Source organism: Zootoca vivipara, chromosome 16 (genome assembly GCF_965207765.1).
Source record: "Zootoca vivipara chromosome 16, rZooViv2.hap1.1, whole genome shotgun sequence".
NCBI lineage: Eukaryota > Metazoa > Chordata > Lepidosauria > Squamata > Lacertidae > Zootoca > Zootoca vivipara.
The window spans coordinates 33,378,660-33,522,004 of NC_142599.1; the positions used below are offsets into that span (position 1 = coordinate 33,378,660).

The 143,345-nt window shown below is 50.0% G+C and overlaps 2 protein-coding genes across 4 annotated transcripts in view; both read right to left on the minus strand.

Moving 5' to 3' along the window:
* Positions 1–11,779, minus strand: part of EFNA1 (ephrin A1) — a 12,824-nt gene extending 1,045 nt beyond the window's left edge. Inside the window, exons 1-5 of one of the 2 annotated variants that reach the window (XM_035098965.3) lie at positions 11,508–11,779; positions 3,180–3,475; positions 2,075–2,140; positions 1,179–1,229; positions 1–97 (exon numbers count right to left, since the gene is read on the minus strand). The exon at positions 1–97 is cut by the window's left edge and continues 1,045 nt beyond it. In XM_035098965.3, the coding sequence (XP_034954856.1) occupies positions 1–97; positions 1,179–1,229; positions 2,075–2,140; positions 3,180–3,475; positions 11,508–11,614 (617 nt within the window). In that variant the 5' untranslated portion in view covers positions 11,615–11,779. The remainder of the gene's footprint in view (positions 98–1,178; positions 1,230–2,074; positions 2,141–3,179; positions 3,476–11,507) is intronic. The other variant, XM_060269323.2, reaches the window with a different exon arrangement.
* Positions 11,780–30,044: 18,265 nt separating this feature from the next.
* On the minus strand, positions 30,045–91,159 carry EFNA3 (ephrin A3). Of its 2 annotated transcripts, XM_035098966.3 has the most exons (5): positions 90,695–91,153; positions 37,968–38,257; positions 34,051–34,116; positions 32,101–32,178; positions 30,045–31,494 (listed from the first exon to the last, which is right to left on the minus strand). In XM_035098966.3, the coding sequence occupies exons 1-5, from the start codon at positions 91,114–91,116 to the stop codon at positions 31,373–31,375; spliced, it is 978 nt and encodes a 325-aa protein (XP_034954857.2). In that variant the 5' UTR covers positions 91,117–91,153; the 3' UTR covers positions 30,045–31,372. The 2 variants fall into 2 exon arrangements, with proteins under 2 accessions (XP_034954857.2, XP_034954858.2); XM_035098967.3 differs by lacking the exon at positions 32,101–32,178 and having other exon boundaries at positions 90,695–91,159.
* Positions 91,160–143,345: the final 52,186 nt, after the last annotated feature.

A 143,345-nucleotide genomic window follows, 5' to 3' on the forward strand; every position in this document is an offset into this window, starting at 1 on the left:
AGCAGCGGCAGGAAGAGGAGGACGAAGGTGAAGGGGCTGCAGAGACGGGGGGCCGAATTGTGCCCCACGCTGCGGAGCATCGTTGCGTCAGGGTCATCTGGAAAGAGAGACAAGCAGGTGAGGAAAGGGTCTGGTAACCAGCAAAGTTGGGCACAGAGGACAAGAATAATACAGTGGAACCTTGGTTTATGAACACCTCGGTTTACGAATTTTCGGTTTATGAACGCCACGGACCCATCTGGAACGGATTAATTCACTTTCCATTACTTTCAATGGGAAAGTTTGCTTCAGTTTATGAACAGACTTCCGGAAGCAATTACACCCATGCTTCGGGTTAAGTATGCTTCAGGTTGAGTACTCCATGGACCCGTCTGGAACGGATTAATCCACTTTCCATTACTTTCAATGGGAAAGTTCGCTTCAGTTTATGAACGCTTCAGTTTATGAACAGACTTCCGGAACCAATTGTGTTCATAAACCGAGGTACCACTGTGTGTGGCAAGCAAAATTCAAGCCAAATTCAAATCCTCTCCTCCTGAACCACTTCCTAAACCCATCCACTTCCGTCCTTTTGGAGGTCTGACGCCCTCTATTTTCCCTCTGCGTGTCTCCTTCCTCACCACCATTTCTGCCATTTCTTCCCCGCCATACCCGCACCACCATACATTTAAAGCCCTATGGCGGCACTTTAAAAAGTAACGGTTTCCCCCAATGTGTTCTGGGAAATCTTATTTGCTAAGGGAGCCGAGAGCCGATATGAGCCACCCCTACCCCGAAATTCAGAACTACAATTCCCAGAGTTCCCAGGGAAGAGGAACTGATTATTAAAGCACTCTGGGAATTGTAGCTCCAGGAGGGGAAAAGGCGGGGGTCTCAGCACCTATAACAAGCTACAGCTCCCAGAAGTCTTTGAGGGGAACCCACAACTGTTTAAAGTGGTACCGTAATGGTATAAATGTGTGTTGGGTTGTGTGGCCTCGTTCTCACCGCCCCTGTTGCCAGGGCCTGAGTGCGAGGGGGCTGGAAAAGCAGGTGGCAAGAGTGAGGAAGGAGGAGGCGCCGGTCCAGAGGGGTCTCTTGTCAATGGGTCCCCTGCAAATGGCTGATTGTGCCGCCCCTCTCTGCGGCACCTCCACACACCCCACCCCTGCAGAACAAACTCCCTCCCATGGACCTACCTGACTGAGGTTTTCCCTTCAGGGTGGGGCTGCGGCTGGGGGGCATCCGACCTAAAAGCGAACGGAGACACACAGTGAAGGGCGGACCCCAAAACACAGCCAACCTAAATATTGAGCCCATAGTTCTCGATCCCAGCTTAAATCCCAGCCTGCAGCCCCCGTTCTCTTGACGCGGGGCAATACCACTGGGACAATGCTATTTGCAACTGGGGGGGGCAATACCCCTTGCAAGGACCGTGGAGAGCAGGCTTCCTCAACCTCGGCCCTCCAGATGTTTTTGGCCTACAACTCCCATGATCCCTAGCTAGCAGGACCAGTGGTCAGGGATGATGGGAATTGTAGTCTCCAAACATCTGGAGGGCCGAGGTTGAGGAAGCCTGGTGGAGAGAATGCAGGCAAAAAGATTTGAATACTGACATGTGTCAGGTATTATTATTAGGCTCAAGAGCAGTCACATAAAGTGTGTGTGTGTGAGAGAGAGATTAGACCAGAGCATTAGCATCAGGGAGGAGGAGAGTATAAACCTTCTTCCCTCCCCTCACACACATACAGTTATCCCAATTTATATCGCTCCCCACCAAACTGCCAAGTATCTCACCCTCTTTTCATGGAATAGGAAGTGGAGGGGAGACAGGGACTCATATCAGATCTGTCTAATTTCTCCAAGGCAGCCTTCCCCAAGCTTGTGCCCCCCCCCCAATTTCGCTGTCATCCCTGGCCCATAGGTCATGCTAGCTGGGGCTGATGGGTACCAGGTTGCAAAAGGCTGTTGCAGAACTTGGCAGATAGCATTTGCAGGGGGGAGGGGGGAGTTTGATCAGGACAATGGCATGGGTTTAACTAGAGACAGACAGACAGACAGACAGACAGACAGTGTCAGGCACTAGAAAACTCACCATTTTTTCCAGCCACTAAGACTTTCAATTTAAGGCAAGATTCTCCGTGGCGATGGATAGGTTTTGCTAATAGGGAGGAATTGAGAAAGAGATTTTATTGGCGAGAGTTGAAACAGCCAGGAGGTTGTGTAGGTACTGGGGGACATCTAGTCCATATGACTCTGAGACCTGGTAACTTGACATGGACTAGAGAAGCTTTTATTAATTTTTATTTACTGGTGCATTTATTTTGGGTGGGTTGCGTGGGTGGTTGGAGGCTAAAATTATACAACACATAACTTATGTTCAATTCTTCAATTAAACTACACCCCACCACAGTTCACCCCAAATCAGCTCCTCTTTCATTCGTTACCCTCCGCCCAAATTAATTCATCAACAAATCCTGTTCCTATCAAGTTTGATTAACCCCATAAATCACCCCCAAATTTCCTATAGAAAAGTCACTTTAGTTTAGTTTAATCCGCAAAATTTATATCAGGCATCCCCAAACTGCGGCCCTCCAGATGTTTTGGCCTACAACTCCCATGATCCCTAGCTAACAGGACCAGTGGTCAGGGATGATGGGAATTGTAGTCCAAAACATCTGGAGGGCCGAAGTTTGGGGATGCCTGATTTATATCCTGCCCAGTAATCCTGATCTATTTCCCTCAAATTCATTACCTGGCCCAAAACAAGAGATCTGGGTGTCCTCAGCTCACAAACCCAACCCAATTCCCTACACTGCTGAAAAATTCAGCCTTGGCCTCTGGCTGAGATGGCTTTAAATGCCACCTAACACAAACTTTCCTACCCTGGTGGATGTTCATAACCGAAACCCCAAATGTTCGGAAAAACCTGTGACAGATCTCTCCTATAGGCCGGCCCTTAAAATCCAATAACCAGGGCCTGTTAGAATTTTTTAAAAACCCACCAAGTAGCCCTTAGGCTAGTTACTCTAGTTCCCAGCCTCCTTTTCCCCCATCTGTAAAATGGGCTTAAATAAGTGACCTTCCACTGTCTCAGGAACAACACAAGAAGAAATTTTAGGAGTGCTAAAACGGAAAAAATAAACGACAGCTGGTAAGGGTGTGTGTGTGTGTGTGGTTTCTCTGCCACGGAAACTTACAGATATAATAGTACTCGTGGCCCTCCCGGAACTCTTTGCCCAGCGTGAAGGGAGTGTAGCGCTGGAATTTCTCCGAAAACCGCTCAGGGCCGTGCAGGGCATCCGGCTTGTTGCACTCCCACCGGATCTGCTCCTTCGAGCGCGGTTTGCAGGCCTCGTACTCCTCCTGCTCCACCAGGTAGAGGGTGTAGCGCTCCATCGAGTGTGGAGCCACGCTGCTGTCCTCGTAGTGCGGGCAGATGATATCTAGGTAGTCGTTCAGCCGCACCTCGACGGCATAGCTATCCCACTGAAACCTGTATCAGGAGGAGGGAACGGCAGCAACGTTAGTGCTTGCAATCGGACGCCTGCATACACTTCCTCTAAGAAATCCTTACAAGCAACTCTGTAAAGCAGGCACCTTCAGACAAGGTTGGTGGTGGCGGTGGAACGGGCAGACACAATTTTGAAGCCGATGCCGTTTCGTCTCCATCCTCCAATAAAGTTAATGTTGCGAGAAACGTCTAGGAAATTATCTTACAAATTATCTCCTAACCCAGGGGTCAGCAAACTTTATCAGCAGGGGGCCGGTCACTGTCCCTCAGACCTTGTGGGGGGCCACAAATAACCCAGAGATACATTTTAAATAAAAGGACACATTCTACTCATGTAAAAACATGCTGATTCCCGGACCGTCCGCGGGCCGGATTTAGAAGGTGATTGGGCCACATCCGGCCCCCGGGCCTTAGTTTGGGGACCCCTTTCCTAACCCCTTTGTAGAAGGCTTGTGGGGGGGGGGGAGGAGACACTGTTTGGAAATCAATGCCATTTCAATTGCCCCAGCACCCCAATGAAATAAGCGTGTCACATACTGTTTCATCGCCTCCCCACTAATAAAATAAAAGTTACAAGAAATCCTCACAAAACAGCCTTGCAAGATAGGAACCCCTTCGTAACTTTCCTCCCTGCCCCGCCACTGTAGAGCTTCAACATCCCAGGCTGGAAAAGTAAAATTTACAACAATATGGCTATGACAAGGTACTAGGCAATTCTATTCAGATGAAAAGAGGGGAGAAAACAAACTTTTAAAAAAAAGGAAATCCATTGATTCAATCGCTGACAAAGTAACGCATGCTTTTCTATGAATTCCGTGTATTTATTATTTCTTACGCTACTCAAAGGGAGCTTTTGTTAAGCTCTTCCTGTATATATTTGAGATGGATTTTTAAAGAATAGAATAGAAACAATGCATACAAACAACTTACTCACAGGGGGAGACTTGCAGAAACACCCCTCCCCCCCCGTAATTATTTGGGGCTGGCTCTTAACCTAAATAATTGCTACTTTACTTGATCCATTACCTGAATGTTATTATTTTCTTAAGTTGACCAACTGCATTTAAATAAACCTTTATGCAACTCTTACAGCTGCAAGGCAGATGCTCCAAGTTATCCCCCCCCGCCCCCCCAAAAGAAATAACAAACTTCAGCCTGGCCATCTACTAAAAAAAAAAAAGCACTTTTTTTTACAGCGTTTATAAGCCTTGGAACTGCTGCACACACATTAATCCGATTGACACCTTTACAACAGCCCCAAGGTAAATCAGTTACAGTACATTATACCCATATTGCAGATGGTGGTGGGAGAAACACTGAGGCCAAAGGCTAATCAAGCGAGCCCATCGCAGAGGGGAGATTTGAACGGGGGGCTCTGGACATCACAACTTAGGTTGCAAACCTTCATGTGCTTCGTTTTTATTTTATTTTCTTAAAATAGTTTTTATTAAAGATTTTGTGATACAAAACAAACAGGGAAAAGTTGTGAATAAGCCCCAATGAATTCAGCAGGCTTCCTTGTAAATTATCTGGTGATAATCTCCAACGGCATAACCAGGTAGCATGGGGAATTTGTCCCTGCCTGAAAGCTGGAAGAACTGCTGCCAGCCAGTGTGGACAATATTGAGCTAGGTGAGCGGTAGAAGGCAGCTTCCTCCATGTGCAGGTTTGCGGCGCGAAGCTCAAAAAAGATTCCAGTCCTCCCAGTTCAAAATAGTTTAAATAGGAACGCAGAAAGCTCCCTTATACAGAGTCGGAAAAATTACCCATCTAGCTCAGTGCTGTCCACACTGACTGGCAGCAGCTCGCCAGCATTTGAGACAGCTGATATTCCCAAGCTCTACCCGGAGATGCCATTGGGGATCGAACCCAGGATCGAAAGCAAATGCTGGGCTAGCCCACATTCCCAGCAGAAAGCCAGGGTGTTTATTAAAGCCTCACCAAGCCAGCTGTGGAAAGAGGGACTCCGCCCTGAGTCACAGAAGCTTTGGAAACCAAAAGACTCCCAAGGAGAACGAACCCACAAACCGGTTTGGCCGCCCAAGGCGGGTGGCAGGAGGCAGCAATGGGAGAATCCACCTTATCTTGGCTTCAGGTGCAGAGATAGCACCAGGGTCTGGGTGGGGGGGCGCCCACCCACCCACCCTCCCTCCATCTGTCTCCTCGCCCCAGGGCACCACCCAGAAGTATTGACCCCCTGGAAGATCCTTGAGCAGCTGGGCTGATCCTTGTCAAAACAGTGCAATCAAATGCAACAAGAGTGGCCAGTGGCCCTTCCCAGCCTCATCCATTTATTTCACGGCCTTTAGGCACTGTTGGGTTGTCACGAGCCCTCAAATCAGCCGGCAAGACAACAACAGAAGTATCCTCTTTAAAAAAAGGCAAGTGTTTTAGACACTCCCCCAAAAAATAACAACATCAGCTATAAGCGAAAACCAGATTAACAGCACCCGGCAGTTTCTACATGTCTGGATAGGCTTGCCGGAACAAAAAAAATTGCTTTTAGCAAGCACCCCAAAGGGTACGGGCAAGGCGCCTGCCTGGTGTCACAAGGCAGCGGGTGCCAATCCTGACAGATCCAGTGTGCTGTTCCGCAGGGGCACACCAGATGCTTATGGGGAGGTGATCATTCTCATTGTTATTATTATTATTATTTTGCTTTTATTAGTTGCTGTCACTTTTGCAACAGTGACCCAAAGCCACTTGCCGAGATAGCATAGCACTGATGTGTTGTAGTCAATTGCTTTTTACTTAAAGCTAGGTGTGCTGAAATTAATGGAACCAAGTTAGTCAGGGTCGTGAATGGGCCTGCTCTGAATAAAAGTGGAATACAACACGGAATGAGAAACTGTAGATCGGGGTGGTGAACGCAGTGTTACAAACTCAGGTATATAAGCTAGGCGCCATATGGCACCTTAAACCCTGGTTACCAGTGGCCACAATGGAATGTCTGTCCACCAGGGGGTTGGACTAGATGCTCCATGGTGTCCCTTCCAACGCTAGGATTCTGTGATCTCAACTACATCGCTTGGCTGGAACTTGCTCTTACAGCAATTCGCTTGTCCCAGTATGCAAGGAGGAGAAACACACAGGGGAAATGGAAATGGTACTAACTATGCAGATGTTGGCAGGAGCTGGGACCAAGCAGCGGGAGCTCACCCCGTTGAGCAGATTCGAACCGCCGACCTTTTGATCGGCAAGCCCTAGGCTCTGTGGTTTAACCCACAGCACCACCCGCATCCCTTCCAAACCCAGCAGTTCAAAAGCACGTCAAAGTGCAAGTAGATAAATAGGAACCGCTACAGCGGGAAGGTAAACAGCATTTCCGTGTGCTGCTCTGGTTTGCCAGAAGTGGCTTTGTCATGCTGGCCACATGACCTGGAAGCTGTACGCCGGCTCCCTCAGCCAATAACGCGAGATCAGTGCCGCAACCCCAGAGTCGGTCACGACTGGACCTAATGGTCAGGGGTCCCTTTACCTTTATGCAGAGGTTTCTAAACTGTGGTCGCCAAACTTGGCGCCCAGAAATCTCCACGTAGTCGCAATTGGACCTGCACCAGTAGCAAACACACCTGCCTAGTTTCGAACACTGGTCCTCCAGATGTTTCAGGCTATAGATCTCATAATCCCTGACCACTGGGCATGCTGGCTATTTGAGGCTGAGCAAGGTAGGTGCTCAACAACTTTCGCACTCCATAATCTGCAGCCAGCATGGGCTAGCAGCTGCTCCAGAGGGTGATGAAGTTGACCGTGAAAAGCAAAGCCATGATAAGTCCAATCGTTCTGGGTCCCCCCAGATGTTCAACTCCAATTTCCCAGCCTGGGAACTGTAGTTTAAGGGTGCTGGGAACTGTAGCTTCACGAGGGATAAGATCCTTTTGGAAAGGAAGCAATGTGCTTTGAAAGTATTGGCATGGATGTGATCACTGCTGTTTTTGACAACCAACAGGCCGACACAAAGTGATTAAGGCTGCCCTCCCTGGAAGGAAACTGGCCAGACACAGCTGCCTCAGGGTTTTCCACCCTGCCAGAGGTGGCCACATTTGGGCCCTGCAATCTCCTCTGCCTGAACTCTCAACCCGCCACAGCAACTGCCTCCTCCCTGCAGGGGCAGGAGCTGTACACAAAACACACACACACACCCCGCTGCACGCTCCACACCCAGCTTGGCATCGGCCTTAGCCATCTCTTAAGCCTCCGAGCCAAAAAGATGGTTTTGCCTCCAGCGTCCTGGGCGGAAAAAACACACGTTAAAATATATATCTTAACAACATGTTGGCTTAAAAAAAGGAAAGATTTCCTGCCCCGCGTGCCCTTGGCGCCTTCCCTTGGGCTCTCGCCAGCGCCGGGCAGGAAGGAAGAGGCCCACGGCTAGTAAGGAAGGGGAGGGGGACGGACCCTGGGAAAGGAAGGAGCGGCTGGCCAGCTGCGGCTTTGCTCTCTTCCAACTTTCTCCAGCTGATTCAGCCTGGCTGGCCAAGACCCACCACCTGCTGCCTGCGCCGCTTGAGAACTTTGCCCTCTTGGCAGTGCCAGCCGGTGGGTTTAAGGCACCGGTGAATGGCAGAGAAGAGGCCAGTAGTATCAGCAGCGGGAATACAGGCACAACTTTGAAATCACCGCCCGGTTCATCTTCTGCAATAAAGTAAAACTCTGCAGATCATCCTCAAGGTGCCTTTGCCAACCTGGCACCTGCCAGAGGCCAACTCACAGCCAGCCAGCATGTCCAATGGTCAGTGGCAATGGGAGGGTTTTTTTTTTGAACCCTGGAAGCTCCTTTATATTGAGTCGGATCCTTAGTGTATTTTTAGGGGAAGGGCTAGATGCACCAAGATTCTAGTCCTCATGGTTCTGACTTCAATAGGAACACAGAAAACTGCCTTATACAGAGTATTCACGCACCTAGTCTGCACAGATTGCCAGCAAGATGCTCTACATGAGCTATTATAGTTGTAGTCCTGGGACATATTTTTTCTAAATCCCCAAAGGATCTCACCACAGGCACGCCCCTCCCCAGGCCTTACAAGGCTGAAGAGTCCTAGCATCTCTTTCCGGCGCCAAGCTGGGAACATCCAGTTACAAACAGATGAAAGGAACCTCTGTGCATGTGCAAAGTGCAATTCCTGCACCCCTTCTGTTACTGCAGAGAATCTGCCATGCGATGGGGATCTCTGGATGCCAATCTGGCATCATTCCTCTCCTCAGTTAATCCCTACAATGGCCCTGCGGTTAAGAGTCTGCGACTGACTCCAGTAAGCTTCCCGAGTGGGGATTTGAACCCTGATCTCCCAGGTCCTAGCCTGACACTCTAAACTAGGCTTCCTCAACTTCGGCCATCCGGATGTTTTGAGACTACAATTCCCATCATCCCTGACCATTGGGTCCTGCTAGCTAGGGATCATGGGAGTTGTGGGCCAAAAACATCTGGAGAGCCGAGGTTGAGGAAGTCTGCTCTACCCACTGCACCACACTGCCTTCCTAGAGTAGTTCTGCTATGGGGCAGCTCTACAAGTTAAGCAGGTAAATAAATACTGTATGGGGAAAGCCAAATGTCACTTAGAGAAGGATCTGAAATATTTCCCTTGAAGCCTGAATTTGTTTTATTCTGCGCTTTTTTTTTAATCTGATGTTTTAATGTGTTGTAAACCACTCTGAGATGTTTTTCTTTAGAACATAAAGCAGAATAGAAATGAATAATAATAATAATTAATTAATTAATTTTATTGCAAAATAAAAATGCTGCCTTGACTTCCTGTTGTGATGACTGTAACCGAGGTGTAAGGTGCCATTTGGCAATCAGATTATATATCTGAATTTTGAACCCTGATGCAGCGCTCTGCTGGATCACAGTCCCCAACCAGAGGTGCCTCTTCTAGGAATCCCCAAAGCAGGACCTGAGCTCAACAGAAAATCTCCCCATATGCGATTCCCAGCAGATAGCCTTAACAAACTTGCCCAAATCTTTTTTAAAAGTCCAGCATTCTGCTTTCAGAAATGGCTGCTGGCTGCCCCCCACTCCCTGCCAGCAACTGTTATTCAGAGGTACACTGCCCCTAGGCATGGAGGGTTTACTTCTCCAATCACTCAGCCTCCCCAATTACAAAGACTCATTTACAAAAGCTCTGATTAAAGCAAGATCAGACCCACCCAAATCAACAGCACAGAGCTGACCTGACCCCAAGGCCAGGGGGGAGGGGCGAATCTCACAAGCTAGCTGCCGTGGGGAGGGGGGGGGGAGGAAGGCCACCTGGAAAGGGCCAGCCAGATCCCTGGCCTTGAGGTTTGCACAACAGGACACAGATGTCTGCGCTTCTCACACACAGGCTGAATGAACAAAGGCACCAGAGCTCGCCCTCCCTCCCTCCCTCCACTCACCTTACCTTCCAGCATAAAAACAATCGCCTAATGCGATTAACTCTTCAGTCCCCGGGAACTGCCTGGAAACCCTTTGCCCACCCATCTCTGGGCCTTTTAACAAATGGGGAAAAAACGTGCCACTTTTCAACAGGTGAGTCAGCCCAGAGATGCCAGGGGAATGTACCTGCAAACCGCACCAACACCTCAAGAAGCAGAGCTTCTTCCTCCTTCCCTAATGCATCTCGTTGTGAGTCTATTTTGAGGGGGGCAGCTCCCCCCCAAACGATGGGCATAGCCATTCAAATGGTGAGCCGTCATGTGATCGATTATGTGGCTTACCCCTCAAAAAATATTTTATTCAAGTTGGCACCCCTGGCTGTCGGCCACTTTTAATGCCCCACCCCACCCTCCAATTCCCAGCACGCAAACAAAAGCCCGATGTCTCCTGCACGCGCCATCATAAGTACAGATCTGTAAGCTCCTTGGGGCAGAGAACCTGTCTTTTTCCTTTTCGGTCCTTTGTGTGTCATACATAAATTACAGCCGGCGTTACGTAACTCATTAAAACCCATGAGCTGTCCACTCCTCAAAAATGCTGTAAACCGGACCCGGGAATCCCAAGGGGCAAAGGCGGCGTCCCTCTCCCCACCGCGGCAAGCAAAGGGTCCTTTCCGTTCGCACTGCCCTATCTTTCCCAGCAAAGACCTGATTCATCATGCCTTTGTCACGGACGGTGCCTAGGTACGGGCTGGGTGCCAAGCGCAGGCCTACCGTGTGGATGTTTACGAATTCCAGCTTTTATGCCCAACCAGCTCCTCCTCCTTCCAAGGGTCCAGGAACCCATTTTGCAAAGCTAAACCTGCCTCCTTCAAAGAGGCAACCTGAGACATGAGGCTTTGGGGCTGGCACGGGAGATCTGTGCCAGGCTGCCAGGGGTGGGCTGCCCTGGGCGGCCCTCGCCCAAGATGCAGGCGCAGGAACAGGAGGGGGCGAGCTAAGGCTGAGAGGCGAAGGGGACGAGGGGGGACGAGAGAGAAAAGCAAGAAAAAACTTTCATCTCCAGAGCCTTCACTCCAGATTTAAAGGGCCAGCTGCCCCTTTTCCCTTAACAGGGGCAACGACCGAGACTGGAAGGTAGCAGAATGCCAAAAAGCACCAAACCACCAGGGGGGTGGAAGCAGAGTCCTATTTCCCTCCAACCCGTCAGAATCTCCACGGGCTCTCCCCAGATATATTCCAACTTCTAGGGGAAACGACCCCTCCATGGCTAACTTCTAACCGAAGGGGTTTCTGGGCAAAACTCATTCTTTCCCTGAACGTCCGCACCCAACATCAAGAAGCTCCCTCTGCAAAAAAGACACGCACACCTATTCAATATATGGCAGATTTTTCAACAACGGGGCGAGCATTGGCCAAGGTTGGCCGCTCTCCCCGCCTGCAAGGCGCCTCCAGTGGAGCACCCCCTGAAACCGGACCCCTAAGCGTCCCCTGGGTGCCTTGTTAAAAGGCGGCCATCCTTCCAACACAACCCCATTATCACAGGGTGGCGCGGGAGCTACGCCAAAATAAATTCGGGCTGGGCATTGGTGACGACGATAACTCTCCAGCCCCTGGCTACGAGGGCTTGGTTCTCCCCTCCACGTTCCCCCAAACTCACTTGGGGTTGGTGCTGTTCCAAAAGACGGTGTGCCGCTCTCCGGACGCCACGCAAAGCCCGCACCAGAGGCCCACCAGCGGGGCCCACAGCAAAAGCAGCAGCTCCATTGAGGAGGACGCCTGGGGTTCTCTCGTAAAGAGTAGAAAACCAAAAGTGTGCTTGATGCGTCTTTACGCACAGCCGCGGCTCAGTGGCGCCTGCTCGACGGCGCGGACAAGCGCTCTCTCCAGCCTGCCTGCTCCGCCCTCGCTTCGCGATCTCGCTCTCTCTACAAGCTGGGCAGTTTGCCCAGAGCAGAGCTTTATACACTAGGGAGGCCCCCGCCCCGCCCCGGGCTGGGTTGGGCTGGGCTGGTTAGGACAGGGAGGGGAAGGCGGAGTAAGAGCAGCACTCGCTGAGGACTTTTTGCGCGCAGAGAGATAGACAGGGAGAGAGTGCAGGAGAGACCAGCTCACACAGAGTCAGGCTCTCACAACACCCCACCGCTAACAACAACAGCCGCTGCCACGCCCTGGATCCTTGCACGTGGGTCAGAAAGCAAAACACAACAGCAAAGTTGTCTGCTTTTCCTTGGCGCCATCTGCGCTACAGTTTTTAAAAGGTATGATGCCGCTTTTAAAACAGTCTGGTTCCCCCCCCCCCCGAAAGTCCTGGGAAATGTAGTCTGCTGAGGGGCCTAAGAGTGGCTAGAGGAGCTCAGAACTACAGGCCCCCGAGTTCCCCTTGAAGCGGGCTTGGTTGTTAAACTCCTCTGAGAATTGTAGCTCTGTGACATCTCAGTTCTCCTTACAACTCTCAATACCCTTCACAACCTGCAGCTCCCATAATTCTTTTGGGGAAGCCATAACAGTTGAAAGTGCTATCATAGTGATTTAAATGCCCAGCTTTGCATCCTTCTTGAGTGTTTCTGTCTGGCTGGGATGTGCCTTTAACCCAACTCAAGCATCTCTTGCTTCCCTGGGTGAGTCTGTATGTAGAAACTTACTAGCCTAATGTAGAAACCTGGTACAGTATTTGCAATTTGTGGCTCCACCCACTTTATACTCTGGCACCGCCCACCACTGTGCCCCTGGAAGGCTGCCCAGGAGGGAATATGTGCCTCGGGCTGAAAAGGGTTCCTCAGAACAAGGGTAAAAAGCAACTTCCCCACAGTGATGGGGATCCTGGCCCTCAAATGTTGTTGGACTCCAGTTCCCATCATCCAATGCTGGGGCTGATGGGAGTTGGAGTACAGCAACCTCTGGAGAGCCACAGGCTCCCCAATCCTGCTTTACACCAGGATTTCCCAAACTCTGGTCTCCAAATGTTTTCAGACAACAATTCCCACCATCCCTGCCCACTGGTCCTGTTAGCTAGGGATGATGGGAGTTGTAGTCAGCTGGAGACCCAAGTTTGGGGAACACTGCTTTACACCATTGTAGGGGAATTCAGTATGTGATCCCCGAATGGTTAGGACCTGTGTCTAAATCAGGGAAGGAACCTGTGACCCTCCAGATGTAATGTTGAACTCCAGCTCCCATCATCCCTGACCATTTGGCTGTGCTGCCTGGAGCTGATGGGAGTTGGAGTCCAGCAATAATCCACAGCAGGCATCCCCAAACTTTGGCCCTCCATATGTTTTGGACCAGTGTTTCTCAACCAGTGTGCCTCCAGATGTTTTGGGACTACAACTCCCATCATTCCTGACCACTGGTCTTGCTAGCTAGGGATGATGGGAGTTGTAGTCCCAAAACATCTGGAGGCACACTGGTTGAGAAACACTGTTTTGGACTACAGTTCCCATCTTCCCCGACCACTGGTGCTGTTAGCTAGGGATCATGGGATCCCAGGCTCCCTTATCCCTATGCTCCGATCAGTACTTTGTTCAGAACCATGAGTACAGGAATCTGTAAAAAGAGATTCCTGTAAAAGTTTCAGAAGAGGGTAATTCAAAATGATCAAGGGGATGGAACAACTCCCTTAACGAGGAAAGGTTGCAACATTTGGGGATTACTGAGTTCTGCAAAATGATGAGTAAGATGTGGAGGTGATTGAGGAATATAAGATCATGCACAGCATGGCTGATGTGAGTTGTAGCCTTTGGGCCACGTATTTTGGTCAAGGCTGTTCCAATAAGTACGTTTTAGAATTGCAGCACCAGCCACTATTTATCTAATTGGGACTTTTAATCTTTCATGAATGATTGTATTAAATAATTATTTTATTAGACAATGTTTGTATTTCAGCTTTGTGCTTTATTGCTGCGGACCTATTTGGATAGAAAGCAAAATATTGATATTTTTAAATAAATGGAAATAAGTAAATACAGCAGCAGTTATAAATCACACACATGCAGTCTTAGAGAATGACACACAGCAAGACAACATAGTCCTTCATACAGCTGGGCATTTATATTTTTTAAAAAACATTTTTATTGATACTCATCAAAAGATATACAAAATTTTATACTCAAGGCAAAGTATCTTTTTATAATACACAAGGATAAAAGAAATACAGTGGTACATCGGTTTCAGTACACAATTGGTTCCAGAAGTCTGTACTTAACCTGAAGCGAACTTTCCCATTGAAAGTAATGGAAAGTGGATTAATCCATTCCAGACGGGTCCGCGGAGTACTTAAGCTGAAAGTACTCAAACCGAAGCGTACTTAAACCGAGGTATGGCTGTAGTTTTAAAGTCTAATCTTGTTGTGAACCACCCTGAGACCTCCAGGTATAGGGCGGTGTCCGTTGAATAAATAATAACAATAAATAATAACATTCTAAAAAGAAACAGGAGCAAAAAGAAGCTTTACATTATTACACACAAAAGCACTCATCTCTTGCGCAGGAATTGGAAGAACGGCCAACGCACACCTTTTTAAAGGTGAAAATAATGAACGCAAAGACATGCACCTACACACACACACCAGCAACAGCAAATGAAATTCTCCAAAATGAAAAGGAAAATTGAAGAGGGCAGGGCACTAGAAGAAACTTAGGGGTCGCGCCAGAGAAGCAGGGCATGAAGTCAGGCGTACCATAGGTTTTGCAGCGGCCTCCTTAAACACCAGCAGGCTTGTAAACTCGAGGGACCCAGACACTCATCTGCTTGAAGGGAATGGCAGCAGGAGGTGAGTGGACAAGCCCAGGCTCGCACTATGCCTACATGCGGCCTCCCATGTGCCACAACAACTTGTTGCACAAGGGCTGATTCAAGCAGTCACACCAGAAAACATGACGCGGCAACACCTGCGCAGTCCGACAGGCTCTTTTTTGACCCAGAGAACAGTTAGGTCCCAGGGAACTCTGGCCACATTCACACCATACATTTAAAGCGCAATGATACCACGCTTTAAACAGCCGTGGCTTCCTCCAAAGAATTCTGGGAGCTGTAGTTTTTGACGGATGCTGAGAGTTGTTAGGGAAGTTTTTAAATGGTTGATGTTTTATTGCACTTTTAATATTTTGTTGGGAGCCTCCCAGAGTGGCTGGGACAAACCAGTCAGATGGGCGGCACATAAATAATAAAATTATATATAAATAATAAAATTGTTGTTATAAGGACAGCTTTAAAAGAGGGTTAGACAAATCCATGGAGGAGAAGGCTGTTCTCCCTTACAGAGCTACATTTCCCAGAGTTCCCTGGGAGGAGGAATAAAACCACTCTGGAGTTGTAGCTCTGTGAGAGGAATAGGAGGGTCTCCTAGCAACTCTCTGCACAAACTACAGCTCCCAGAATCCTTTGGGGGGGCGCCATGACTGTTTAAAGCAGTATCATAGCACTTTAAATGTATGCTGTGGATGTGGCCAAAAGGATCTGTCCCTTTTAGGTCAGTGGGGGATTCAGTTTGAGCCCCTGTGGCTAGTAAGCCTTAGGGCAGGCATCCCCAAACTTCGGCCCTCCAGATGTTTTGGACTACAATTCCCATCTTCCCCGACCACTGGTCCTGTTAGCTAGGGATCATGGGAGTTGTAGGCCAAAACATCTGGAGGGCCGCCGTTTGGGGACGCCTGTCTTAGGGCACAGTTGGGGGAACCTGTGGCCCTCCAGATGTTGCTGGACTACAACTCCCATGAGCCCTGCCCATTGGCTGTGCTGCTGACTGGAGCTGATGGGAGTTGGAGTCTATCAGCATAGGGAGGGGAGGCAGCTCTATAGACGTTGGACTCCTGCTCCCATCACCCCCAGCCAGCGTGGCTAGTTGTCATGGATGATGGGAGTTGGAGTTCCGCACCGGAAGGGACCATGCCAGCTAAGCTCAATTAAGTTCTTCGATTAGGTGCTTCTGTGCTTGAGGTGGCTGCCTTAAATTTCACAGTGACCTGTGTGTTTTCCTCCAAGCCTGTCTCCCCCCCCCAAAAAAAAAAACACCTTCAAAGCTGGGGTCAAAATCCTTATGTTTCTGTTTCCCAATTTTGAACTGGAATTATGAGTTTCCAGCGCTCACGTCTCCTTTCATCTCCTTCCCCTTAATCCGAGAACAAATAACCCATGTGAACAGGGCAAGCTCAGACCTTGGTCTGAACGTATGGGGAGCTGGCAACTAATCTGAGCAGCCAAATAATAAGCCAGCCAGCCCTCAATAAACGGCAGTTCTGGACTGGCATCACTTGAAAAAAAAAACCGCCAACCCAGCAAAGCAAATTTATCCCAGTTCAAGGGTGCGGCATTGATCTAATAATATATATATACATATTGTGTTGCATATATATAGCCAGTAAAATCCTATATAATAATGTCCAAGTTGTCCCTGCGTCCAAGCTGTCCCGTGTGTCCCTGGGTCACTGCGCATGTCCCCCAGGGACACAGGGATTGGACAGCAGAGACAACCAGGGACACAGGGATTGGACGCGCGCGCTCTCCCCACCCCCCACCCCTCTGCCAACCGCTGCTCCCGGCGGGACAAGCACCTCACTGCAGTTGCGCTAAAGCGTGAGGAGGAGAAGGCTGCTTTCCCCCCCTCCTACCCTCCCCGGCCACCGGCGACTAGCAGCAAGTCCCCCCACCCCTCTGCCTACCATTTCGTTGGCGGAACTGCCTCCGTCAAGGGACGGTGCCCCCACCCACCCACTCAGCCAGCCCAGCCGCCCAACACTATGCGCTCCTTGGGACGCAGATTGCTGTGCCTCTGACAAAGCCGTCTTGAAGGCAGGGAGGGTCGCCGTGGATGTAGTCGGGATGGTGCCGCCGCCCGCCGGGTTCACAATGGGGCGAAAGCGGGTGACTGCTCCTGGGAAAGTCAGCGTCTCAGGGTGTGAAGGAGGGAGGGAGGCTCATCCCCCCAAGACAAAACAAACTTCGCCGTCGTACTGGAGGTGGGGGAAGAGAGACACCTTTCTCCCATGAGCGCGGCTCCCCTCAAGTGCAGAAAAGATACCCGCTCCGTTGCCACCGTCCCAGAAAGCCCCTGTTTGCCTTTGTAATTGTTATCGCCACTCATTATGGTAGTACCTTACAGTATTTGTCTCAAGCCTCACGCACTGACGAGGTTTGGAAGCCCCGCCTAGGAGCAGGCAGGACCCTGCCCGCTTCTCCCCTGCCCTCTGCCCCGCCCAACCCTCTCTTGATTTCAACCTCCCAACCAGCACCCGCGCGCGCACGCTCCCGTGTCCTGCTCCGAGATTTCAAGTAAGGATTCAGTGAGATGGGTTACGGAGCAGCGTGCGCGCCTGTGCGGAAACGCGCAGATTCCCTCCGCTCTCACTCTTCCCCCCAACCTCCCAACCAGCAGCCGCGTGCGCACGCTCTCACATATCCTCTAGCGCCCGTTTTCTAAACGGGCTGAACAACACTAGTAGTAGTATAAAAGCATATGAAAATAGGAATTCATATGTGTCTGTGTGTTTATTTATGCATATACATATGAATGTGTGTATAAATGCACACAATATATGTATATGCATCCTATATAATAAAGTGCAAGTGTCTCTGCGTCTAGTCCCTGTGTCCGCGCTACTGCGCATGTGCCCCACGGACACAGGGATTGGACGCAGAGACTGGACGCGCACACACGTGCGCACTCTCCCCCCCCCCTCTGCCTACCGTTTCCCTCGCGGTCCTCAGGCGGCGGCGGACAAGGAGGGGGCTCGAGCCCAAGGGGAGGGCAGGAAGGAAAGAGGGCCCTGGCCGCCCCTACCTTCCCCCCTCCCCTGCCTAGGCATGGACCGCGGCGGGGGAGGAGGCGGAGCAGTGACGGAGGAGCCCGTGAGAGGAGTGGTGGGGCCGCGGCCTTCCCTCCCTCTCTGCGCTCGGCTGCAGGGCACGATGGGAGAGTGAGTTTGTTTACTTGCGTTCCCCGCGGCTGAGCACAGAGAGGGAGGAAAGGCCGCGGCCCCACCGCTCCTCTCACATACGTTCTAGCGCCCGTTTACTTAACGGGCTGAATGACACTAGTTTATAGATAATATCTATTTCGAAAAGTTCTTCTTGTTAATATTTTATTTAAAGGCTTTCAGTTATACAAAATAAAGTGATGAAAGGGAAGGGAAGGAAAGTTAAAAAGTGAAAAATATATTAAGAAAGAAAGAAAGAAAGACATAAATATAACCATTTACATTTCAATAATCATATAGATATATAAATAATATTATTGTCCGAATGCATATACTGTATGATTATTAAAAAACCTACTACAGTATATTCTGAATCATCTTGCCCCAAATGTCAATTTATTTCTCAAAACAATGCCTGTGCTCATATGCTGCGAGTGTCGCCATGTCGTCAATCCATTGATTAAAGGGGATCCTATTCTTCCAGTTCATCCAGGGCAGAGGTGTCCAAACATTTTTCAAAGAGGGCCAGATTTGATGAAGTGAAGGGCCGCAAGGGCTGACCAAAGGGCCGACCAAAGTTGTTAACCTTTTTTTTTAGGATTGAAGTTGTTGATCAGGCGTCCCCAAACTTCGGCCCTCCAGATGTTTTGGGACTACAACTCCCATGATCCCTAGCTAACAGGACCAGTGGTCGGGGAAGATGGGAATTGTAGTCCAAAACATCTGGAGGGCCGAAGTTTGGGGATGCCTGTTGTTGAGGATCAAACCGACCGGCGGGCCGGATTAGGCCCCCCAAATGGATTTTGGACGTGCCTGATCCAGGGTCTCCAGCTGTTTTTGGACTACAATTCCCATCATCCCTGAGCACTGGTCTTGCTAGCTAGGGATGATGGGAGTTGTAGTCCAAAAAAACCAGCTGGAGACCCAAGTTTAGGAAACGCTGCCAGTCCTTTGCTGGTTTGCATGTGGGCACCTCTCAAGACATCGCAACCAAACTTGGTGCGATGGTTTCCAGAGACCGAGCTTGTTCTTTCTTGCTTGGCTGGACGCCATTTTGAATCAAGATGGCGGATGGACCCTTCCAAACCTACGCTGAAAAGAACCGCCGTTTGGAAAAACTGCTCTTTGGGGGGGGGGGGAGGTTCTGTAGAATTCCCAAGCCTACGAGGATGCTGATATATGTATGTGCATGTGCATGTATAAGACACGAGTTTAAGTGATCTATTGGGGAAGAAGCTGCTAAATTTTGTGGCCTACTCAAGGCAGCCCCATCAGCCATCAGCCAAGATAGGCTGCAGCTGAGTCGGGGTGGAAGGGCAGCTGGATCGAGGCAGGAAATCTGTTGGGATCTTATGGCTTCTACGCAGAGGAGATGGAAGGGGAGAAAGGAGAAGATGGGAGCTGCTTCTAGAACAGGCATCCCCAAACTGTGCCCCTCCAGATGTTTTGGGCTACAACTCCCATGATCCCTAGCTAACAGGACCAGTGGTTGGGGAAGATGGGAATTGTAGTCCAAAACATCTGGAGGGCCGAGGTTTGGGGATGCCTGTTCTAGAAAGAGGTAGGACAAATGCTGTGGAGCATTGGGTAGGTTCAGGGCCAGATTTAGGTTTGATGAGGCCCTCACCTACTGAAGGTAATGGGGCCCTTTATATGTCCAGCTGTGCTTTGTCAACGACAAATTGTCGCTGTTTTTTGTGTTGAATATATGCTACATGGTCATTTATGGACCTAATAGGTATCTAAAGCCATTTGCACATAACAAAATAGGTAAGCAAACTAAGGCCCGGGGGGGCGGATCCGGCCCAATCGCCTTCTAAATCCAGCCCGCATATGGTCTGGGAATCAATGGGTTTTTACATGAGTAGAATGTGTGCTTTTATTTTATTTTATAACCATCTCTGGGTTATTTGTGGGGCACAGAAATTCGTTCACGCCCCCCCCCCAAAAAATATAGTCCGGCCCCCACAAGGTCTGAGGGACAGTGGACCGGCCCCCTGCTGAAAAAGTTTGCTGACCCCTGCTGTAACTTAAAATGATTGGGGACCCGTTACTTACATCATAGGAGCCTACACAACACAAAACACTGTTGCTGTATGTAGGTTTTATTTTATGTTTTTTATATTTTGGAAATGTACATCCAGTTTTTCCCCCCTTTACATTTTGTTTTGGGGGGGGTGTCCAAGAGAGTGGGGCCCTAAGCTATACTGTAGTTTGTTTAGTTTATACGTAAATCTGGCACTGGGTAGGTTTGCTTATTACTCTCTGCCCCTCCTTCAAATGCTAAGCAGGGCTTCTCAAGTGTGACAAGAAGACAAAGGAGAGCAGATAACGGATGGACTTCTGAGGGGGCTTGGACCTTGAGAATGTGACATCTTTAATAGCCTGTTATCTGGATAAGCAAAGCTGTTTCGATGAGATAGGAGCCCCACAATCAGAGGGCTCCAATTGCCCCGTTTCTTAACTGGACAGTTTGTGTTCTTAATTATTGCCATTGCTCTATGGACAAGCAAGCAAGCAAGCAGAATTTGAACCGGGCACCGTAACTGGGGTTTGAACCGTACTGCGGCTGCTTCAGCAAAAGTGCTGTGCAGTGCACGCTGTTGACCTAGAGAGCCCTCTAGTGCCCATTTGGGGTAAGTCTGGCCTAGAGTGGTATGTGTGTCCTTCTGCCTGGCTCCCCACCTCTTGACAACAGCGGCTGTGTGTTAATTGGCAACACCAGCACAGCATTGACGTAGCTCATGTGGTGCCCTCCAGATGTCCCTGAACTACAATTTCCATCATCCCTGACGTCCGAAGGGCACTGTGTTGGCTGTCCCTGGCAAAGCACCATTCATGAACTTGAGCATCCATTCAGGAGAGTACCAGTTTCCTCAGGCCTGCTGTTTTTAATTAGGAACCCATGACATATTTTGGAAAGGTGTTTGCTTGCGGTGCATTCAGACACCTTTTAAGATTGGCACAATGGCTCCTGAGATCATCTATTTCTGGATACGACTGGATGCCATTTTGAATCAAGATGGAGGACAGAAACGTTTGAAGCCGCACTGATTTTAACCAAATTTTGCGCAATGGTTCCTGAGATCAACAAGTGGGGTTTTGTTTACGTTTTGATACAATCGGATGCCATTTGAATCAAGGTGGCTGACTGAGCCTCTGAAATCTGCACTGGTTTTAGCTACTGTTTTCAAAACTTTACTGGGTTTGTTGTTGTTGTTGTTCCTTAAAATTCCCAAGCTGTGCCAGGTACAAGGCTGCCATTCTGCAATAATTCACTTCTTTCAGAATGTGCTAACGTTTGCGGGACTCTCCTGCTTATTCTGTTGAGTCAGGACAAAGTTTTATCCTGAGTGCACCATTTTGGTCGACTTGATCTGATAGTCAGTTGCAACTTGGGGAAAGTCAATGTTTTTGAGTAATTCCCTCCATACAACAAAAGCTGGAACAAGTCCCTGGAAGTACAGTGGTACCTTGACTTACGAAGACGATCCATTCCGCGGCCGTCTTCGTAAGTCGAAGTCTTCGGTTTTCGAAGTGCCCGTTCTGCACATGCGCAAAGCGCGATTTTGCGTTTCTGCGCATGTGCCGACCACGTGCGCCGCTTCTGCGCAGGTGCAGAACGTGGGTGCGGGGGGCAGAACGTGGGTGCGAAAAGACTTCCGGGGTTGTCGACTTCGGAAGTCAAAACCTTCCGAAGTCGAGTCGTTTGGTTGTCGAGGTACCACTGTAGAAATATAACCCCTCACAGGGAAAGGTTCTAACTTGCAGTGCTAGCTTTCTGCTTGCTGGGAGTTTGTTTTGTTTTGTTTTGTTTTGTTTTGTTTTGTTTTGTTAAGGACATAGAGGAGCACTCTAAGTTATTCCGAGCCAAACAATCCATCTCAGACTCTACCACTCCTTTCCGTTGCCTGTGTCGATAGCACCAATAAGTAAGAGCCTCCAGCGGATTCCCCAGAGCACCTAAACATGGCCGTCCGTCAAGCTCTCCTTACCGGCACGGCGGCGCTTGTCGGTCCCGAACACCGATCCATTCTCATTTAAACAGCTGCCGGAGAGAGCGAGAGGCAGAGAAAGCGATAACTCCTTGACGTGTCTGCAAAACAACTTTCCTCTTGTTTATCGCATAATGATGCATTGATTGCGGGTAATGTTCCATGCCCAACACGGAGCAGGCAGCGAGAAAGAGAGAGAGAGAGGGAGCAGGAGCTGGCGGCAATCCTGACATGCCAGACAGCAGGCCGCAGTAAGCTGATTCCCCCTCAGCGACACGCTGGAGGGGAGGCTACCTTCGCAAACCTCCCTCTCCTCCTGGCCTTGCGAGTTTCGAACTGCCACAGGGAGCAGTGGGCAGAGCTGGGTGGTGGAGCACATGCTTTGCCTCTCAGGTGGTAGGACTGAGGAAAGAGGACAGGTCCTAGGTTCGAGGGCTTTCCCGGCAAAGTAGGCTCTGGGAGGGTCCTCCGCTACGGTCTTGAGAAGCGCTTTGGTGGATCACGCCAGAGGCCTGTCTGGTCTTAGCATCTGTTCCCACAATGGCCAACTCATTAGGAGCCCGCAAGCAGGACGAGCTCCACAGAAACTCCTCCTGTTTGCAGTTCCTAGCCACTGGCTTCCAGAAGCACATCGCTGCCTCCAAACAGGGGCATTATACATCTAGCCATTGTGGCTACTAGCCATTAATCTAGTCCAGCATCTTGGCCGGGGGAGGACGTGGGGAAGGCTTCCTCAAAATTTGTGAGCTGAAGGCAGTATTGCTACATCAAGCAAGAACATCTCATGAACATGGAAGAACATGGAAGATGGAGCAAGCTCTGTTTTTTCCTCCTGCTCCGGGGGGGCAGGACTTGAACCCATGGCTTCAAGTCGCAAGAAAAGAGATTCCGACTAAACATTGGGAAGAGCTTTCTGACAGCAAGAGCTATTCAATAGGGGAACGGTCTCAGACTCTCCTTCCTTGTAGGTTATTAGGCAGAGGTTGGTTGGCCATCTGTCATGGATGCCTTAGTTGAGACTCCTGTATTGCAGGGGGTTGGACTAGATGAAACATGAGGTCCCTTCCAACTCTACCGTTCTATGATTCTACGACAGTGGAGGGAGGACATAGCCATTGTTGCTGGTAGCCATTAGCAGCCTGCTCCTCGGCGGATTTTTCTATTTCCATGCCCTATTGCGAGGCACAAACCTTTCCAGACTTTGAAAATCCCAAGCACGTGGTGACACTCCTTTCCCTTACTTCCTTCTCTCGTCCAGAAACACACCGGCTCCATCCACTAGGCATTACAGTCCCGGTTTTGAAAGCAAACAAATGTTTTCTCTTTCTGGTCCCACCTTCCTGAACCCAGGCATGTCAACGCACTCCCCTGGACCCCACAGCCTCCCCCCCCTTCCCTCGAGCTGCCAAACGGCATTCGTGCAACCTCTCTAGAGTTTTCTTCACACAGTGACCTTCTATAAAAGCAAACAGATAACAAAGAGTTTATGGCTGGGGTTTTCACTCCCAAGGCTTTTCCCGCACGTCCCGCATGTAAGAAGAAAAAAACACGTGAGGCGGAAGGGGATCACTTTACTCCGGCTAAGTTCCCAGAAATTAAGAGACATAGCTTCCCCCTTTGCAGGGCAGAAAGGATTTAACCAGTAGGTCATAATCTAGGGGGTAGGACGGTGGAGGCGGTTAGCCTTGGAAACCCCCTTCTGTCTCCCCGCACCCACCCAAACCCCATAATTGTTTAAATCCCTACACCAGGGATCTGCTGAACCCAGGACTCACTTGTGTTCTCTGTCCAGGGGCAGGTGAGGGAAAAATGGTGCCTTGGAGCATGCACAGAGTTTTGCCAATAAATACATGGATGTTCTGCAGGAGGGGGGGGGAGCTATTTCCCCCGTGTCTATGGACAGCCAGTGTGACTTTCTTTAGCCCTAATACCTCTTGCTTTTAAAAGTTAATGCCCCCTTGCCTGTCTGTTGCACCAGGTTCAAGGTTTCCGCCATCATGATCAAAGCTTGACACCACTCTTATTTCTCTTTTCCCATCTTAAAAGGTAAAGGTAAAGGGACCCCTGACCATTAGCTCCAGTCGTGACCGACTCTAAGGGTATCCAATAAAAGAGATCCAAACTGAGTTTTGATTGGTTTGCGAATGAAATATACTGACTCCAACTCTCACCATTCCTGACCATTGGCCAAGCTGGCTGAGGCTGATGGGAGTTGCAGTGTCCAGCCACATCTGCCCTTCGCTGGACTAAAAAGAGAGAAAAGAAATGGGGGGGGGGTAATTTCGTTTTAGATTAGACTAAAGCAGGGGTGATCCACATATATCAAATCGAAAGCTACCTTTTGAATAGGTCCCAAGGACCCAGGGATCCATGACAAATACGTAAAAGTTGCCATTGGAACTGCTCAGTGGTCACCAAGTCATGTGCCCATTTTACACATGAGGAATGCTGAGGCTGAGAGACCCACAGCCCCAGTTTTTAACCCATAAAAGGCAGCAGTCTTTTCTGTCTATCAGCTCTCCAACTATTTGTCTCCCAGGCCTAGAACAGCCTTTCCTCTTTCCTCACAGTGCTTCCACGAAGGTGTTTTCTGCAGACGAATTGTGATCTGACCGTGTCTGATCTCTCACGCTTTCTGGCGCTTGAGAACAAAGCAAGATTTAGCATTTTAAAATACGTACAGTTTTAAAATACTTCTTCCGGTATTGGGGAAGGCATAATAGGATTGGATCTTGTTGCTGGAGTGAGAAAAATGATTTATGGAGAGGTTTGGATCGATGGAGGGTCAGTTGATGAAAATAAGCTGGGCTCCTGTAATTTTTTTCTCCTCCTGTTAACACCTGTGTTTGGCTTCTTGTGTCACACAGCAAACCCAGTTCTCCAGATGCTAATTTGGAGAACTAGAGGGAGGGCAATAGGCCAGTACTCAGGGATGATGGGAGTAGTAGTTCTGCAACATCTGGAGGGCCACAGAGTCCTCGCCCATCTCCTACAGTCCTCCTTTGGCCAACTCCCAAGGGACTGCGATCTACTCATAGAGTTAAAAACTGGCAGTGATCTACCCCCATTTTTGGGGTTCAGGTCAAAATTGTTCAGCTTTTTTTAAGAAGGAAAGCCCTGCTTTTGTGGGGTTCAGATCAAAGTTGTTCAGCTTTATTTAGGGAGGGGGAAAGCCCCTTTTCCGGGGTGCAGGGCAAAGGTGTGGAGCTTTTTTACGGGGGCCAAAGTTTTCCAGGGGAGCAAAAGTTGCTTCTTTGAGAGGAGCCAGTGATCTACCACAGTTGTCCAGTGATCTAGCAGTAGATCATGATCTACCTGTTGGACATGCCTGTCCTAGACCAATCATGTCCCAACCAATCAGGGATCACATATTAAATGCATGGAAAGCAGGCATTGGGGGGGGGTTGGTGGCCCTTCCAGATGTTCCTGGACGTCCACCCCCCACCAGCTCCAGCCAGCATAGCCAACGGCAAGGGGTGATGGGAGTTGTTGCTCAGCAGTGGGCAGAGCACTGCAAGTGCCTCACTCCTGTCCTAGACCAATCATGTCCCAACCAATCAGGGCTCACATATTAAATGCACCTGTTGTTGTTGTTTAGTCGTTTAGTCGTGTCCGACTCTTCGTGACCCCATGGACCATAGCACGCCAGGCACTCCTGTCTTGCACTGCCTCCCGCAGTTTGGTCAAACTCATGTTCGTAGCTTCGAGAACACTGTCCAACCATCTTGTCCTCTGTCGTCCCCTTCTCCTAGTGCCCTCCATCTTTCCCAACATCAGGGTCTTTTCCAAGGATTCTTCTCTTCTCATGAGGTGGCCAAAGTATTGGAGCCTCAGCTTCACGATCTGTCCTTCCAGGGAGCACTCAGGGCTGATTTCCTTAAGAATGGATAGGTTTGATCTTCTTGCAGTCCATGGGACTCTCAAGAGTCTCCTCCAGCACCATAATTCAAAAGCATCAATTCTTCGGCGATCAGCCTTCTTTATGGTCCAGCTCTCACTTCCATACATCACTACTGGGAAAACCATAGCTTTAACTATACGGACCTTTGTCGGCAAGGTGATGTCTCTGCTTTTTAAGATGCTGTCTAGGTTTGTCATTGCTTTTCTCCCAAGAAGCAGGCGTCTTTTAATTTCGTGACTGCTGTCACCATCTGCAGTGATCAAGGAGCCCAAGAAGGTAAAATCTCTCACTGCCTCCATTTCTTCCCCTTCTATTTGCCAGGAGGTGATGGGACCAGTGGCCATGATCTTGGTTTTTTTGATGTTGAGCTTCAGACCATATTTTGCGCTCTCCTCTTTCACCCTCATTAAAAGGTTCTTTAATTCCTCCTCGCTTTCTGCCATCAAGGTTGTGTCATCTGCATATCTGAGGTTGTTGATATTTCTTCCGGCAATCTTAATTCCGGCTTGGGATTCATCTAGTCCAGCCTTTCGCATGATGAATTCTGCATATAAGTTAAATGCACCTACAGAGGTGTAAAGCAGGGATGAGGAGCACATGGCTCTCGTGATATTGCTGGGCTCCCTCTTCCTACCACCCACACTCAAGCAGTGTGGCCAATGGCCAAGGATGATGGGAGTTGTAGTTCATCTATGGCTTAAAGGGCTGTGCAGGTTCCACAGGAGGCCAGCACACACATACCCTAGAGAACAAGGGACCAGTGCCAGCTTGGAGGCAGTGCAAGGGCGAGGCGAGACTTTCCTCTATCGTAGCATTGTCAACACAGTCACCAGGGGAGGGGTGAGATGTCTGCGTACGTGCACCTGCCCAGAGCAAGTACACAAATAGCCAAGGAGTAGTAAGGAGCATGTTTGTGTTGAGCTTGCAGTCGCAAGGGCAAGGATCTCGTGATCAACTTATTTTATAGCTCACAGGGAGTGAGGGCAGTGCCCGGGTGAGTTGGCGGGCACAGGGGTTGTCACGCGGGCAGGTGGCTGGGCAAAGGGCACAGCAGCCCAACAAGAGCCCTGGCATGAAGCCAGGGCGCTTTGCAGTTGGGTTTGAGTAGCTCTTGGGACATGGGCAAGAGCACTGCTGAGCATGTACAGAGGGTCTCTCCCTTCTCTTGGGGGAGAACACAGCCTCCCATTTCCCCAGAGACTGAAGGGGGCTCCTGAGTCCCACTGAACAAACCAGCCTGGGCTCACCTTAATGACTCTCCCCAAAAATCTCTCCACAATCCATTGCATGGTCCTGGCTGGAGGCGGAAGGACCTGTCCATTTCAGGTTTTCTCAGCTTCTCAGATTTTCCCATTTCCCAAAGTTAGCTCTGCGCATTTCTCCAGAAATTAGTGGGTTGAGAAAAAATCCTTGTGAAAACTCACCAACGTTTTAATGTGAATTCCTCCTGCTAAGCACATATGTGGTCATGGGTTCGAGTCCCACATTGGGTGAAAGATTCCTGCATTGCAGAGAGTTGAATTTAGAGGACCCTCATGGTCCTTTCTAACTTGAAAAAATCTAGGATTCTATTATTCTATGTGTAGATGCAGTTTTGACTTGGGTACCCATTTTTTTGCAAGCAGGCTTCCATAATATAATGCAGTCCTGGTGTATTATTTTCACAAATAGATTCCTTTTATGTACAATTTTCCCGTAATACGATACATTTTGTGTGTGTGGGGGGGGGGGGTAATGTTGGCTGGAAACCTGTGTCACAAAATCTGGAGAAGTGCGAATCCTGATGGATGCCCGAGTTCCGCTTTGCATATTGTTTTGGGAGGTCTGGATTTGGTAGCGTTGCCTTTCATAGAATTAGGTAATTGTAGATGTGGGAGAGACCCCAAGGGCCATCTAGTCCAACACCATGCTGCGATGCAGGAATCACAGCTTCCACCTTCCCTTAATGGCAGGCCGAATCAATTCACTCCCTGATCCCTTTCCCTGATGACCTTTTTTTGCCCAGGATGGACACTTTCTGGGGCAGAGACTCTAGTCTGCATCACCTTACACCTTAATGTTCTCCCCTGCGCAAATGAAAAAACTCTTTGCGGCTGTGCCCTATAGTTAAAAGCAGTCCTTTGAGGCCTCTCGCATCCACTCTTGACGGCTGCATGCGGCTGAAAGGAGCCGCACCCACAAACTCAGACGCAGCCAAGTTGGCGGGCACAAACTTTGCCCCATGCCAAGGCTAGGGATTTCCACCTTTTCCGGGTGGGGGATTCCGGGGGAGCCAGGAGAAGATTGGGGGCAGTCCCCTTCCTCTCTGCAAGAGACTTTCCTTCCCCCTGGCCCCTATCTCCCCCCCACCCCGCCACCAGGTCCATGGGAAGGAAGCAGCCTCCTCACCCCCACCTCTGCTGACAAGACCCGTCCAGCCAGTTTGCCAGCTTCTCCCTCCCAGGGCAGGCTCTGACTTGGCAGCGCCCTGTGCATAAACCCAACAGTGTCACCTGGCGAGGCAGAAAGAGAACACACTGGTGCAGCTTTGCAGCTTTAAGTGCATGTGCGGCAAAGTCCCTGGTTCGAATCTCGGTCCTGCTGCGACCTCAAGGTGGGATAAAGCGTTGAGTGTAGCATCCTGCAGTCACAGTGGCCAGCATAGCTGCCAAGTTCTCCCTTTTTTTAAGGGAAATTCCCTTATGCTGAATATGCTTCCTCGCGAGAAAAGGGAAAACTTGGCAGCTATGGTGGCCAGCAGGGCAAACAAGCAGGACTCGAACGCAGCAGCAACTTCCCCCTGTTGCGAATCCCAGAAACTGGCACTCAAGAGGCCTCCAGCAGTGGAGGGAGAACTTAGCCATCGCGGCTGGCAACCCTCTCTTCCATGAATTTGTCTAATCCTCAGAATACCAGTTACAGGAGGAAAAGGGGCTCTTGTGCTCAGGTCCCGCTTGCGAGTTCCCCATAGGCATCTGGGTGGCCACTGTGAGAACAGGGTGTTGGACCAAATGGGCCGCTGGCCTGATCCACCAGGCTCTGTTGTTCTTACGTGGTGTTGTGTGTGCAGCCAAACCAGCACCCCACGCACAGAGGTAGGGATTTAAGGAGCCTGACATCTCCATCACACCCAGTATACTGCTTCTCTTCTGCCTCGGCCAAATCCTACGCTGTCTGTCTTGCTGCCTGTTGGGGCCAAAGCTGATGCAGTTAATTTTGTAGTGAGTTAATAAATTGACTTTGGTGCCTGGAAGGGAAACATCAAAAGCAACGCAGGCAGTAACACGATTATTTACGTAAGGTTTGCGTTGTGCAGCAGCAGCGGTAGTGAATACTGGCTTATGCAGTTTGTGCTGCTGACCTCGGACGAATGTGTGGGTCACAGCAATTTCAATTCCTGTTTCTGATGGCGTTCTCCAACATCGCTGCTTGCAAGGGACGCCAAAGGTGGCAGAAATAGGAAGTCTTTATGGAGGGGGATGGGACAAAAAGACACGTGGAATTGGGAATACACCCCAGATTTTCTACGAGGAATAAGAGTGTTCAGGGAAACCTGGGTGCACATGGATAATGGTTGGGGAGGGGGAACGGAACAAAGTGCCTGGAATCCTGAATACCGCAGCATTTTGTTACAGCTCCGCTTCTAAGGATCTTTATTATATTTGCAAGGAACGAGCAGGACAGGTCTCTGCCACAAGGAACTTGCAATCTAGAAACTGCTTCAAAGCCAAACGGAATGGCTGGGGAGGGAGTGTGTGTATGTAAAGATCAGAGATTGCGTTTAGGGGTGATTGGCGCATGTCTGCGGATGATAACAGTCGCCATTGTCTGTGTGGGGGAGTGACTTCACCCCCTAAAGTCTGAGCGAGGATCGTGCAATTAGGTGATTCAAGATGGGCACCCGAGGACTTTCCAGGTTCTCCCCAGCTGTCTGGGCAGCCAGAATCCTTCCAGACTGTGACTCACTCAAGGGGAGGCGCCACTCTGCCCTTTGTCTGAGCCTCTGAGGAGGAACATCCTGGCACCCTGACCTCTGGCTGAGTCCCAGAAGGAAAAATCTTAGTCCTCTGCAGTTGGTGCTTAAGAGCAGGGAAGGGGGACCCTTTTCTCTTCTGCGTCTCCTCTAGGGTGAAAACCATTCAGGGTCCACGAGAAAATGGGCAGGGGCAAAATCGGGCAGAGCCTGTCCGATTTACAGAGTCCACTTCTCTCTCTCTGTGCTCCCCCATCTCTGTTCCCCTCCTTGCCACCCGGCCTCTGCAGGTTGGGAGAGCTAGAGGGGCCAATGGCCTGATCCAGCTGGGCTTTTATGTTCAATGGGTCTCCTCTGAGTAGGAGCAGGAGTAACAGCCCTTGCAAAACCACTGCAAGGTGACGGCGCAGGGAAAAGACAACTATCCTTATATGTATTTTTTTTTCTCTCCGCCTTTTATTTAATTTTTTTTAATAGACTAAGAGCAAATATATGAAAATCACCAGCCAAAGCTCTCATGGGGTGGGGGGGGGGGAAGGGGGCACAAAAAAAGGAAAAAATATAGGAGAAACCCCCCCCCCACCTCGCCACCCCCAAAGTTCCTTTGCTTGTTTTTTGTCCGTGTAGTTGGTTGGTTGTTTTTTTGCCCCCCCGGAAATGAAAAAAAAGTGTCCGTGCATTTTGCATAGGTTCGGTCTTCACAGAAGACAAAGGGAAGAATCGCGCCCCCACCCCACCCAAAAAAAAAACCCTTTAAAAAACACCCCAAAAGACTCTGGCTTAGGCGGGCCGGTGCCCGCCCCGTGCCCACCCCACTACATGATCAGGTTTTTTTTATATATATAATCTATAGACACGGATAATAGAGCCTCTCTCTCTCTGTACAGGACACATAAAGAGATATGTACAGGTAACCCCCCCCCCTCGGGTTGAGGGCTAGGAGATCACATCCTACCACTCTACACGCACCCTCCAGCTTGAGAGTCACCAGGAAGACAGTGTGTTTTGCTGCCGCCGCCACCTATCTCTGGGGTGGGCATTCCTGGGGCATGGTGCCCGCCCGCCACCCCTACGCAGAGCGCACAACTCTCCATTGCAAAAGTTTTCTCAGGCCGTGCAAAACACTCCCAGTGTCCTGACCTGAGCCATTTTTTAAAAGTTCCTGAAGGTGGTTCTGTCTCTCCAGATCCTTTTTTTCTATTTTTTTCCTTCTTTTTTTGCAGTGGGGGCATTGGAAAAGGCGGGCAGGTTGCCTATTGCTGCGGTCCTCAAGAGAGACTGGGAGCCCGGCAGGAGGAGGGAAACGGCATATTCTGTTTTTTCCCCCTTCTTCTCTGGGACACCAAAACAAAACCCGGTCGCCCCTCCGAAGTCCGCAGGAGAGGGAGGGCCTGGTCTGAAATACCCGCCATTCCCCTCACACACGAGCAGCCCCAGTGAGCAGCAGATGGGGAGAAAGAGAAAAATCGGAAGCAGAGGGAAACCCCCCCCCAGCTGGCGGGGAGGAGGTGGAGCAGGAAGAAGGAGCAGCACAGCCAGGAAGGTCAGTCGTCCTCCATCTTGGGGCCTTTCCTCTTCACTCTTCATCGCCTCAAGCTGCCTCCCTTTGGAATTGTATTTCTTTTGATATATAGAAATTTTAAAAAAGGTCTGGTGTTTTCTCTCTTTTCCTTGTCCTCAGAAACAAACCGGGGAGGGCCGCTGGCACAGGCTGGGTCGGTGAGCTTGAGTCGGGGCCCCTCTCCTGCGGCGACTCGCGGGCGGCTAGGAGGCCAGCAGGGTCATGAGGAAGAGGGCAGCAGCCACCGCCAAGGGTAAGTGTTCCCGCTTCGGACTCGTCCCGCTGATGCTTTTCTCCAGCTTAGGCATCTCGGGGTTAAAATTATCTGCAAGGGGGGAGAAAAAAAGAGAGAGAAAGAGAGAGAAAAGGGGAAGATTGGACTCTAGCAAGGAGTTGGGCACCCTCTCCCCTCCCCTGGCAAGTGCCTCCTGCTCAAAGCGCCTTCAAGGTGGCGGGCAGCAAAGGATTCTGGGTGTATCGGGGAAGAAGACGGCTGCCACCCCACAGCTCAAGGGTCAGGGACCCTCTTCCTGCGGCAATTGCCTCCTGCTCAAAGCGCCTTCAAGGTGGCGGGCAGCAAAGGATTCTGGGTATCAGGGAGGAAGACGGCTGCTACCCCACAGCTCAAGGGTCAGGGACCCTCTTCCTGCGGCGAGTGCTTCCTGCTCAAAGCGCCTTCCAGATGGCAGGCAGCAAATATTCCTGGTGTATCGGGGAAGAAGACGGCAGCTACGCCACAGCTAGAGGGCTTTATTACCCAGTCCAGGACAGACAGAATTCTGGAGAAGTTCTTGCCCTCTTTCCAGCAAGTGGAGGGGGGCACTGCCAACAGGGAGGGGCTGGTGTTTTGCTGAGTCTCTGGGAGAAAAACCAGGGCCCCCTGCCGCCCCCCACCCCAGCAGAGAGAGAGAGCACTGTGGGCATCACTCACCCAAGTCCTCGATCTTCACCTCGGGCCCTATAGTGAACTGCGGGAGGGTCGGAACCGCTTTCTCCCCAGAATGCGACGCTGTGGGCAGGAGAGGGTGGGGGGGAAGAGGGTTATGCCCAGGGGGGAGAGAGGACGGCGGCCAGGCCCCAAACCCCACCGCCCCTAACAGCCCTCCGTTGTGGTTTTCACCCATCCCACCCCGATGAAGTTTGCTGCCCCCCAACCCTGGCACCCTGGAACCCCCAAACAAGCCGGGTGCCCTTTGTATGTGTTTTTTGGGGGTGGAGATGTCAATTGAGGGCACTGGGTCAAATGACACACAACGTAAGCTTTTGGGGGGAGAAAGTGGAGCATGTGCCAGGAGTGCTGTGGGTGTGTCAGAAACGATGAACAGCACCTTACAGGGGGTGGAGTATTATGGGGTGCACGCAGAGCACAAATCTGTCACTGCATTTCTTTTTGCTAGGCCTTAGTGTGGATTATCATTAGTGGGCTGTTAAGCCTTTAGTGTCCTTTTCAAATCGACGCCATCAGAACATAGGCAACGGCCCTGTTGAGAGTCGGAACAATTGGTCCACCTGGCTCAATACTGTCTACACTGGCTGGCAGCAGCTCTGCAGCATTTCAGACAGGAGGCATTCCCAGCGCTTCCTGGAGATGCCGAGGACTTCTGCATGCAAAGCAGGTGCTTTACTGCTGACCTTCTCTTAAATAGAATAGCATTGTTCTAGTCCTCATGGTTTTGACCAAACAGCTGCTGTAGGAATGGAAGGCACTGCCTTATTCTGGTTTTTGGTCCATCTAGCTCAGGGATCTCTGCGCTGACTGGGGCTGATGGGAATTGCAGTCCTAAAATAGCTGGAAGGCCCCAGATTATGGGATGGAGACACAGAGGCATGGCTGGTCCTGAGTGCCCTCTGGGCCTCTCCCCCCCCCCCCGGAAATTATTCATGCTGCTCTGTGTTGGAAACGCTTTGGGTATTTTGATAGATAAGCCAGTGTGGAAATACGTCATACAGCAACCGTATCATTGCATAGAAGTATTGGGTAAATGGCATAGGCTGTGTAGAACGCGATTAATAAATTAACGGCGACGGTAAATGTTATGAAATATTCAACAGATTTATGCACTTATTTAAACAGCCGGAGGTCAGTCTCACAGGGCACAGGCGAGGAGGGGCTGTTTATCACTGGAAAGTGAGGAGGAACAACTGCCTTCGGGGTTTGTCTGCTCTCTCCGAACGCGCCCCGTGCGCAGAAAACGTAAACATTACGAAATCCCCTTTTCATCTGGGGGTGCCAGCGACCTTTCCTTCTGTTGCACCTCCATTTCACCACACGGGGGTGTGTTAGAGAGAGAGAGAGAGAGCGCATCCATGAGGACTAGCAGCTTGCTTTTGAAGGGGGAAAAAACAGGAGGTAAAACTTTTAAGAAGTATCTACACAGCGCCCTGTCCACGAGGTCTCGCAATTCGCTTTGGAAAATAAAAACAGCGCAATGATAATGAAGATTGTCAGCATGCTTTGCTTAGCACCAGATTCTGTGGTGCAATTGCAGAAAGCATGGAAACGAAATGAAAGAGCAAGGGTGCCTGCAGAGAGAGAACCAAAAGCCGGCTGCTTAAGACCTCTGCAGGCTTTTGCACCCCAGATAATCCTTGCTCCCTTTGGTCAGGCACAGATATCTAGAGCAGCACAGAAGAAGAAAAATGAGGGGCTTGTATCCACCTCTCAGAGTAGACCCATTAACTTGAATGAGCATGACCATTTTTCCTAACAGGTCTATACTGAGTCGAACTTAGCTGGATGTGTGTTTGCATGGGATGAACGTGCTCAGAGCGCTTGGGACAAGGGATGTGTCTCGCGCACACCGGGGGGTGACGGGTATGCCCCAGGGAGGTGGGGGTGCCAGGTGGGGGTTCAAAAGAGAAAAGGAGGCCAGGCACTCACGGGAGGCGCAGCAGACAAAGACCTTCATTCGGAGGCAGGCCCGGCGGTGGTTGTGCATCGGAGTTGCTGGAAAGGAACAGAAAGCAACGTCAGAAGAGGCTGCTGGATCAGGCCAAAGCTCATCCAGTCGAGGATCCTGTTCTCCCACTGGCCTGCTGGATGCCCCAATGGGAAGCCTGCAATCTACTGTTCAGTGGTAGACTGCCGTAGGACATGGAGGTTCTGCTCTGAACTGCTGTGGCCATTGACATCAGAAGAGTCCTGCTGGATCAGGCCCAGTGGCCCATCCAGTCCAGCATCCTATTCCCCCGGTGGCCAGCCAGTTGGGGGGGGCATTTTTTCTACCTGCTTTCTTAAGGAAGGAAGGAAGAGGTATATTTGCAATATAGGCACCCACACACCCAAAAAATTCTTAGGGCGGGAGATTCTATTAGCTAAGTCAAAAGGAACCTCCTTGGGCAAAGGCAGTCTATCTGAGCCATATGCTAAGTTCCTCCCCAGCACCCGAGATCCCCTGAGCTGCAAATGCCAATGATTGCACCTGGGACCCCTTTTGCACTGAAGGTGCTATGTTTCAGCAGCAGGAGACCGCCCCTTCAGGCAGAAATCTCCCTGCCCCTGTCCAGGGCAGACAATACCGAACTGGACAGGCCAACAGCCTGACTGCTTGGTTTATAAGGCATCTTCCTATTTAAATCAGCCCTTCGCCAGAATCTTGAGGACTAGCACCTCGCTTTTATTTCAAGGGGAAAGGCACAGCTCGGCGACAGAGCCCTTGCTTTGCATCCAGAAGGTGGAATCCCCAATGGGATCTCCCGTGAACTTAGATGCAGCAATGTTTTGAGTCTGTCAGCCAGCAGCTCCATGCTGCCCCCGCCCCTCGGGGGCCCTCGGCTGTTGCCCAACAGCCTGGATTTCTGGCGCTGGTCCCAGAAACGCACCTTCCACCTGCTGACATTCTGCAGATGAGAATCAGGGCAGCCAGCCTTGTTTACTTGATCCGTATCTGTTTGCACCCCGGAAGGATCACGGCCTGAACTAACCAACCCCCACCTCTGCCCGTTCCTCAAGGCTCCCCCCCCCTCCACACCAGCTCCTCGGCCGCCTTCGGGATCCAGGCCCTCCCTTGGCAAGGGACTCCCCCGCCTTTCAATGCAAGGAGGAAGCATTAGCAAATTGATCAACACGGCCCTCCGTTTCTCCTTCCCTTTAAAGAAGGCGAGGAGCGTAATCTCTAGTAAAAGGTTTAATCTCGCACTCGGATCTGGTTGTACTCATTATAGACATGCTCGGCAACATTTGCTGGCTGGATAGGCAGGGGGATTTTTTGAGAGGGGAGGGGTGGAAGGAGAAGGCCAAAAGCCAGTGTGTTGTAGAGGATGAGAAAAACCAGAGGGGGAAACAATCTATTTCATTATTCCACTTTTTCTCTTATGTACACACATAAACTGGGATAGCTGTGCTGGTAGAGCACGAGGCTCAATCCCAGGGTTGCAGGTTCGAGGCCCACGGTGGGCAAATGATTCCTGTGGTCCCTTCCAGCTCTACAATTCTAATGATTCTTGCCCTTTTTCCCATTTCATCATTTCCATTTCAACTCTCTGCGGTAGGTTAGCCCGAGGGGGGGGGAAGTGACTGGCCCCCAAGTCACCCGTGGGTTTCATAGCTGAGTGGGGATTTGAACTCTGGTCTCCCAGGACCTAGTCCAGCACTCTAACCACTACTGTTGGCCTCCAACTCCCAGCAGCCAGCCCCACCAATCATCAGGGATAATGGGAGTTATAGTCCAAGACTGGACTGGAGAGCCACAGCATTCCCATCTCTGTACCAGGCACACATCCCAACCAATCAGGGACCACATATTTAATGAACTTAAGAGAAGTGTAAAACAGGGATGGAGAACCTTTGGGCCTCCAGAGGCGGCTGGTCTCCAATGCCCATCAGCCCCAGCCAATGTGGCCAATGGTCAAGGACGATGGGAGCTGTAGCTCAACAATGTTATTGGGCTCTAGCTCCCATTAGCCAGCTAACAGGTCCTTCCCTCCAGCCATTCACGCTGGAGTCACTCTGTCCCGTATCATGTGATACTTCTCAAGGTGTAGATTGGGCCTGAGCAAAGCTGCGCCAAAGTTTAGCCAGGGCTGCCCCCTGGTGGACCCTAGAAGTACATGCAACCACTTAGCTCTGCCAGGTGACAGAAGGAGTAGAGGTGTGGAGGGCAGAGGAAATGTGTGCGCACGTATCTGAAAGGAAGAATTTCCTTTCAAAAATTGGTCTTGTGGGGCAGAATCAGAACCTTTTAACTATCTGGACCTTTCAGCAGCCTTAATGGGAGATAGAGGCCTCATCTGCCCCACACATTTATAGCACTATGATGCCACTTTAGATAGTCACGGCTTCCTTCAAGGACTCCTGGGAATCAATCCTTATTCAAGGTGCTAAGAGGCCTTAGGAGTGCTTTAATTTTAAGGTACAGATGCGGCCAAAGCATTTAAGATTGTTGGATTAGGACTGGGGAGGCCCTGGTTTAAATCTCAACTCAGCCACCGAGCTCACTGGGCGACCTTGGACCAGCCACTCTTTTCTCAGTCTCAACCCTAACACCCCTTGCTGGGTTGCTTCAGTGTGTTTCACTTCTGTTTCAGTATACAAGTGAAACTCGGGAAATTAGAATATTCGTCGAAAAGTGCATTTATTTCAGTAATGCAACTTATTATTTTTTATTTTAATTTTTACAAATGCTTTCTTTTGGAAATTCCACAGTAATAAAACAAATAGTTACAATAATACAAAAATAAACATCGCTATTACATTTCATTAATTCCATTCCATTTATAATTGACCCGCCTAACGACAAATGATTACAATTACAACAAATAAAGGCTTGACATATCTTGCTTTGCATGTCATGCATCTATCTCATATATTGGCTTCACCTTTTAAGTTGCATTACTGAAATAAAGGCACTTTTCGACAATATTAATTTTCAGAGTTTCACCTGTATCTGAAGAAGTGTGCATGCACACAAAAGCTCATACCAATAACAAACTTAGCTGGTCTCTAAGGTGCTACTGGAAGGAATTTTTTTATTTTGTTTTGACTACGGCAGACCAACCCCTTACGTATCCCTTGCTGGGTTGTTGTGAGGATGGGGAAAAAGCAGGGTTGGAAAACTGTATGTGTCCTCAAGCTCCTCACAGGAATGGTGAGATATAAACCCAAATCAATCAATTGGAACTCTTCTGTCTACTCAAATCAGGAGTGACCCTCTTAAGATCTGAGTTTTTTCCTGCTGCCTTGGTCCTTCATCCCTCAGACTGGAGACGCGAGAGATTTGACCCGAGCCCTTTGGCATGCAAAGCAGGTGCTCTGCTACCAAATTGTCCTTCAAGTAAGATTCTAGTCCTCATCGTTCTGGATAAAAGGTTCACTTAAACAGGGACATAGGAAGCTGCCTTATCCTGAGTCGGACCACTGGTGCATCTAGCTCAGAAGATGAAGCAGATTGAACCCAAATCCTTTACCACTGAGTTTATAGGCCCTGAGCTCACAAGATCTTACCCTCTACTGAATAAGCCCGCTGCACCATCAATCTCATTCCTGTCTACTCTAGTCTCCCTGAACCTTGGGCCCCTGGCCAATGTTTTGGACCTCAGCTGACGCTGATGGGAATTGCAATCCAAAACACCAGCCAGGCCCCAGTGCAAGAAGACTACTTCGGTTTTGACTAGCTGGGAGCTCTCCCAAATCCTTCAAGCCTCAGAAACAGGTCCTTCCGATCACTTGCTAACAGAGACCCTTTTCTCCCTCAACGGATGGTGTCAGGGATGGAAATCAGCCCCACACCTGCATCCCAGGAGCTGCAAACACCCCTTTGCGTTTAAGGTCTACGGGACGGTCGCGACTCAAAGACTCACAGATGTAGTAGTACTCGTGACCGGCGTGGAACTCGTAGCCCAGCGAGAAGGCGCTGTAGCGCTGGAACTTCTCCGAGAACTTGATGGGGCTGTGGGGAGCGTGGGGCCGGTTGCACTCCCAGCGCTTGAAGCCCTGGCTGATGTTGCACGTCCGGTAGCCCTCGTGGTTCACCATGTAGAGGATGTACTGCTCCATCCGCCCCTCGGGCACGGAGGCATTGTAGTGCGGGCAGTAGATGTCCAGGTAGTCATTGACGTTCACCTGGACCGTGTAGCCCTCGCGGCGCAAGCTGGGAAGGAGAAGGAGAAGCGGGGGAGAGTCAGGATTGGTCCCAAACAAAGAAACAAACAAACAAACTGCAACTCCCCAGTTTGCAGAAAGGAGCATTCATGCACATGTGTCATTTTCAGAACTTGCACATAGGCGGAAATATTATTAAAATAATAGGAATCCAAAATAGGATATCCAAAATACTCCGAATCAGCAAAACGCAGCCAATATTAGAATTGTAGAGTTGGGAAGGACCACGAGGGACATCTAGTCCAACCCGCTGCAATGCAGGAATCTTTCACCCCAACATGGGGCTCAAACCCACAACCCTGAGATTAAGAGTCTCATAGCGCTGCCTACTGAGCTGTCTTGAATAGATGGGGCTAATTTAGATTCATTCATTTTGACAGGCCTACTCTGAGTAGTTGGATACAACCCATGGTTGTTGTTGTTGTTGTTGTTGTTGTTATTGGCAATAATAATCTATGAATTATTATTAATATTAATAATGTCACTTTTCCATTTCCTCTCGAGACAGATGCCAGCAACACAAACAGTGACTACGGTAATTATTTAGTCAATTTATCTCCCCCTTCCACCCAAAGGAGCCCAGCCCTTGGATAGCTCAGTTGCTACAGTATGAGACTCTTAATCTCAGGGTTGCAGGTTCAAACCCCACGTTGGGTGAAAGAATCCTGCATTTGCAGGGGGTTGGACTGGATGACCCTTGGGGGTAACCTTCCAACTCTACAATTCTATGATACAGCAGACGACAAAGCAGCAAATAAACCCAATTTGAAATAAGCACACCCTACAAAAACATGTAAAAATGATTAGGGGTGATGGAGGAACACCAGATTTGGTATGCACTTTTTTGTGGTGGTGTGGGAGGCAGAGAGGAGAGAAAATGCAAGGCTGCTACATGCAAGTTGTGGCTCCCTCCTGAAAGGTACCTGCTGCCTTAGATAACAAAGCACAGTCACAGCCCAAGTTTAAATCAATATAAAAACTGATCAATGTATTAATACATTTGCACAGAGAGTCTGCCTCAATACAATACCTTTGTATGGAAAAGCAAGGAAATGGCTATAAATGCCAGTACTTGACAACTGCACTCCCAGCCCAAAGGACCCTCCCATCAACAGCAAGGAGTTTGGGGTTCTCCCAACGCCCAAGATTGGGATGAAATTCCAAGAGGCGACCACTAGAGGCCGCGTAACGCAACCTGGCACCTCTTCCTCCACTAGTCCACTAAATGAACTCTGTTCAGGATGAGCTTGCCATTCATTTCAACGAAACGGGTCCGCTGGGCCCTCCCAATACAAACAGCACCCCCAAAATCAGGGATGTGTCTGCCCCAAGTCCCTGCAGGAGCAGAGAATACAGTACAGTACTGGGGGTGGAGCACTCTGAAACCCCACCACCAACACGTTTGATGTTGGAAGGGACCCCCAGCCTCATCTAGTCCACCCCTCTGCACTGCAGGGACCACAGCTAAGGAATCCCTGACACACAACCACCCAAACATTGCCTGCGAAGGAGCACTTTCCAAGGGAGTCTAGTCTGCTCCAGTGTTATATAGTCCCACTCAGAGCAGACCCACTGCAATTAATCTGTGTGATGAACATGGGCCCCTCTGTTGCAACAGGTCTGCTCTTAAATAGTTGCACGTCACCTTGAATGCCCTTATTTCCCACCTCTCTTCCATCATGGGGGAAAAGGCGGCATTTAGATGGTCTGCAAAAAAATAGTAGCCAGACCAGAGGGGTGGAATCTCAAGCCCAGGGCTGGAATGTGGCCCCCAGGCCTCTCTGTGCGTCCCTTGAATGATGGGAGTGGAGACGCTCCTTCAGGTAGACTGGGCCAAGGCCGTTTAGGGCAGGCATAGGCAAACTCCGGCCCTCCAGATGTTTGGGACTACAATTCCCATCATCCCTAGCTAACAGGACCAGTGGTCAGGGATGGTGGGAGTTGTAGTCCCAAACATCTGGAGGGCTGGAGTTTGCCTATGCCTGGTTTAGTGCTGCTAGAAAAATGTAACCTGTGCTGTTGATAAAGATAGTGCAACTCGTACAGCACGTTGGCGACAAATATTCACACAGTTGTTCAGAAATAATTTTACACCATTTATCAAATTTGTAAGAAAGAGACAATTACTTACAAAGGGCCATGCAAACTTAAAGGTAAAGGTAAAGGGACTCCTGACCATTAGGTCCAGTTGTGATTGACTCTGGGGTTGCGGCACTCATCTTGTGTTATTGGCCGAGGGAACCGGTGTACAGCTTCCGGGTCATGTGGCCAGCATGACAAAGCCGCTTCTGGCAAACCAGAGCAGCACACGGAAACGCCGTTTACCTTCCCACTGGAGCGGTACCTATTGATCTACTTGCACTTTGACATGCTTTCGAACTGCTAGGTTGGCAGGAGCTGGGACCGGCTAATGGGAGCTTACCCCGTCACAAGGATTCAAACCGCCGACCTTCTGATCGGCAAGCCCTAGGCTCTGTGGTTTAACCCACAGCACCACCCACGTCCCTTACAAACTACCTAAAATAAAGTGAACTCGCAATATCAGATTTTACTAGGTTCTTACAAATTCTTGACACAGTTTTTCGTTTTTTCATGTTAATTAAGTAAGTTCAAAAAGATTCAAGAAAAAGGTAAGTTCAACGTTGTTCCCGGTAGCTGTGAGGTGCTGATGAACCAGAGTAAAGAAGACAGGGTGCCAGCATTATATCCCCATTTCGCCCTAGCAATCCATGCAGTTGAGAGGCTGCTGTTTCGCCCCCGGTGGGGCCAATTTGTTGGGGTTGGCAGATAGCACACTCCCTGAGCACAGTTTTCTGGGCTTCTTCAGTAGTCTAAGACTCGAGCCATTGATGCGTCTACTAGTGCTAACTGATAATAATTCAAACGGAATCTTATTAGAATCAACATAATACACTTCTAGGTCTTCAATTAAATACAGTGGTGCCTCGCTTAACGAATGCCCTGCTTAACAAAATTTCCGCTTAACAAAAGGATTTTTCGAGCGGAGGTTGCCTCGCTAGACGAATTCGTTTTATGAAAAATTTGTCTAGCGAATCGCGGTTTCCCATAGGAATGCATTGAAATTCAATTAATGCGTTCCTATGGGCAAAAAAAAATTCAAAAAAATTTCAATGCATTCCTATGGGATTCGCTAGACGAATTTTTCGTTATAAGAAAAGACCCGTGGAACGAATTAAATTCGTCTAGCGAGGCACCACTGTACAAAGTATTTGCATGACTAATACAGGCAAAAGAATTCATTGCTGTTCTGCTTGGGGGGGGGGGCGAGGAAAGACCCGAGTTCAAATCGCCACTCAGGTGGGTTTTCCTCCAAGCAACTGCACGCTCTCTCTCTCTCTCTCGGCCTGTTCTACCTCGGAGGGTTGTTGGGAAGCTGAAAAGGGAGAAGGGGTGGGAGACAGAATCATAGAACCGTAGAGTTGGAAGGGACCCAAGGGTCATCTAGTCCAACCCCCCCCGCAATGCAGGAATGAAGTACGTCGCCCTAGCTTCTCGTTTGAAACAGTTACTAGAATAAAAATAAAAGGGCGCATTGTTTTCACACCCGCACCATACAATGCAAAGCGCCATTTATATACTTTTAACAGTCACAGCTCACACACCCCAATCATGGGAACTGTAGTTTGCACTCTCACTGAGCTCCAGCGCCCTTAACAAACGACGCTTCCCACGATTCCTTGGGGAAAGGCCTGTGTGCTTTAAATGGGTGGTGCAAACACCAGAGTGGCATCAGGGGCGCTTTCCGCTGCGAGTTCTGCATTTCAGGGGATTGGGTTCGATGGCCCTGGGGGGGGGGTCCCTTCCGACACTAAAATCTCTAGGATGCTACAAATGCGGCCTTAGTTGGACGCCAACTAAACTAAAAAATTCCTTCCAACTAAGTTTGTCATTGGTATGAGCTTTCGTGTGCATGCACACTTCTTCAGATACCAACTAAACTGAAAGTCTTCCAAATTTTGTTTGAGGCCAAGGGGACGAGCACTGCTGGGTGGTCATTTTGCAGGATGGCTTTGTATCCGATTTATAATGGATATATTTTTTAATCAAGCCAGACCTTGCACCTACCATCCGACACCCCCCCCCCCCAGCTCTGCAGGTTGCCTGTGTATAAATGACAGGAGTCAGCCTAACGCCACTGGGCGTCTGGGGCCGCGTTGATAGACACCTCGCAAAATCAGTCTGGACAGCAACAGTCATCTCGATGCGCCTGGAACGGACGCGACCTGCGGATGCCGGGCTAGGAAGACTCTGGTGGACCTTTCTGAGCCACGAGGTCGTCCGTGTCCCCCCCCCCCTCCACCTCCCCCAGACCCTTCCAATCCTCTCACCCAAACCCATGCAAGGCACCCTCCCCATGTTCTCCTTTTCCAAGCTTGTGTCAAAAGGAGGGCACTGAACATCAATTGGCCACAGACACACATGCTGTGCAGATGCGCTCTGCAAATTATTTATGTATTTCTAATTTGCAAAACGCAATTTATGTTAAGACTCCTGGGCAGTGCTGGAGGTGGCAGGGTACTGAGGGTGGAGAGCCGGCAGGGTGTTGGAATAGAACCTGGGAGAGAGCAGGGTTCGAATCCCCACGCAAAAGTGAAGCAAGCTAAGTGACAGCTGCTTGGGCTGGAAGTCCAGATTTTGGGGCAGGAGTCAGTAAACTGTGAATTGCAGCTTTCCTTTAGAAAGAAAGCAAACTTCTAGTCTATATAATCGGCATGTTTGTGGCCTTGGGCCAGTCACCGTTTCTTAGCCTAACCTACCTGTCAAGGTTGTTGGGAGGGGAGAACCATGTATGCCACACCTTGGGTTCTTTAGGGTGGGGAAGGGGGTATATAAAATGCAATAAATGCAATAAAAATAAAAATGGCCCACCAAACTCATTGGGGGAAGTTTCCTGCAATGTAGGGGGTTGAACTAGATGACCCTTGTGTTCCCTTCCAACTCTGTGATTCAATGTGTGCAAAGACACGTAACAACAACAACAACAATAATAATAATAATAATATTTATGTCCTGCACATCTGGCTGGGTTTCCCCAGCCACTCTGGGAACGGCATCCAGGAAAATGCACACATTGGTGAAAATAAGATATAAAGCTGCCTTGTATTAGAGAAAGCTGTTTGCAAAAATGTATCAGCCAAAACTGCATGCATAAATGTGTTTATCAGGAGAAAGTTGCTCGAAAGAAATTGCCAAAAAGAAAAAAATCATTTATTTTGCACAAAAATAAACGAATTGCAAATTGCTGTGGAAATGTGGAGACCTGCATTTAAGTTTGGAAAAAATTAAGAAAACGAAGTGAAACTGAAATGGACAAATTCATCCATCCCGATGGGGGCAGGACTCTCTTTATTCTGCCACCAGTAAAAATGGTGCCAACATATCCACATATAGTCATTTAATGCGGACCACAACTCCCATTATCCCTGCCTATTGGCCATGCCGGCTGAGGCTGATGGGAGTTGTAGTCCAATAATGTTGTTTTGTTGTTGTTGTTGTTATTGATGATGATGATGATTCAATTTATCCAAAGATCTCAGGGCGGTGTACACAGCATTAGAAACTCCCATTGTTCTGGGCACATTTTGCAACAGGGAATTTCATTAGTGCGATCAGTTTCTGAGCTCTGGGCATAGTTCTGCGCCTAAGATTTCCAATTAAAACAGCAGAGTGGAAGGAAAGGAGGACCTTTTTCTGCCTCCCCACTTCCAGCCACTCTCTGAAGACGGGAGGAAAAAACCCTCTTAAGAACATTAGGGGCAGGGACGGGCAGGGGAAGGAATAGACCATGTGAAAGTTCATTCATTTTCAGCTTTGTATTCTTGTTATTAAAAAAAGCACGCCTAGACATTCCGTTGTTGCGCCCATAACCTGGGTTTGGGGTGCCATCTAACACTGGGTGTACACCATTAAGAACATAGTATACACTGCATTGTTGAACTACAACTCCCATCATCCCTGTTTTATACCTCTGCAGGTGCATTCAATATGTGTTCCCTGATTGGTTGGGACATGTGTCAAGGACAGGGGGGAGGAACCTGCGGACCTCTGGATGTTGCTGGACAACAGCTGCCATTACCCGTGGCCACAGGCCACACTGGCTGGGGCCGATGGGGGCGGGAACTCAACAACATCCTGTCTTTCAGGGTTATCACAGGCTGGTTTCTTGGGGCGACTGAGTGAAGAGATCAATGGGGGGAAACAGCATGTTCAGGACCACCTTTTGTGTTGTGATGGTGCACAAAACCAGATTGAAGTATGAACCAGGCCACCCACTAAAAATCAGCTACTGGAGATCCTTCTCTGTGTCCCATCCCTCCTTTAGGAGGTGGGTGGCGGCAATCAAGTACGGGGCCTTTCTGGTGGTGACCCCCCAAAAACCCCTCTGCTGCATCCCCTCCAAAAAGAGCCACTCATTTCCCCCTTTCCAATCCCCTTGTTCTATTTAAATGCTGCCGGGTGTTCTGTTTATAGCCCCGTGTGTGCGATTTAGATGGATTTTATTTTTAAGTTTTTTTAATCCCGTATCTAAATTTTACCACAAATTCTATAAGTTGCGCAGCCGCCTGAAAGCCTCGTGAAACAGGAGGAGGAATGTGGAATGTGGGGTGGTATTTGGTGGATTCATTGGATTCATTATTTACATAAAACGCACTGCCGACTCTTGTGATTTGAAGGCAATCCCAGGAATTATTTTTTTTAAGGGGGAAAAAAACACACCCACACACTTTCTGCCGAAAGGGAGAAAATTCCAGCAGCCAGAAGGAAGATGTGCCAAAGAGAAAGAAGTGTGTGTGTGTGTGTGTGTGTGGAGGGGGTTTATGAATAACTTGAAAAGGGACGTTGAGGAGCTGGGAGGGAAAAAAGCCCTATAAGCAGCTCTCCAAGCTGTTGAAAGACACAGAGGGAACGGTTGCGGTCTAGCTCTCAGAAAGCTTCCTTGCAATGATAAATGGCACTACCCACCCAGAGGGCTAGACTGCTGGTGGGGACAGGCTAACTGCAAACAGCTCACTCTGTTGCAGGATGAATCCCAAGCTCAGTTGGTAGAGCATGAGTCTCTCAATCTCAGGGTTATGGGTTCGAGCCCCACGTTGGGTAAAATATTCCAGCACTGCAGGGGTTGGACTAGATGACCCTTGGGGGTCCCTTCCAACTCTAGGATTCTGTGATGCTTAGTTCAAACACTCCACAGTGTGGTTAAGGGCTCACAAGCCCCACTTAACATAGCCCAAGAAAGGCTGGAAGGAGAACCTTAATATGTTTGTGTGGAAAGAGGAATTATTATGCTCAAGACAATCCGTCTTCTACACAATTATTAAGCTTAATAGATAATTTTATTTATTAGATCGAGGCTTCCTCCGAAGGAAGAAAGCGTATCCATGCTAACACAATTAAAACATATCAATCCTGATTCAATTAAAATGTCCAAAAGGCAGTTTAGAACAACGTTCAAAACGTCCAAGAGCGATCACCTAGGCTGCATTCGTGCCATACATTTAAAATGCTGCGATACCACTTTAAACAGCCATGGCTTTCCCCCAAAGAATCCTGGGATCTGTAGTTTGTGCAGAGTTGCTAGGAGGGACCCCCCTATTCCTCTCTCAGAGCTACAACCTCCAGCGTGGTTTAACAATCAATCCCTCCTCCCAGGGGGAACCTGGGAATTACGGCACTGTTGTGCTATGGGGCCCCCTAACAACTCTAGCACCCATAGCAAACTACAGTTCCCAGAATTCTTTGGCAGGGGAAGCCATGATGGTTTAAAGTGGTATCATGGTGCTTTCGATGTGAATTCACGATGTGAATGTGGCCTCGCTCTCCAGCGAAGAATTTCAGGACTGGCAGGGACAGGATGTTCAGTCATCAAACGCCTTGGCAAACAGGAATGTTTTTCCATTTCTCCTCAAAGAAAACAGTGAGGGAGACTGACGCACCTCACCAGGGCAGGTGTTCGTTCCACAAAGGGGGCACAGCCATCATGGGTCATCGCCAACCGGGACAAATAATTTCAATAGCAAACTAATGTGGGAAGTGTCAATGTGTCTGTAAGCTAAAGGGGGCCGGTGGGGGGGGGGAAGGAGGTCCCACCATGTTTAGGGGGTCCCCAAGATTTGCAGAATCATAGAATTGTAGAGTTTGAAGGGACCACAAGTGTCATCTAGTCCAACCTCCTGCAATGCAGGAATAAGCAGATGTCCCATACGGGGATTCGAACCTGCAACCTCAGCGTGACCAGCGCCAGGCTCTAACTCACTGAGCTATCCAGGCTGACCAAGTATATTGGGGGGGGAAAAAATTCCAAGGGGAAAATCCTTGCCTAGGGGAAAAACAACAACACAATGAGAACTGACAGCAGTGGGGTGTTGCAAAATTTGCCCGTTTGCAAAACTGGGGCAGAGTAGGGATGGGATGGAGTATCCTGGCGAAAGGGCATGGCTGGCACCCTTAGGAGGCGGGAAACAGACCCGCTTATTTGCAGGCGTGTGTATTTTAGTGATGCACCTGGTTTTTTTAAGGAATCGGGCCTCCCCTCTGCTTGATCTCGTTTATTTTCCAGGGCAGGAGTTGCAACTTCCAGCCTGGTGCAAACCCAGCCGTTTGCTCAATTTGTAAAAGCCGCAGTTGACAAGGGGAAGGCGCAGGAATGCCGGCTGTGGCCCATGGTCTGCACCGCCCCCCCCCCCCGGAAATTAAAAAAACGAATCCTGGCAGCTTGTTTTGCCAGAGCTGGCTGGCAAGGGGGCAGCCGAGTCTCCCCGCACGAGCCTCCTCCTGCCAGTGGCCAAATCTCAGGGGATCGTGTCGGAGAACGCTCCGCTTCACACACCCCTCCCTGTCTGTTTTGCCCCTCCTGGGTACCAGCTCCTAACAGGGCAAGAGGGATTTCAGCCTTTGGGCGGGTGCCAGGGATTGCCCAAGGGGGTTGTGCTGTGCCAACGCTTCCCATCAGAGGCTGCTGCTTCTGCTGCCACCCAGCAAGGGGTGAGTGTGTGGAGAAGGGGGGAAAAAAAGCTCACACAAGGACCACTGGTGCTAACTGCATCCCATATCTGTACAGAGGTCTGGGCTGAATGGACACATTAACTCACACACCATATATTGAAAGCATGTTTTCACCTCCAAAGGATCCTGAAAACGACAATTCCCAGCGTTCCCTGTGAAGAGGTTCTGACTGTTAAACCAACTCTGGAAATTGCAGCCCTGTGAGGTTCTCTACCTCCAATAGCCAAGGCATGAAACCAGAGCAATATTCTCCCCCCCCCCCCCACCGTTGAGATGGTATTACCCAAAAACATTTGGGACAGAGAAGGATAGAGAAGGCTATTTTTTGCGTGACAGCTAAAACCAAACCATTGTGTTCAGGGGCGGTCTAAGACTAAGTAACAGTGCAAGAAACTCAGATATATAAGCTAATCTTTAAACTCAGTTACCATGACTCCGTAAGATGTATTATTATTATTATTATTATTATTATTATTATTATTATTATTATTATTATTATTTTATTACTTCTATATCGCTTTACATTTGAAAGAAAACATCTCAAGGCAGTTTAAAACATCAGATTAAAACAATCCAGAATAAAACAAATGCAAACTTCCAGGAAACTATTTCAGATCTAAGGGACATTTTGCTTTCCCCATTATTTATTTACCTCCGTAATTTATAGAGCTGCCCAATAGCAGAAGTACTCTGGGAAGGAAGTGTGGTGTAGTGGCTAGAGTGCCAAGCAGGGGGTGTGGCCTGCGGACAAGGGGGCTGCCTGCAACGAGTTCAAATCTCCTCTGGTTTTTATGCATTTGGGGAGGCACAAACTGACTCTGGCCATTGGCTTCTCTGCCCCAAGGAAGCTGCCCAAAGATGGGGGCCACTTGCAGAGCCTTCAAAAAAAAAGGGGGACGTTTGTTTTCCGTGTGTGGAGCGCCGAGCAACGGCAGCCAGATGCTCGGCAGAGGGAGGCAACCCGCCCGTGCCTCCCACCCCCTTCTTCCCCACTTTCTCCACCGCTGCTGGCACTAATCCTGTTACCCGTTAATGCTCTAAAAGGGCGCCCCTGGGGAGCTTCCATTACGCTGATCCTGCACCGCAAGTCCCCTCTGATGTGCTCAGGGGAGGCCCCGGCACTGCCTAATCCTGCCTGATTGGAAGCCCGGCTTTGATAATCCTGACAGGCTGACAGGCCGCACACCAGCACGCATGCACGGCTCCGCCAATTAATTAGCCACGGTCTCCGCGCAGCACTGAACCGGCGGCACGGAGGGACGTAACCCTTTGCAGCATCGGGGGAGGGGGGGTTGAGAAGCAAGGCACCAAAACACCGCTAAAGACCAGGCGCTGGGGACCGATTCCACGGGGCGGCTGGGCATGAGACACACGCACCCCATTGCATGTGTGTGTGTGTGTGTGATGCCATGGGGGAACTGGCTACGGGCTGCAATGGGGAAGCGGAACCTCCACAGCCAGTGGCAGCGTATCTTTATGGTCAGGGGAAATGCAACATGGGAAAGTCTGTCGCCTGTGCAGGAGGGAGGCATCCATCCACCTGGCTGGCTACCTTTGGATGAAAGAAGAGGCTGGATTAGAAGAAGCTCGTCTGGCCAACCCAGCAGAGCAATCCTTTATAACGAAGGCGGGGATTCTAATTCATAAGCTGCTGAAAAGAGGGGTCTGCCATGGATGCTGAGAATGGAGCTTCCTTGTGCAGTGGCAGTCTACCTCCAAATGCCAGCTGCCAGGGCTTGGCTGCTGTCTGTGTGCCTGTTTTGTGAAGTTCTCAAGCGCTGGAGGCCTGGGACCGGGAGGCCAAAAGAACGAGGCTCTTATATACTGCTGGCATGCCTCCCATTCCACAGCCTCAGATCCCAAATCCGATGCTCTTATCATGCAATGTAGTTCTGCTCTTGAGAACCTGCACACTGTAGCGGTGAAGAGAGTAAGCGGCGAACCTGAGACTCAAGCGTTCACGTCTCTGCTCTGCTACTGTCTCAGATCAGTCCCGAGGCAAGGCCTCCTTACTAGGAAACCTTGGTATTGATAGCACTCAGAAAGGAGGAAAAGCACTCATCACATGCTCAAGGGGCTCCCCTTCTCTTCTTACTTAAGTAGCTGTGTTTGTCCACTGCCCTGCACCCCAGGAACTGAGACCGATGTAGAAGGCTGATAATACTAACTGACCTAACCAGCATCATTGTAAGGATTATCAAGATCAAGAACACAAAGCACAGTTGAAGCTCAAAACGACTGCAAGCTAAATATTAAGTCTGGTGGGATATTCTGCCCTGTTGAATTACAACTCCCAACACCCCTGACCATTGGCTCTGCTGGCTGGGACTGATGGGATTTAGAGTCCAAAGACATCTATAGAGCCATGGGCTCTGCTGCCCCTTCTTTACACCTCTGTGAGTTCATTTAATATATGATCCCTGATAGGTTGGGACGTGTGTCCAGTATGCAGTGGGGAGCCTTTGGCCCTGCAGGTATTGCTGGACCCCCATCACCCCTAACCATTGACCATGCTGGCTGGGGGCTGATGGGAGTTGCAGTCCGGCAACATCTGGAGGCCCACAAGCTCCCCGCTGCTGTTCGACAACAACTGTTCCGCATGACGTTCGTACATGGACAGTTCACTACGTCACCGTTCTGTACCCAGGAAGCTACAGGCCGGTACACACACACACACTTCAGCAACTCCCTGCTGGCCCATTGCTTTGCCACTGTCATCTCCTCCAGATTTCCAGCCCAACGAGCAAAAGCGCCTTGTGTGCATATCTTGAAATTGGAGGCCTTGACGAGAGTGACAGGCAGCCTCTCTCTCAACCTTCCTTTGATGCACAAGGAGGACCGCCACACTGTGGCTGGAGGTGCTGCCATCGTCGCCTCTCCAACAAGTCCCATGCCCAGGAGCAGAACAGCAAAGGAACCTCTTCTGCTGTTTAGAGGAACAGGGGCTTGCAGCCAATGCAAACTCTGCATCTCTTTTCAGCTGCTCAAAAACGGTCCTCCACAAGCATCGAAAGCAGCATCTTTGGCTAGGGATGTGAAGTCTCTGGGGCCCTTCAGATGTGCTCAGACTCCATCTCCCATCAGCCCCCAGCCAGCATGACCCACGGTCAGGGATGATGGGAGCTGGAGTCCGACAACAACAGCTGGCAAGCTATCCCTGACCTGAGGAGCCTGAAAAGTCCTGGGTTCAAATTTTGCCTCTGTCACAACCTCTCTGGCTGAATAAGCCACTGTCCGACACACACTCTCTCACACACACACACTATTAACACCTGGAGAACTTCAGGTTCCTCAGCGCTGCTCTAAGAAGCAGCATGGTTCAGTCGGTAGAGCATGAGACTCTTAATCTCAGGGCCATGGGTTCGAGCCCCACCTTGGGCAAAAGATTCCTGCATTGCAGGGGTTTGGACTAGATGCCCTTTGAGGGTCCCTTCTAGCTCTAAAATTCTGTGATTCTGGGCTGCACGGGAGAGATGCAAGAATGCCCCTCTTTGGAAGAGGCCTTCACTCTCAAGATAGGCAGGTACCTCTTAAGGGCTGAGAAGAGACCTGCAGCTCTCTAGACTCAAAATCCCAGCAGGGCTAATGGTCTGGGGTGCTGCGAACTGTAGTCCAGCGACATCCGGAGGGCTGCAGGTTTCCCCACACCTGTCTTGGGCACACCTCCCAACCAGTCAGGAATCACACATTAAGCTGCACCTACAGAGGTGTAAAAGCAACCATGTCTCAACACTGCCAGGGTACCTGTATAGAATTCTTTTAAAAGCACACCGTTCCAGCACATTTTCAACAGGCCCCAGATTCAGGAGGCACGTAATGTTTCCATAAGGGTACAGGAATCCGCAGCAATAATATACATGTTCAATATGCATCTCCCCCTCTTTCCTGCCCCCCCCCCCGCAGCCTGCAACGCGGCTTCCATGTTAAGATTCGTTTAAATAATACAGAACGGTGCCCACACAGCTCCCTCTTAAAATTTTGGCAACGGGAGCTTTTTGCAATCAATGGCCTATTCTGTAGGCGTTTAAAAATCGATGAACGCGCTTACCCCCAAAACCCAAGAGGTAGAAGAGGGTGAAGGGGAGGCAGAAGAGGGTTTGTAGCTGGAACAAATCCAGCCTCGCAAGTCCATTTGCACAGGTTGGAGAAACACGGCCAATCGGTGTGCAAGTGGGGCTGCTTAGAGCAGCAGGTCTTCAACCTTTACAGATCCAGTACCTGCCTACAGCCGAGATGTGCACAGAATTATAAAACTGTAGAGTCTGCAAGGGACCCCCGGGGTCCTCTAGCCAACCCCCGGCAATACAGGAATCTCAACTCGATCGTCCCTGACAGATGGCCATCCAACCCCTGCTTAAAAACCTCCAAGGAAGTTCTCTCGCACTCTGTGCTTCTCCCCGCACTCCTAGATTTCCCCTGCATTAACGCAGGCCTGATCGGTTGCAGAAGACCAGGCCTCATGCCATGCGCAGCCCACAGCTTTCACCACCTCAGGCTCACAGCCCAGGAGAAAGGCACTCTGCTCGTGTTCAGAGGCACCATCCCTGGTTGCTAGGCCTGAGGTGGGGCAGCAAAGACGCCGCTTCCTTGGTCTGCCTGCCCTTTCTCAGGGCTGTGCCGGTTTGGCCCCTTGGCAGCACCACACAGCAGGCAACGCATTCCCCCCCCCACCCCACATCAAGGTGCAATGATCTGCCCCAGAGCGAAACATTCAGCCTCCCATCACGTGCTGCTGCCTTTGAAGTGGTGTGAAAACGGCGTCTTGTGAAAAGGGAAGAGGCCAAGGTGGGTCGAGGGAGGGGTCAGCCCTCATTGCGCCAGAGGAGCAGAAAGCGGCTGGCAGAAGGCCGCAAATAAAGACAGGCAATCCCGCCCCGGACTAGCCCCTCACCGCCACTGCCGCACCCAAATTCCTAATTCCTAAGCCGGCACCTCAAAGGGCAGTGCCCGGATTTCTGCAAGAAGCCTTGGCCTGGGATTCCAGACCTGCCTGCGGCGCACGACCGGGAATAATCCCAGGCATTCAAGATCCCCGACAGGTTGGGACCTGCCTGTGTTCGTCAGAGAAGCATACAAAGGTGCTGTCTGTTGGGTCCGGCGGCTCGCCCCGTCTAGGCCAGTGTTGTCTTGTCCGGGCTGGCAGGGACTCCCCAGCTTCTCCAGCAGAGGGCAGGCTTTCCCTTCGCCTCCTACCCATCAGGGGCAGGGGCACTCTGGCCCGCAGGCCTCACTCTCTGGCCCAGGGCACTCTGGCCTGCAGAATTTTCCCATCAGGCCCCGCCCCTCGCTGGCCAGTGCCCCGCCCCCTGCTTAGAACAGGCACAGGCAACCTTGGCTCTCCAGATGTTTTGGAACTACAACTCCCATGATCCCTAGCTAACAGGGCCAGTGGTCAGGGATCATGGGAGTTGTAGTTCCAAAACATCTGGAGAGCCAAGGTTGCCTATGCCTGGCTTCGAACCATAAGAAGCTGCCTTTTGCCACCAATGGTCATTGAGCTCAGTGCTGTTTGCACTGGCTGGCAGCACCCAGTGAGGCAGGTTAGGCTGAGAGGCCCAGTGAGCTCCGTGGCTGAGAGGGAAACTTGCACCTGGGTCTCCTCCAACAAAGTACCAGGCATATGATGCAGATGGCCCAGCTTGGCTGCAGTCAGTGTGGGAAAAGGACCCGGGTACTTCCTTTAAGTTTGAATTTGTTTTATTCTGGATTGATTTATTTGATCTTCTTAATGTGTTGTAAACTGCTTTGAGCTTTTTCCTTTAGGATATAAAGCGGTATACAAATGAAATCAACAACAGATTTCCGTGGGGGCGGGAATGGCGCCTAGACATTCTGTTGTGGCAAATGTAACCTAGGCTAAAGGTGTCATTTGGCGATCAGCTTATATACCTGAGTTTCTAACACTGCTTGGGCTATGCGCCCTTTGCTGGGAATAAAGTCTCACTGAGTTCCCTTCCGGGTAGGCATGGATAGGATTTCACTTTGTAGCTGATCCAAAGCTGAACGAACGTAAGACTGTGTTTGGGGAGGGGGGGGGGACAGCGTCCCTTGTGGTCAATGGAAATTATATAGTGAGCTTAGATCACCGCTCTCTATCCTTTCGCCGGGGAAAGTTCCTGTGCCTTTTTGGGAAGACGCAAGCAGTAATTCAGCTCAAACACAGCCTCACTTTTTTTGTAAGTGAAGCTGCAGGCAAAATTCAACAGGGACAGCAACCTTCCCCCTCCGCCCCAAGTGACGGGAAACATCCCCTGTTGAACCTCTGCCTGCATTCTTGCCCCGGTAAGTAAGCGGATTCTGGGCCAGCTGCAAACTTCTACTTAGATGCAAAACAACAGCCAGAGTCCCAACCCTCGCATCTCCCCATGGCTCAGGAGAGAGAGAGAGAGAAAGAGACGCTGAGGGTGCAAAGCGCCCCCCACAGGGATTCCTTCCTGCAGTGGGACCTATTAGAACTATCGGCAGCCTGGTAAACAGTCTCAGGAATAAACTGAAGGGCTGGAGAGGAGAAGAAATTTTTCTCAGGGCTAAAAACCGGAGGCTGAGCAGCAATTTGTCTAAACCAGGGGCAGAGGGGAAACCTGCGGTCCTCTGAATGTTGTTGGGGCTCCAAATCCCATCGTTCCCACCCTGCATGGCTGGCGGTCAGCGATGATGGGAGTTGTAGTCCAGCAAAAACATCAGCAGGTCCCACATCACGCTTCACCCATTTCCCAGAATTTAAAGGAATCCAACTAGTGCCAAACCAGGGGGGGGGGTTTGGGTGGGATCCAATGGTTATGTAAATGAGCCCATTCACGTCCATCATGTGGACTAGAAACTGACCTTTTCTGATTTAAGTGAAAGCTGCAGTTCGCCTGCACTTCCTGTTGGGGCAACTGCTGAGCAGGGGAATTGAACCCTGGGCTCCAAGGTTCTCAAGTCCACTACTCCACCACACTGAATGCCGTTCATTCTCCCCTTGCAATCTCCCTCTGGGTAGTGGTGGCCGCCTGAGGCTCTGCTCCATGTGCCACCTCTAAGGGAGGTCCGGAAGGTGGAGAGCACCCCAAAAATACCCTATTCAATGCTCTCCCCAGGGAGGCTCACCTGGCACCAACTTTCTCATCACTTCCAGACCACACAATGGCATTTTTATTTTCCCAACCATTCTGATAGCATGGATCGGTTGATGTTATGTTTTGAACACGCTAGTGCATGTCAGCGGGAAGGGCTCAGGGGCAGAACACCCCAGGTTCAACCCCCCAGCATTGCCAGGGAAGGCTGCCTGAAACCCTGGAGAGCTGCTGCCAGTCAGTGCAGACCAGCGGTTCCCAAGAGGGGGTGGCCAGTGGCTACTAGCCACAACGTCCATGGTCGGGGTCAGTGCCTCCGTTGCCGAGAACAGCGAGTGGGGAGAGTTGCTCAGCTCCTCTTGGAGGATGATGGAGGAGGCGGACCTTTGGCCTGATCCAGCAGGCCTCTTAAGTTATTATGACCCCTCTACACACATGCGCGCGGGTGGCGCTGTGGGTTAAACCACAGAGCCTAGGGCTCGCCGATCAGAAGGTCGGCGGTTCGAATCCCCGCAACGGGGTGAGCTCCCATTGCTCGGTCCCAGCTCCTGCCAACCTAGCAGTTCAAAAGCACGTCAAAGTGCAAGTAGATAAATAGGTACTGCTCCGGCGAGAAGGTAAACAGTGTTTCCGTGTGCTGCTCTGGTTCGCCAGAAGCGGCTTTGTCGTGCTGCCCACATGACCTGGAAGCTGTACGCTGGCTCCCTCGGCCAATAACGCGAGATGAGCACCGCAACCCCAGAGTCAGTCACAACTGGACCTAATGTTCAGGGGTCCCTTTAGCTTTACCTTTTACACACACACACACACACACACACACACACACACACACACACACACTGCAGTGCGGTTCCTTGTGCTTCCGAAAGGACCTTGGGGATGCTGGAGCCACACCTCAACTTCTCTAAAAGAGAGCACAGCTGCAAACCGGCAACAACCACCCCAGCACCCCCCTCGGGCCAAATCCCCGCCCAGGATGACGCTCGGCTCCTGCCCAGGCGAGTACAACGTGCTGCTGTGCCCAGCCACTTGGATGCTGTGCTGAAAAGGACACCCCTTCCTGCCATAACTCACTTGCGCCCGTGGCATCCCTTGGCTCCCTTCCCCGCATGGAGGGATCTCCACACACACACACACACACACACACACACACACACACACACACACACACCTCCCAACTTTGCAGCAGAGCTGGGGAAGAAGGGAAGAGCTCTGTGGGTAGGCGAGGGAGAGGCTCAAGGCCTGGGACCTTCTCTGCACCATCCCAAGGGGTATGGGAAAAAAGTCTGCAACTCCCCTCATCCCTGACTACTGGGTCACACTGCCCAGGTTGAGGAAGGCTGTGGCAGCAGGAGGGCTGTTTCTTTTGTGCCCTTCTTGGGGCAGATGGTTGGCTCCTTTAGGAAAGAAGACACTAGGCACTGGGGGTGCCCTTCTGGACTCCTCCAAGTGGGCGATCCTAATAAGGCACAGAAATGCCTCTTAAGCCCGATGCAGCGACGGTTGAGCATCCATGTCCAGAGGCAGTCTACCATGGAATGAGGACAAACAGCTGGGGGGGGCAGAACATCTTCCTGACAGTAAGAGCTGTTCGGCAGTGGAATTTGCTACCAAGGAGTGTGGTGGAGTCTCCTTCTTTGGAGGTCTTTAAGCAGAGGCTTGACAGGCATATGTCAAGAATGCTTTGATGGTGTTTCCTGCTTGGCAGGGGGTTGGACTGGATGGCCCTTGTGGTCTCTTCCAACTCTATGATTCTATGATTCTATGATTCTATCTGCTTTGTACACAGAAGGTCCAAATCCCAATGGCACCGTAGGTGGGAGAGAGTCCCAATCGAGAACCCTGGAGAGTGGCTGCCAGTCAGAGCAGGCAGTACTGAGCTAGATCGACCAATGGTCTGATATTGGAAATGTTTAAGATAAGATTTGGAAGTACAGGGAGGTTGTAGAGGAGGATTTGTAGAGGTATTGGAGTATATTAAGATTTAGATATAAGGGTAAAAGAAGAATTGAATGTTGTCAAAGAATATAAGGTGATTTTTTGTTAGTTAAGGTAAAAATAAGATGATTGAAATATGATATGGAAATTGGTTAGTTAAGGTACTAATAAGATGATTGAAGTATGATATAGAAATTACTAAGGACGATATACAATGAAAAGCAGAAAGGAGGGACTTGAGGAAGTCAACAATGTTAGGACACATGAGTGATAAATATGGTTGTTGTTGTTTTCTTTTTGTATTTTGTACTTTTGTGTTTTACGTGATTTTTTTGTATTTTTGTGTTTTATATGTTTTATCTCAGTTTTATAAAATCAATAAATATATTTGGGGGGGGGGGCTGGGGAGATCGACCAATGGTCTGACCTATTATGAAGCAACCACCTACGTAACTCCTGCGATTTCACACCCTGCCTGTGAGTTTCCTGGGAGGGGTCTGGAGAGCCCCACCTGGACCCAAGATGCTGGGACCAGACCCTCCCCCCCTTTGAACTACTCAGCAGCAGTTTTCTGTTAGTTTCGGCACCATCTGGAGGTCTCCCTGCCCCCTCTGCCGGCGTGCAGAGGGTTAAGGCACCGCGGCGGAACAGGAGCGACATCGCTTCTGCACGGCTGGGTTTTTAGAACAGGCGCTTTCAGGGCAGAGGCACCTTCCATCATCCTGTCGGAGCCGGGCAGATGGATTTCCCCTGGCAGAACCGCCAGCGACGAGCGCTGCCCAGGCATGGCGTCCGGCAGCGCAGGAACCCACCAGTAACCCCCCCCCCCGCCGAGATCGCTGGCAAGTGGCAGAGGACAGAGGGTGGGGGGTGGAAGGAGAGGTGCCAGGGGTAAGCCCATCTGCCAGGCTAAAAGAGGGGCTGGTGGGGCAATGCAGTGGGGGACGGCCTGGTGCTCGCTGCAGCGATGGCAGAGGGCAGCCACGAGGCGACAGAGAAATGGCACGGCTAGGGGAAGTAGTTGGTGGGTGGGAGAGAGAGGATTTTGTAACCACAATGACACAACGGGGATAACTGGGCTCCTGGAACAGGCCAAGAAACCTCCTTCCTCGATGCATTCCTGCTCAATGCTACAGCGGCCAATGAAAACGCCTCGGGGAGGGTCACCAGCAGGGCATGATGGGAATATCCTTCCCTCGTATTAGGCCTCAGCATCTGGCAAGTCAGGAGAACGTGGGGACTTGTGCTCTCCAGCAGCTCGTGGCTTAGTGGTAGAGCATCCGCTTTGCACACAGAAGGTCACAGGTTTGATCTCAGGTGTAGGACTAGGAGAGGCTGCTGCCCGGACCCTTGGCGAGCCCCTGCCAGTCAGTGTAGGCAGCACTGGGCTAGATGAACCCATAGTGTGACTAAGTAGGAGGGAGGTTCCTCTTGGGCAGGCATTCCCAAACTGCGGCCCACCAGATGTTTTGGCCTACAACTCCCACGATCCCTAGCTAAGAGGACCAGTGGTCGGGGGAAATGGGAATTGTAGTCCAAAACATCTGGAGGGCCGAAGTTTGGGGATGCCTGCTTTTGGGGGAAGGAACATCTGCTTCACATGCAGAAGGTGCCAAGTTCAAACCCCGGAGGTATCTCCATATAGGACAAGGAGAGAATCCCTCTCTGAAACCAAGGAGAGCTGCTGCCAGTCAGTGGAGACAGCACTGGGCCAGGCAGACCAATGTTGCAAATAGATAAATAAACCCAGTGGCGGTAGGTTCCATAGGCTAAGTGTGCATGAAGAAAAACCTCAGTATTCCATTTGCCCCTTCAGTTTTGGCAGATGGCTCAAACGCAGGTGAACGCCAAGCAGGCAAGAACAGCGCTGGCGTTTAGGGCCTTGCTTAATATTCTGCTCACCCCAAACCTTCCCTGAGGCGTGATCTAGCTATGCTACTGTATAGCTGACCTACTGATTTTGTAAAGTTGTTTTCTACTGGTTTTATGAATGTAATTCTATGGTTGATTTTATGCTGTTTATCACCGTGTGTGTATATATTCTCACCAGGTCTGTGACCGCACAATAAAATTTGCTCTTGGGTCTGTGACTGGAGAATAAAATTTGTGGATGTTGCTAGATTTGTTGTTGTGTGGGGTGTGTGTGTGTGTGTGTGCATAACACACACACACACACACACACACACACACACACACAAGGGGCTGTGCCTTTGCTTGCTCCACTCACCGACCCCCTGCCATTCCGCCCCCCCCCCCACTAAACCCCTATACAACCTGGCACCCTAACTTCCTGCAAATCTAGGGTTGTGATGTGGTGGTACAAATCCTCCCAAGAGGGCTGCGTGATGACCGCCTTACATTTTTATGTATATAGGAAGATATACTTAGGTATTCTTAATGTCACTGAAAATTTTGCAGAATAAACTAGCACACCATCTGAAACCTTTCGGAGTACAGATCCCTCTCACATCCAGCCTTTCACCTCTTTTGAAAAACTTTCAGATCATTTGTGCCTTTTAAGCTTTGCAGGGGGGGGGGAGACACACAAACAAACACACACACACCTCCGTTGGCCTTCTAGCAGCGAGACATTGCAAAGAGCCAGTCCGCATGTGGTTATGCCAGACTCACAACGCCTAGGACACTGGCTCAGAGACCTCCACCCCTGCGGTGCGGGCGACCACTCGGGCCTCCGCTCCACCTTCGCCTTTGTGCGTAGGGAGGTGGGGGTGGGGAGGAGGGTATTGATCGGCTAAGAGCAACACAGCTTATTGATTTTACACTTTCTTTCCCCGACAGAGTACACAGCAGCACAGACTTTGCTGTGGGGGGGAGGCGGGAGTGGGCAGGAGAGCAGAGTGGAACCTAGTTATTGAGATGGGTGAAGGGTGGCCCACTTTTATGCCAAAAAAAAGGCTGAGAGAGAGAGAGACCGGGGGCGGGGGGCGGAGGCTGGCCTGCTGAGCTCAACTAGCCAACAGAAACATTGAACTAGAGATGAGGAACTTCAAGCCTGGAGACTAATTGTGACCCCCCCCCCAAGACATCTCCATCAGGCCCTTGGGACCCACTGTAAGGCCCCCAGAACACATCCTTCAATAGACTGTGCTCTGTACCCTCCTTCATGTTTTTTGCCCTGCTGGAATATGTCCATGAATTATCAAAATGTTTCTTGCATGCCTGGATGGAGGAGAAGACAGAGAGGGTGGGTGGGGGAGAGAGAAACTAGTCTTTTGTATAAAGGTGAAATCTACATTTGCTGCTCCACCCACTCTCTGGCCCCGCCCACCACCTGCATGTGGCCCCTGGAAGGGAATGCGGCCCTCAGGCAGGAAATAAATAACCCCACCCCAACATTAAAACCTAGGCATTAGAAGAGAGCCCTCCCGGATCAGGCCTCATAAACAACCCCCTAGTTCAGCATGTGCGGGGGGTGGTCGGGGAGGGGTGGTCCTTCTGGGGAACCACACACTGTGCTCCTTCTGGGCTACTGTTTTCACCTTTGGTGTCCTGTCCCCCCCTGTGCTCAGTTCTGACCTGTGGCTCTTAGTAGCTGGCAGCATGCAACAGAGGCCACACCCGGGGAACGGCATCGACTGGCTGACTAAACCAAGTCATGGGTCTCAAACCCTTGGTGAGTTAGGGGCTTTGGTGCTGTTAACACAGCGGTTTCACTTCACCCCCGGAGGCACACTCCATTGTCCAGCAACCTGTTCTCCCAGTGGCGCACCAAGATGCCTGCAAGCCGGACCTGAGAGAACACAGCTACCCTCCCCACTTGCGATTCCCACCCATTAGCCTTCAGAAGAACCTCTGCCTCTGCCAGCGAAGCCTGCCTTACCCACCCCCCCAATCCCATTTATTGGGGAAGATCCGATTAAAAGCTTCCTTGCCTGCCCTACCAATTTGAACAGGCGACCAAGCGCGCTGTTTACTACAAGCCGAAGTCGGATTTATTGCAAATAAATTAATTGATCTGCTTGATTTCTATTTAGCGAGGAAGAAAGCAGAGGCCTGCAGGGCTCAGGGAAGAGGGCCGGATTTCTCATTTGTCTGCTCGGGCCTTTGTATCTCCCGTAGGAACGCAGAGTCAGGCCACTGGGTCCCTCTAGCTCAGTAGTGTCTGCACTGACTGGCAGCAGCCCTCCAGGGGTTCAGAAAGGTGACGTTCCCAGCCCCTCTGGAAATGCTGGGAGATTGAACCTGGGACATTCTGCATGCAAAGGTGCTACCTTAATCTTTTGTTGGAAGCCACCCAGAGTGGGTAGGGGTATAAATAATAAATTATTATTATTATTATTATTATTACTACTACTACTACTACTACCACTGATCTACAGCTAGATGACTCAAGTATGCAACACAGGTAAGGGACGCAGGTGGCGCTGTGGGTTAAACCACAGAGCCTAGGGCTTGCCAATCAGAAGGTCGGCGGTCTAAATCCCTGCGATGGGGTGAGCTCCCGTTGCTCGACCCCAGCTCCTGCCAACCTAGCAGTTCGAAAGCACGTCAAAGTGCAAGTAGATAAATAGGTACCACTACAGCAAGAAGGTAGACAGCGTTTCCGTGTACTGCTCTGGTTCACCAGAAGCGGCTTTGTCATGCTGGCCACATGACCTGGAAGCTGTACGCCGGCTCCCTCGGCCAATAACGCGAGATGAGCGCCGCAACCCCAGAGTCGGTCACAACTGGACCTAATGGTCAACTGGACCTATCATTCCCATGCATGGTCAATGGTTAGGGATGATGGGAGTTGCAGTCCAGGAGGGCACCAACCCTTGGTGTAGCACAAAGGTGATGAACATCTGTTGGCCCTACAGATGTTGTCAGGATCTGATTTCCATCAGCCCCAACCGGCAGGGCCGATCACCAGGGATGATGGGAATTGTAGTCTGTCACCATGTGGGGGGGGGCGCCCTACAGGTTTCTCCATCCCTGGAGAGTGTCGAGATCAGGGGCCAGGGGAGACCCAGGCTCTGCCATACAGCCTTGGGCACTGAGTCATTCCTCCGAGGCCACCTCGCAGGGTTGTTGTGGGAAGCAAACAAATCTTTTGGGAGGAAAGATGGGAGGAAAAGGTAAGGGGCAGAATGTTTGAAGAGCCAGAGGCAAAGGTTGAAATGTTTGCAACAGGAATGACTTCACTCCTCAAGTAAGTACACCTCAAGTTTTATGCTTTGGGGAGGGGGGAAACAGAAAGCAATATCAGCTTGGCAAGAGGAGCAAACTAGAAACACTTTCTTATATTTCCACCCTCTTCGCCATCGTCAGCCCGACAACGGCCAAATCCCCAGTAAATCTCGAGCCTGCCCGCTTTGGCTAACAAGATCAATGGGATTTTTAATTGAGTTTTAATTAAGCGATCAATCTGCAGCTGGCAACTCAATTAAGGGGTCCGTGTGGCACCAGGGAGAGCGCGGCCCACCCCCAGCGGCACTCAGGTTGCCTACCGCAGGTCGGGAACGCCCATCTGGACACCCCGGCCACCTGCGCTCAGGGACCCCAACACCCCAGCACTCCCCCCCCCGCTTAAGTGCTGCAGCCCCATCTCCCCCCTCCCCCCGCACACGTCTCCTTTGCAGGAACAGCTATTCACACTCGGCAAGGCACAAGACACTGGAAGCCATTTGCACAATCGCAAACTTAAAAGCGGCCCTGTTGGATCACGCCAAAGGGCCCATCTACTTCAGCAACCTCCCAGCAACCAAGCTGGTTCTTCCCAAAGTAAGGGAATGGGAAGTTGCTTTTTACAGAGGTCAGACGACTGTGTTAGAAATTCAGGTATATACAGTAAGCTAGGTGCCAGATGGCTCCCTAAGCCAAGGTTGCAGTCGCCAAAACGAAACGTCTAGTTGCCATTTTTGGGCAAGACGTCTCTCAATTCTTACTTTTCAAATGACGGACTGACTGTGATTGATTCTGGCTAGTTTAGATGACAACCTGAACACTTATCTTGGCTTGTTCTTACCTCTTTGATTGTGCGGATAAAATATAACTGATAGAATTCTACGGGATGTGTTGCTAGTATGTGAAAACCGTCCAGATCTAAGGATCCCCAGGCACGTACCTCCATCCTGGTGCCCAGGCATCTTCACTCGATCACAAGTAGTCAAAAGCCAGGTGCAAAATGTGCCCGGGGCCTGGCTAATTTCAAACACTGCTCCACCTTACTTCAGTATTGTCTACACTGACTGGCAGCTCTCTAGGATTTCAGACCAGGTTCTCTCCCAGCCCTGGCAGGAGATGTCAGGTATGGCGGAAACATTTCTCAGCCCAAATACTGGCACTCTTGACAGGCCCTGGGGCTCTGTCGTCGTTCACACAGGCATAAGCACACACTCCTCCTAACTCCCTTCGTTGACATTTTTTCCACCTTGTTCTGCAGAGACACCCAGTTACCAGCAGCCAAGTCCTGCTTGCTTGACACCCATGAGTCACGAGCTAAGTTTTGGGGAGCTGCCTTGTCCTCGGGGACTGAGTTCCACCTTCGCCTGCTGAGAAAAGGAAGAAAGCACCACAAAACTGGGCGCAACAACCGGCCGACACCTTTGCTGACGAAAGGCGTTTCGTTTTGAAGGACGGGGAAAATGCTGGGGAACAAACCCTGCCCAAAGTTAACACCCTCCCGCTTCTGAAATTCCCCTCCCTCCTCCCATGGGCAGGAGCTGGAGAGTAGAAAGGAAAAGCATTTTGCACATGCTCAGGAAGCACACAGTTAAACTATAATGTTGTTCACAGGCTGCACAGAAAAAAGCATTTTGGTTCCAGAATTTCTTTCCGATTGTGCAGATAAAATATAACTGATAGAATTCTACAGGGTGGGGTGTTAAGTGTGTGAAAACAGTCTGGATCCAAGGATCCCCAGATGGTGGAGATGTCAGGCTCTATCCAGGAGCCCAGGCATCTTTTTTTTTTTAAAACATAATTTTTATTGATTTTACAAATTACAAAAGATGGTACATACATATACACCTTTTCCACCTTCTTTCCACCCCCCTCCATGGGTCCTCCCCTGCCACAGAAGTATCCCACGCAGGTGAACAGTCTGAAGTGGTCCATTTTATGATTGGGTTTCTGTCCTCCTCCCCCTCCCCTGCCCCCGAAGCCCCCCCCTGCCACCAGGGAGCTCCAGTGAACCAGGGCAGTACGCAGGAGTTCATCCATCCAACCATCTATTGTCATACCAAAAAAAAAGAAAATACAAAAAGAGAAAAAGAGAAAAAAGAGAAGAAAAAAAAAGACAAAAAGGAAAAAAGACAAAAAAAAAATTCATCATAATTGTTAAATTCATAATTGTTAAACCATATTTTGTGGGCTTCCCCACCCTCCCCCCTTCCCCGGTTTTCCTCCCTTATTTATCATCTTCAACAGTTTCATAGTTCATATTTTATAACATACACCTTTATATCTTATACCACTTTTAAACTAACTATTATCATTTTCGCCTATTGTCCACTCACTGAGAAATCAAACTCCCATTTTTTCTTCCCGTGCCTAATTTTTACCCCTCTATAGGCCTCCATATTTTCACCTTTTTCCAGAATCAATTCACTTTTTAAACCTGTAATTATTCCCAAACTAACCTTACACCCCCCCCGAGTACTGGCTCCACCCCACCAATCCAGCAAGTTCCATAGTCAGCAGTCCAGTTATAGTCCTATTAACCCATCCTTACAATCACAACTTCACTTTCCCTTCACCCCACCCCCTGTTTACAGTCTTTTGCCATCCAGGCCTCCATATCAGACCCCTGAGCTTCTTCTCTTCTCTGCTTAATTTTTCCTTCTTCCCTGTGGTCATTCTGGAGTTCCAGTAAGTCCAATCGTGCCCCCCTCGAAGGGGAGGCACTCCATCCAACTTTTTGTAGAGTAAAATCATCATTTTTTTCGTGATGGGCTTCATTTTGTGTTAAGTCATCACAGTCCTCATCATTGTCATTCTCACATTCGTCTTCTTCAGTTTCAAAAGCTTCATCTTCTAAGAAATCATATTCTGCCATCATCATCTGGAATTGTTTCTGTAACACTTGCCGTTGTGTCTCCTCTTGACATAGTTCTATTCTTGCTTCCCACATTAAGGTCAAAACAGTCCGCTGAAACTCAGGCGGGTACCTTTTTGTTGACATAGTTCAGTCCTGTCAAGGTCAAAACTTGTCACATGGGGTGGAATATAATCGCAGTCTATTTTCTCGACTCCATTTTAACAAGCTGGCTGCATTCTTAAAAATAAAGTTCGAACTCACATTTCAAAAGTATATAAACCAAAAAAGAATTTCCAAAAAGTCCAGAGATAAAGATAGAAATAGAATTTAACTATAAATCCTGATCAACTCACTGGATTGTCTGGGCTGCCGGAGGAGCCCAGGCATCTTTACTTGGTCGCAAGTGGTTGAAAGCCAGGTGCAAAATGTGCTCATTTCAAACACTGGCAGTGGCTCTCCAGGGTTTCAGACAGGGGACATTTCCAACCATACTTGTAGATGCCAGGGATTGAATTTGGATTCTCTGCTTGCAAGGTAGATGCTTACCATCTGAGCTACGGCCCTTCCTTAGCTTCACCTCCCCCCCCCACCCCAGACACAGATCCAAGCCTGGTGGCATTGCTTTCTGCTTGCAATCCCCCTCATCCATGGAGCCTGCCTGCCTGCCCCCCTCCATAGATGGGGATTAAGGCCCCGGGCTTTTGACCTCTCTCTGCCCAGCATCAGTGGCAGCTGTGAAGCCATGGCTCTCACCTGCCCAGAGAGCGAGCAGCCAGCCAGCCAGCCAGCCGTTTAGGGCGCACAAAGGAGGCTGAGGAGGCGGCCCCCGCAGAAGCTGAGAGGCTGCCGCTTTGAAGGGTTCTCCATCTCAACAGCTCGCGGCCTCCGAACACACGGCTGCTGTGGAGCTTGAGCAGATAAGAGGCGCCTTGAAGTGGAAACGCCGGGCGCTGCTGCAGGCGGACGGGTCTCCAGTCACCACGCGCGGCAGCAGAAGGGACCACAGGATGGGCGCTTAAATGCTCTGGTGCTGGGGCATCTCAAGAGGGAAGGCGGGGGGCCAGAGGGGTAAGGTGGAAAAAGAGGGTGTTGCAACGACTCCTGGGTCGGCCCAATGGCCACCAGATGACACTGCTTCTGTGAATTTGTCTCACCCTCTTTCAAAGCCATCAAAGTTGGCCACTTCTTTCCCTTGTGTGAGCAAATTCCACAGTCTAACCGCGCAAAGAAGTGCTTCCTTTTGTGGGTCCTGATCAAAATGTAATAAATCCTGCTAAGTCCCCCCATATAGCGATCACGCGGGCTGAGCACCAATAAAATCCACCCACCACAAAAAGGATTCACCCCTTTTTTTTACTGGAACACAACACTTGCACTTTGACGTGCTTTCGAACTGCTAGGTTGGCAGGAGCTGGGTCCAAAGGTAAAAGTTCCCCAAACACGAGTGGGATAAAGAAACCCAGCAGCGTTAATAAGAGAAGAACCTGTTGGATCAGGCCAATGGCCCATCTAGCCCAGCACCCTGTTCTCACTGTAGCCAACCAGACACCTCCGGAAAGCCCACAATTCCAGGACCTGAGTGCAACAGCAACTCTCCTTGCTAGAGACCTCAGATATTTAGAGGTCTGCTGTCTCCAGAGCGGGAGGTAAATCTGCAGCCATCACGATTAGCAGCAACTGATAGGCACTGAGTCCAGCACGGAGGTTGGCAAGGTTTACCTTGCCTGGGCCGGTTCACTCCAGCGGAGATCCCTCTGTGGGCTGGACTGTGTGCAGGCATGAGCGCATGCACCCGTGATTTCCGGCATCTGCATCCATGCAGACGCTATTTCCGGCACCGCAGAAGCGAGTCCCTGCTCCGCGCTGCTTTAGCTTGCTGAGCGGGTGGCTCGGTTCAGGGCCCGTTGAACACCCCCCAAGGGCCACTTGTGGCCCGGGGGCCTTAGGTTGCCTAACCCTGGTCTAGCACATCAAAGGACAAACAGCTTCCAGTGACTCAAGTAAGCTAAGCTATTCACTCCAGAACATAAAAGCCAGGCCAGTGGGCAGTGTGAGAAATTCAGGTATATAAGCTGATCCCCAAATGTCACCTTAAACCTGGGTTGCGGTCGCCAAAACAGACTGTCTAGGTGCCGTCCCCATCCCCCGATAGCATTTATTATTATTATTATTATTATTATTATTATTATTATTATTATTATTATTTCCATTTCCAATATCTATACTGTGGTGCCTCGACTTACTAATTTAATCCGTTACAAAGGCACCTTCGTAGGTCGAAAAATTCGTAAGTCAAAAAGCGCCATTGGAAACGCGATCTCCCATAGGAATGCACTGGAAACGGAAAAATTCATAAGTCGAAGCAACCCCATCTAAAAATTCGTAAGTCAAAAACACCCTATCTAAAACCGCCGCGGTTTCCGTTCGGATGTCGAGAAATTCGTAAGCGTGCGGCCATTTGCCCCTTTCGTTAGTCAAAAAATTCGGTTGTCGAGTCGTTCGTAAGTCGAGGTGCCACTGTAGTGCTTTATATTTTAAATAAAAAAATCTCAAAGCAGTTGACAACACCTTGAAACATGAAATGAAACAATCCAGAATAAAACAAATGCAAGCTTCAAGGAAACTATTTCAGATCTTTTACTAAAGGACATTTGCCCTTTTCTCCATATTGATTTACCTACTTAATTTATAGTGCTGCCCCATAGCAGAAGTCCTCTAGGCGGCCAGGGTGCTGTAGTGGTTAGAGTGTCGGACAAGGACCTGGGAGATCAGGGTTCAAATCCCCACTCAGTCAGGAAGCCTGGCCTTCAGCTTCTTAACCTACCTCACAGGGTTGTTGTGGGGGAAGAGTGAGTCCTTGGAGAAGAAGGTGGGATGTAAATGCAATAAAAAGGGTCTTCTACTCACTGGTGGGCACGGGTGGCGCTGTGGGTTAAACCACAGAGCCTAGGGCTTGCCGATCAGAAGGTCGTCGGTTTGAGTCCCTGCGATGGGGTGAGCGCCTGTTGCTTGGTCCCCGCTCCTGCCAACCTAGCAGTTCGAAAGCACGTCAAAGTGCAAGTAGATAAATAGGTACCGCTCCGGCGGGAAGGTAAACGGCGTTTTCGTGCGCTGCTCTGGTTCGCCAGAAGCGGCTTAGTCATGCTGGCCACATGACCTGGAAGCTGTACGCCGGCTCCATCGGCCAGGAAAGCGAGATGAGCGCTGCAACCCCAGAGTCGTCCATGACTGGACCTAATGGTCAGGGGTCCCCTTCCCTTACTCACTGGCTTAAGAAAGCTGGGGGGGGGTCAGCCAGATGGAGATGTCAGTCACCAACCTGGCACAGGGTTGCAATTGGACCCCCGTGCCAGCCGCAAAATGAGCCTGGCACCTGGCTAATTTCTAACACTACACAATGGCCTGCATCCTGTCTAGTCCTGCATCCTGTTCTCACAGTTGCCAACCAGATGCCTCATTGTGAACCCCACAAGGAGGATTTGGCCACAAGAACACTCTCCCTTCCTGCAGTTTCCTGCAACTGGCATTCAGAAGCATTGCTGTCTTCAACAGAGCCTAGCTGTCGCGGCTACCAGCCCCAGGAAGCCTGGTCCTCAATGAATTCTCTTCGCAGACGCGGCCATCCCAGCTGAGCAGGAAAACCTCCCATTACCAGTCCAGCCTGTTGGTAACCCTGGTTCTAGCGCCACAGGTTTTTACCCAGAACCCTCCTCTTCCCAGTCACACCGCCAGCCTTCGCTACCACCAGAAGCTGTTCCCTCTTACTGGACGGGGACCAATTCCTCTCAAAGACGCTTCATCGGCCTGACAAGGTAGATTTGAGTGTTGCTGACATAAACGCAAAGAGGCAAGGCTCTCTCCGCGGACGAGGCTGCCGCGCTCTCTGACCGCAGTGAGCCAATGTCATTTCGCTGCAAACGCTCACAGCGGGGTTGAACTCGTTCTTAACTGGAAGGGAAACGCTCCACCGCCCGACCCATCCTAGAAAAGAATCTCCTAAAAGGCTTGCAATTTCCACCCTCCCCACAATTAATTTACATTGTGTGTGTGTGTGTGTGTGTGTGTGTGTGTGCCTCTCACAGGGCTGTTGTGAGGAGGATACTGGGAGAACAACCTTCATCTCCTTGCTTGGGGTTAGCTATGGTACATACAGTGGTACCTTGGTTTACAACCATAATCCGTTCCGGAGGTCCGGTTGTAAACCAAAACAGGTTGTAACCCAAGGCACGCTTTCGCCAATGGGGCCTCCCCCCCAAAATGGGTTGTAATCCCAAAAAAGGGACACGCACTTCCGGGTTTGACGTGGTTGTAATCCAAAAACGGTTGCAAACCAAGGTACCACTGTAATGCCATTTTTTTTAAAAAATTGCTAGGACGAATAATCTCTTCTGCAACATCAGGGCCGGGGATCCTTTTTCAGATTGAGGGCCCCACTCTGCTCCGGGAGCCGCATGCTAGGGGTGGGTGGGTCTGGAGGCAAAAGTGGGTGGGGCAACAAATGCAAATTAAACCTTTGTACAAGAAGGCTAGTTCTACACCTACAGACCCCTCGCTAGGAAGGGGTATGGCCTGAGGAGACTCCCTAGGGCCAGACAGAGAAGACCAAAGGGCCGAATGTGACTCTTGAGAACCAGGATCCCCACACCTCCAAGTAGTGGTAATAATTTATATTTATTATATTATTGCTTCTTTCAGGACAAAAGAATTCAAAGCGAATTACAAAAAGGGGGTGTGATTTTTGCAGAAATGGAACATTTTGCAGAAATGGAATTTTGAAGGACGCAGCGTCTCGCCTTGCTCTAGGGGCCAGTGGGAATTTGAACGCAGGGCCTGCTTGCTCTGAGACACTCTGGATGAGGGACTTGTGGCCCTCCAGATGTTGTTGAATTCTAACTCCCATCAGCCCCAGCCAGCAAGGCCCAGGATGATGGGAGGTGGAGTCCAGCAACATCTGAAGAGCCACAGGTTGCCAACCCCTGACCTTGCCACACACCCCAACCAATCAGGGACCACATATTAAATTTACCTGGAGAGGTGTATAAAGCAGGGATGGGACTCCCACCAGCCCCAGCTAGCATGGCCAATGGGCAGGGAGTTGTACTTCACCAATGCCGCACATATTATGCTCTTAATGTTGTACACCGCCCTGGGATCTTTGGATAAAGGGCAGTGTATAAACTGAATAAACAACAACAAAACAACTATGTTCTTGGACTACAACTTCCATCAGCCTCAGCCAGCACAGTCAATGCCCAGGGATAATGGGAGTTGTAGTCCATATTGGCTGTCTGTACTGTGAGCTGTCTGGGGTCAATTCATCTTGGGCTATAAGGAGCCTTCCTGTGTGGAAGTACTGTGCCCAGAGCTCAAAAACTGATCGCGCTAATGAAATTCCATGTTGCAAAAGGCACCTAGAAGAATGGGAGTTTCTAACGCTGTGTACACCGCCCTGAGATCTTTGGATAAAGGGCAGTATATAAATTGAATCAACAACAACAACAACAAAACAACAACAAAACAACAACAACAACAACAACAACAACCTCAGACTACAACTCCCATCAGCCTCAAGCGGCATGGGCAATGGGCAGGGATAATGGGAGCTGTGGTCCACATTGACTGACTATATTTGGATATGTTGGCAACATTTTTACAGGTGGAGGAATAAAGAGATCCCCCACTCCACCCTGGGCGGATGGATGAATCTGTCCATTTCAATTTCACTTTGTTTTCTTAATTCTTCCAATCTTAAATGCAGTTCTCCACATTTCCGCAGCAATTTGCAAATTTATTTATTTTTTAAACCTCCACCCCATGATGCCATGATGACAGCTGGAGTCCAACTACATCTGGAGGGCCTCCGGTTACAGGACAGAGTCAAGAGACTGTGGGGACTGTGTGTGGAATCGTAGAACCATAGAATTGTAGAGCTGGAAGGGACCCTGAGGATCATCTAGTCCAACCCCCTGCAATGTGGGAATACACAGCTGTCCCATACGAGGATCGAACCTGCAACCTTGGCGTTATCAACGCCACGCTCTAACCAGCTGAGCTAGCCAGGCAGACCAGAACTCGGGTCTTCAGCTACTCCTCACAACTTGGTCCAAAAGAAACAACTGCTCTCAAGGCATTATATAGAAAAGCAAACAGACAAACAAACTATAAATAAAAAAATTACAGAAATCCCAGTTCCCAGAGATTTCTCTCCAAAAAAAATGCTAAGTTGGTAGTCCTCACTAATCACCCCTGTCAGTAATTGCAACTCAATGGAAAACAGCCTGAAATCTTACACCAAACGCTTGTTATCACTTATTCTGGAACATAGCTATAATGGAGGAAATTGCACAAAATTTGAGATTTCAGCAAGGACTAGAACCTCCAGGCACTTTTCATGCGATCTGACATCCCTTTATTACATACACAGCTGAACCATCATTTTCAAGGCACCCGTCGTCACAAGCCTGGCAAATCTGGAACTAAACTTGACAATCAAATAACACTAATATTCTTTCTTTCTTTCTTTCTTTCTTTCTTTCTTTCTTTCTTTCTTTCTTTCTTTCTTTGAGGACAACTTTTGTTCTTGTTTCTTCTTCTTCTTCTGTGACTGGGTCTTTGTGCCTCAGCCCATGTGGAACAGTATTCATTCCGCGTGAGTGTTTCTTGGTTCTGTTTTTCATGTTTTCGTTCTCAACTGCCGTTATTAATTGTTCTACATTCATTAGAAAATTTTTTTGGGGGGGGGAATCTGCCCCAGAAGGGCAGGGAGCAGCAATTGATTTAGGCCAGGGGTGCTGACCCTCGGGGGGGGGGCATGAATTGCTAGGTATCAGCCCCTGCCATCCCTCCTGACCACTGGCCAGGCTGGCTGATGGAGTCTAGCCCAAACACAGGCCAAGCTGCTAGTCCTCACTACTCAAACCTGGCCCAGAAGGGCATAGAGGTGTGACTGATCTCTAGGCACTGCTTGAAATTAGCCAGGCTCCAGGTGTGTTTTGCGACTGGCGCAGGTCCAATTGCGACCACGTGGAGATATCTGGATGCCAGCTTGGCAAATGACATCTCCATCAGGCTGGCCCCTCCAGATTTCTTAAGCAGGTAAGCAGAAGAGCCGGTTTATTGCATTTATAGCACACCTTTTTCTCCAAGGAGTACATGGTTCCCCCCCCTTCTCAGTTAATCCCCACAACGACCCTGTGAGGTAGGTTAAGAATCTGTGACTGACTCCAAGGTCACCCAGTGATCTTCCTGATGGAGTGGGCACCCAGCCATTGTCCTGTGGCGACCATAACCTAGGTTTAAGGTGATATTTGGCGATCAGCTTATACACCCGAGTTTCTGAATCTAGGTCTAGATGCAGAACCCCAGTCCCTCCGAGGCTGATGGGGGTCCGAGGTGCCTCCCCTGTCCCTGATCTGCATTAACCGGTTAGGTACATGCCAAACTGGCTGCCTGAAATCACCCATGAGGGGCTGCGAGAAAGGGCGGCTGTTATTTCAAGCTCCTTTCTTGCCGATCAAACACAGGTAGCCATGTCAAAACATGAAGGGGCGTGGGGGAAAGCAGGAAAATCTTCACAAGGGCCAGCCGGGCAAGGTGTTTGAGAAGAAAACAGTTCCTTTGGTCACATCCACGACATGCACTCAAAGCACTCTTACACCCCGTTAAGGGCCGTGGCAGATTCCCCCGGAAGAATGCTGGGAACTGTAGTCTGTTGGGGTGCTGGGAATTGCAGCTCTGAGAGTGGAATCCCCCCCCCAAAAAAATATTCAGCGTACAATTCCCAGGATTGGGGGGGGGGAGCAGTTGGAGGCAGGAAGGGAGGGATCCTGCACTCGTGTCCTGCTTGCTGGGTTCCCACTGGGACATCTATCTGGCCACTGTGAGAACAGGATACTGAGACTAGATGGGCCACTGGCCTGATCCAGTAGGGCTCTTACGTTCTCAACCCAGGACCTTCTGCACACAGAATGATGCACCTACTCTATGCATTGAGCAACGACCTCTCCCCTTCAATGTTAGGCATGAGCAGGGATAGGCATGGAAAGGGGAAATTCCCGGGGCAATTCAGAAAGAAAACAGGTTGGAAATATCCCTTTCTGTTGCACCCTGTTCAGCAAAGAACATTAGTCACATCAGAAATACATCGTGGAATCTGGTGACAGCTCCAACAAAAGTCTTTGATCTATTGTTCCGGGGTATCTTTTTTAAAAAAAACAACAACAAAAACCCAAAATAACAATAATAATAAAAGTTATTAAAACCAAAACAACTTCCAGGCCTTACTCCTACGTTGTGGCATCAAATTTGATCCCAGCCAGCATGGAGGCATTTAACAACGCTGCCTCTAACACACGCCTGGGAGAAGCTTATTTACTGCCTTTCTAAGAAAACTGTGCGATTCTTCTCGATCCTGGCTCAAGATTTCAGAGCCTGGCTGGGTCGGCTGAATGGAGAGAGAAAGAGAAAGAGAGAGCGCAAAAGGAGAATTTGAAAAAAAGGAGGAGGAGGAGGAGAGGGGCTTTGCTTAACAGGATTAAGATGACTGTAAAAAAAATACCCTTTAATCTCCACCCTGGGGTTAATCTGGATTAAGGTTCCATGCATTTCCCCCCCCCCCCAAACTTGCCGATCCGGATCGAGTGCTGCTCTCTTCCCTGCTCGCTGCAACTGGCACTCGCCTGGCGTGTCAAAACCGCACCTCTCTGATCTCCCGCCAGCCACCCCCCCAAATAATAATAATGATGGGAGCCCCACCTTAGCTGCCCTGTTGTTAAAAAAAAGGCCCGACTCCTTGAACTGGTATTAAAATTGGGGATTTTCTGCTTCAGATGCGTAATCCCTCTTTAAACAGGTACAAATGGGCAGGATGGTGCTGTTTACACAGCGCTGGGGCGCTCAACCTCTCCTCCGCTTGTGTGCGGACACAGGGAAGGATGTGGCTGCTGCTTCCAGGTGACTCGGGGAGAGAGAAAAGACCCGTTCCCACCTGTTCATACCGTTCCCACCGTTCATACCTGCTTGGTATGCAGAAGGGCCCAGCTTCAATCCCTGGCATCTCCAGGTAGGGCTAGGAATGAAGTCATAAATCAGCTCCCAATTAAAACCAGCCCATTCGTCAGAAACATGAGGACCAGAACCTTAACTTTATTCCATCTGCCTTGAATGCCGAAAGTTCCAGGTTCAGTCCCTGGTGGCATCTCCAGGCAGGGAAACCATGGGAAACCGCTGCCAGTCAGTTTGTAGGAGACACCGATGGACCAGTCGGACTGACTCTGTATAAGGCAACTTTTTTCCTGCTGTCTGGAAGGGTCATAGATCATCAGTGGAGCAAATTGGATTTAGCAATGCGACAAACGTCAGCAAACATTGGAGGGGGAAGGGTTGCAGCTCAGCGGAAAAGAGTGCAGGTTTGATCCCTGGTGACGCCAGGTAAGGCTGGGCGTGCCCTCTGGCCTGAAATCCTGGTGGGTTAGATTCTGGCTCATTATAAGGCTGGTTCCCATGTCCCCCTGGCTTCTCCCAATGATGGGGCAGCCCTTCCTCCAAATTTAACTCAGAAGCATTTGGATATACAAACAGCCTGGCTGTTGGAGCAGGCCAGGCCATCATCCTGCTCTCATAGTGGCCAACAGTGGGTGCCCCAATGGGAAGCCCGCAAGCATAGAATCATAGAATCACAGAGTTGGAAGAGACCACAAGGGCCATCCAGTCCAACCCCCTGCCAAGCAGGAAACACCATCAAAGCATTCTTGACATATGGCTGTCAAGCCTCTGCTTAAAGACCTCCAAAGGAGGAGACTCCACCACACTTCTTGGCAGCAAATTCCACTGTCGAACAGCTCTTACTGTCAGGAAGTTCTTCCTAATGTTTAGGTGGAATCTTCTTTCTTGTAGTTTGAATCAAGCAGGACCTGAGCTCAAAAGCAACTCTCCTCACTCGTGATTCCCAGCAAGCTGGTATTCAGATGCACATCACTGCCTCCGACGTGGGAGGGAGAACATAGCCATAGGGGCCAGCAACTAGCGATTTGGTTTTATCCTCCAAGAAGTTGTCTAACTGGGTGCAAAAGCAGTAAGAGGACCCGATCCTGTGCCATGACAATTCCCTGCAAAGCAAGGGTGTGTGTATGTGTTGGAGGGATGGTTTTAAGGATAAAAACAACCTGCCTATTTCAAGGGGAGCCAAAATGGTGCCCTCCGAACTCCCATCAATCCCAACTAGCATGGCCAATGGTCAGGGGTGATGGGAACTGGGAGTTCAAGCATATCTGGAGAACAGCATGTTGGGTAACCCCTGGCTTATTTTCTTTCTATGTCCATTTCAGATTTGTTCATTCATAATAAGCCTGTTTTGTTCCATGCCTGCACAAAACATATAAAATCTTTTATTTTCAGTTTTTTAAAAATCCACAGAAAGATTAGCTTCCAAATACAGTTTTGGGGTTGCAATCAACATTAGTCATACCCGATAGTAAATACATTGAAACTGATGGATGTGACAAAGGTCTATTCATTTCAGTGGGTCGGCTCTTAAGTAGGACTAACCTCAGATAAAACCCAACTCCTTTTTTTGCATGCATTTCTAAACATGTTTTATAACTTAAAGCACCACTTTCTTAAACACATTTCTCTCTTTGTGAACCTACTCAGACCCTGAGATCATCTTCTGAGGCCCTTCTTTGCATGCCTCCTACATGTGAAGAGGGTGGCAACACGAGAATGGGGCCTTTTCTGCAGTGGCTCCCTGTCTGTGGAATGATCTCCCCAAGGAGGTTCGCCCGGTGCCTTCATTATACACCTTTAGGCACCAGGAGAAAACGTTCCCCTTCAACCAGGCCTTTGGCTGATTGACATCCGATGCCCTTGTGGAAGAAGGGATGATTGGGTTGTCTGTGTTTTTGTGTTTATTATGTATCTTATGTTTTATATATTGTGATTTTATGTTGTGAACTGACCTGACATCTATGGGTACATAACCTCCAACATTTCTCTGATGAAAATAGGGACACCCTATTCCCTAACAACAACAATATTTTTATTTATTTATACTGCACTGGGTTGCCCCAGCCACTCTCGGCGGCTTCCAACATATATAAAAACATAATAAAACATTAAACATTCTCTGTACAGGGCTGCCTTCAGATGTCTTCTAAAGGTTGTATAGCTACTTATCTCCTTGGCCTGGGGGGGGGGTCGCATATCTCCACACCCTCCAACATTTCTCAGATGAAAATAGGGACGTCCTAAGGAAAAGCGGGACATTCTGGAATCAAATCAGAAACTGGGGCAGCTTCTGTAAATCCAGGACTGTCCCTGGAAAATAGGGACACTTGGAGGGTCTGCGGGTATAGGTGGTATACAAATTTAATAAACAAACAAATAATAAACGAGAAATGAGGCAGCCCAGAACAGTGAATCATACAGAGACACAACAGGCAGGAGGGGTACTCGGACTCATGAAAGCCACTATTTCTCTCCAGACCGCTCAGCATTGGGGCACACACCGCTTGCGAGTTATTGAAGCAGAAGGCAGGTTGACAGGTTGGGACTTTGCACAGATTCCCATCAACTCACTTTCAATCATTTCTATGGCCATGCGCCTTAGCAGAGAGAAAGCCAGGCAACTCTAAAAGATCCAAGTGGCTGGTTTTTGCTTGGCATTCCGTGGCAGAGATTCCATTGCACAAAACAAAGGAACAAGATTGAATTTAAGACCGGTCACGAGCAGTTAGGTTGCCGTAGCGGAACAGAGAGCGGAAACGTGGCGCTTTTGGGAAGGGTCAGGGGGGGGCGCAAAACCCCTTCCACACAAACGGAGGGTAGCCGTGCCGTCGCCTCGTGGTGCGGACACCACAAAATTGCGCAGCACAATAAAATGTGTTTATCTTTTTAAGATGCCGCCACACTCTCAGCGATTGCTTTTGCTACAGCCCAAAGCAATGATTTCCAAAGTGTGCGTTTGGGGCACATTAGCGCACTGCAAGCAACACACCAAAAAATTATTTAAAGGCTCCCATGAGCGCCAACGGACCTACCCCCAGAATAAGAGGCAGCTGCCTTGGTAGGATTGTAAACAGGATGGCAAGCGAGGCTGCCTGTTGCACCTCTGGAACAAGCCAGCCCAGAGCAGAGGCTCTTGCAGAGACACAAAAGGAGGGTAATTCTTCCCCATCTTTTTGCACTGGGTGAAATTAGGATCCAGCGGAGAATTACAAGCCCTGTAAGGAAGCTGAGCCTGTCGCTTCCAGAATGCTGTCTTCGGCACTCCAAGGAGGGTGTTGGCGAAGGGGCGTGCGTTCAGAAAAGGAATGACGAAGGGGTGTGTGTTCGAAGACCGGATGACGGAGAGGATCTGGAAAGCAAATCCTATGAGGAATTGTTGGGAACAGCTAGGATACTGTGGGAAAGGTTCGGACAAGGGCAACCAAAATGAACCAGTGGATGGAATGACTCTTGTCTGAGGAAAGGCTGATGCATTTGGGGGTACTGTTTTTAAGTTTAGAGGAAAGGAGAGCAATAAAAAGGTAAAGGAACTCCTGACCATTAGTTGTGACCGACTCTGGGGTTGCGGCGCTCATCTTGCGTTATTGGCCAAGGGAGCCGGCGTACAGCTTCTGGGTCATGTGGCCAGCATGACTAAGCCGCTTCTGGCGAACCAGAGCAGCGCACGGAAACGCCGTTTACCTTCCCGCTGCAGCGGTACCTATTTATCTACTTGCACTTTGACGTGCTTTCGAACTGCTAGGTTGGCCGGAGCAGGGACCGAGCAACGGGAGCTCACCCCGTCGCGGGTATTCGGACCGCCGATCTTCTCATCGGCAAGCCCTAGGCTCTGTGGTTTAACCCACAGATTATGATTACTGATTATGGATGTCGGGAGTTGTGTGTTATTAGAGAGTGGGAGAAAAAAAATCCAATCCCGCTTGCAGAATTCTGGACGAGCTAGGCCTCTGGCCTTCACCACCTGTCATGGTCCTGCCGTGACATGGGTCAGGGTGGGTGGGAAGGCAGAAGAAAGAAGCATCTCTCCATTCAAGAATGCTACCCACGCAGCCGCTGACAGATCAGCACACGCCCAGCCAGCCAGCTCTTCCTCACTCCCCACCCTGCTCTTGTGAAAGGTTCAGGAAGAGTCAGGCGCGCCCAGAGAAGAATCACAGGAGATCTTAAATAGGATGGTGAAAGCAGAGCAGTGATGTGTCAACAGAAAGGAAGTGTGTGTGTGTGTGTGTGTGTGTGTGTGTGTGTGTGTGTGTCTGAACAGAGACATGCAGGGTTGTAATTAAGATCCCTGCAACACAGTGATGTGGATTTTACGGGGAGAAAATTAACCACAGACATTTTCCTGGAAAATTCTCTCATCCACGTTAGGCTAATTCCCATTAGGTCATTTCCACCAGAAGGTATCGCATTGGGAAATTCATCGATGCCCTTGTGATCTAATTTCGCAGGTTTATTTTATTGGTATTTAGCAAAGAAAAGCTGAAAACTTTTGAAACTGCCGGCCGCCGTGTAATAGGGCATTGGCAATCAGCATTTGTTACTAATGATGTTATGAAAAAGGGGGGGGGGTGGGAATTCCGCAGGAAAAATTAGCACAGGAATATATAGGCAGTGGAGTGAAATCCCATTTGGGAAAAGTTTTCTACCAGTCAGAGATTTCCATGGGATATACCCCTGACCACATTTTAATCCACGGTGTATGGATTGAGCCCAGAGCCAAAACATCACAGAAACCAATTAAACCTACACAGGTTTTTTCCAGAGGGTGAACTATGTTATGAGGCGAACTCTAGCCCATGAAAACTGATGCCATAATAAATTTGCCTGGGTTTAAGGTGCCACAAGACTTCTTGTCAATGGTTTTTACACAAAGTTTCAACTTTTACACAAAGTTTCAACTTAAACTCGGGGGGGGGGGGTTGTTGAGCCTCATAGCAAATGGGCCAGGAAGGAATTTATCAAAAGACCACTCTCCTTGGCGACTTCTAGCCGCCATTGCTCCACACAACTGGTGTCTTACAACAATATCATGCTTGTAGACCAAAGGTCACAAGTCGAGCTCCAAGCAATCCCATACTAATAATCTGCATACCTTCTAACACTTTGAAGCCAAAATCTGGGACGCCATCTTCCGGGCCCCACCTTCATGTTTTTTTATTGTGGGAACACGGCAGCCATTTTGGTTGGCGTGATCTTGCACGATTTCACATTGCAGTTTCCCCCCAAAAAAAGAGCGTTTTGGGGGGCACGGTGCCCCAAAAAGCACCTTTGGGGGCACAATGTGCCCCCAATCATGTTTTAGGGTTATCATGCTGTGAAATTGCACGAGAGCACAGCAACCAAAATGGCCGCTATGCTTTCGTGATAAAAAAACGGGATGGGGTAAGGGGTAGCAAAAACCTCAAGATTCTGGAAGTTGACTGTCAGTTTGAGGAGGGCAGGGATAGGGAGACCTGGTAATCTTCCAGATGTTGCAGGACTCCAATTCCCATCATCCCTGACCATTGGACATTGCAGGGACTGATGGGAGTTGGAGTCCAACAACATCTGGATGGCCACAGGTCTCCCACCCTTACTAAAGGCCCTTCTCTGGCTTTAAACCTGATTAAATAAGCACAAATTGGACTCAAAGCACCCACCACCCACAACCAGCCAGGCAAAGCACAACACAAGTCCAGAGGTAGACTCAGAACCGACACACGGGTCTCAGAAACTAAGACAGGCTGCACACAGTTTCTCTTGACTCTTAGGCTTTTAGCAGAGGGCAGCTGGTGCCTTTTGACCATTAAAAAACAACAATTTTACTACCAATAAGGCTCTGCTGCTCTGTTACAGATTCATTACACCAAAAAAAACAACCCTATTCTATCTGTATCTGAAGAAGTGTGCATGCACACGAAAGCTCATACCAAAATATAAACTTAGTTGGTCTTTAAGGTGCTACTGAAGGAATTTTTTTTATTTTGCTTCGACTCAGACCAACACGGCTACCTACCTGTAACTAACCCTATTCTAGTAGGCTTATATTTTAAGTAGCATTTTGCATTACAAGACAAACACACACATACGTTTTTGCTGCCAGGTTTTATTTCATTAAGCCAGAGTATAAAAATACTGTAGTATCTAGATATTAGGAGCTGTGCCCCTGCCTGCTCCATTCCCCGGTTATGCCTCCCAACTATTAACCCACTACAGCAGTGTTTCCCAAATGTGGGTCTCCAGCTGTTTTGGGACTACAATTCCCATCATCTTTGACCACTGGTCATGCTAGCTCGGGGTGGGGCAACAGCTTGGCTGCATCGCCTGCTTGGTTCCCTGGCTTCGTCCTCAGCAAAAAGAGGTGTGAGGCAACCAGGGTCCCCCCAGATGTTGCCGAACTAAAAGTCCCAGCCGACTCTGCATGGTCAACATCCAGGGATGGGGGGGAGTTGTAGTGCAGCAGCATCCAGAGGGTCCCCCACCACCCAAGTTGAAAGGATCAGGCAGAAGGGGCAGGGGAGATCCTTTGCTGCTTGGGATCCTGTAGAGCAGCATTCAGTCAGAGCTCTCACCAAACCAGGCTGGAGGAGTCAAAATCACTCAGCCCAGGGCAGCTTTCTATTTCCCCTGTTTCATTACGGCACCCTCCTGTACATCAGCCCCCTGCCAATAATTCATGCACTGATGCTTGATATCGCTGATTCCACATGGAGCATTGACACGGTGAAAGCTTTTTAACAGTGCTGGAGAGAAGGCAATCATGTTTGAAAGTGGCCCTAAGAGCGATCTGAGCGGGTGGAGGGGAGAGCAAGGAGCAAGTCTCTCCTGGGTGTGGAACATCTTAGAAGGCGCAGTAGAAACGGATTTTCCGAAAGCCCCACCACCACCACCCTGGCCTGCAGTAGCCTGGCACATTATGTGAGGGTGAAAACCCCTTCTACCTCTGCCCCTAATGTTTGAATCAGCTCATCTGTTGAATCATCCCAAAATCGGGAGACCACATTCACAAGAAGCACGATCCATTGGCTGGTTGTTGTTCTTGTTTTAAAAAAAGAAGCTTTTGCATTATACCAGGGATGGGGTGAACCCAGAATGCAAGTGGAGATTTACCTGATGGAAATTATCCTCCATCAGAAACCATTCCCTTCAAGGAGAAAGCTAGCTTCTCAGGGAGAAGCCAGGCTAAAAACCTGCCTCCCTTGTTTTCTACGTGCAGGGAATGTTTGTTTGTTGCGGATGGCACAGAGCAGCACCCAGTCGTGTGGACACTCATCGGAGGTCTGGAAGCAGTACAGACAAGGCACATGTTCATCGCCTCAATGAGAACTAGACCTTAAAAAGAGAGAGAAAAGAAAAGCATGTCCCTAGCAACACGGAAAAGGCTCATCTACACAAAATAAATAACCGCAATCCCATGGGATGAGCAGTCTGATTAAGACTAGCTTTTCTGGCATTCTGTGTGTTACATCGCTGGACGCGCCGTACATAGAAGATGCTCTTAGGAGCAAATGCGCTTTAGCATTTAGCAAAGAGAGCTGTGCTAAGTTGGGCCACTGGCCCGCCAAGCCAAGCATCCCATTTCCCAGGGTCCTGAGCAGCGATGCTGTCAGAGGAGGCAGAAGCCACCTGCCCCCACACCCTCAATGCAGCATAGAATCATAGAGTTGGAAGAGACCACGAGGGTCATCCAGTCCAACCCCCTGCCAAGTAGGAAACACCATCAAAGCATTCTTGACATATGCCTGTCAAGCCTCTGCTTAAAGACCTCCAAAGAAGGAGACTCCACCACACTCCTTGGCAGCAAATTCCACTGTCGAACAGCTCTTACTATCAGGAAGTTCTTCCTAATGTTTAGGTGGAATCTTCTTTCTTGTAGTTCGAATCCATTGCTCCGTGTCCGCTTCTCTGGAGCAGCAGAAAACAACCTTTCTCCCTCCTCTATATGACATCCTTTTATATATTTGAACATGGCTATCATCTCACCCCTTAACCTTCTCTTCTCTAGGCTAAACATACCCAGCTCCCTAAGCCGTTCCTCATAAGGCATCGTTTCCAGGCCTTTGACCATTTTGGTTGCCCTCCTCTGGACACGTTCCAGCTTGTCAGTATCCTTCTTGAACTGTGGTGCCCAGAACTGGACACAGTACTCCAGGTGAGGTCTGACCAGAGCAGAATACAGTGGTACTATTACTTCCCTTGATCTGGATGCTATACAGTGGTGCCTCGCTAGACGAATTCAATTCGTTCCATGGGTCAATTCTTATAACGAAAAATTCGTCTAGCGAATCCCATAGGAATGCATTGAATTTATTTATTTATTTTGCCCATAATGCATTAATTGAATTTCAATGCATTCCTATGGGAAACCGCAATTCGCTAGACGAATTTTTCACAAAACGAATTCGTCTAGCGAGGCAACCTCCGCTTGAAAAATCTCTTCGTTAAGCGAAAAATTCGTCTTACCGGGCGTTCGTCTAGCGAGGCACCACTGTACTCCTATTGATGCAGCCCAGAATTGCAGTGGGGATGCTGGCTTAGTTCCTAGAGGACAGGGTTATCCATGGCTATATTCCTACATCCACTGCCAGAGACAGTGTGCTTCTGAATGCCAATTGCTAGGCATTCAGGTGATGCTGCTGTGCTCAGGTTCAGCTGGGGGCTTCCTACTGGTGCACCTGGCTGGCCGCTGTAAGAACAGGAGTCCGGACTGGATTAATGGCTACGGGATGTGAAGGCTGTGTCTGCTGTAGGGCCTGGGCGATATACCAATATATCACCCAGGACCGGTATGAGGAGCAGGCCGTGATGTCGGCTTCGCTCAGCGGTATATCGCTGGTGAAATGGCCACCGCTCCCAAGTCCCTCTGCTAGCGACTTCCTCCAGCGAGCGTTGCTAGCAGAGGGACTCAGAAGTGGTGGCGGTTTTAGCAGTGATATACCGCTGAGTGAAACCGCTATCCCACTCTGCCCTCATAACTGTGCACGGGGAGAAAAAAGCTACATCGGCGAGGCACCAATACAACCTGTTCCTCCTCCCGTATCTTTTAACTGCTCAGTTGAGGAGTGTGTGGTTGCCACTCCCCTTCGAACAGTTAAAGGACCCCCCCAGCCCGGCACTGGCACCCACCACAAGCAGGGGGGGGCGGCACCGGGGATGGTGAGAGCTGTGGCAATTTCACGCGGTGCCTTGCAGGCTGAGGTCACTGCAGCTTGTGTTTTCAATACTGTTTGGCTGGTGATATACAGTGGTACCTCGCAAGACAAATGCCTCGCACAACGAAAAACTCGCAAGACGTAAGCGTTTTGCGATGTTTTTGGTGACTCGCAGACAAGGTTTTCTTTGGTCGTGCTTCGCAAGATGAAATTTTTGTTTGTTTTTGCCGCGGCAAACCGCGCTTCGCAAGACGAAATTATCGCAAGATGAAGCGACTCGCGGAACGAATTAGTTTCGTCTTGCGAGGCATCACTGTACTGTGATGTTGAAAAACTGGTATCGCCCAGCCCTAGTCTGCTGTTGGAGAGACCAGTGTGGTGCTCAGTGTGGTGCTCAGTCCTGCTTGTGGGTTTCCCATAAGCATCTGGTTGGCAGTGTTAGAAATTCAGATATATAAACTAATAGCCAAATGGCACCTTAAACCTAGGTAATAGTTGCCACAACAAAATGCCAGGTTTTTTGGTGGGGTTTTTTTGCAATTGGACTTAATATTGTCCTTATTCATTTCATTTCTATGCAGCTTTACATTTTAAAGAACAACTCTCAAAGTGGTTTACAACACATTAAAACATCAAATAAAACAATCTAGAATAAAACAAATTCAAGTTTCAAGGAAAACATTCCAGATCCTTCTTTTCTAAAATGGCATTTGGTTTTCCCTAGCCGCCAGCCTGGCATCCAGAGATCTCCACCTGGTTGCAATTGGACGCACGCCAGTGGCAAAATGCGCCTGGCACCTGGCTAATTTCAAACACTGCGGCGACCGTCTGCTATGGGAAAAGGATGTTGGGCATGACAGGCCTCGATCTAAGCCAAAAGGCCGAGAAGCAATCAGAGCGAAGATCTCAGGGTAGTTCACAACGTAAGAATACAGGATAAAAACCGCAAAATATATAGTTAAAACAAAAACAAAACAAACCCCCCCCCAATTCCACAAACACATTTAAAAGGCCATAGAATCAACCAAAGGCCTGGTAAAGAAGAACGTTTTCGCCTGGCACCTAAAGGTGTATAATGGAGGCACCAGACAAACCTCTCTGGTCCAAACCCCTGGAATGCAGGAACCTTCTGCCCAAGATTAAGAGTCTCATGCTCTACCGACTGAACTATTCCAGGGATTAGGAACCACGTTGCTGGACTCCAGCTCCCATTGTCCCTGGCTACTGGCCATCTTCCTTGAGCATTGGCCAGGCTAGCTGGGCCACAGCTTGCCCAACCTTGCTGCGGGGTGTTGAGTGCCATGATCTTTGTGGGTTTGAGATATGCATCACATTTGAATCCTGCCCTTCCTCTGGGGAGCTCCTCCTCACGGTGTGCACATGGGGTTATGAGCCCAGCCTCACCAGCACGTCCGCACAAGTTCCTAGTCCACAGTATCTCCATTCCTAGCTGGCCTGGCTGCCCAACTTTATGTATAAATAATTGCAGATCTGAAAAGGAAGACAACCGGCTTTTGTGTAGCTTCTCTGCATCATCGCCTGGAAGGGATTCCAAGTTGCCACCAGGAAAATGGCCATGTAGGAGCCTGTAGCTCAGAGAAGGGGAACATTTGGTCCTCCCTATGTTGCTGAACTGCAGCTCCCATCACCACTGGGCAAGGGCAATGTTTGGTGGGGCGGGTGGGAGTTGGAATCCAGCAACATACAGAGGGCCAAGGAGTCCCTACGCTGCTGTAGTGAGTCCACCACAAGCCCATGAGATAGGTTAAACCACAGAGTCTAGGGCTTGCTGATCAGTAGGTCGGCGGTTCGAATCCCTGCAACGGGGTGAGCTCCTGCCCACCTAGCAGTTCAAAAGTGCAAGTAGATAAATAGGGACCGCTCCGGCGGGAAGGTAAACGGCGTTTCCGTGCGCTGCTCTGGTTTGCCAGAAGCAGCTTTGTCATGCTGGCCATATGACCTGGAAGCTGTCTGCGGACAAACGCCGGCTCCCTCAGCCTATAGAGCGAGATGAGCGCCGCAACCCCAGAGTCGGACACGACTGGACCTAATGGTCAGGGGAACCTTTACCTTTACCTGGAGACGCCACAGATTGAACTTGGGACCTTCCTTACAAAAGTAGGTACATCCCTTATCCACACATTGCTACAGTTCCCAGAGTGGTATAACAACCCATCCTTCTTCCCAGGGACCTGTGGGAATTGTAGCTCTGTGCCTCCTAACAACTCTCAGAGCCTTGAAACTACAGTTCGCACGATTCTCTGGGCGACGCAGTGGTATCAGAGTGCTTTAAATGGATGGTGAGGATGGGGTCTGAAATGCTCAGCACACAGCAGACATTCACAAGCCATGTGAACCCACATGCGAGAATACTGCTTGCGACAATCTTTCTGCAGTTTGTGTGTTAATTTCCTGCGTAGAAATTCCTCCACAGGAGGAACCTGTGAATGTGACCTAGCAATATCCCTCCCCCCCCAAAAAAAAACCCTCTGCGCCAAAGATGGGGAACCAGTGGCTCTCCGACTCCCATCAGCGCAGTCCAGCGGATGATGGGAGTTGTAGTCCAAACACATCTGGTGGGGCACAGCTTCCCCGCCTTTGGCTCAACAGGGCTGGGAAACACAAGATTTAATAGCCCCATAAAGAATCTTGGGAGTATTTCCACACACACACAATCGTACTCAGATGTCTACCCACTAAAATGTGGCAAAATTTAAGTTGGTACCCTTCTCCCTCCTGTTAAGATAATACTACCCATACTACTGATGTTTCTAACACTGTTCCCTGCTTGCAGAGCATGAGGACTAGAAACCTTCCATGAATAACACGGCAGCCTGTCTTTTAAAAAGAAAATGGTAAGAAGTTTAAAGGTTTCCTAATTCAAGCTACAGTATTCCCCAACCGACCCCAGTTGGCTCTCTGTTTTAAAAGGGGCAGGGAGCGTTGGATCCTCGTCTGAAGACTGAGAAATAAGACAGAGAGATGTGTGGAGCTTTTGTACGCAGGACCCTCTAACGAAGACCACCTCCCAACCTTTCCTCCGCCCATCCTGGACCAATCAGCAGCTGTGCAGCTCATCAGCACACCAGTCACATCTGCCCTTGTCCGGGAAAACACACACACACACAGAGAGAGAGAGAGAGATACACACCAGTGTGACACAGGGACCTGCTTAAAAAGGAAGAGGGGCGTGGACCCCAAAGATTTTTGGGGAGAATAGGACATCTTTTCTGCAGGGAGTCTGAGGACAACAAGAACAACCGCCGCCGTAATCTCGGAGCAGGCATGAAAGACTTAAAAATAAAGGGGATGGGAGACCAAACTCAGGCAGGTGGCATCAGTTGCATCTCTAATACAATATTTGGAGGAGGAGATCAGGTTGTGTTGATGTCCGATCTGGGAAAATCCCAGGCTGCAGTTCACCCAAGTGTCTAGAAAAAATGTAAGAACCGTGGCTCTTTTGGAACTCTGCAGCCATTTTTTAAAAAAAAAAATCAAACCCCGCAAACTCCCAGAAATGCAAAGTGTTTCTCTGGCCTAGGGGTAATCCACTAAGGCCATACGAAAGGTGATGGGACGGGTGATGGAGCGAAGGCCTAGCGGTGAAGCCATCTTGGAGCTCTCCAAACCAATGGCAAACCTCCATCTCGTTGTGTGTTTACAGGAAATGTGGTCCTGAGGATAGTGGCACAAATAAGTCAAAGCAGGCAGAAATAGACCAGTGGGGCACATTCTCTCTCTCTCTCTCTCTCTCTCTCTCTCTGTATGTGTGTGTGCAAGACTCCGCATTGATGAAACAGGTTTGGGGGCGGGGGACAAGGCAGACATCAAAAAAATTCATTCCCTCCCAGATCCTGGATAAGAGCGACCTGCTTCAGCAGCAGTTGGAACGAGAGGAAAACTGGATATTCATAAACACAAACAAGCTTTGTACGGACGGGAAGAAATGCTCCCTAATGTCTCTCCAGGGGAATGGGGGAAAGCAACCAGCTTCGCAGCGGTGGAGGAAATGGGGCATCGTCTCATCTCCATCCCAAGAAGGGCTCCTGTGCTCGGTTCCCAAAGCCTAGCACCCTAAGGCCACAGGAACAGCTTTCAATGCTGTCAGGTCAAAATGTCTCCAGAGCAACCTCAGCCTTATGACAGGTGTCTTGCAGGGGATTGTTTATGGTTTGTCTAAACACCCGGTGACCGGGGCCCCACAAGGACCTATTCCGCCGATAATTTATCCCCAAAATCCCGGCGCGCAAGGCTATGTACGGCGCGTGCGGCTGCAGTGAAACCAACACTGCCGCACTGCTCCGCCATAAATATCCCCGACGCGCCGGCAACTCGGCTCTGCGGCAGGGACCCCCCACCCCCCCCAACAACACGCCTCGGCTCACCACAAAAGGCGGGGGCCTAGCACCCATGGCGCGGTTGGCAGGGAGGTAAAGCAAAGACCGAAGGGAAAGGGAGCGTTCCCTGACACCCCAGCAAAGGCAACCATCGAATGGCTAGGCCCCCAAAAGGAGTCCACGGCACCCAGGGGGAAAGGTTTGGTTTGGGGTGCAGAGCTCTCACGGGAAATAAGTCAAGCCAGGTGAGCTAGGCCCGTTGTGACCATTGCCATCACTGCTGCCAAGGCAGCCCCAGTGCATTGTGGGTCAGGCTCTGCAGAGCAGATCTACCTGAGCCCTTGATACAGCTCCTTAGCAACCATCCTCTCTCTTCAACTGCCACCCCCACCCCTGTGCCACACACACACACACACACACACACACACAAAACCCACTAAAAGTCAGGCCAGGTTAGAAAGCTTTTTAACCGTAGGAAGGGGGCTGGAAGTGTGGGGAGGTCCCCCCCCCCAGCAAAGGGCCCTGCGTCCGCTGCTCCACCATTGTGTGGCGCCCGCCAGCGCCCAATTCAGAGGCGCAATTTATGGGGCCTGGGCTTCCGCCTCAGAACACATTCTCAAAGGAGACGGTCCTCCCTCGAGGCACACAGAAAAGAGGCGCGGGAGAGGGAACGGACGGAGGGCGTGGGACCCAGACGCACCAAGGACGGATGGACGGACAGACACTGGGGAGCAGGAGGGAGAGAAATTTGCAGGCAGCCAGGCACACGTGGACTCCAGGCTCGACCCGTCCTTCCCAGCATCGGTTAACAGCCAAGTCCCAGAGAAAATGGAAGCCACAGACACAAAGCGCACGGATATGCCACCAGGGAGTAGGAAGCAAGACCTGGCCTGAGTGGGCCTCCAGAGGGTCACCCTGTTCCCAAGCCACGTCAGCACCCGTTTTTAGAGTCCTGTGCCTGGCGCCGCCCACTGGTCTCCCCATGGCGACGGTGTCCCTTCCTTCGCTTCACCCCATGGACAGAGCATTAGAGATGCAACACACAGGCGCTGTTAACTCCCCCATTGATCTGGCTCCCTGTGGCTCTGTTCGGCAGCCATTACAATTTCCAGATTATTACTTAAAGCCCCCATTGATTTAATTATTTTTTTAAAGCGAAGGGATGGAATCACGCAGAGAAACGGCGACTCGGCAAAGGTGTCCCACCTTGCAAAACAACACTTTTCCGTTCACGGGGAAGTCTCCAGATCTGGGCCACTCGTGGCACCAGCAGCCGCCGGTCAAGCCAAACGCACGGTGGAGCATCGACAAAGCCACTTGGGAATCAACGCCGCGGCTCGTTGGAGGTTCGATCCCGGAGGAGCTAGGCACGTAAATAAAAGGGGGGTAGGCATCCTACACAAGCCGAGAACCACATCTTCCTCAGCAAAGGATTGCTGCCACACAGCAGGCCCTGCCTGGGCCCTGTAAAGAAATCAGGTGGCTTTGTTGGTTAATCAGCTTCCCGCCACATGAGGGGGGGGGGGAAACATTGCTGGCCACCAGGAATCCACCAGGAATTCAAGTGGACCACACATGAATGAATAAAGAGGGATAGGCCAAATTATATACCTTCCCCCCCCATTCACACTTAAGTATCACTTCAAAATACAAGCACCAGGCCCGTGGAAGCAGCTCTAACTGCGAGACTGACTCATATTAAGCAAACTGGGGGGGGAGGTGTGTACAATCCCCATCTCACTTGCTATCTATCGCCAGCGTGTTTACACAGAGCCCAGCGGTCACTAGAACAGGGCTAAATGACGCTCCTTCTGAAACAAAAGAGAATCAAGAGACGGTGTGTGCGATAAATATCTTTCAGATCCCTCCCACTTGGGGAAACAAAATGCCCTTAATGCCTCCAGCTTTCAAACCGTGCAGCTACCCGCTGTCAGGCCCCCTGGGCTGGGGATGCAGAGGGGATAAAGTCATGAGGTTAACCCCCCCCCACACACACACCACTGCACACCTTCTCTCTGTGTGTGTTCCCAACAAACACTCACATACAGGCAGCCCGTTTCCTTTGCGGGTGTCCTGGCAAATTTACAAAGGAAGGGGTCAGCCAGGTGAGCCCCCTTTGGAAAGGGTGAAAAGGTGACACTGAAAGGCCTCAGGTGAGCAGGAGCAGCCTCTGTCCTTGCATGCAGGTGGTCCTAAGTTGGATACCTGGCATCTCCCTGCCTGAAAGAGCTGCTGCCGGTCAGTGTAGACCGCACTGAGTTAGGTTAGAAGCACCAAGTCTCTCTCTGACTCCAGAGAGGGCTATGGTAGGATGAACACAGAGGGTTTTAAAAGAGGCATTTAAAAAAGAGGGGGGGGATGATTAGGCATCAATCAGGCAGCTTCTGTCCCTTCTCTCTCTCTCTCTCTCTCTCTCTCTCTCTCTCTCTCCCCAAATCCCTGCATGAATGTTCAAGAGAGACAGATTCTCCCTTGGCACTTTGCCTTTCTCTTTGCAATAAACACCCCACAGCCTTCCCTCTCTCTCGCTAAGCAGCAGCCAGTTAGGAGGAGGAGGAAGAAGGAGAAGAGGAAGGGGGGGGGAAACCTCGCCCAGTTCCCAGAGGAGCCCCGGCACTGCCTGGGCACGTGCCACGGGGTGCTCCGGGGATGCAAGGCGGGCAGGGCGCTCGACGTCTCCCCGCATCTGCCGTGCCTACAGATAGGTAGGTAGGCGTGTGTCCTACTCTGCCAGTCTCGCGGCTCAGCCCCACAAACAGCCGGGGAACGAGTGCCAGGGCTGGCGAGGGTTTGTCACACGGAGTCACACCTAGGCTCGGATATATAGGTCACGCCACACACAGATGATCAAGGTTGGGCATCCTGTCTGTGGCGAGAGTCCTGGGGGTAGCAGCAGGCATGGGGAGATCTCGATCGGGAGGGTTATAGGGGGGGGAGAAGGGCAGAGCGTGCCCCCCCCCCACAAATAGTGTGTGCCACCCAAGTTTTGGGTGCTGGTAGTGCCCACGGGGGTGCAAAGGGCACGTTGTCCACGCACCACGTTCTTCTCTCTCTCACACACACAGAGGGATCTGTTGCCCTTCAACCGCGGTCTGATCGAGGAGCTTCCCCCCCAACCCCGCCAATATCTGAACTAAGGAGAAATTGTCCTTAAAAAAAAAAAACCGACGGTCAAGGAAATAAACAAATAAACTCGCTCGGAAAGCGCAGACAGCCCCGCTCCCCCTCTAAACACACCTCACTATAAAGGCCACGGTGCCTGGATTTAGGGGGATTTGGCGGGGGGGGGGACAAGAAGTGCAGCACAGCTGCAATTGCAAAAAGGGGAAACAGAGGGGGGAAACAGACGGTGGGGGGGACGGAGACGGGCGAGGAGAGACGGGGGTGCCGGTGAGTTGTGGGGTGGAGAGAGAGAGAAGAGAGACTGGGGTCCCAGTCCAGACAGCCGCCAGACTGGGGGAGGGGGCGATTAGAAAGGAAAGAGGGTGGAGAGAAGAGGGGGGGGAAGCAGAGGAAGCTTCATATTCTGCAGGATCTCTCCCGACGCACAGACAAAAAGCAGACAACCCCGCTCCCTCCCCCACAAATGAAATCTCTGCTCCCCCATCCCCAGGTTCTGGCGACGAGCGGACCCCTATCCCCACCGCGCACGTGCCCTCGCCCCGTCCACGTGCACGCGCACCCCCTCCTCCCAGACACCCCCTCCCCCCTTATGCGGTGCACGCGCGCCCTCTCCCACCTCACCCGCCGACCCCTCTTTGCCTAAAACCCACCTTCGCCTCCCGCGCCGGTGCAAATTCCGTGGGTCCAGGGATATACAGGCGCAAACGGACAAACGGAGCCCGATCTCTTTTCTCCTTGAAGCCCCCTTAAAAAAAAACACCGACCCCCCCCCATCCCGCTCCCGCCACCCCACTCCCAACTCCCACCCCCCAAACCACCGGGTCCGGTACTCACTGCGGGTTGGAGCTGTTCCAATGCACCGCGTGCCGGTTGCCGAAGCTGCCGGCGGGGCCGTGGCACAGCAAGCAGAGCAGCGGGAGGAGCAGCAGAAGCGGCGGGGTAGGCGGCGGCGGCAGCAGGAGCGCGGCCATCCCGCCGGCTGGGGCAGCGCGGCGCCAGGCGCGACCGTGCACGAGAGGCGAAGCCGCCGGAACGGAGAGCGAGGGCGAGAAAGAGATCCAAAGGCGATCGGAGCCGCCGCCGTCCTCCTCCTCCTCGCCGCCGCCGGAGCCCCCAGCGCCGCCGAGGCTCCTCCTTCCCTCCTTCTTGCGCGCCTCCGGCCCCGGGACCGCCCCCTTCGCGCGCTCCCTGCACGCCGCGCGCGCTCGATCTTTCCCACGGGCTCCCCACGCTGCGCGCCCGACGCGTCTCTCCATCTATTGGGGGTCCCTTTCCTGGCGCGCCCTTTGCTTTCGATTACAGGCGGGGGAGGCGTGTCCGTGTCCGGCCACTACGCCCCGCCCCTTTTTAAAGAAAGCCGCCCCCCTCTCGCAGAACATCTGGAGAACCCCCCCTCCCTTTCAAACACACACCTTTCCTTCCTCCTTCTCCCCCATATAAAATATTACATTTGTGCCAAGGCTGTTTTGAATTCTGCTGGGAGTCAAAAATCACAGGGACAGGCCGGTGGGCATGGGCAGAGTGCCTTTGCCTCAGCATTTCCCTGGGGCTTTGTCCTTGGGACTCACTTGTGAATGAGAGAGGGGGTGAGGTGAGGCTGATGTTAAAAACATCAATAATATTTTTAATTCCGTGAAAATAGGGGGAGTTGGCCACCGGAGGGAAAGGGCCTCTGAGTGCACCTTATCTGCAAAGGTTTAAAAGCTGCCTTTGAATGCCACAACTTTGCAGCGCTCAGTATGTGGGGAAATCCAGCGGGGACGCAGCCTCTGAGCATGGGCAAAGGGCCTTGCCATCAGCAGCCACTGGACATCTGGGAAGTGGAAGGAAAGTCAGGTTTATAGGGGAACAATTTCCAGGCTGGAGCGAAAAGGCCCCCCTCGGCCCCTGGCAAACTCTACAGTTTAGGAAATAATTGTTGCCAGGTGGTGAACATCTGGAAGAAAGCTAGAGGTTGTCTTTTATCTCCCCACTCTCCATCCATCCCCCAAACAGAACCGGGAGCAGGCTCCATCCAGAGGGGGGGGACGACAACCCACCATACTCAGCCGCAGAACTAGTTTCTATGCCAGGGACGACAACAACAACCTGTGAAAGGATAATGAGAAGAGAAAAGTGCCTCTGAGGGGGTGCAGAGTGCTGTTTCCCCTCCTTCTTCGCAGAGTGGCAGCCAGCCTCCCTGTGTTCTGAGATCAGGAATCACAGCTTCCAGGGGAAAGGGTGCGGTTTGCTTGGCACTTATCCTGTAAAACAACCAGCAAAGAATGTCCCGGAATGGACTCCAGAGAGTGGACTTGGTGGGGTCCTCAATGGCAGAGCATCTGCAGGTTTGAAACTCGCCACCACTACCACCACCTCCCTGGCTACTGTGTGTGCACTGTGGTCTCATGTGGTAAACTGGGGAGGCCTCCCTGGGATCCCCCAAAAATGCTGATCCAGAAAACCTGGGAGGCAGACAACACCTTCCCGCCCACCGGGGAGAAAATCAACGCCAGCCGGCAGGGCCCAGCCCTTGCCTGAACATGTCTGGGGCTGTGGCCATGGCTGCGGCTCAGGCGCGTCAGGAATGTCGCCCCAGGTCCTGGGCCAAGGTGCGAATGCTGCCCTGGGACTGAGAAAGGAACACTGTGCCAGGATGACTCCACCCTTCCCTCCTGCTTGGCAAAGCAACAAAGCGCAGCAGGCCACTTCCCTGAAGCAGGAAAAATCTGTGGCCCTCTGGATGTTGCAGGACTACAATGCCCATCGTCCCTGACCAGTGGCCATGCTGCCTGGGGGTTGATGGGAGCTGCAGTCCAATGATATCTAGAGTAGCTTCTAGGCAGGAGAACAGGGAGGGGGGCCCCCATTGCCCTCTAGATGCTGCTAAGACTACAACTGCCATCAGCCTTGACCATTGGTTGTGCTGGTTGGGAGCATTGTCCATGCTGGCTGCTGGGAGATGGAATTCAGCAACATGTTCCCTTCTGGGCAGCCTTCCGGGGGGGTGGCACATGTCTATGGTGGGTGGAGCCAGGGGCAAAAGTGGGCGGGGCAACAGTTTCTACGCATATGCTCAAACCCCCACTACCACCACCACTTCCCTAACCACCATCCTTAGAAGCAAGAGGCATGCTCAGAAACCAGCCAGGCAAAAACACAGGGGGCAGCTTGTGGGCTAAGATGGTCAAGCCAGGAGTATCCCAGACCCTGAGATTTCAGAGCCCAAACCTGAGACCAAGGGGTGGCCCCTGGTGATGTATTGTGGGGGTCTCTGATTTTTCTTCCTCTCTGCTTCCTCCCTCCACTGAGTCCTGGAGATGTAGATTAATTGGGAGAGGGGAAGAAAGAGCGGAGAAGAGCAGACCCAACCCCCAGAATCTATGCAACAATTTGCAACCCATAGTGCCAAGCAGAAGCTTGCCAGCTCCATGCATAGTCTTCTTGATGAGAAATAATCATTAAAGGGACTCTCACCCACCTGGAGATTCAAGCCCTCCCCCTGCCACCCGGAGGGGGAGTGAGGCAAACCTGGAGACTTCAGGTCAGCCCAGGAGTGTGTTGACAGTTGGCCATTGTGGACAGTTTCAAGGGCCAAACAGAGCTGCCTGGAGGGTCGCTACCCCAGGTCCAAAAGGTGCCTTCCCTTCCTGGCTTAAACGAACTTCTCTCCTCCTTCTATTCTCCCTCTCCTTCCAGGTTGGTGCCCTGCCCGAGAAACACCAAGGTTAGGCCATGTCTGCTGAGATGAGTAGCAACCTTTGGAATGAATTTCCTCTCTATTCACGGAATTATCACTGCCTGACACGCCCCTTTAAAAAAATCATCTCATTATCACACTCCTTAGGAAAGGTTGGGCATGTATGAATGGAAGGAGGGAGAGGGGTTCTCTTCTTCTTTTTTACAGTGCAAGGACTCAAGGGTTCTCCCACCCTTGTATTTGAAGATCAGGTCACTCAGCAGGAAAGAGGGCAGAGGACAGGTTCTTAATGTAAAATCTTAGTCCTCCTCGTTCAAAATAGAGAGCTGGTTTAAAGGGGAGCACAGGAAGCTGCCTGATACAGTCAGAGACATTGGTCTGTCTAGCTCAGTACTGGCAACACTGACTGGCAGCAGCTCTCAGGTTTGAATTAGCAGCATGGAAAACACTGGAGATGGGATCTGGGATGTTCTGCACACCGAGCAGGTGGCCCTTCCTCTAAATGTATGTGATCTCTGACTGCTTGGGACAGGTGTCAAGAAGATGCTACTGAACTAGAACTCCCGACAGCTTGATGATGGGAGCTGTATTTCCGCAACATCTTGGATGGCCAAAGGTTCCCCCAACCGTCTTACGCAGTGCTTTACTTCTTCATGGGGTAAGTTGAGGCAGACATTTAGAGGCTTAGAAAGCAGAGAGGTGGAATCCGCAATCCTCCTCCCCTCCTTCAGTGGGGAGCTGACTTTGTACTTATCTGCCTCCATAGCCCCTGCCACTTATTAGAACATAAAAATCCATCCTTGGTTCTGTGAGTGTGTGTGTGTGTGTTTTTAATCACATCAGAATATAACTTGGGCAGGGGTATAGTTGTGATGTAATTTTTCATCTGGCAATATTTTGTGAATCATGGGATGTATGCGCGCTATGCAAAAATCACAATGTGGGAAAAATCGCGAAGCCAGCCAACATGTCTGCCTCAACTGGAAAACCAGTTATGCTATGAGCAAGGGTACGAGGGTAACTAACCCATTAACCAGAGGCCTTGGAAAAAGTGAGAAAGTGGTGCAACCTCAAGTTATGGACGTGATACTAGGGAGAGGGGCCTTACAGACAGGGGTTGATGATTCTCACGTGAGAAGCCAGATCAATAAATAACCGGGTATAAAATACACTTCCGTGTTGAAGAGAAATATTTCAGGTAATGTCTGAATGTAAGATTAAGAAGGGCAGTGATTAATGGATATCCATGAGGTAATACATAAATGCACGATATACAATACAGCCAACATTTATACATAGCTCCATCCTTATTTCAGACATCGGGACATGTGTATCGCGATGTTTAGCTGGTGATACACCATGATGTTGAAAACCAGGTATCACCCGGCTCTCGAATCCAGCAGTACCCGCATGCCTAAAAAAGCTGGCAACCCCTTGCCCTGGACCTTGTTCTGTACGGAAAGAAATCAACCCTCAGAACAGAAATCGTTGCAGATTCATTTCCCCTTGCTCTGTTGTCTCCCGTTGTGAGGTTTTCTAGACTGCAAGTGCCTCAGGACAGAGAACTGTCTCTCACTTATTTATTTATTTGGCATAGCGCCATGTATATAGATGGTGCAACAAAAGCCACAATAAAAATCTGTACTTTTGGAACACTGTTTATTTGTTCTGCATTTACGATAGAGTACAATATCGCCACCTGGTTTTGCATGATGGTTCCTGAGATCTAGAAGCAGGTTTTTTGTCTTTCTTTGGATATAACTGGGCACCATTTTGAATTGAGATGGTGGACTGGCGCTTGCACGGATTTTAAGCACCGATTTCAAAATTGCGATAATTTTTTGTTTGTTTGAATTGGTTGTGCTGGCTGATGGTAGTCCCATCAACATCTGGAGGGCCACAGGCTCCCCATCCCTGCTCTACACCTCTCTAAGTGTATTCCCTATGTGGTCCCTGATTGGTTGGGACATGTGTCAGTGACAGGGGTGGGTGGGGAAGCTGTGGCTCTCCAGATGTTGATGGGCTTCAGCATCCCTGCTGGATCAAGCCAAAGGCCCATCTACCCCAGCATCCTGTTCTCACTGGGGCCAAGCAGATCCTTGTGAGAAACCGGCATCAACTCCAACCGCTGGCCGTGCTGGCTGATGGGAGTTCAAGCACATCTTGGAAGGCCACAGGTTCCCCACAGGCCTGGGCTTAAAGCTACTGAGCAGCAAAATGTGCATGCATGCTCACACACAGCAACGCATGTGTAGGCGTGCGTCAGGCATGGTTGGGGAAGGGCTGCTCACCTCTGCCCAGCCGCAGAAAGGTGGGTCATGTGTTTGTGTCTATGCGAGGCTGGCTGGAAGTGAATGGGGAGAGAGAGGCTGCTTAGATGCCTGTCAGTAGCCCCAGCTGGGAAGTTGTGGGAAGGGAGGAGGCTGGCGAAACAAACGCCGAAAGACCAAAAAAAGCTTCAATTAATTATTCATCTGAGGAAGTGAAGTGTAGAAAATACAACATGGAAAAAAACAAGCTCTGAACGACTGGGCTGATGGTTGGAGCGGGCAGGGTGGCTGCAGGGGGGGGGGTTAGAAAAAAAGGAGGGGTGGAAGGTACAAGGGGAGGGGGCAAGGAGAGAACAGCAGTCCCAGAGGCTCTGTGTGAGTGTGTGTGTGTGTGTGTGTGTGTGATGGAGGCAGCTGGCCATTAACCCTTCGGGTGCTGACACTGCAAGCAGGGCTGTCAAATCCTCCAGGTGCTGGCTGCTGGATTCCTACCTCCTGTCACCCATAACCATTGAGCCATGGTGGCTGCTCAGCCTGATGCATGTTTGGAAGTTGAGCAACAGCTGGGTGGGCTGCAGGGTTCCCCTCCCGCCACACCCCTGTCCTAGACACATATCCCAACCAATTAGGGATCCCATATTAAATGCACTTGCAGAGGTGCAAAGCAAGGATGGGGAGGAGGGCTGGGCGACATCTGGTTTTCAACATCACAATATATCACCAGCCAAACATTGTGATATACTAACGTATCACAATGTCTGGAATAAGGATGAAACTATGTAGAGTCAAACAGTAGGGCTGGGAGATAACTGGTTTTCAACATCTCAATATATCACCAGCCAAACATTGTGATATACTGATATATCACAATGTCTCAAATAAGAACAGAGCTATGTAGAGGCATTGGGCTGGCTTCACATCTCAGAATTATGAAACCAATATGATATGGACTTCAAACTGGACAGCCCTAATGAGGAGACCATGGACCTCCAGATATTCTTAGACTCCAACCCGTCAGCCACAGCCAGCATGGCCAATAGTTCCAAGGAGGATGGGAGTTGTAGTTCAGCAACATTGGGAGGGGCACAGGTTCCCCACCCCGTCCTAGGCACATGCCCCAACCAATCAGGGATCACATATGAAATGAACTTACCCAGCCAATATAGCCAACAGTCAGGGAAGATGGGTGTTGGAAGTCCAATATCTGGAGGGCCACGAGCTCCCCAACTCGTGCTTTACACCTCCATAAGCGCATTGAACCTGTGAGCCCTGGTTGGTTGGGACACGGGTAAAGGACAGGGGTGGGAAACACTGTGGTCCTCCAGATGTTGCTGGACTCCAGCTCCCATCATCCCTGGCCAGGCTGGCTCACAGGAGTCAGGAGTCCAGCAACATTTGGGGTTAAGCTCCAGCTGGAGGCCATGAAACACCCTGCGCATGCTCAGAGGCACTGCGCTCTTAACCTCCTCACTTTTTCTGGATCTGAAACAGGTATTGCGACCGAGTTTCTACAGCCACATGCCACGGCAAATAAAGCAGAGTGTTTTTAATGCCATTGCCGTTAGGGGAATCTGTATTTTGTTCTCTAAATCTTATTATTGCAATTGTAATTATACAAATGTTCTGATCTTTATGTTGTATTGATATTATGCTATGTAGTGACATTTGCGTTGTATGTGGTGAAGCGCCCTGGGAACTTCTGTCGAAAGGCGGTATATAAATTTAATTAATAATCTAGTCCCCCTCCCGAAATGTAGAGATTCAGCTCTTTTGAGTCTCACCTCTGCCACAGACACATTGAAGTAGCCAAAATAATTATTTACACAGCCTCCACCCACCCACCCCTCCACCACGACGCAACTCATGATTCTGGCCGACATTGCAAGGTTGTCGTTTGCAAGATTGTTGCAAGGGTAGCCAATCACTGATCTGTGCATGTCTTAGGAGGAGGGAGCTACACCATTTCAGCCGCACCATTTCTACCCGCATAACAACCCAAGTGGAATAAATTAGGGTGAGAGATAGCAAGTGGCCCAAGCTCACTCCGCGAGCTTCGTGGCTGATTTGAACCCGGATCTTCCCAGTTTTCGCCTTGCACTCTAACCACTGCCCCACACTGGAAGGTCAGGAACCGGCTTATATAACAGATCTGAAGTACAGTAGGCCGAACAGACGCCTGAGACATCATGCAGACACCAGGATTATCTGGGAGCTTCGAACATCACCTAGTAAGCTGAATCTTGGCAGACAGATAGTCTGGGACACCCCAATTATTACAGTCTGAAAGCAGGATTATCTGTATACAGCTCCCTCAAAATGCTGGGGCTTGCATTTAAAGGACATTTCAAAGCATGGATTCACCCCAAAAATAGAATCCCGGGAATTGTAGTTTGCCCCCCCCCCAGCTACACTCCCCAGCGCCTTTAAGAAATGACAGTTCCCAGGATTTGGGGGTGGGTGGGTAGTGGAAATCATGTGTGTACACAGCCAAAGGGTACCCCACAACAGCTAAGGCACGTAAAAGCTTAAAAAAAACACCACACATATATTCCAAGACCTCCTGACCCCTAAAAAAACAGAGCCCTAAAAAAGTTTCTGCCTATAGGGGGGGGAAGGGGGAGAAGACCTGCCACCAAATTTGGCACACATGCACACAGCAGTGAATACTAGAAAAACAGAGAAAACAGAGCATTTGACTGTCACCATGGAAGACAGTGTGGCGAGTGTTGCTCTAGGACCTGCGAGTCCTGGGTTCGAAACCCTATTCGTGTCATGAAACTCACTGGGTTGAACTTTGTGCCACTTGCTGCTTCCCAGCCTAACCTACCTCACAGGGTTGTTGCAGGGATTAAATGAGGAGGGGGGAGCCACGTACGCCACCTTGAGCTCCCCGGAGAAATATGTGGGATATGAAGGCCATCAATCTGGATTTTTCTAATCCTCTTTTAATCTAGGTTGGTGGTAGTTTAACTAAATATTTTCGGCAGATGATTGATATATAGATGGAGGGATAGACAGACAGACCTCATAGGTCAGGACTCCAGAACAGAGTCTGACACAGATGCATATATATGGAACAGAAAATTGGGATGGGACCGGCTTCCACCAGTTTCGATTTGGAGTGTGTGGGGGACATGATCCTATAGCAGCCAGGAACATAACCCACGGCAGCCAGGAACTTGCACAACTTTGCAGAAAAGAAGCTTCGCCAACGTATCTGCCCGAGTGTAATCGTACACACAGATATACTCACACAACACAACCGTTGGTTTGTGCCCCCTTTGGAAAGCATGCTTGCACGAAGGATACAGAACATTTTCCCCACCTCCCTGGTTTTTATTCAGCGTGCCCGCCAGGGTACACCATTTACCGCCGCGGTGGAGCGATGTGACTGACGGGCGCTCCGGCAGCGGCGAGGCTGGCACCCTTCCTCTCTTGGCACCTCACCAGAGACAAGATTGAGGCACGCTGCTTGCAGAAACCCCCCCCTTGCGATCTCCCGCCCACAGCGCAGCCGTCAGGAACCGTGGCAGGTTGACGGCACAAGCAGTGCCGACAGCGAGAACGGGCAGTGCCAATGACAACGGTGGATGAGTTCGTTACAGGCAATGGGGGGGGGGGGAAGAGGAGAGAGAGAGAAAGAAAGAAAGAGAGGGGGGAATGGAATTCACAGCTGAAGCTCCGTGGCAGGGAGCTACAAATGTGTTGGCTTTCTGTCTGGCTCTTTGTGCCAGCCACCACCTTCTGCCACTCTGTGCCACCCTGGCGCAGCAGTGGGAATTTCTCTCTCTCTCCCTCCCCCCCCCCCATCCACCGATGTATGGAAATAACTCCCCCTACACAGCATTCTCTTGTGGATGAAAACACACATAAAAGGCACACATGCCGTTATAAACACACCGCCGTCGTGTGGAAGGGGGACACCAGGCCCAACATGGAGCCTGCATCACGAGTGCATTTCTGGGCCACTCTGGGTGGCTTCCAACAAACATAAAAGCCCAATAAAACATCAAACATTAAAAACTCCCCAAAACAGGGCTGCCTTCAGGTGTCTTCAGAAAGTTGCACGATTATTTATTTCCTTGACACCTGATGGGAGGGCATACAACCGGACTGGTGTCATTACTGAGAAGGCCCTCTGCCTGGCTCCCTGTAGCTTCACTTCTCAAAGTAAGGGAACCACCAGGAGGCCCTCGGAGCTGGGCCCAGGCTGAACAATGGGGGTGGAGACGCTCCTTTGGGCATCTGCTTTGTGTGCAGAAGGTCTCGGGTTCAATCGCCAGCATCTCCAGGTGTTGCTGGGAGAGAATGCTACCTAAAACTCTGGAGAGCAGATGCCAGTCAGTGTAGAGTTGACAATACTAACGTAGATGGAGCAACGGGCTGAATCAGTATACAGTGGCTTCCTGTGTGCCCATCTCCTGATAAAGCTGAGGACATTCCCTGCATGAAAAGCCTAGAAAGAGTGCTGCTGCCGCTGTGCTGCCAATCAGTGTATGCAATAGAGCGCTAGATGGACCAGTGGTCTGACTCAGAAGAAGGCAGCTTCCTAGGTTCGTTCTTCCTACAGCTTTGTGGAATGAAGCACAGCCTGCATTCCTAGGTCTGTGTGGCACAAGGCACGTGAAGGCGATTTTGGGAGACATGCTGGTTCTGGAGGCGCTCGAGATTGAACCTGGGACCTTCTGCATGCCAAGCAGAGGCTCTGCCACTGATCAGCAGCCGTTCCTCGTGGGTAAGAAGGCGGTACACACGCAGCTTCCTAATCCCTACCAGCCCCAAAAGCCTCCCCTTGCCAGGTCCTGGGGGAACAACCCATGCCCGTTCCTTTGCTGACCAAGGGGGGAAGCAAATGACATCGCTCAGATTTGGCTCTGCTGAGCGCGAGGGGGTGGTTGTTTTTGTCGCTTTTTCGGCTCTGATTCATTTCCCCAAGCCGGTGGCAGTCGGCTCCGTTTCCACGTGCTGGCTCTGGGAGAACGCCAGGCTTACAACAACAACAACAAAATGGGGAGGGGGTAGGGTGGTCCGCCAGCGGGTGCCAAGCTGCCAGCACTCGGCAGAGTTCGGCCCTGGGACACCAGCAGGCAGAGAGAGAGCACACCGACTGCCCAGAGCAGGGGCAGCCAAATGCTTCCCAAAGGCGTTTCGGCAGCACAATGGCACACATCACCAAAATGAAGGAGAAGGACGGGTGCCTAGATCTGATGGAAAGATTAAGGAGGACCTGAGTCCAAATCTTGCCTCAAAGAAAATCTCCAGCACATTCGCATCACACATTTAAAGCTGTATCATGTCACTTGAAACAGTCATGGCTTCCACCAAAGGATTCTGGGAGCTGTGGTTTGTCAAGGGCGCTGAGAGTTGTCTGCGGTCCGCCTGTGGGGGGAATCGGTGTCTCTGCACAACGGCACCCTTAACAAACAACCGTTTCCCAGGATTCTCCGGGGGAAGCCATGACTGGAACCACCATGCTTTAAATGCAGGGCATGAACGTGGCCTGAATCTCTCCCTCGTGCGGCAGGGCCTGGATCCTGGACTTGGGTACCCCATACCTGCCAAGTGCCCCGGAGAAAACGGGACATCCCCTTTCTTCGTGTGAGACCACAGCGGGCATTTTGGCCGCCGCGATCTTGCATGATCCTGTCTGGCAAAAGGCGTCATCTTGTACGGCACCAAAAAGCATGCGTTTGGGGGCACCACATGAGATGCGCCTGAAAAGCGCTTTTCGGCAGACGAGCACGTCCCGGTTTTCGATTAGAAAAAGAAGTATGGTATAGTACCCCTACCTCAAGGTTGGGGAACCTCTGGCTGGCATGTTTCCAAGGGGCATAAGGAGGAGGCCTGCGGTGTGTGTGTGTGTGTGTGTGTGTGTGTGTGTGTGTGTGTGTGTGTGTTTGCATCTTTGTGTGTGTGAACTGCCTCCTCCTGCCCTGGTTAATATTTAACCGTGGCTTCCTGTGACAGAACAGCTCCCAGTGTAGTGCATAGACAGTGTTCAATAAATCATTGCACAGGGCGGAGGAGGCAGGAGCAAAGGGTTGGGTGGGTGGGTTGGGGGTGCATTGCAGCTGGAGCGGGCGGTGGGCGAGGGGGGGGGACGCGTGATAATGGAGATTGCCGAGCAGAGAGCGGGATAAATTATTCATTAAATAAATAAACACGGAGCGAGCTTGCAAGGAGAAGGCGGGAGCATCGCGGGGAAAGAGGCCTTGGCAAACAGGCCTGGCATGAAACTGTCACCCCCTCCGGGGGCCCCCGGCGGTGGAAACCTAGTCCACGTAAAAAGGGGGGTGAGGCACGCCCAAGGTGCTACGCGTGGCACCCGAGACGTGGAAGTCAAACAGTGGCTCCTCACGATCTGGCCGTCGCCCGCTAAACGCCGTGACCGGAGGAACGTGTCAAACAAATGTAGGACAAAAACCCGGAGTCTGTTGAACACGCCGTATTTTTAAAGGACGGTTAAAGCACATCCAAGGACCCTGGGAACTGTAGTTTACCCCCAACAAAGCAAACTTTCTTAGCACACTTAACAAACCGCAGTTCCCAGGATCCTTGGGGAGGAAGGGGTGTTTTAAATGCACGCCCTACATTTAAAGGACACCTCCCTCCCTCAAGAGTCCTGGGAACTGTGGTTTTGACCCCCACAGAGCTAAGATTCTCAGCACCCTTAGACAAACCACAGTTCCCAGGATTCTTGGAGGTGTGTGCTTTAAATGTATGGTATATGTGCAGCCATACTCTGCTTAATGGTATATGTCTTTGAATTAAAAAGCACATTTTTAAAATTAATGCGAAACCTAATTTTCTAAATGCTAATCATTTTGATTCAAATAAAACATCCCAAACAAAACTGGGTTTTAATTTTCTAAACAGTTCCATTGTTTTCTTCCAGCCTAATACAAATGAAACACTGATAACCACAAAATAAGAGTGACTGAGTAGACCAGGCTGAGCCCCACATGCAGTGCCCCAGCCCAAATGCCATTGCACCTCTGACAACAGTAGTCTCTCCTCTGAAAAAAGAATCCTGGGAAGTGTACTTTCCCCCTGAGAACGCTACAATTCCCAGCACCCTTAACTACTGTTCCCAGGATTCTTTTCATGTATGGTGCTTATGCTGACTTTAAAAAACCCATTGCGGTCACATCCACACCTCACATTTGAAGCAGTATCATACCACTTTAACCTACCATGGCTTTCCCCAAAGAATCCTGGGAACTGTAGTTTGTTAAGGGTGCTGAAAGTTGTTGGTAGGAGGCACCGATTCCTAGAGCTGCAATTCCCAGATTTCCCTAGAAGACAGACTGATTGCTAAAACACTCCGAGAACTCGGAGAATCGCTTGGCATCCCTGCAGAACATTGCTCAATTGAATGGTCTGTCCATTGCTCAATTGATTGATCAGTCCATTGCTCAATTGATTGATCAGTCCATTGCTCAATTGATTGATCAGTCCATTTATCAATTGATTGCATTTCTATCCAGCTTTTTCTTCAAGGAGCTTAAAGCAGCAAACATAATTTTCCTCATTTAATCCCCAATACAATACTGGAAGGTAGGCTGGCCCAAGGTCACACCCAGTGAGCTTCAAGGCCAAGGTGGAATTTGAACCCTGGTCCCACCCAGGTCCTAGCCTGACACTCTACCACAGTGGGTAGGCCTTGTTGTGTCATGCTGCCGGTCTGAATCCCCACCACGAACTCGGAAATGCTAGGACTGTATATCTCTGCACTGCAAAAACCCAGAATTCCTTCCCACCGCCCAGCTTCAGAAGAAGGTGACCGATGGAGAGCACTGCGTCCCCACCCACCCCAGTTCACCCAGATCCCACGGTTAGGGGGTGGGTGCCTTTCTCTCTTCCCCTGCCCATTGTTCCATTTCCTGTTTCCTTTTTTAGCACCACGGTGCCTATTAAAATTGAATGAGGCCCTCATGGCTTGTCGGGTTGAGTCAACGTCTCGCCAGTGCTGAGCCCGCTACGCTTCCCCACCCTCCCAGCGATGTCCAGGGGGCTACGCTGAAGATGGTGGCAATACGGACCACCTGTCCCCAGGGCGTCCATGGGGTTGCCAGCTGGCTAATATGTTTTGCAAGCTCAAAATGGGGGGGGGGAATGTGTGGGGGGGCAGGAGGGTGTTAAGCCTCCAGGTGGGTTCTAAGAGGCTCCGCCTGCAAATCGCCAGGTATTGCATTAGCCCCACCCCAGAGCCAACAGATTGCCCTGTGGCTCCACCCTTGGGTTGGCTAACTTTAGCTCTCGCATTCTAGCTATTCAGCTGCTAGGTGGACCAAGAGTCAGACTCTGGATAAGGCAGCCTCTTCCTATGTTCCTTTGACCCATGGCATAACCTGGCATGAAACAGCCCCCCCCAAGATTCCTATTTAAACCAGCCTTTATATTCAGAACCATGAGGACTAGCGTCTTGCTTTCTATTAGGCAGAAGGAGCCGCTGAGAAAAACTGGAGAGAGCACAAGAAGAGCTGCTGCTGGATGTCAAGGCGGGAGTCGGGAGCAAGTCGGTGATAACTCACAAGGTTGTCTGTGAAGTTGGCTCTTTATTCAAAGAAGCAAAACAGCATAGGCCTAGGGAGCACAGCAACTCTTCCCAGCAGGTCTCCCCACCTTCCACCGTTTTCTAAGGCTCCTCCCCTGGGCACTTCCCCAGCAACCTGAGAGTCCTTTGTCTTGTCACTCTTTGTTCCACCCTCGTAATACCTCTTCTGGTTCTGGGAGACCAGGGGGGAAGAGGAACTGGTCACACAGCAAGAGGGGGAGACTCCCTGGCTTCTTCAGCAGCCTGGCCACCCCTCCTCTCCAGCCTCCGCTTCTGCCTCTGATTCTGAACTGCTCTCTGCCGCAGCCTCTTACTGCCCACTAAACCCTGTTCCCTGTTCATCTTTGGACGTCTCCTCCTCCCAGCCTGCTTCCTCTGACCACTCATCGCCATCCCAGCAGCAACACTCCCCTGGCTCTGAGCCTACTTCCCTTGAGGGTTCACTTGCCTGAAAGCCTGGAGAGCTGCTGCCAGTCAGTGCAGACAATACTGAACTAGACAGACCAATGGTCGGACTCAGTATAAGGCAACTTCCTACTCTATATAGCACAAAACACCTCTCAGATTCAGGTTCTCCCTCTCTCCTCCATCCTCTTCTGAAATGGATGGGGGAGAGCAATGGGGATATATAGACTCTATATTATGTAGAGGGAAACAAGAGTATTGAGGAAGGGGGCGGGGCCTTACTCCTCCCCTTCCAGTCTCCAGACCACTAACTCAAAGGGGATTATGGAAAGCAGGGTAGGCTGGGGGGGCTGAGGATTAAGCCCCCTCCCCTCATTGGGGCCAACTTTGGATTTCAATAGCCCTGCAATCCTCAGGATCTGCATTTGAATGGGATCCAGCTACTTTCCATTCTCCTTGCAACTCCAAATCCATGGTCTTGGTGTATGGAGCCAGTGGGCTGGGGGGGGGGGGGGAGGTGGCAGCCTCAGCAGTACATTCAGATAATTTTAGATTCTGGACCAGACTGAATGGTTTTTCAAGTGTGTGGGGGGGCATGAAAACAAGCTCTTTTTATACCCCCACCTGTCCTCCAAAGAGCTCAAGGTGGCAGACAGGGTTCTTCGCCCTTCCCTTATTTTAATCCGCAGAGCAGCCCTGTAAGGTAGGCTAAGCGTAGAGGCAGGGACTGGCCCAGGGCCACTGTAACCCTCTGTCTGGCAGGCTACACTTCCACCTTTATTGGTCCACCTAGCCTAGAAGACACGCTGCGGAGGTTAGAAGGCTGGACTACGACCTGGGGGAGACCCAGGTTCAAATCCCGGCTCGGCCATGAAGTCCACCGGGTGTCCAGTCTTACGGCCTAACCTACCTCTCAGGGTTGTTGGGAGGGCAAAAAGGGGAGGAGGAGAACCACGGATGCCAGCCTGAGCTGCCTGGATTAAAAAAAAAAGGTGGGAGATAAATGTCATAATAAAAGTAACGAAAGCTGCAGCTAAATTGCGCTTTTTCTGCGGAGGCCGCAAGTCAGGGAAGGAAGGTGATAAGATGCCTCCCTTGCTGCCCGAGTAGTGCATCCTCCTGGGGGGATTTGCAGGGGGAGGCTGTGTGCCTTAACCCGCTCTTTGCCTCTGCCAGGCTGCCAGCAGAAAGAGAAAGAGAGAGATCCAAGGAAATGCCAGGCGAGGTGTGAAGAGAGATCGAGAAGGAGCCCCGGTGAAACCACGGATCTGGAGGGAGCGGCTAGACGGCAGGCGGCGGCAGGGAGGCGGCTGGCAAGCCTCTCTGCAGGCTACCTAAGGGAGCCGACCTTTGGCCCTGCCTCGCCTGGCACGCCGCCGGCAGAGATTCTTGTTTGCTAGGGGGAGGAGGAGGAGGAGGAGGAGAGGCGTTTTCTGCATGGGGGAAGTCAGGCGGGGAGGGAGGCTGGACGTTGTGCAGCGGTGGTTATAGCCACCTTTGCTAGCCACTTTCGTAGAAAAGAAAAAGGCTTCCCAAGCAACTGGCAGCGCGCCACAGGTAAAAGGCCGTTTTAAAACGGGGGATTTCAGAAAACACCAAACAATAAAAATGGAGTGGCTTCCCTGTGAAGGAAGGCTGCAGTGTTTGGGGCTTTTAGAGAAAAGGCTGAGTAACAGACACTGTGAAAGAAATTCAGAAAATGATGTGCGGTGTGGAAAGAACGAATAAAGTTCTCTCCCCCTCTCACGTAATACAGCGGTACCTCAGTTTTTGGACATCTCCATTGCCTAATGTTTCGGTTTCCGAACACCGAAAGCCAGGAAGTAAATGCTTCCGTTTTTGAACGCGCTGCAGACTTCCGCTGCATGTATCTGTTGTTTTTCACAATTTTCGCTACTGAATTGGCAGGCCACCCTTTGTGCCTCGGTTTTCGAATGTTTCAGAAGTCGAACGGTCTTCCGGAATGGATTATGTTCGAAAACCGAGGTACCAATGTAGTAGAAATCGTGGCCACCCAATGAGGCTGAATGTCTAAAGATTCAGGATAGATAAAAGAAAGTGCAGGCAAATCTCCATTTACAGGGGAGTTGCGTTTCATTTAAGTGAAATCATGTACATTTGAAACACCATTGGAAAAGCCTGCAAACACCCCATTCCGCCTCTTTTGGAGTCACTTCCAGGTTCAGTTCGATGTGCGAATGTGCGGGTGTGCACATATTAAACACGCGTAAATGGCGGGTTGCTGGCATTTTCTTTCAAAAAAGAAGGAAAACAAAGAGAAAAATGGTGCACACAAACACAGAGAGCCATCTGACAGAGGTACCTCTTCTTAACCCTTGTCCCACACAAAAGGTAGTGGACCTCCCACCCTGGGAGACCTTCCCTTCCCTGACTCTCATGCAGGGTCCTTCATCATCCACCCATTACCTTCCTGTGTATATCCTCATTAAGTCTGAGTAGAGGACATAAAAAACCCGATCAAAACATGTGTATAGGTCAAGTTAACAGAAGAAGACAGAAGCTAGAAATAAAAATAAAAACAAAAAGGGAGCTGAAGACTGGATTTTTAGGTTTGTTTGTTTTTACACATACGTAAGTGTAGCAACAAATGCGTAAATAATCCCTGATCTCTAGCTTCTGCTGGTTTTAATACAAGCTGAGACCTGGGTAGGAATGACCCAGGAATGTTAAACCTGTGGCCCCCCCCTAGATCCATCCTGGTCATTGGCAATTCTGGCTGGAGGGCTGATGGGAGATGGAGTCAGGCCGCAGGTTCCCCCAGTCCCGCCTTCAAAGAGCACAACTCCGCCAAAGCCCCCAGGGAGGTAGGGGTTAACAATGTCCTCTGCCCAGGTCTCAAGTCTAAATGAGTCAGTGGGCAAAGCCAAGCAGTGTTTCTGGCCCAGGGGCAAGTTGCACCATTCAGTTGCTCAATGGCTGTCAATTGCTGATCTGGAGAGTCAGATAGCGGCAGCAACAAATCAAAGCTCATGGGAAGCTTTCCTGACTGTTAAGGTTCCCCTCACCCCTTCCTGGCAAACCACCCTTTCCCTTCCAATTGCCAAGGAATCTGTAGCCAGTTCATTCCTGTAGGAAACATCACTCTGGGCTAAAAATTAACTGGGGAAATAAATTTACATGGTGGAGGTTTCCTGGCAAGGGCTGGTGAGAACTCGTGGGTGCTGGGATAGCAGCCCAGCAGGCAGAAATACAACAGGAGGAGCATGGGAAGGAACAGAGGAAGCAGACATGTTGACCCATCTAGATCAATGTTGCCTGCACTGACTGGCAGCAGCTCTCCATGGTTTCAGACGGGCTTTCTTTTGGTCTGCCTGTAGAAACTGCTCTGTGGAGGGCAAACTACAGATCCCAGGATTCTTTGGGGAAGAGGGGAGAATGTGCTTCAAATGTACGATGTGTTCACTATAGTGTTGTCCCCAACTAAGTTATACTCAAGAGTCAATCCATTGAAATCTGTGGATCAAATAAAATAAAATAGATTTAGTCAACTGTTTTTAGTTGGCGGCACAATGGGTCAGTGCATCTGGCTGTTAACCAGAAGGTTGGTGGTTCGAGCCCACCCAGGGGTGGCTGTAGGCAGGATTCCCATACTGAGGGGGTGATCTAGATGACTCCTGTGGTGCCTTCCATCTCTATAATTTTATGGTTCTATTTAATGTATTTATAGCTCGCCTTTCCCCAAGCTGGGATTCAAGGTAGCTTCCAACATTTAAAAACACCGTTCTAGAATACTAAAATACAGAAAACCCCAAACTTATTAAAAAGAATAGTGAAAACACACCAGAAAACACAATCAGAAGCAATAATTAGTTGGTTCAGTTCAGTCAATTAGTTGGTTCAGCTTGTCAGTATCCTTCAAGAAGGATACTGACAAGCTGGAACATGTCCAGAGGAGGGCAACCAAAATGGTCAAAGGCCTGGAAACGATGCCTTATGCGGAACGGCTTAGGGAGCTGGGTATGTTTAGCCTGGAGAAGAGAAGGTTAAGGGGTAATATGATAGCCATGTTCAAATATATTAAAGGATGCCATATAGAGGAGGGAGAAAGGTTGTTTTTTGCTGCTCCAGAGAAGCGGACACGGAGCAATAGATTCAAACTACAAGAAAGAAGATTCCACCTAAAGGCTCTCTCTCTCTCATCACCAACTTCCATACTTCTGGTGTCAATGGGAACAAGAGAAGGTGCTCACCTGAAGATCTTAGCACCCAGGCAGGTTTGTTTAGGGAGATACAATCTTTCAGTTAGCTATATCTATTAATTTCAATGTGTCTGGTTCTGAGCAGGTTGAGTGTCGGGTACAACCCTTAATTACTTTCACTGCAATCTCTTGTCTGAAGTGAGCTGCCCTGGATGTGGGCCATAACAAACAATAAATGCACTTTGCCGTGTTCTCGTGAACCTTGGCGCGGAGTGTGCTCTTTATATACATATACACACAAACACACCCTTCCCTGTCAGAAACTGTGAGCACCCAGAAGCAGGCCAACCTATCAGCAATCCAAGTAATTCCCGACAGGAAGAACAAACAGGTGCCTCTGAGGTTGTCTGGTTTTCCCCTTTTTTCTTCCCCCCTTTACTTTTTCCTGTCTTGATTCCCTCCCTGACTGCCAGCAGCTCTGTCTGGGATTGGAGCCCTCGCTGCTAATTAGCCGGTGATTAATTGTGGCGGGGCTGGGATATTGATGGCGCCTGCCATTCCCCAATCGGATTCATGTCGCTTAACGGGCTGACAACAGTGGTCGAAAGGCTGGATTGGAGAGACCCGCTAATGTTTCCTTTCCTAGGCTGGCCAGGTGCCTGTCAATCACACATGCATACCCACTCAATGGTGTAGTGGCAATTTTGGAAATACCAGTCTCCCTTCCTGATGGTCACAGGAAGACCCCACACACAACCATGCCCCTTCTTTTGTAAATGCAGCACATTTTTGAGTTTTTGCTTATGTACTACAAAGAAAAGAAAAGAAAACCATTGCACAATCAAAAGGTATTACTGCAAATAAGTAAACTTCCGGAAATGCCACCAACCAAGAGAGAATCAGGATCCAGACCCCAATCAAGGTGCAATATGAAATATGACGATTTAATGAAATGTCAAATTAATAAGTTGTCCATAGCAGTATTTGAATATTCAGGCGGTGGCTTTCAGATACCTTTTTTTAAAAAAACACGTTTCTGACCAGCATATACGGAAATGTTAAAGATTAAAGATTTCCCCACGGGCTTCAGGATATCCGCACTGATTTATATATCATCGGGAGCACCCTGCCATGCTCTCATGCATTTGTAAATTCAATAAAGGGAAACCAAATGGCCACAAATTGATCTCTTTCCTGTTACCCCCTCATCACCTGTGGCTTACGAGACAGTTTCTCTAGGAAGGCGATGTGCCGAAGTTTATCACACCGATCATTCAAAGGTGTCAAATGCACACACTCCATAAGTGCAGAGTCCCTTTGTGTATCGTCACAGGCACCAACACCCATAGCAGCAAGGCCCCTTCTAAGATTACACAACAATCTTATAATTGTACAATAACAGGGAGGCTTTGTGGCAATCGATGCAGATCTCCATGTGTTGCCTTTCAGCCAGATCTACAATTTTCCGTGCAAATGCAAGAGCAAAGGATTTGGAGTGCTCCAGTATCTTATTTCAGAGCGACTTAAGTTGTGTTTTCTGCAGAGCTCCATTGTCTCATAGCAGAACTTGCACACCGTTCTCTTGAAACTGAAGCACCTGGAGTTTTCTGTGTTCTTAAACGCTTGGCTATGGAACATACAGAACATCTCCTCGCCTTTCTTCCCACACACCTTTTCCAGAGTGACTCGGGCAGCCCATCCTCAATGGCTGACTCACCTGCTTTCATTCGGATTGATTCCAATCAGCACAAAGACTGATAAGATTCTTCTTCAGAGGCTAAACATCCCACTTCCACGCTGGCTGGGCAGCTCTAGGATGCTGGAGGCAGGGCCCTGCTGCAGAAGTAAAAATGGGACTCTGACTCCCTGCAGCCCAAAGCTGCTACACCACTGCATATGGAGAAGGAGAGGGTGCTGATTTGCGTATGCTAATTTCTGGGTACAGAAGCATTTAGAAATAGCAGCTGATAGGAACATAGGAAGATGCTTTATACCAGACCATCCAAGTGTCCCTATTTTCCAGGGACAGTCCCGGATTTACAGATGCCGTCCCAGTTTCTGATTTGATCCCGGAATGTCCTGCTTTTCTGTAAAGGTAAAGGGACCCCTGACCATTAGGTCCAGTCATGACCGACTCTGGGGTTGCACGCTCATCTCGCATTATTGGCTGAGAGAGCCGGCGTATAGCTTCCAGGTCATGTGGCCAGCATGACAAAGCCGCTTCTGGCAAACCAAAGCAGCACACGGAAACGCCGTTTACCTTCCCACTGTAGCGGTTCCTATTTATCTACTTGCATTTTGACGTGCTTTCGAACTGCTGGGTTGGCAGGAGCTGGGACCAAGCAACGGGAGCTCACCCCGTCACAGGGATTCGAACCGCCGACCTTCTGATCAGCAAGCCGTAGGCTCAGTGGTTTAACCCACAGCGCCACCTGGGTCCCTTCTGCTTTTCCTTAGGACGTCCCTATTTTCATCGGAGAAATGTTGGAGGGTATGGAGTTATGTGACACCCCCCAACCTGAGCCAAGGAGATAAGTAACTATACAACCTTTAGAAGACATCTGAAGGCAGCCCTGTATAGGGAAGTTTTTAAATAATGTATAACATTTCATTATGTTTTTTATATATGTTGGAAGCCGCCCAGAGTGGCTAGGGCAACCCAGTCTGATGGCTGGAGTACAAATATGGTGATGATGGAATAATAGGATGTCCCTATTTTTATCGGAGAAATGTTGGAGGCTATGTGATATGGAGTCAGACCACTGGTCCATCTTGCTCCGTGTTGTCTGCGCTGACTGGCAGAAGCTCTCCATCAGGTTGTGGGGACACTCACAGTCCCTAACTGGAGATGCCTGGGATTGACCCCTGGGGCCCTCTGCATGCAAAGCAGATGCTCTGCCATTGAAGTACAGCAGGCATCCCCAAACTGTGGCCATCCAGATGTTTTGGCCTACAACTCCCATGATCCCTAGCTAACAGGACCAGTGGTCAGGGATGATGGGGATTGTAGTCTAAAACATTTGGAGGGCCGAAAGTTTGGGGATGCCTGAAGTACAGCCTGCTCCTTCAACTCAGCTAGTTTGCCCCAGTCTGGGGTGCATAATGGGAGGATGACTGTAACTTCATCTGCAGACCTGAGCAAGCAATAATGTTCAGGTTGTAGTCCTTGTTCATTTTCTGCACATCCAGCTGTTGTTGAAAGCCACCAGACCAGGCCAGACTGGTTTCCCCCCTGTCATTTGGCAACCCCAGTCCCATCAGACACTGCAGGCATGCAGGGCAATCAGCTTCCCACTCCCCTGCAACCCCAAGATCTTAACTTCTCCCCCTGTTGCCGCTCTCCCTCCCCAGTGAATTTAAACCAAGGGTGGGGAAGCTCAGGTGTCCAAGGACCACATGTGGCCCTCTGGGTCTTTCCATCTGGCCCTTGGCCCTCTCCCCCCGGCCATGCCCCTTGCTGGCCTTGCTTTGCACTGCCACACCACTAGGAGCTCATACATGCAGAGCAGACATCCGACCGCTGAGCTTCGTCCCTTCCCCAAAATGGAATAAAAATAATTAATAGGATGGATTACTAGGATTAAAACTGGACTGCTGACTACGGAACTTGCTGGATTGGGGGGTTGTAGCCGGAAATCGGGGATGAAAGGTTAGATTGGGAATAGTTATAGTTTTAAAAGTGAATCGATTTTGGAAAAAGGTGAAAATATGGAGGCTTATAGAGGGGGTAAAAATTAGGCACGGGAAGAAAAAATGGGAGTTTGATTTTTCAGTGATTTGGATATTAGGTGAAAATGATAATAGCTAAGGTTTAAAGTAGTATAAGGTATAAAGGTAATTATCTTATAGAATAAGAAACTGTTGAAGAGGATAAAAAAGGGATGAAAACCGGGGAAGGGGGGAGGTTGGGGAAGCCCACAAAATATGGTTTATCAATTATGAATGGAAAAAAGATTATTTTTGTTTTGCTTTGTTTTTCCTTTTTTGTCTTTTTCTTTCTTTCTCTTTTTCTTCTTTTTTTTTAATTTTTTTTTGGTATGAGAATAGATGGTTGGATGGATGACTTCCTGCGTACTGCCCTGGTTTCCTGGAGCTCTCTGGTGGCAGGGGGGGGCTTTGGGGGCAGGGGAGGGGGAGGGGGACAGAAATCCAACCATAAAATGGACCATCTCTGACTGTTCACCTGCGTGGGATACTTCTGTGGCAGGGGAGATCCCATGGAGGGGGGTGGGAAGAAGGTGGAAAAGGTGTTTATGTATGTACCGTGTTTTTTTTTGTAATTTGTAAAATCAATAAAAATTATGTTTAAAAAAAAAATCCTTCCAGTAGCACCTTAGAGACCAACTAAGTTCGTCATAGGTATGAGCTTTCGTGTGCATGCACACTTCTTCAGATACACTGAAACAGAAGTAACCAGATCCTTATGTATAGTCAGAGGGTGGGGGTGATGGGAATGGGTGATGGGCTGATAGGAGTGGTAAACCTGTTGATGACTGTTAATGACTGCAATTGGTCTTGCAGGAAAAAGCTGAGGTGCTAAAGAAAGCTTGATCATGTATAATGAGATAAGAATCCTATGTCTCTGTTCATACCAGGTCTCTCCATGGTTTTAAGCTTGGTAATGAGTTGCATTCAGCAACTCCTCTTTCCAGTCCGTTTCTGAAATTTTTCTGTAATAAAACAGCTACTTTGAGGTCTTGTATAGAATGTCCTGGGAGATTGAAGTGTTCTCCTACTGGTTTCTCTGTCTTGTGATTCCTGATGTCAGTTTTATGTCCATTTATCCTTTGGCGTAGGGTTTGGCCTGTTTTTATCCAATATAGAGAGCTGAAGGGCACTGTTGGCATTTGATGGCATACACAATGTTAGAAGATGAGCAATTAAATAGTCCTGAGATGGTATGTTGGATGTTGTTGGGGCCAGTAATGGTGTTGTCCGGGTGTATGTGGCAGCAAAGTTGGCATCTGGGTTTATTGCAGGCTCTGGTACCAGTGTCCATATTAAGTCTGGTGGTCGTATTATTGTGGGTGAGGAGTTGTTTAAGATTGGGTAGGCAATGAAAGGTCTTCCTCCCAGGTTTACCACTCCTATCAGCCCATCACCCATTCCCATCACACACACACACACACCCTCTGACTATACATAAGGGTCTGGTTACTTCTGTTTCAGTGTATCTGAAGAAGTGTGCATGCACACGAAAGCACATACCTATGACAAACTTAGTTGCTCTCTAAGGTGCTACTGGAAGAATTTTTATTTTGACTCCGTCAGACCAACACGGCTACCTACCTGTAACCAAAAATGGAAAGCTGTCTTGGATGCAGTCAGGCCACTAGCCCATCTAGCGGGGTGTTGTCCGCACTGACTGGCAGCAGCTCTCCAGGATTGAAACTTTGGAGTCTTCCACATGCCACTGGGCAAACGCCAGCCAGGCAGAGGGTCACCCACCCAAATTGGGCCGCCTGCTCCTGCATGGCCATCACCCTCAAAAAACATGGCCACCTTGGCCAGCTCCTTCACCCTGTTGCCTTCTCCTCCTCCCTGCTCTCTTTCAGCTTATTCCATCTAGCAATATCAGCGGCCATGGGGAGAGCAGGCAAGGCAGGCAGGGGGGGATGGCTGGTTCGTTCCCTCAGCAGCCGGCGGCGCCAAGGAGAAAATGAGGCAATAAATAATCGGGGGATGGGAACGGATGAGCCCTGGCGCTGCGCTACGGTAATGCTGAAATATGGCTCCGCTGGGTTCAGGGGCGGCGCTTGCAAAGACTCTGTCGCAGAAAACCGAGGCGGGAGCCCGATGCTTCGTGCTGGCAAAGTGGAATTCTGGGACGGTGCATAGGGTGGGGAGGACGGAAGAACATCAAATCTGGCCCCGAGAGAGAGAGAAATTTAGGGGCCTTGATATCACCCTACAACCCCAGTTTCCTGGGTCGACTAGCAGCCGATGGCCATCGCAGCAAAAACAGAACCTCCAGGTCAGGGGCAGTCTACCACTGAACAGCCATTGCTGGGTGGGGAAAGGGCAAAGAGGCAGGGGAGGGCTGCCTTTTGGGAAACCCCCTATCAGGACCTGAGTAGAAAAGTACCCTCATACCCCACAACTGCCCTGTTTTAAGCAGGACACCCCGGATCACGGAAGCCAATCCTGGCTTCTGTTTAGATCCTGGAATGTCCTGTCACCTGGGCAGGAGTCAGCAGGGTTGTGTCCAACCGTGCTGATGACTGCCAGACCGCTGGGACCAGAAGGCACTTTGGTGTGACCCTGCTGACAGTTCTAGGGTGGCACTTTGGGGGTCACCAAAGGGTCGTGCCAAAGCACATCTGGGAGGCTGCGCCTGCCACCACAGAAGGCTGCAGCGGAGGAGGAGGAGATGTGCAAAGGAGGGGGTGGGTGCCAGTGGGCAAGCGATGGGGGCAGCGGATGGTGCAGGGCATGTGTATCCCAATTTGCTCTCCCAAAACATTCGGGGGTACGCACTTATGTACTCTCCCTTTCTCAGTTTTTCAGCAACTGGTATTCAGAAACACCATCACTGCCTCCAACCATGGAGGCGAAACATAGCCATTGTGGCTAGCAGCCCCTGGTCGGCTTTGGACTACTGCAATGCGCTCTTCGTGGGGCTACCTTTGAAGGTGACCCAGAAACTGCAATTAATCCAGAATGCGGCAGCTAGACTGGTGACTGGGAGCGGCCGCCCAGACCACATAACACCAGTCCTGAAAGACCTACATTGGCTCCCAGTACGTTTCCGAGCACAATTCAAAGTGTTGGTGCTGACCTTTAAAGCCCTAAACGGCCTCGGTCCAGTATACCTGAAGGAGCGTCTCCTCCCCCATCGTTCTGCCCGGACACTGAGGTCCAGCGCCGAGGGCCTTCTGGCGGTTCCCTCGCTACGAGAAGCTAAGTTACAGGGAACCAGGCAGAGGGCCTTCTCGGTAGTGGCGCCCACCCTGTGGAATGCCCTCCCACCAGAGGTCAAAGAGACCTTTACCAGACCTTTAGAAGGCATCTTAAGGCAGCTCTGTTTAGGGAAGCTTTTAATGTTTGATGGATTTCTGTATTTTGGTGTTTTGTTGGAAGCCGCCCAGAGTGGCTGGGGGAACCTGGCCAGATGGGCTGGGTATAAATAATAATAATAATAATAATAATAATAATAATAATAATATATTATTATTATTATTATTATTATTATTATTATTATTATTATTATTATTATTATTATTCTCCATTAGTTGGTCCAATCCTCTTTTAAAGCCATCCAAGTGAGTCACTGCCGAGTCCTGAATCTTTCCTCGAAATTATTAGCTGTGAGGATATGAGACTGTCCTTAAAACTTTTTACGTTTATTTATTTTTTAACTGTATTGTTTTTTCCTGCTTTCTGGTTTGCATTTTGGAGGGAGGGAATGGCAGGACAGACACTTTTAGTAAAGTAAAGTAAAGTAAAGTAAAGTAAAGACAATGGCAGCCGTTACTTTGGAGTAAACACGGGGAGGCTGGGGCCAGTAGTGTTTCTGGAAGTCTGCATTTTAATGTCAGCATATTGCGGAATGGATGGGTGGGGAATCTGCTCCATAAATGCGTTGCTGACCCGGCCCCTTTGGGGCCTGTGAATCTGTCACTGGGATGTGTCCATCTGCCCCCCCCAACTCCCCAACAGCCCCCTCTAAATTATTCACACCATCGATCTCGTTTCTTGCTGCTCAAGCGTCTGGCCTTGAGCTTGCCGGACCTGGCTGAGAAATGGTGTGTGTGTGTTTGTGTGTTGTTGAAAATCACAAACTAGCAAGAACTTTGCATTGCACCCCAACCAAGCTACACTCTCAGAGCAAGCCCATTGATATTAACAGATAATTTAGGGCAGGGCTTGGGGGACCTTTGGCCCTCCAGACATGGCTGAACTACAGCCCCCATCATCCCTAGCTGTTGGCCATGCTTGCTGGGGCTGATGGGAGTTGTAGTTCCGAAATGTCTGGAGGGCTACAGGTTCCTCCACATCTCGTTTCATAGCAGCTCAGGGAGGGAACACCTGTTTAGCATGCAGAATGTCCCATATTTAACCCTCAGGGTCTCCAGGTGGGGTGTCCCCTGCCCTGCCTAAAACCCTGGGGAGCCACTGTTGGCCAGTGAAGACAATATTGAAATAGATAGATCAATGGCTTGATCCAGTTTGAGACAGCTTCCTATATTCCTATTTATTAAAGTAAAATTCCAGTCCCCATGGTACTAAGTAAATAGGGTAGCTTCCTAAGTTCCTATATAGCCATGTCCATGAATTTCAATGGACAAACCAATGCAGAAAGGTCTAGTCATCCCTGGAGGGCCATGGCTCTTCCACCCACACATCTCTGCAAGTGCATTTAATGTGTGGTCCCTGATTGGCTGGGACATGTGCCTGGTAGAGGGGTGTGAGACCTGGTGGCCATCCAGATGTAGCTGGACGACAACTCCCATCATCACCCCTGACCATTGGCCATGCTGGCTCTTCGGGCTGATGGGTGTTGGGAGTCTAGCCACAGGCATCTGGCTGGCCACTGTGAGAACAGGATGCTGGACTAGATGGCCCCACTGGCCTGATCCAGCAAGCTCTTCCCAGGCTCTTCAGCAGGTTGAAGAAGGCTGCAGTTACGGGACAAAACGCCACCCTAGGAGGCCGTTGTTCCCTGGTTGGGCTGCAGCCAAAGCAACACCTGTTGGATTTCTGCCTCCTTAAAAGCACACAGGTGCTAGGGGAGGAGGCCTGCTGCCCAAGCCAGAGACGACTTGAGGAGGCAGGCAGAAGTTGCGCCAGGGAAGGGGTTAACCCCCTGCTATCATTTGATCCAAGTAATTATTTTCCCTAATCCCCTGTGAGGCAGGCTCTGCTTTGAGGGGCTTATTCACAGATTGTCCCGGTGCCAGTGGGTAATTACCCTGCGATTACTCACCCGGTGACATGGCTGTGATTAAAACCAATTAAACCAAGGGAAGGAGGGGTGGGCAGGAGAGTGGGTCTCGGGAGACCCCCTTCTTTCTTTCTTTCTTTCCTTCCTTCCTTCCTTCCTTCCTTCCTTCCTTCCTTCCTTCCTTCCTTCCTAGGCTTGCGAGGGGTGGGGTGGGGGTCCATAGATATAAAAACATTACAGTGTGTGTGTGTGTGTGTGTGAGACTGTGTGTGCTCTTCTTCTTCTTTCTCATTCCTATATTACAGAAGCAGATATTTCTTTTTTTTATCATTCCTGAATCGTCCTAACGTTTTCCTAACCTAATTATCCAACTCTGGTCCCCTGAAAGAAAAAGCCACTGTGTCTCTTTAAGTGATGGGGTAGTGCATGACTGCGCAAGCACCATGCATTCAAAGCGCATTTAAATCACACCAATAAGAATCCTGGGAAACGTAGTGTGTTTAAGGGCACTGGGAACTGTAGCACTCCAGTTGGTAAACTACAGTTCCTAGGGTTTTTGGGGGGAAGCAATGGGCATAGATGTATGGTGTGAATGTGGCCTGTATTGACTAAGTAGCTGAGCTTCGAATCGGGAAGTTTTGAATCTCAATCTTGGATAAACTGCATCCCCCACCCCATCTCTCAGATTCAACTCTGAAAAAGAGGGAAGGGCTGCAGATCAGAGGGGTCAAGTACAGTGTTGGCTCCAGATACTGGGGGGGGGGGTAGGAGGTAGGGGCTATCGAGGGATGGGGGATAAATTAAGAGTCAGTTCGCATTTAACCGCACACCTTCCTAATTTGCAATTTCCAAAATAATCCAAGAACCAGAACCTCAGCCACCCTTTGGATTTCATCCCTCCTAATTCTGCCATCAATCAATCAATCAATCAAAGGATTGATGCTTTTGAATTATGGTGCTGCTGGAGGAGACTCTTGAGAGTCCCATGGACTGCAAGAAGATCAAACCTATCCATTCTTAAGGAAATCAGCCCTGAGTGCTCACTGGAAGGACAGATCCTGAAGCTGAGGCTCCAATACTTTGGCCACCTCATGAGAAGAGAAGACTCCCTGGAAAAGACCCCGATGTTGGGAAAGATTGAGGGCACTAGGAGAAGGGGACGACAGAGGACTAGATGGTTGGACAGTGTTCTCAAGCTACCAACATGAGTCTGAGCAAACTGCGGGAGGCAGTGGAAGACAGGAGTGCCTGGCGTGCTCTGGTCCATGGGGTCATGAAGAGTTGGACACGACTAATGACTAAACAATTCTGCCATGCAGTAGCCAGCCAAATAATGTGTACATAAATGTATGTACTGGGGCAAAGCATGAGTAACATGCATGTATTAATAAACATAGAAATATGTGTTACATTAGGAGACTTGCTTTTCAAAAACACGTATGCTGGCCAAAACTGCATGCAGAACTGTGTATATCGGGAGATATTTGCATGCATATTTTGATGCGGTTTTATGAGTGTTATTTTAAAAAGGCAAACTACAGTAGTGTGAAAATAGCGATAAACTGAGGCCACATTTACACTGTATATGAGACCACTTAAAGCAGAAATGGCTTCCTCCGGTAGCTGCACTTGGTTGAGGGTGCTGAGTGTTGTTAGGAGACCCCCCCCAAAAAAACCCCCTTCACAGAGCTATAATTCCCAGAGGTCTCTGAGAGGAGGGATTGCTTCTTAAGCCACTCTGGAAACTGTAGACAACAGTGGTTTAACAAATAAACCTTATTCACAGCAGATTCTAGGAACCGTAACTTTCTTGATGCCCTTAACAAACTACAGCTTCCAGAATCCCTTGGCGGAAACAGCAACTGTTCAACGTGGCTTTGCTGTATACGGTGTGAATGTGGCCTGATAGACTCTGCCGCCCCCATCCCTAGGGCAAGGTGCTGCTCAAAGTGCTGAGGAGAAGGTCCTGGGTTCAAGTACAGCCCTGCCAGGCTTATCAGTAATTGCTGCAGAGAGGCCCGCAGCGAGACCTTCACAATGTACATGCTGGGCACATTAACACGGCAGGGCCCCAACCTAGAGGATAGCATCACTTCATTTTAGCGAACAAAGCCTTTCTGAGTGTGCCGTCCTCAAAGCTCTGGAACTGCCGGCTTGGAAACAGCATGAGTTTTTATCAGAGCAACTGATGAAGCCGGAACGTTTTGCCATACAAATAGGAGGGGGGGGGGAAACACACCTCTGTTTTGTAAATCACAACAACATTATTTTAGCGATTAACCAAATCCTAAAAGGGACCCGGAGAAAGTGGCGCTTGATGCTTTTGTAATGATACGGAATCACAGAATTGTAGAGTTGGAAGGGACCCAAGGGCCATCTAGGCCAACCCCCTGCAATGCAGGAGTCTCAGAGGGCGGGTGGTTTTTTTTAGGGGGGGATTGTGACAGAATAAAATGATGGGCTATGCTTCCCCCCCTCCCCCTGGTTAGTTCCCACATAAGCACACTAGAGAGCCAGCGGTGGCCTAGCGGTTGAGTGTCAGGCTGGGACATGGGTTCAAATTTTGATGCTCAATGGTCATAAAGTTCGCTGGGTGGGGGCCTTGAAATTCTCAGCCTTGCATACCTCGCTGGGTTGTTGTCTAGGAACACAGGAAGCAGCCTTGTGCTGAGAATCAGGACCTTGGTCCATCTGGCTAAGTACTATATACACTGACAGACCCTCCAAGTGTCCCTGTTTTCCAGGGACATCCCTAATTTAGAGAAGCCATCCTGGTTTATGGTGTGATCCTGGAATGTCCTGCTTTTCCTTAGGATGTGCCTATTTTCATTGGAGAAATGTTGGACAGTGTGACATTACCCAATCCCCGAGCTGACTGAAGGCAATCCTGTATAGGGAAGTTTTAAAAAAATGCTTCATGTTTTTATATACGTTGGAAGCTGCCCAGAGTGGCTGGGACAACCAGGGCCGTCTTACCCATAGGCGATAGGGGTGCGGGGCACCCGGGCGCTGGACTCTCAGGGGCGCCAGGCAGAGAGTCAAGGGCCCGACAGTTGAGTCCGGGGAAGATCCCATCCGTCGGTTGGAGCGCCACAGCGGGCTCTTCTGCTGCGGGTGGCTCTGTACCATGAGTTCAGGAGCGACCGAGCCGGTGAGATGCTGAGGCGGCTGGCCGGCTCCACCCTCCTGTGTGCCTGGGACTGGGCAACCTGGGGGGAGGGCGCCGGGCAGATCTTTGCACCCTGGCGCCGCATATGCTTAAGGCAGCCCTGGGGGCAACCCAATAAGACGCGTGGGGTATGAATAGTAACATTACCATTATGGAATGGGACATCCCTATTTTCATCGGAGAAATGTTGGAGGGTGTGCACTGACAGACAGCAGCTCTCCAGGGTTTCAGGCAGGGAACCTACTTGGAGATGTCATTGAAGACTGAAACTGGGGCAGATGCTCTATCACTGAGCTATGGGTTTTCCCCATATAAAAACATAATAAAACTGCCTGCAAGGCAGCTCATGAAGTAGAATCTCGTCTGAATCAACCATATGTGTGTGTGTGTGTGTGTGTGTGACTATATATTTTATAGTAACACAACAGCAACCCCCCTCCCCAAATTCCTCCTCCACTGCTTATTCTCACCCTCCAACAATAACCCAGGGCACTTCACTTGAAGAAGAGGGAGCTATTGACCTGCTCCGGTCAATATCACCTGCTGCAGGCATTGTGGCTTCCAGGGTTTCTTAAGTGTTGGATAGGAGTGGGGTTGCTTCAGAAGCCAGGGATAGAAGAAGCCTGGGCCCTGCTTGGACTCTTCTGGGGAGAGGCAGAGAGAAAGGAAGTTGCCTTCCTGCTTTCTATTCCCTTTACCCCCAGCTCTGGCCTGTGGTGGCTGCCCTGGGGCGAAGTCCTTTGAAGGCGGCTTGTGGCATCTTTCTCCTCCAGGCCACATCTGCCCTTCGCTTCCACTCTGCATCCCGTCCGCCGCCGCCGGGCTGGTCTAGGCTAGCCTCCGTTTGGAAAGGGGAAGCGATGAGAAGCTGGGGGCCGAGCCTCCAGGAAGACAGCGCTTGCAAAATTGCATTAAACCCAAATCACCCATTAAAAGTGTGTTGCATCGACGCAGCTCAAGGCATTGGTGGCGTCCGGGGCGGATAGCTGCAAGGCACTCTGTTCGTGCTCACTCAACCGCTTTGGGCTGTGGAACAGGCACTGCTACAGGGGCCATACTATAATTGTCCTACAGCTGTACGAAATCAATCACTTTGGAACTCCCTGCCTGTTGACACCCAGGCAAGCGCCTTTGCTAAACTCTCTCCAGCGCCTGCTTAAAACATTTGTTCAGACAAGCCTATCCAGACAAGTAGCATGTTGCCAAGTTTCACAGAAGCATAGAATTGTAGAATTGGAAGGGACCTCAAGGGTCTTCCAGTAATAATACTAATACTAATAATTTATTATTTATACCCCGCCCATCTAGCTGGGTATAAAAGCCAGCACTGGCCACTCTGGGCGGCTCCCAACAGAATATTAAAAACACGATAAAATATCAAACATTAAAAACTTCCCTAAACAGGTCTGCCTTCAGATGTCTTCTAAAAGTCAGATAGTTGTTTATTTCCTTGACATCGGATGGGAGGCCGTTCTACAGGGCGGGTGCCACTACCGAGAAGGCCCTCTGCCTGGCTCCCTGTAACCTCAATTCTTGCAGTGAGGGAACCGCCAGAAGATCCTCAGGTTGAATGATGGGGGTGGAGACGCTCCTCCAGGTATACTGGGCCGAGGCCGTTTAGGGCTTCAAAAGTCAGCACCAGCACTTTGAATAGTCTTTTCTGATTGATAATTTTAATACTTCTCATAAGCCACTTAGAAGTTTAACTACAATCAAGTGGCATATACAATCAAGCAGTTTTGTTGACTCAATAAATCAAAGTAAAATCAAATCGTTTGCAGACGGGGGGGGGGGGAATCTCAGGGGTTGGGACCAGTTGCGGCCTGCCGTGACCCTCCTTTGGCCACACTTTCTCACCAGCATTAAGATTTCCCGTTACAAGAGAGTTAAAAACAGGCATTTCAAAATATTGAAAAGATGGGTTGAAATCATCAGTAGCTAAGAATCATCATCATCATTATAATAATTGTTATTATTATCAACATCATCATCTTACTTTTCATCTCAAGGTCTCAGGGCAGGTTACAACAATTAAAAACACAATGCTAAAAACAGTTTGGAACAGCTTGCAATCACAGAAATAAGGCTGGTCCTAAAAATACTCATCTCAGGTGTCAAAAGCCAGGATGCTGCGGCACAATCGCTGACAGGAGTGAGGCCTTGTCAGCATGTAACATCTGTGTGTTCAGAGATGTGCCCTAGATTGCCAATTTGCTATTAGGCCAGGTTCAAGGTGTTACTCTCCGTATACAAAACCCTTTAACAAACTGGACCAGTTTACCTGCAAAACTGTCTCAGCCCCTCTATCCCCACCTGACTGCTTTGATCAACAGAACTGGCGCAGTTATAGATGCCACACAACCCCCATTCTGCCTTTGCAAGAGCTTGAACTTTTGGTGCCTATTGATATCAAGCAGGTGCCTTCGTTGTATTGTTTTCAGCGCCTGCTAAAAACATTTTTGTTTAGACAAGCCTACCCAGAAGCTTAGAAAGCTGGTGAGAGTTTTAATAAGTTTTTAGCCTATTGTTATTTTAACTTTTCGAATGTCTTAAATTATTGTTGCTAATTCTTCTTGTTTTAAGTAGGTGCCTTGTTCCCCTAGCTTCTGCTCCTCGTCCAGTGTTGACGTTTCGTATTGTAAGATCATCAGGGCAGGGGACCCTTCTCCTTCTACCTACATCTTTGTGCTATTCTGTATTTACTGCACTGCCACAATCGCAACAAAAACAGGCACATGCCTGAGGTTTTATAAAAATTACAAATCTTCCAGAGGGAGAAGTGTTTGTCCTTTCTCCAAAATGCTAGATTGGAAGTTGGGGGCGGAGGAGATCCTGGAGGAAATCAATTGACAGTAAATCCCCAGCAGACGAGAGTTATAAGGACACTGTTCATACTGTATAAAGGCAAGGCCTCACCAGCTTTGCCAGCCCCCCCGCCCCGCCCCCAGGATTGATCTGCCCAGCCACCATCAGAAATCTTTCAAGATGGATCTATGCTCACACTGGAGAGAAGCAGGGTTGGTTCCATAGTCAATGTTGCTGTGTAATGTATGGCAATTAGCGCGGGGATGTATCTTGGTTCCGATTACACCTATTGAAATCGATCGGCATGACGAACTGAGGTCCATTAATTTCAATGGGTCTACTCTATGTAGAATTTAGCTGGATGACGCCTACTGTACCCCAGGGAAAAGGAACCTTTTTTGTTTCTTTTGTAAAGTACTACACTTGGGCAGGCAAACAAAATGAAAGGCACAAATACAGGATGGGTGACACCTGGCTTGAGAGCAGTACATGTGAAAAGGATCTAGGAGTCTTGGTAGACCACAAACTTGACATGAGTCAACAGTGTGATGCAGCAGCTTAAAAAGCCAATGTAATTCTGGGCTGCATCAATAGGAGTATAGCATCTAGATCAGTGGTTCCCAACAGGTGGTCCGGGGACCCCCAGGGGTCCGCGAGCTATGCCAGAGGGGTCCGCAAGATGCTATTAGAATAAAAAATATATTAAATATATTTCGTATGATAACAGATTTTTTGTTTTGGCCGCTTCCTGCATGAGCAGAGTCTAGCGCAAAACTAGAATTAGATAGAGGCAGTAGTTCTGCTGTATGCCGTTAGGTGGCGCTTTACAAACACTACTGTTTTGCAAAGAGGCAGCGCGCGCATTCTACTAACGCTCACCTCCCCAAGATGCTTTGTGCGCGTCAGCTTCATTTGTGCGCTACTGCGCAGGTACCCTGTCTTCTCCATTCCCCTCCCTCCTCCCTGGCACGCGCTGCCTCTTTGCAAAACAGTAGTGTTTGTAAACAAAGTGTTGTTTTTCGCGGAAGCTACAGTTCGCGTAGTTAAAAATGGACCGTTGGTTAAAAAGTGGTTCGTTAAAACGACAAAGGCCTACAGATGAAGAGGAAGAACTGTAAAAAACGTATAAATATAAAATATAAAAAGACTCTTAATTTGGCTCTCACTTTTTAATTTTAGGATTAGGAATTAATGGGGGTCCTTGTCACAATAGCGGCTCGATGAGGGGTCCTCGAGAAAATTTTGTTGGGAACCCCTGATCTAGATCAAGGGAAGTAATAGTACCACTGTATTCCGCTCTGGTCAAACCTCACCTGGAGTACTGTGTCCAGTTCTGGGCACCACAGTTCAAGAAGGATATTGACAAGCTGGAACGTGTCCAGAGGAGGGCAACCAAAATGGTCAAAGGCCTGGAAACGATGCCTTATGAGGAACGGCTTATACTCAAGAGTCAATCCATTGAAATCTGTGGATCAAATAAAATAAAATAGATTTAGTCAACTGTTTTTAGTTGGCGGCACAATGGGTCAGTGCATCTGGCTGTTAACCAGAAGGTTGGTGGTTCGAGCCCACCCAGGGGTGGCTGTAGGCAGGATTCCCATACTGAGGGGGTGATCTAGATGACTCCTGTGGTGCCTTCCATCTCTATAATTTTATGGTTCTATTTAATGTATTTATAGCTCGCCTTTCCCCAAGCTGGGATTCAAGGTAGCTTCCAACATTTAAAAACACCGTTCTAGAATACTAAAATACAGAAAACCCCAAACTTATTAAAAAGAATAGTGAAAACACACCAGAAAACACAATCAGAAGCAATAATTAGTTGGTTCAGTTCAGTCAATTAGTTGGTTCAGCTTGTCAGTATCCTTCAAGAAGGATACTGACAAGCTGGAACATGTCCAGAGGAGGGCAACCAAAATGGTCAAAGGCCTGGAAACGATGCCTTATGCGGAACGGCTTAGGGAGCTGGGTATGTTTAGCCTGGAGAAGAGAAGGTGAAGGGGTGATATGATAGCCATGTTCAAATATATGAAAGGGTGACATATAGAGGAGGGAGAAAGGTTGTTTTCTGCTGCTCCAGAGAAGCGGACACGGAGCAATGGGTGCAGTGCAAGAGAATCCTGAGCCCCAGACAAAGAGGCTTAAAGCAAGATACAGATTTGGGTCGGAGTTTCCCCAACCCTGCTCTGTAGATCTGTCACAGTCAATAGCTGTTGGGAGATAGTCAAATACTCTCTTTATCAGCAACCTTACTTCTTGCAACAGCGAGGTCCCCAAGTTAACCCAAAGTACAGTGGTACCTTGGGTTGAGTACGTAATTCGTTCTGGAGGTCTGTTCTTAACCTGAAACTGTTCTTAACCTGAGGTAGCTAATGGGGCCTCCCGCTGCTGCTGCCGCCGCACAATTTCTGTTCTCATCCTGAAGCAAAGTTCTTAACCCAAGGTACTATTTTCTGGGTTAGCGGAGTCTGTAACCTGAAGCATCTGTAACCCGAGGTAAAGTTAAAGGGACCTCTGACAGTTAAGTCCAGTCGTGAACCATTCTGGGGTTGGGGAGCTCATCTCGCTTTACTGGCCGAGGGAGCCGGCGTTTGTCCGCAGACAGCTTCTGGGTCATGTGGCCAGCATGACTAAGCCGCTTCTGGCGAACCAGAGCAGCGCACGGAAATGCTGGAGCAGTACCTATTTACCTACTTGCACTTTGACGTGCTTTTGAACTGCTAGGTTGGGAGAAGCAGGGACCAAGCAACGGGAGCTCACCCCGTTGCGAGGATTCGAACCGCCGACCTTCTGATTGGCAAGCCCTAGGCTCTGTGGTTTAGACCACAGCGCCACCTGCGTCCCACTGTACAAATTAAGGGAGGGGCTGCAGCATCTGCTTTCCTTGCTGAAGGTCCCAGGTTCAATCCCCGGCATCTCCAGGGTAGAGAGAATCCAGCCAGAAACCTTAGCCAGCTGCTGCTGCCAGTCAATATTGTAGACCAGGCTTCCTCAACCTTGGCCCTCCAGATGCTTTGAGACTACAATTCCCATCATCCCTGACCACTGGGGTCCTTCTAGCTGGGGATCATGGGAGTTGTAGGCCAAAAACATCTGGAGGGCCGAGGTTGAGGAAGCCTGGTGTAGACAATATTGAGCTAGGCAGACCAATGGTCTGTTATGGTCTGTCTCAGCATAAGGTAGCTGTTTCCTGTATTCCTATTTATTGAGTACCATGAGGACCAGAACCTTACTTTAGCTCAGCGGCACAGCACCAGCTCCTTAATGTTCCTTGCCTACAATACGTGAATTAGTTTCACGAGCATCTTTCTTCCCAGGCATCCAACGCTCTCATTGGCCCTGCTGCAGTGATTCAAGAAAGGGAGCATCCAAAATTTATTTCAAGAAGAGCTGGCAGCGGAGAGGAGGGGTTCAGCCCGCAATAAAAACCAGGTTGGTGTAAAGTTGAAAAGCTAATGCCGGGGTTGTTTTTTTCTGGGCGGAGGGGGGGAAGAGAGAGAAATAAGAGGCCAATTTCTGCTGAATCGCCTCCCTTGCACAGACCATTTCACGCCTCTAACAAAAACTGGGAGAGAGAGAAAAGTTTTGCCTACGAAAGCAGGCGCGCCGCAATAAACCAGGCAGCCTCGAAAGCGCCGCAGAGATTTTTGTCTCCCCCTCGGGGGCAATGAAAGGGGTTTAGCATGCGAGTGGCAGAAGAAGATGCGGCTGGATGCGGCCCTGCAGCCACACTGGGCAGCCCGGCACGTCCAGCCTGGCAGAGCAGCAGGATTACCATCCATCAGGCTTAGAAAACGGAGACAGGAGACAGGGGGGCTTCGGTGGGGGGAGGCCAGACAGAAACGTGCTGAGGAATCAGGGGAGCCTGCTAGACATGGCCAGCGCTGGCTTCAAATGCCTCGTAGGCACCAACAGGCCACCCGTTCCGCATAATACATTTTTCCTGCCCCTTTTTCACATTTGTTCCCCCGCATTCTCCCACTACTGGAGGAAATTCAGTAAGAGGCGACATGACTGAAGTTCATAAAACTTTTTCCATGTAGAAAAAGAACTACACAACTTTCAAAATACATCCGAAGGCAGCCCTGTATCGGGAAGTTCTTAACGTTTGACGTTTTATTGTGTTTTTATATGGGTTGGAAGCTGCCCAGAGTGGCCGGGGGAACCCAGCCAGATGGGTGGGGTACAAATAATAAAATTATTATTGTCATAGAGCAAAGTTCTTCTTTCTCTCTCAGGACACTAGAACGAGTGGACATTCCAGGAGGCTGCATGTTAGAAGATTCAGGACAGAGAAAAGAAAGTGCTTCACGCAGCTCATAGTTGAACTGTGGAACTCTCTCCCACTGGAGGCAGCGATGGCCTCCAACTTGGATGGCTTTAAAAGAGGATTACTGTAGACAGATTTGTGGAGGAGAGGGCTGTCAATGGCTACCAGCCACAATGGGCTATGCTCTGCCTCAGCGGTCAGAGTAAAGCAATGCTTTTGAATCCTAGCTGCTGGAAACCGAAGGAGGGGAGAGGGCTCTTGTGCTCTGGTCCTGTTTCAGAGTTTCCTGCAGGTTTCTGTTTGGCCACTGTGGGAACAGGATGCTAGACTAGATGGACCTCTGGCCTGATGCAGCAGGGCCATTCTTATGGGCTTACCAATACATCTTTGAATTTTGTAACGCAGTTCTCATGCTGAGTAAAAAATTTTTTTGGGGGGGGGAATGCACAGACTGGGGTAAAGCATGGATCAAAAAGCATATAAAAATGCATCGTGCCAGGGTGGAAAATCTGTTGCAAAAATCCGTAAGGGTACGTATATGAAAATGTTCCGATGGGGAGAAATTTGGAGTTGGAAATACGGTGAATGTTCACAAGGGCTTTACCGGTAAAACTAAATATCAAGCCGAGGTTGAAAGGTGAAGAACTGGATTTAAGCCTGGAAACAGGAAAAAGAGAGAAAATGAAATTGACAGGTTCGTCCAGCCTTTCCACCCCCAGCCTTGCGTGCTTTAAAAATCACGTTCCGAGTCTAACATCTTTCCAGTTTAATCCTCAGTGGTTCCAAGGATGCCCAACCTACAAACATAAGCTTCCACGTCCCCCCATCTGCCTGGCAGATCCTATTTACTTCCTAGTGAATAACGGGTGAGGAAGGGGCAACAGAAAAATATTACTTTTAAGCTTAGCCTGCCTCCTTTCCATTAAAAAACTAACAACAACAACAACAACAACAACAACAACAACAACTCACCACTGTTCTCCACCAAAGTATCAGAGTCTCTCTACAACTATCAACCTCTCTTTTTCTGGGTGATATGCCCTACTAGGCCCCGTTGGCATGGCAACACAGAAGCACCCAATCCCCCAAGTAGGCTGCCAACTTTGCCACATGCTCTTCCCTATTGGAACTGATGGGGCTAAAGTCTGAGGCCCTCAGAAGAAGACCATGAAAAGAGTCCTGCTTGGATCAGGCCAGAGGGGCTCTTCTAAGTCCAGTGTCCTGTTCTCACAGCGGCCAGCCAGATGCCCCAGTGGGCAGCCCAAAAGCAGGGCCTGAGTGCGCCCCCAACTCTCCCCACCTGTGATTCTCAGCAACTTTTATTCAGAGGCGCATTGTTACTGCCATTGACGGTGGAGGTGGAAGACAGTTGTCATGGTATATACAGCATCTCGAAATGCAACCTCGCTGCGTTTTAAGCCACTAAGCTCAAGTCCTTCGTCCAATTAACCCACGTTTAGAGGATTCGGCACCACACAGACTTCTTTGCAGGGGAGCCGGCAAGCTACGGCAAAGTACATCCACAGGCATGTCTGCATTCTCTGTGGAAGCCTAGAAACTTGCTGCATCAAGGCATGCTTGGGGATTTTGCTCTGTCTGTTCTTTTCCCTTTATTTTTTTAAACAAACCAACCTGGTTTGCACTTCCCAGCTCGGATGGCTTTGAAAGGGGGATCAGGCAAATCCACGGAGGAGAAGGCTCTCGGTGGCCACAATGGCGACGTCAAAGGCGTTTGTAGGAAAACTAGAGACTTGGGTACAAACCCATCCAGATATTCAGATTAATTTGCAAAGGGTAACACATGAGACACTAGGAAATTCCCAAATAATTTATTTTGGAGAAAATGACTAAATCAAAAAGCCTACCTTCCTCATCCCTTCTCCTCCCACATCCTCCAGGGGAAAAAGAACTTTGAAATATTATTTTGAGCTTTGAAACACCTAGCCAGCAGTTTTGTGAATTCTGCCCAAGCTTAGTGCTAGTTTCACCAAGAAATGGAAAACAGGAGAGGTCTCTGCTGGAACAGACAGGTGCAGCTTAGAATGGTCCCTTTTGAGTTTCATATGAAATAGCAAATGATAGAGCTGGGGTAGCTCAGTCGGTAGGGGGCAAGACTGTTAATCTCAGGGTTGTGAGTTTGAGCCCCTCATTGGGCAAAAGATTCCTGCATTGCGGGGGGCTGGACTAGAGGACCCTCGTGGTCCCTTCCAACTCTACAGTTCTATGATTCTACGAAGGCGGCACCCCTCTGAACCTCAGTTGCTGGGAACCGCAGGAGGGGAGCGCTGCTGTTTGTGGCCTTCCCGCTGAGGCCTCTGGTGGGCCACTGTGAGAACAGAGCGCTTGGCCGGATCCAGCTGGGCTCATCTGTTGCCTCTGTTCTCCCCCCGACCTTCACCTATTGAAGGCCCAGCCTTTGAGGAAGCCTTCCTCACAAAGGGGCCGAGGGCCTGCTCCCGCCAAGACCCGCTGCAGGGCTTAAGCCCCGTGTCCGTCAAGGTCGCTCCGCCACTCCGCAGCGGCCGGCAGCCTCTTGTTCGCCTGCCAGCTTCCATCTCGCGGCGTGTCGGCCAGAGAAAAGCCCCCCCCCGACACGCGGCATTAAGCACTCGACTGTGAGGCCTGTTCCGGGCCCGCGGGCAAAGCGCCTCAGGGGGCTGGCGGAAAATGCGCCCCGACAACCATGCCTGGCCTTGTGCAAAACACTAAAGTGTAGGGAATCTCTCCCCCCCCCCGCCTCCCATTCCCAGCAGCCTGAGAAAGGGAGTTGAAAAGCTGTAGAAATACAGGGGGACTTTTGTGGGTTTGGGGAGGCGGGCAGGGGAAAACGTGATTGTGAAACGACAATAACCTGTGGGACAAAAGGCCGCTTCGAAAAGAAACACACTGTTTCGCGCGCTTGGGTATGTGTGCGGCTTAAGAGAAGGGACCCAAACTGATTGGCCCATTGTCCAGTGCGTCGATGCGGGAGGGAAGAAAGGAAAGCGGGCTCTGGGACAGATGAGTGACAGGGAGGAAAGTCCCTCGCCCGGCTCAAAGGCACCCTCTCCTGTGGTGGCAAATTCAGAAGGGCACGGTCCCTTCGTGATGGTCACAGCCACCCCACCTCCTCACAGCCACCTCATTTCCTAAGATTATACAACTTTCTGCGATTATACAACAATTGTAACATTATACAATGATAATAATTAGGGATGCATTGCAATGATCAGTGCAGATCTCCACATGTTGCCTCTCAGCTAGATCTGCTACAAATCTTGCACCTCAATCTCTTGAAACTGATGCACCTTGTGCTTTCAGTGTTCCTAAATGCTTGGCTTTAGAGCAAAAAGACCAAGAACTCCTCCTCGGTGTTCTTCCCGCACACACCTTCTCCCGAGTGACCCTGGGAGCCCACCCTCAGTGGACAACTCGCCTCCTTTCACTCTGATTGCCTCCAATCAACACAAAGGGTGAAAAGGGCCCTAAAAGCTCCCATTTCGTGCTGATTCGGTGTCTGTACGATGCTGGAGGCAGGAACCTTGCTGCAGAAATAGTAAGGGGTCTTTGGCCCACTCCTGTGACCACGACACCACTGCTCCCATGCCTATCCCAGACAGAGTGTAGCGGCTTTGCCTGGGATTGGACCAAAAATATCCATCTATTCTGGCATTCTGATTTTGCCAGTGATCAGCCAGGTGCCTCTGGGAAGCCCACAATTAAGCATGAAAGCCACAAGCCCTCTCCCCCTTGCTGTTGGTGACCAGCAGCTATCACTGCCTGTGGGTGGTTCCAAACAGCTATTGCAGCTCACAACTGTTGCTAGCATGAATTTATCTGCAATCTTATTCTACTCTCCCCTTCTCTTTTCATTTTTGAAAGCACTAAGAAGGAAGCCTCCTACTGGGGTAGATGGCCCCTGAAAATGAGATGGGTCCTCCCACCTAGCTTCCCATACAGCTCTCCTCCTCCACAAATTGTTCCTATATCCCCTTTTAAAGCCTGTGATGGCCATCACATCTTATGGCAGCATTCAGAGGTAGACTGCACCTGCATCAGCTGTTTTCAAGTTAGCTGCAATGGCTGGCCGGTGATCTTTTCTGCCTTCAAGCACTAAGGAGGCAGCCTTTTGGTCCCCACCCCCTGCTTATTCAGAAGGTAGGCTGCACCTGAACAGGGAGGCTCCCCCTCCTATGCACACACACACATTCTGCACAGGGCTCCCTTCCTCTTCTGCAAATGCCTGCCATCCCCTTTTAAAGCCTGGGGCAGTCATCTCAGCAGTGGAACAAAACAAAACCTCTCTTTATTATATCCCTGTACTTTGGTTCTTATGCATGCGCCAAACTTCAATGACACTGACTTTAATTCATCCCTCTCTCCCCCTCCGTGTGCCTCCCTCCCTAACACACACCACAGGGAGCAGCGAGCCAAACGGAAGACGAGATCTGGCTGACTCAGCACCTAATCCTGGCAGCCCCCTCATGATGTACCAAAGCGGCCTGCTCTTTCTAGGTCAAGGCGCTGCAGCGGGGAGATGGGGCCGGGCACCATTTGCCTCCGCAAGGTGGGGCAGGGGGGTGAAGGGTCAAGCAGCAGAGTCCCGGGCCCTCGCCTGGACAAGGCCATAGAATATAAAGCACCACCTCGGCTGTGCTTGCATGCCAGCTGACGTGGTACATTAACTCCACGCAGAGTTGAGATTAAAAAAAAAATACCTACGCTCTCTAGCCTTTTGCTGGCTCAGAAATATGTAGGAACGTAATGAGTGCTTGCTGGATCGGGCCCATCGTGCAGCTTCATCCAGCATCCTGTTCTCACAGTGGCCCTGCGGGAATCTCAGCTAAAGCATCCATGACAGATGGCCATCCAATCTCTGCTTAAAAACCTCCAAGGAAGGAGGGTGCACCACCTCCCGAGGGAGTCCGTTCCACTGTCAATGAGCTCTGACGGTCAGAAATTTCTTCCTGATATTTAGCCATAGATTAAAAGAGGATTGGACTAATCAATAGAGCAGGCACGTCCAACAGGTAGATCGTGATCTACCGGTAGATCACTGGACGTCTGTGGCAGATCACTGGCTCCCCCCAAAGAAGCTCAACAACTTTGGCTCCCCTAAAAAATGCTCAACATTTTAGCCATTCACCCCCCAAAAAACAGGGCTTTCCTCCTGCCTCAGGAAAGCTCAACAACTCTGACCTGAACCCCTAAAAATGGGCCTTCCTAAAAAAATCTCAACAACTTTGATCTGAACACCCCAAGAGGGGGTAGATCACTGCCAGATTTTAACTCTGTGAGTAGATCACAGTCTCTTCGGACTTGGCCACCTCTGCAATAGAGGAATGGGCTACCAATGGCTACCAGCCAGCATGGCTATGCCATGTCTCCATGGTCAGAGGCAATCATGCTTCCAGTTGAGGGAAACCTAAGGAGAGGAGAGTGCTCTTGTGTTCGAATCCTGCCCGAGGTTTCCCCACAAGCATCTGAGAGGCCCCAGTGAGAACAGGATGGTGGGATAGATCTTGCAGGGCTCTTCTTGTGCTATGTTAACATTCAATTAGGGGAAGATTTTTGGGAGGGAAATTCCCATCGGTCGCTGATCACTGGCCGTGCTCCAACCACACACAGAGAAAAACAGTTATAAAAACAAGATGCAGTCATCCTCACTCAGTGAAGGGTAGGATAGGAAGCTGCTTATTCATTTACTGCATTTGCACCCCAATTCTCTTCCAAGGAGCTCAAGTTCGTTCATTCTTTCTCTCTGTTTGATCCACAACAACCCTGCGAGGCGGGTTAGGCTGAGAGATTGTGGTTGGCCTAAAACTCACACTCAGTGAGCTTCATGTCCGAGCGGGGATTTGAACCCTGGTCTCCCAGATCCTAGTCTGACACTCTAACCACTATGCCATGTCTGGAACAGACACCAGTGAGCGGACAAAACCTGTATTTGCTGTCGTCTTTGCTTTCGGCCCACAAATGATATGGAGCTAGTTTACTCCCCTCCTTCACCACCATTTGCACTGGGTTTCCTCTGCGGAGTAACGTAAAGAAAACGGGATTTTGCCGCAGCCGACAGCAAGGCGAGTACAGTAGCTGGGTTTTTGGCAGAAGGTGACCTGCGGCAGAATGGGGGCAGCACTGGATGCAATGAGCACAGGGAGGAAGAGAAAACAACAGCTTCTTATATACTGTACCTACTCCATAGTGCAATGTGCAGAACTCAGGCAGGCTCTCCCTAAATTTAAAACTGCCCCCAGTATGCTGCCTCTCAGGCCCCCCTGTGGCACTTTCTGTTTCCTTCCCTGTGAGGAAAGGGACTAAGAAGCTGCCAGAAGACCCCACAAATCAGCAGAAGAGATGCAACTGTGAATTGGCATCCACCAGCTCACACACACACACACACCCTACCAAGATCCACCTGCAGCTCCTTCTGGTCCCTAACAGAAATCTCTAATGTTGGATTTTAATTGTTATAAGTTGCTTTGGGAACCGATCTTGGCTGCAAGGCTGGAGCCTAAGTAAAAATAAAATCAAATATTGATGGCTGGAAATCAGGAGGCCTGAAACCCATTCCAATGCAGAGCTGAAAAGGATCCTATTTAAATTGGGGGGGGGGGTTGAAGGGGGTGGGGGTGGAGAGAAAGAGAAATATTGTAGAGATGAGTGTGAACATCTGCCCTGCCCTCAAAATGTGGGTCTGGGATTTGCCAAACGAGAAATTAAAGAGGCTTGGGCAGCATAGATCTGGTCAAAATACTTCTCATCCGGCTTCAAAGCCCTGATCCCAGGTATGTGAAGTTTGGCAGTGGTGATCAGTGGGAGGAACGGGACTACTCTGTACATGCTCAGAGAGTAGAGGTTGGTTCCCCTAATGTTTCAGAGCAAAACACCAGCATTGAGAATCAGTTTAAAGACTCAGCCCTTCTTCCTCCCCGTTTCACCTTCACAACAACCCTGTGAGCTTGGTTGGTCTGAGGGTGGGTGACTGGCCCGAAGTCACCCAGTGAGCTCCATGGCCGAGTAAGGATTTAAATCCTGGTCTCCCGCAGGCCCTGGTCTGATGCTCTAACCACTGCACCACACTGCCCTCAGCTCTCCTACGCTTGCTTTTGTCTGCCTGGTACCCAAGCCTGAGCCTCACCCTGTGTTCCACCTCGTCTCAGCACAGAGGCACCCTCCTCTCCCACTACGGCATGAAATAATGAGGCATGATTTCATGACAGATGGAACGTCAGAGGCTTAGTCAGGGCAGGAGGTTAAGTGAGGAGGCAGAGGTGGGGTGGGCGACAGGAAAGGCTGGCGCGGATACTCACTGGCCCTTGCTCCTCGAGCCTAACGCAGCAAATCATGTCTGAATAGTGCTGGAGTGATAAGAAGATAGAAGAAAAAAAGAAAACCAAGGAGGTACAAGAAAAGCGTCTTTTTTGTTATCAAACAACTTTGGGCAGCAGCAGTCTATCTCAATGGATGAGAACATTGGGACTAGCACCTAGGAGACCAGGGATCAAATACCTGATCTCGGGCCAATGGAGGCTTCTCCTATTAACCCACCCCACAGGGTTGTCGTAAGGATAGGAGAGTGCCATTTTTGCCCCCTTGAGCTCCTTGGAGGAAAGGTGGGGTATAATAATTGCAAAAAATAAATAAATCTGACCAGCTTGTCACGACAGGATTAATGCCCATCTAAAAGCCTGAAGCTGGACTTGAACTCAACCCAGTGGTACGACGAGGCCAGAGTCAGGAGGCTCGTCAGAATCCCAAAATCTGCCCTCTGCCCGTTGGTGTGTTTCGAATCCACTCCCTGTTCGGCGCCCAAACAGGAGCTCCCCGCGCCACTGATTTGAGCATGATGTAGCGATTAGCCCCAGTGCGCCTCTCTAATGAGGGAGCGAAGACGGGGCAGGTTACCACAGCGCAGCCGGTCCGGGGGAAAACTCATGGCCAGGCCTAATGCCTTACAAATGTCAGAGCCTCCCAGCGGCCAGAGAAAATGAGGGAGATTAACGGAGCTGTCAGGAGCCGGGTGGAATCGAGAGAAAGGGAAGATGAGGGGGAGATGAGGCGGGCGCGCTTGCTGACACAGATATGAAAAAGGGGCCCGGCGATACGCTTGACATAAATATGCACGCAGGGTATCCGTCTGCTGGGATCGACGCAGACCAGGAGGCAAAGGGCCCTGCTTCAAATGGCTTTTTAAAAAATGTGGCGATGATGAGAGGTCTGCCCTTGAGACAACTTGGAAACGTCAATTACTGTCTGGACTTGCCGTTTCCAGGGCCAGTCCAAGGAATCAGGGGTGTCCTTGCAACTTGGGCCTCTGAAACGACAGCTCCCAGGATTCCTTGGGGCGAGCCATGGTTGCCAGTTTGTTTTCAGAGCCAGTTTAAGCCTATTCAGCATAAGGGAAAATCCCTTAAAAAAAGGGATAACTTGGCAGCTATGAGTTTAAGGTGCTCCTGCTAGTATTCAAAGCCCTAGAGGACTCAGGCCCCAACTATCCGAGAGGCTGCCTCCTGCCCTACAGGAGGCAGGAGATCAGTAGAGCCCCCCCCCCCCCCCGGCTTGGTAGTTTCACCTCCCTCAGAAGCTCAGTGGGTGGTGGCAGCTCAGGACAGGACCTTCTCTGTGGCAGCCCCTCAGTCGTGGAATACCCTCCCCAGAGAGGTCCGCCTGGCACTTTCACTATACAGCTTTTGGCACACCACTCTTCCCTGGCCTTTGACGCCTGAGATGTGCATTTTCAGGCTGTGTGACCATGATCTGTTTTAACCTGTTGATGAAGGGCAGTTAACAAATTTATGATCAATAATGATATTCATCTTAGCCTTCCTGTTCAAACAAAGTCTATCTCCGCACATCAGTTCTTGGGAGGCAAAGGAGGAGAGGGTTTTCTGGGCTCATTCCCTGCTTGTGGGCTTTGAAGGGGAATCTGGACGGCCCACTGTGGGAAGCAAGGGGCAGTGATGGCCACCAACTTGGGCGCCTTTAAAAGAGGATTAGATAAATTCATAGAATCACAGAACTGTAGAGTTGGAAGGGATCCTGAGGGTCATCTAGTCCAACCCACTGCAATGCAAGACTATGCAGCTGTCCCATACAGGGAAATTTGTGGGAAAGGCTACCAACGGCTACTAGACAGCTAAATTTTATTCCCCACCTCGTGCAAGACTTTTGCTACATTCTGATGAGACGGTGGGGGACCTTTTGGCCATTTCCCAATCCCACTGTGGGCCAAATGATGACATTGGGTGATTGGCAGGTGGGTGGACCTCACCTACCTGCCAAAGTCGACCCATGGTGATGGAAGGAGTGTTCCAAACTGCTGGTGCGTTCCCAGAAGGGAATGAGCAAACACCTTGGGTTTTCAAACGCCTTGGGAGTCAAACGTTTTGGCTCCCGAATGATCGAAAACCGGAAGGGATTGTTCCGGTTTTCAAACATTCTGTGGAACCTGAACATCCGATGTGACTTCTGTGGCTTCCGATTGGCTGCAGGAGCTTCCTGCAATCAATCGGAAGCCACGCCTTGTTTCTCGAACATTTTGGAAGTTGAACGGACTTCCGGAACGGATTCCATTCGACTTCCAAGGTACCACTGTATGTCCATTTCGGTTTCTCTGCATCCCATTTTCCCAGCCTCTTTTGAACACAGTTTTGCCTGATGCAGGCTTCCCGCCCCCAAAGCAATCAATTCCCCCTAACATAATGCGCTGGCACCCTCATGCCCACCACTGCTCTAACAAACCATATTAGAAAGCAGGGCTGGCAGCGCCAAGGCTGCGGGTTCAAGGGACAGCTGCATATTCCTGCACTGCAGGGGGCTGGAATAGATGGTCCGCAGAATCCCTTCCGACTCTCCGATTTTATGAGAACCCTCCCTCACTGTAACCCATAAAAGCAGGAGAAAAGCCTTGCAGCTGGATCATGCCAAAGCGGAGGACAGGAAGGGCATAAAGAAATGTGCTCCTCTCTTGCAGTTATTCATAAGAATGTGCTATGAGAGAGAAAAACTGCTCCTTTCCCCTTATGGGGTACCCAAGAGCCCATATAGAGTCCTTTTGTAGGTTCTCTATCGGTAGGAGAAAATAACAGAGTCCAACCAGAGAATATTCAGAAGCAAAGCAGCTAGTAAGCCTGAACTTTATTAAAGCTGTTGCAACAGGGTGTTCCCACACACACACACAGGAGGGGAGAGGGACCCAGAACAAAGGTGTGCTCACCCTTATATAGACTTTTTAAATTGCCCACCAACATCATACATACATCACAGAAGGGGTGTATCCCAGGACCACCTCCCCCAATACATCATACCACATATATCACAGGAGGGGGGGGGACTACAAGAGAAATCTGAGTGCATACTTTTTTTTCCTGTCTTCTAGGTTGCTTGATTGGATTACCTGGGCATCCTGGCCACTCTTTTGTTACTCAATTCCTGAATCCAGGTCACAGGTCACAGGCTCACACCCTATTCCAGGGGTCCCCAAACTAAGGCCCGGGGGCCGGATGCGGCCCAATCACCTTCTAAATCCGGCTCGCAGATGGTCCGGGAATCAGCATGTTTTTACATGAGTAGAATGTGTCCTTTTATTTAAAATGGATCTCTGGGTTATTTGTGGGGAATAGGAATTCGTACATTTTTCCCCCTTCAAAATATAGTCCGGCCCCCCACAAGGTCTGAGGGACAGTGGTGAAAAAGTTTGCTGACCCCTGCCCTATTCATATCCTAAATGTGCCCTCAAGACAGGATTTGTGAAAGAGACAATAGGGAGATTTCCCATTTCCTTCGACCTTGCAGAGAAATATTTAAGGTCATTTTGGGAGAGAGAAAATGGTTTCAGGACTTTTCTGTGGGTTTCAGACATGTGGTTTACATATTTGTATGTGTTTACATATTTGTATGTGTATGGAAGTGAGAGTAGTGATGTATGGAAGTGAGAGCTGGACCATAAAGAAGGCTGATCGCCGAAGAATGGAGGCTTTTGAATTATGGTGCTGGAGGAGACTCTTGAGAGTTCCATGGACTGCAATAAGATCAAACCTATCCATTCTGAAGGAAATCAGCCCTGAGTGCTCACTGGAAGGACAGATCCTGAAGCTGAGGCTCCAATACTTTGCCCACCTCATGAGAAGAGAAGACTCCCTGGAAAAGACCCTGATGTTGGGAAAGATGGAGGGCACAAGGAGAAGGGGACGACAGAGGACAAGATGGTTGGACAGTGTTCTCGAAGCTACCAACATGAGTTTGACCAAACTGCGGGAGGCAGTGGAAGACAGGAGTGCCTGACATGCTCTGGTCCATGGGGTCACGAAGAGTCGGACACGACTAAACGACTAAACAACAACAACAAATGCTTGGTACATTTATGAACATCTATTTTATATATATACGACCTTAAAATTATTATAACAAATGTTAAGAAGAGCCTTCTGGATCAGGCCAGTGGCCCATCCAGTCCATCTTCCTGTTCTCCCAGTGGCTGACCAGATGCCCGGATGGGAAGCCCACAGCAACAACTCTCCACACTTGTTACTCCCCGAAACTGGTACCCAGAGGCACATCCTGCCTTATTTCCACCAACTTGTCGAATCCTCATGCAAGTTGGAGCAAATTCCTGTATAAGCTGTGTGCATATTACTTAGGAAGATGCTTTTAAAGACCACACTAAATTTTGCCGTTATTTTATTTCACCTTCCCGCGTCTGTTCCAAGAGAAGGGCCATATAAATGCTATATGTATGTATCGGATGTGAAGTTTAGTTTTACATGGGAGAATTGCTCTTATATATGGAAATTGTGTGTAATTGTTTTTATCATTGGTGTTTTTTTTGTGAGGGAGGGTACTGCAAAATGAGCGAGAGACATTTTACGAGGAGCGGGTCTTAAAGATGAAATTAAATAAATAAGCTGACGTCAAAGTATAAACAAATCCACCAACAGCAGCTGTGAAAGGCCCAACAGCTAAACCTCCATGTATAGGGGCAGTTTATCTCCGAACAGCAGGTGACGGGATGAATAAGTGGGGAAGAGCTGTTGCTTTTGCTCCCTGCTTATGACCATCTTTCTTTCTTTTCTTTCTCTCTCCCTCTTTCTTTCTCTTACACACACACACAGGCTTTTTAGTTGTTGTCACTGAATAGAGCCTCCAGAGGGAGAAGCAGTCTACCCCAGAAACACTAGCAGAAAGAGATAGAGATGAAAAACAAGGGTCTGCCTTGGTGCCCAGAGGCTTCTGGGTGGCTGCTTCACAGCACAGGGAGCTCTTGTCTGTGGGAGTACTCCCACCACACACACATATGCCACAACAGCCTTCCCCTTCTTTTCCTCCCCAACCTGCCTTCCCTTTCTGTCTCATTTACAGATTCTGGGCCAGACGTCTCCCCAGGGTGGCATTAAGAGGAAGCCCCGAGGCAGAGAGAAAAAGGCGAGACGGAGGGGAGGAAGGAGTGGGGAGCGGGGAGGGAGCATCATGGCGTAATTTACCTTTAATAGATTCAATTTGGGCGGCCGCGGGCTGGTGGGGGCAAGCAGCCATCTTCCTGATTCGGGGGCCGAAGAATTCGATTTGCCAGGAGCCGCCGTCAATTAGCTTTTATTGAGGCCATTTCTCATCCACAGCCGATGAGGGAAGGAGAGAGGAGGGGGAAAACAAAGAGAAAGATTCCCTACCTTTAAAAAAAAATCTCCCTAGGAAATTCCTTGCCTTTTTGAACAGTTGGGTGCCAGGCAGGATCTCAACTGGTGAAGCTCACCTAACAGGGAGAGCAGTTAACTGACCAGGGGTGAGGAAGCCTATTTTTGTGGTCCAAGGGCCGCATTCCTTCACAGACAACCTTCCAGGGGCCACATGCCCGGGGGGGGCCAAAACAAAAAGTGGGTGGAACACCACCACCTCCTCTTAATCTTTGCTTTAGGACAGGCACCCCCAAACTGCGGCCCTCCAGATGTTTTGGCCTACAACTCCCATGATCCCTAGCTAACAGGACCAGTGGTCAGGGATGATGGGAATTGTAGTCCAAAACATCTGGAGGGCCGAAGTTTGGGGATGCCTGTTTTAGGAAGCTACATTGCAGCCATGCAAAAATCAGAGGTTTTTACACATGCACACTGCTTCCAGGTAAGCAAGAAGCATTATTGGCTGGGTTGCCAGACCTCCAGGTCTTTCCTGAAGTCTCTAAATTTGCTGGCTTCCTCCAGCACCGGTTGGCCTGGTGCTTCTAGCTTTGAACCTTTCAAGCCAAAAAGTAGCTCAGGAGCCACATTTGTACTAGGTAGGAGAATCCTGCTTCTCCAGGATGGCAAGATCGGGGAGGCATGGCCAGCATCTGAAAAGGGCACAATCCATGGTTGGGATATTGCCTGTCCGTCTCCACGAGGCCAAGAGCTGCGTGCAACCCTGCTTTCAAATTTGCACATTAAGGCAGTAATGCCACCAGTGACTCTCACCACCCAATAGAAAGATGCGACAGGGAGGATTGCCCCCAAATACACACTCTTATTGGAGACAAAAAAACATTGCAACAAAACTGGATCTTGGGCAATCAAGGATGACCCGAACCACTTCTTCAACGTCAAGGTTTCAGTGTCAAGTGGGATATTTTAGTTTAGAGAGAGGGTGAGTAAGAGGTGACACGGTGGTTTCTAAAATCATGCAAGGAATGGAGAGAGCAGAGAGAGAAAGGTTTTTTCTTCCCTCTCTCATAACAACAGAACTCGTGGACAACCAACGAAGTTGAACACAGGAAGGCTCAGGACAGATACAACGCCCTTCACACAGCGCGTAGTTAAAATGGTGGCACTCAATTTCGCGGTAGAGACAACTATTGAAGGCTGTGCTCTGCCTCCATGGTCAGAAGCAATAATTCTTCTGAATATCAGTTTCTGGAAACCACAGGAGGGGAGAGCGCTCTTGTCCTCAGGTCCTGCTTGTCGATTCCCCTCAGGTATCTGGTTGTCCACTGTGAGAAGAGGAGGCTGAACCAGGTGGGCCATTGGTCTGATCTGACAGGCTCTTACGTTCTTAAGTTTGCCTCCCAAACCAGGTTTTAATTTATACACCTTGGGATCTTGCTGTGGGTCTTCTGAACATGGGCAGAGTGCTCTTTGTTGGGAGCTTTGCCCAGAGCGGCTGGGGCAACCCAGTCAGATGGGTGGCATATAAATAATATTATTATTATTCATCTTTGGGACAAGCACGTACAATTGCTATGCAGTCATACCTCGGTTTAAGTAAGCTTCGGTTTGAGTACTTTCAGTTTAAGTACTCCGCGGATCCGACTGGAACGGATTAATCCACTTTAATTACTTTCAAGGGGAAAATTCGCTTCAGGTTAAGTACGCTTCAGGTTAAGTACAGACTTTCGGAACCAATTGTGTACTTAAACCGAGGTACCACTGTATATCCAGGGGTTGCAACCAACCAGAAGAAATTCTTAGCTAAGCCTGAACCCTTGGTTGCCATATTTTAGACATGATGCTCTCTGGCACAGGTGGGGAACCTCAAATGTGGCTCTCCGAGCCTTTCGACCTGGCCCTCAGGACTCTCCCCCAGGCCTTCCCCTTCACCAGCCCTGCTTCACAGCCTCTCTGAGTGTTTCTGCCTGGATGGACTGTGCCCTTGAACTCTGATCATGCTTCTTATTTGCCTGGATGGAGATGAGAGAGGGATGAGCATTTGCAGAAACTAGCCCACTGCATGAAGGTAAAATTTACACCCATTGCCATGACCACTTCCCCCTCCGTCCCTATGTGGCCCCCCTGGAAGAAAATGCGGCCCTCAGGCTGGAAAGGATTATCCACACCTACTCTCCTGCACCTGAAAAAATATATCTGGATTTGCTATTTCCCTATCTTAAAACCCTGTGCCGGTTCCTGAAATTGAGTCTCTTTTGCCTTACAGTACACAGCGGCTGGCGAGTTTCACCTGGCAAAAAAGGAAAAAACCAGGCCAGGCAGCAACCTTGTATAGGAGGCTCGGGGGAAGAGCGAGGAGGAGGTGCTGCTGCTGCTGGGGCCTACGTCAGCCCGGCTGTGCAGCTTGCAGGCAAAACCATAAAAACTCTCCTCGGACGTGACTCGCTCGCTGCAGCGGAAGGCAGCAGCGGCAGGCAGCAGTGCCAGGAGCGGTGGCTCAGAGCTCTGGGGGGAGGAAGAAGCGGCTTGAGAGTAAACCATGCATTCAGGCACAAACATGCCAAGATGGGTACAACCTGGGAAGCTGCCTTCCGGTGAGTCAGTCCGCCTAGCTCAGTGTCGTCTGCACTGACTGGCAGCGTCTCTCCAGGGTTTCAAAAGGGGGAGTCATTTCC

Coding starts and splice junctions, on each gene's coding strand:
- EFNA3 (XM_035098966.3), bottom strand. CDS start 91,116: ATGGAGAGACGCGTCGGGCGCGCAGCGTGGGGAGCCCGTGGGAAAGAT. Junction 38,258..90,694: donor TGGAACAGCTCCAACCCGCA/GTGAGTACCGGA, acceptor TCTCCTTCCCAG/CTTGCGCCGCGAGGGCTACA. Junction 31,495..32,100: donor GGTGAAGATCGAGGACTTGG/GTGAGTGATGCC, acceptor CCCCCCTTGCAG/ATAATTTTAACCCCGAGATG.